This window comes from Diceros bicornis, chromosome 31 (assembly GCF_020826845.1).
Source record: "Diceros bicornis minor isolate mBicDic1 chromosome 31, mDicBic1.mat.cur, whole genome shotgun sequence".
NCBI lineage: Eukaryota > Metazoa > Chordata > Mammalia > Perissodactyla > Rhinocerotidae > Diceros > Diceros bicornis.
This window is the reverse complement of record NC_080770.1, coordinates 17,140,908-17,285,086: the sequence shown is the minus strand read 5'-3', so window position 1 is coordinate 17,285,086 and position 144,179 is coordinate 17,140,908. Positions and strand designations below refer to the sequence as shown.

Genomic DNA, 144,179 nt, shown 5'->3' with positions numbered 1-144,179 from the left:
ATTAAAATAGCGAACATCATTGTAATGACAGGCAAAAGATATATAATGGCATGCCATAAGAGAACACACTCAAAGTACCAAGAAACATGCAAAAAAGCTTAATATCTCTAATAATCATATCGACCAAACTGAAACATTTGTATATCATTTTCACCCATCAAACTGACAAAATATTAAGGAATGTGAAAATATAAAATAGTGATGAGGCAGGGAGAGAAAATGGTGATCATTCATACCACGGGGTGGGGGGCCTCTGGATTTCATTATATCTTGATTTTTTTTTAAAGTGCATACCTGGTGAATCAGAAATTCCATTACTTAGTATCTACCCCAAGGAATCACACAATGGAAAAACAATGGTATACACTTCACTATTGTTTAAAATGATGAAAAATGGGAATCCATGTAAATATTCTTCAAAAAGAAACAGTAAAATAAACCTTAATTTGGTCATTCTATGGCATATTGTACAGAAGTTTAAAAACTAGGTAGTTCTATATGTACAAAGATGGTTATTTTTCCAAGACGTATGAAGGACAAGCAAGTTACAGAATGATGTGTACAGTATGACATTAGGAACACATTTTTAAACCTCAATATTTTATTTACTTATAATTATTTAGATGTGTGTGTGTAAATAAAATAGAAGAACAAAGAAGACTCCAGCTTTACGTGCAAATTTAAGACTTTGTTACAAGGAGAAAGTATATGTGAATCACCTTTATAATTAAAAATAATCTAAAACAAAATAGAAAATAATAATAATCTAAGACAATCCTTAAGGTATTTCAGCAGTTAAAAAAAAAAGAGAGAAGAAAAGAAAGTAGCAACAATCCATCTGGGATGGGAACAGGAGGCAAGAAATGTGTGAAGCCGAGGAGGTAGAAAGTGAGAAACAACTGTAAGCCATGCATTTGGAGCTGTAGATTTCTAAAATTCTAAGCTGAGAGAACTCTGGCCCCAATTTTACCTTTATAAATAAGAAAACTGAGGTTCCAAGATGTCTGACCCAAGACCACAGAGATGGTGGCAAATATACAATCATTTTCCACCAAGTAGTGCTCAAGTGCACGATTGGCTTCATGAGACAATATATTTGAGGCTACAATGAATATGGGACAGGGAGCAAGCATTTGTAGAGTATCTGAGACTTACCAGACTCTGCCCCAAGGGCTTTGCAAATGTCAGCCGATTTGATTTCTACCGAAGGCTGGGTAAGAAACATTCTGTCATCTCCACTATACAGAGCAGGTAATCAAGTCTGTAAATGTGAAAGGTGGTGCCTAATGTCCCTGAGCTAATATCTCCTAAGTGTTGTCTGAGATTAAGGCGTTGCCTTGTCTGAATACAGAGTCCCTACCCTTTCAACCGTGTCACTCTCCCACGAGGGAAACTTAGATCTCCTCATGTCCCAGCCCAATTCTGCATGTTCTTTCTAGGATACAGAATCAGTCAATGCCCAAATGCAAATTTAACAGTGAAGGGGTTGTTGATTACAAAGAAAGTTCCTTGGACTCTATACTAGAGTCCAAGCTTACTCAAGTACGAAGGCTCTCAAACATCTGCAAATTGCGCTCTCATTTATAGCTCCCTCATTAACCTTCATATCCCATGCTTTGAACATGATGCTCATAACCCAATGCAACATTCCAGACAGATGACACTACTTCTCTGTAGTGAGTGGCCCAGCTTCTCTCCTGTTCAGGGCACAGACATTCGACTTGAAGAGGGATTTCACTTGACTATAACCTCTTTGTGTATCTTATAGTATTTCACAATACTTCTCATTAGATTGGTGTAGCATTCTAACCAGTTATGATCTGAGAATGGTTATTTCTCTATGTACCAAATAAACACATTTTAAATGTCAGTCATTTTCATTTTCCCATAAATCCATTTAACTCATTTCGAATTTCTTGAGGAGTAAACACAAGAGCAGAAATGGATAAAAAATTATCTAAACTTACATTCCAATGAGTTCCTTTCTTCTTTAGAGAATTAAAATTAAAATAGAGTATAAATTTTATTCTTTTTCAGCGTGTACTCCATCTTCCCACCCTTACCTGTGCCTTTGCACAGAGAAGTTGTCAGACTTTCTAGGAGTCACTTGGTTTTATTCTTAGTTTTCTTCTCAAGGACCTAGTAAGATTCCACTCTGAAACAAATGGGGGGTCTTTTTCATGTGAATTAAAGTTCCAGATGTAGTTACATCATTTTTTGGTCTGGGAGAATTTATGTCCCTAAAGCATGCCATATCTTGGGAATTTTATTGTTGAAAGAGAAGCAAATTAAAATATTCTTACTGTCATTAAACTTTTTTAAAAATCCACTGGGATCAAATTATTTGTTTTCTGTGTTTGACTGGGTAAACTATTGCTTACCTCCTTCTTAAACAAGGAGATACTTAGAGTAAACCTTAGTGCAATGATATAAGAACTGTTGAGTTTTCCCCACAAGAAGTACCACAAAACTTCTACAACTGCTCGGCTACAGTACATTATAGTAGAGGATCCACGACAAGGGTACCTTAGATAACTTATTTGGTATTGTAATAGTTTATCTTCTTTTTCTAATACTGACAGGAAAATTACTGAGAGTCAGAGTGTGTGAAGAATTTCCATGATACTCATATAGGTCTTTTTCCATAAGAAATTGAGAGAGGTTTCACTGACAAATGCAAGTCTTATGCTACATTTTTAAGCTTTTATTGATGAATAAGACACAGAAAAGTGCACAAATCTTACACGTACTGCTCAGTAAATTATTACAAAGTGAACACATGCATGTAACCACCGCCCAAATCAGGAAATAGAACATCTCCACCATCCTTATTATGTTTGTGAAAGTCATCTTTTGTTGAATAAATCTCTACTTCATATGTTTTATTGCTTAGTATTCCATTATATTGATATTCCATAGATGACTTATCTATTCCTTTGTTGCTGGGCATTTGAGTTATTTCCAGTTTTTAACTTTTGAGAATTTTCCTCCAATGAACATCCAGTGAACACCATGTCTTTTTGTGTTCATTGCATGCCTATCTCTTGGGAACATAGGTGGTCATAAAATTTCTTTGTAATACAGTACATATATGTTAATATTGACTGATAATTCAAGAAATTTTCCAAATTTACAACATTTACACTTCCATAAATAGTATATGAGAGTAAATATTTTTCATATTAGCCATCTTGGTGAATGTACAATGGTATCTCATTGTGCCTTTAACTGTCATTTCCCTGATTTCTAGTGAGATCGAGAAACTGCAATATTTACAGGCCATTTCCATAACCACTTTTATGTATTGTCTGTTCAAATGTCTTGCCCATGTTTTTTCACTGGATTGCCTGTTTTGTCTTGTTTTTTAATTACGATAGTTATTCATATATTCTGGATATGTCAGTTATATGCATTGCAAATACATTTTTCCAAGATGTGGCTTACATGTATATGCTCATAAAAGGAAACTTATGTTCTCTCTTTAAATGTGGTTCAGGGAATCAATATCTCATTTCAGATTTAGTACTTTTGTAGCCTATTTTAAAAACATTTCCAACCACATTTCACAAGCATATTTTCCAATATTATCTTCTAGATGATTTTTTTTGTTTGTTTGTTTTTAAATTTTTTTATTGATGTTTTAATGGTTTCTAACATTGTGAAATTTTGGGTTGTACATTTTTGTTTGTCCATCACCCCATATATGACTCCCTTCACCCCTTGTGCCCACCCCCCACCCCCACTGCCCGGGTAACCACAGTCCAGTTTTCTCTGTCCATGTGTTGGTTTATATTCCACATATGAGTGAGATCATACAGTGTTTGTCTTTCTCTTTCTGGCTTATTTCACTTAACATAATACGCTCCAGGCCCATCCATGTTGTTGCAAATGGGACGATTTTGTCTTTTTTTATGGCTGAGTAGTATTCCATTGTATATATATATATACCACATTTTCTTAATCCAATCGTCAGTCGAGGGACATTTAGGTTGCTTCCTCTTCTTGGCTATGATGAATAATGCTGCAATGAACATAGGGGTGCATAAGCCTCTTTGGATTGTTGATTTCAGGTGCGTTGGATAGATTCCCAGTAGTAGGATGGCTGGATCATAGGGCATCTCTATTTTTAATTCTTTGAGGAATCTCCATACCGTTTTCCATAGAGGCTGCACCAATTTGCATTCCCACCAGCTGTGTATGAGGGTTCCTGTTTCTCCACATCCTCTCCAACATTTGTTGTTTTTTGTCTTGGTGATTATAGCCATTCTAACGGGCGTGAGGTGGTATCTTAGTGTTGTTTTGATTTGCATTTCCCTGATGATTAGTGATGTTGAGCATCTTTTCATGTGCCTGTTGGCCATCTGTATATCTTCCTTGGAGAAGTGTCTGTTCATTTCCTCTGCCCATTTTTTGATCGGGTTGTTTGTTTTTTTGTTGTTCAATTGTGTGAGTTCTTTATATATTATGGAGATCAACCCCTTGTCAGATGTATGTTTTGCAAATATCCTCTCCCAGCTGGTTGGTTGTTTGTTCATCTTGATTCTGGTTTCATTTGTCTTATAAAAGCTCTTTAGTCTGATAAAGTCCCACTTGTTTATTTTTTCTTTAGTTTCCCTAGTCTGGGTAGGCATGTCATCCGAAAAGATTCCTTTAAAACCAATGTCAAATAGTGTGTTGCCTATATTTTCTTCTATGAGTTTTATAGTTTCAGGTCTCACCTTCAGGTCTTAGATCCATTTTGAGTTAATTTTTGTGAATGGCGATAGCAGATGGTGCACTTTCATTCTTTTGCATGTGGCTGTCCAGTTTTCCCAACACCATTTATTGAAGAGACTTTCCTTTCTCCATTGCATGTTCTTAGCACCTTTGTCGAAAATTAGCTGTCCGTATATGTGTGGTTTTATTTCTGGGCTTTCAATTCTGTTCCATTGATCTGTGTGTCTGTTTTTGTACCAGTACCATGCTGTTTTGATTACTATTGCTTTGTAGTATGTTTTGAAGTCAGGAATTGTGATGCCTCCTGCTTTGTTCTTTTTCTTTAGGATTTCTTTAGCTATTCGGGGTCTTTTTTTGCCCCATATAAATTTTAGTATTCTTTTTTCTATTTCTGTGAAGAATGTCATTGGGATTCTCATTGGGATTGCATTGAATCTGTAGATTGCTTTAGGTAATATAGACATTTTAACTATGTTTATTCTTCCAATCCACGTGCATGGGATATCTTTCCATTTCTTTATGTCATCGTGGATTTCCCTCAATAATGTCTTGTAGTTCTCATTGTATAGGTCCTTCACCTGCTTGGTAAGATTTATTCCTAAGTATTTTATTCTTTTTGATGCAATTGTAAATGGTATTATCTTTTTGAGCTCTCTTTCTGTTAGATCATTATTAGCATATAGAAATGCAACTGATTTTTGTAGATTGATTTTGTACCCTGCAACTTTGCTGTAGTTGTTGATTGTTTCTAACAGTTTTCCAACAGATTCTTTAGGGTTTTCTATATATACAATCATGTCATCTGCAAATAGTGAGAGTTTCACTTCTTCGTTACCTATTTGGATTCCTTTTATTCCTTTTTCTTGCCTAATTGCTCTGGCCAAAACCTCCAGTACTATGTTGAACAGGAGTGGTGAGAGTGGGCAGCCCTGCCTCGTTCCTGTTCTCAGAGGAATGGCTTTCAGTCTTTCCCCGTTGAGTATGATGTTAGCTGTGGGTTTGTCATATATGGCCTTTATTATGTTGAGGTACTTTCCTTCTATTCCCATTTTATTGAGAGTTTTTATCATAAATGGATGTTGTATCTTGTCAAATGCCTTCTCTGCATCTATTGAGACGATCATGTGGTTTTTATTCTTTGTTTTGTTGATGTGATGTATCTCGTTGATTGATTTGCGGATGTTGAACCATCCCTGCGTCTCTGGTATAAATCCCACTTGATCATGGTGTATGATCTTTTTAATATATTGTTGTATTCGGTTTGCCAATATTTTGTTGAGGATTTTTGCATCAATGTTCATCAGCGATATTGGCCTGTAATTTTCTTTCTTTGTATTGTCTTTGTCTGGTTTTGGTATCAGGGTGATGTTGGCCTCATAGAATGATTCAAGAAGTGTTTCATCTTCCTCTATTTTTTGGAATAGTTTGAGGAGGATGGGTATTAAATCTTCTTTGAATGTTTGGTAAAATTCACTGGAGAAGCCATCTGGTCCTGGACTTTTATTTTTTGGGAGGTTTTTGATTACTATTTCAATCTCTTTACTTGTTATTGGTCTATTCAGATTCTCCATTTCTTCTTGGTTCAATTTTGGGAGATTGGATAAGTCTAAGAATTTATCCATTTCTTCTAGATTGTCCAATTTGTTGGCATATAATTTCTCATAGTATTCTCTTATAATCCTCTGTATTTCCATGGTATCCGTTGTAATTTCTCCTCTTTCATTTCTAATTTTATTTACTTCAGCCTTTTCTCTTTTTTTCTTAGTAAGCCTGGCTAAGGGTTTGTCTATTTTGTTTATCTTCTCGAAGAACCAACTCTTTGTTTCATTAATCCTTTCTACTGTTTTTTTGGTCTCAATTTCATTTATTTCTGCTCTGATTTTGATTATTTCTCTCCTTCTGCTGGCTTTGGGCTTTGTTTGTTCTTCTTTTTCTAGTTTTGTTAGGTGTAATTTAAGGTTGCCTATTAGGGCTTTTTCTTGTTTGTTAAGGTGGGCTTGTATCGCTATGAGTTTCCCTCTCAGGACCGCTTTTGCTGCATCCCATATGGTTTGATATGGCATGTTCTCATTTTCGTTTGTTTCCAGATAGTTTTTGATTTCTCCTTCCATTTCATCAATGATCCATTGGTTGTTCAGTAGCATGTTGTTTAATCTCCACATTTTTGTCACTTTCCCAGTTTTTTTTTCCTGGTTCATTTCCAGTTTCATAGCCTTATGGTCTGAAAAGATGCTTGTTATGATTTCAACCTTCTTAAATTTATTGAGGCTTGCTTTGTTTCCCAACATATGGTCTATCCTAGAGAATGTTCCATGCGCCCTTGAGAAGAATGTGTAGTCAGCTGTTTTTGGGTGGAGTGCTCTGTATATGTCTACTAGGTCCATCTCGTCCAATTTTTCATTTAAGTCTAATATTTCTTTATTAACTTTTTGTCTGGATGATCTATCCATTGCTGTAAGTGGGGTGTTAAGATCCCCTACTATTATTGTGTTGTTGTTGATTTCTCCTTTTAGGTTTGTTAATAGTTGTTTTACGTACATTGGTGCTCCTATGTTGGGTGCATATATATTTATAAGTGATATGTCTTCTTGATGGAGTGTCCCTTTTATCATTATATATTTCCCTTCTTTGTCTTTCTTAACCTGTTTTATCTTGAAGTCTACTTTGTCTGATATGAGTATGGCAACACCTGCTTTCTTTTGTTTGCCATTAGCTTGGAGTATTGTCTTCCATCCTTTCACTCTGAGCCTGTGCTTGTCTTTAGTGCTAAGATGTGTTTCCTGAAGGCAGCATATTGTTGGGTCTTGCTTTTTAATCCATCCTGCCACTCTGTATCTTTTGATTGGAGAGTTCAATCCATTTACATTTAGGGTAATTATTGAAATATGAGGGCTGAATGTTGCTGTTTTGTCACTTATTTTCTGGTTCTTTTGCATTTCCTTTGTTTCTTGTCCCATTTGTTTTGGACTGCCAATTCAGTTTGGTTGTTCTGTCTTATGATTCTTCTAGTTTTCTCTTTGTTTATCATATGTGGTTTTAATTTGATTATTTGTTTAGTGGTTACCTTGAGGTTTGGGCAAAAAATCTTCTGTATGAGATAGTCCATTACCTGATAGCCTCCTATTTCCTTATACTAAGTCAATTCACTCACTTTCCTCTTCCCCTTCTAAGTTGTTCTTGTTATACCTTATTCTATCTTGTGTTGTGGCTGTGTGTTTACAGTGATTAGGTTAAATTTATTTTTGGTGAATTTCTTCCTTTGATCTTTGAGTTTAGTATTTAAGTGGTTGCTAACCTATTCCGGTAAAGATCTACTATTTCTCTGATTTTGTCTACCTACTTTTCTCCTTCCTCCAAGCTTTGTGTTCCCTTTCTCTTCTTTTTTTCAGGCCTGAGGGCCTTCTTGAATATTTCTTGTAGTGGGGGTCTCGTGGCCATGAACTCCCTTAGCTTTTGTTTATCTGGGAGAGTTACTATTTCTCCATCATATTTGAAGGATATTTTTGCTGGATAGAGTATTCTTGGCTGAAAGTTTTTGTCTTTTAGTATTTTGAATATATCATTCCAGTCTCTTCTAGCCTGAAAAGTTTCTGTTGAGAAATCCGCTGAGAGCCTGATGGGAGTTCCTTTGTACGTTATTTTTTGTTTTTGTCTAGCTGCCCTTAATATTGTTTCTTTGTCGTTGACCCTGACTAGCCTTACCACTAGGTGTCGTGGTGAAGGCCTTTGTCTGTTAATATATATAGGCGTCCTGTTGGCTTCGCTTACTGGTATTTCCTGCTCCTTCCCCAGATTTGGGAAAGTTTCAGCTATTATTTCCTTGAATAGGCTCTCTGTTCCTCTTTCCCTCTCCTCTCCCTCAGGAATACCTATAATTCTTATGTTACATTTTCTAATAGAGTCCGATATTTCTCGGAGTCTTTCTTCATTTCTTTTTAGTCTTAGTTCTCTCTCTTCTTCCATCTGGAGTATATCTGTATTCCTATCCTCTAAAGTACTAATTCTTTCCTCCATATTGTCAGCTCTGTTCTTTAAAGATTCCAGATTCTCCTTTATCTCCTCCATTGTGTTCTTCATCTCCATCAGCACTGATTGGTTTTTCTTTATGATTTCAATCTCTTTTGTGAAGAAACTCCTAATCTCATTGAATTGTTTGTCTGTGTTGTCTCGTATTTCGTTGAGTGTTTTTATGATAGCTATTTTGAAATCTCTGTCATTTAGTTTATGGATTTCTGTGTCTTCGGGGTTGATTTCTGAGTGCTTGTCATTTTGTTTCTGGTCTGGTGATTTCATATATTTTTGCATTGTGATTCCTGTGTTGGTTTTGATTTTCCTCATCCTGGAAGTCTCTGGTTGCAATTTCCACCTGCCGCCACTGTCTGGTGGTAAAGGGCTGTGTAGTCTAAGCCCCCTGCGCTCTGCCCCAGTTTTTCTGCTGCGATCCACAGTTTTGTTTTGTTTTCCCCACTGCGATCCACGGGTCCAGTCCAGTTTGTTCAGGTCTGCCTCAGATCGCTAGGTCTGGTCGAGCTGCAGACTCCGGGTTGTGGGGAGGGGGGAGCTCTCTCTTTTGCCCTCTGGGTCCCTGATGTGGGAGGCTTCTCGATTGCCCCTCTTTATCCGCTCTCTGGGGTGCTCAGATGTTGATGGTAGCCCTGTGGCTCCTCTGAGCCCTCTGTGCGGGAGTTTCCCACTGGCTGAGAGAGCCCGAAGAGCTACAGTTTCCCGCCGAGGGCGGCCCCTCCCCCCTCTCTGGGAGCGGACAGGGATCGCTGATCTGATGGGGAGGGAGCGGAGTTCTCCTTACCTCTCCCCACTTCCTCCAGGGGCCCAGCACGTTCCGCTCTCAGATGTGCAGCAGTGTGGATCCCTCCACTCTAGGTTTTCACTGTCTGGGATTCCGTTGTTGGTCTGTGGCTGTTGCTTTTGTTGTATCTTGTGGGGGAAGAATTCACGGGAAAGCTCACTCCGCCATGATGCTGACATCACTCTAGATGCTTTAATTCCTTGCTTTACACATCTTGATCTCCAAATCATCTGGAGATGATCTTAGTGTGTGATATGAGATGGGAGTAAAATTCCATTTTTTTTTCCATGCAACCATCCAATGGATCCAACACTATTTTTTTAAATCTTTTATTTCTCCACTATCTGCAGTGTCACCCTTGTCATAAATGAACTGTCCATGTATTGGATCTGTATATTCTTTAGTAATAAAGCTATTAGCATTCATTCATTACCACACCTGGACTCTATACTCTATCTCATTGGGATATTTATCTATTCTTGATCATGTCTCAATTACTGTAGATTTGTAAGTCTGTATCTAGTAGAAGACGACCTTCCACCTGTATTGTCTTATTCAAGATTAACTTGGATATTTTTGACCGTTTGCATTTCCTTATAAACTTCAGAAGCATGGCAATGTCTCAGGAAGATTTAAGTCTGGAGTCAATCAAGCATTGCTTCTTTAATCTTATGGGACATACATTGACAGCTTCCTTTCCCACTAGGAGCATTAGAAGATTCAAACAGACTTGGTGATTTGCTGTTCCCACACAGACCCATCTGTCCCTCCTTCCTTACATCCCTCCTGACTTTCCCTTCTCTCTTATTGAAATACTGGAAGTCAAAATTCCATCTGTTCTGAAAGATATGGCCCAATTATAACCTCATCCAGGAAGCCTTCCCTGATCCCTTATAGACAAAAATAATCACAGCCTTTGAACTGCAACAGTACTTTTTGCATCTCTTCTGTCACTTAGAAATGCCAACATACAATATTCTTTGTTTGTGCATTATTTTCTTTGCTAAAAAAGTAAGTAATAGGTCAAGGATTATATCTTACTGGATTGAACTGACATTATGAAAGGCCCTCTAAGTATGTGTCTCCATTTCCTGAGTTGTTGAGAAAATGAGCATGTTAATTATACAGGAAGAAACTTGTTGTCAAACCAATACACTCCAAGTACTTCAGTATTTCCAAATGAAAATACACTAAAATAAACAAAAAATATTTATCAAAATCAATTTGCAGGGGCCGGCCGGTTGGCACAAGCGGTTAAGTGAGCACGCTCCGCTTCGGTGGCCCAGGGTTCGCAGGCTCGGATCCCGCGCTCGCACTGACTTACCGCTTGTCAAGCCATGCCGTGATGGCATTCCGTATAAAGTGGAAGAAGATGGGCATGGATGTTAGCCCAGGGCCAGTCTTCCTCAGCAAAAAAGAAGAGAATTGGCATCATACGTTAGCTCAGGGCTGATCTTCCTCGTACACACACACACACAAAATCAATTTGCAAATACTGTCTTTTCAAAGTACTCTGCATGAGAAAGCAGAATTGATTACCTCTGATAGTTTTACATCAAACTGTTTTTTAATTACACAGATTTACAAAATCTTATCAGAATTAACATACTAAATAACAACTTCATATAAGTTATTTCATCCTCATTTTTGTATGGAAGAATAAACATATGTGAATCCAGACAAATTCTGGGGGGAAAGAATAAAAATGGCATCCTGTCCTTGCTGAATGACCTTACATTGACTACATGAAAAGACCCAGGCTTTGGAGGACTCAGAGTGGGTCAAACACCACCTCTTCCATTTAGTAGATGCCTGATCTGAGGCATGTGGCTCAAGCTCTCTGTAGCCTCAGTTTCCCCAGCTACAGAGTGGACCTAATAACTCATACCACAAATGGCAGCTAAGGTATTAAATGAGACGTTTAGAAAACATTTAGTGCAGTGTCTATGATAGAGTAGATCCTCAGCAAATGTGTGAAAACAGCATTATTATAAAAAAATAATTATTCTGTACTAATAAGTGCTTTAAAAATTATATTAGCATGGAAACAAACAGGAAAAAAGAATCAAAACTGTAGGCCCAAGAAAAGAAAACACACACATATGCAAACACACACATCACACATTAACATGGATAAGATTGGATGTCGATTCTTCCCCTTACTGATTACTTGTCTTTGTGATAGCTGTTTATTCTGTGAGCATCAGTGTGGTTGGCAGAATTTCTAAAAGGGTCCTGCAAAGATCCCTAATCTTTGTCCTAATCCTAGGAATCTGTGAATTTGAGAGACATCCCTCATGTGATTATGTTATATTAAATGGCACAGTTAACTTTAAAAGAGGGAGATTACCCTGGATAACCTGAAAGGGTTCAAAGCTTCCTCCAGCTGAGAGCAGAAGATTCAGAGAGGTCTGAATTGTGGGAACTAGATGTGTCACTGCTGGTCTGAAGATGGAAGGGCCATATGAGAAGGAATGTTGCCAGCCTTAAGGAGCTGAGAGAGGCTCCTGGCTGACAGCCAGCAAGGAGCAGTCACCACAGCCCTACAACCACAAAGAACTGAATTTTGTTAAACACACAAGTGAGCTTGGATAAGGAGTCTTCCCCAGAGCCTCCAAAAAGGAGCCAAGACCTGAGAACATGTTGATTTCAGCCTGTGAGACGCTGAGCAGAGAATCAGGACATGATGGACCTGAGACCCTGACCCATAGAAACTGCGAGGTAGTAAAATTGTGTAGTTTTAAGTTACCAGTTTTGTAGTGGTTTGTTATGCAGTAGTAAAAAAATGACTAAAAGAGTATATTCATCTTTAAAGTGGACATAATAATATTTTAATTGTGTGCGTATCTATAATACTATAGACATCAGAGGTAATAATTCTGGAAAGTACATAGCATGTTTCCTGGTACACTGTAGAAGTTTAATCAATGTTAATTATTATCAGAATTATTCAACAAATGGAATTGTGTTAACTGATTATCAAAATAGAATCATTTAAGAATGACTGAGCTCCTCAACTAACATTAAATACAAATAAAATCCCAATTTAATCTATTCCACTCTCCTGGGGTATGCTAAACGATCAGTTCTAAACTAAGATTTTATTGAATAAATTACTAAAGAAAAGAGCAAGGAACATTGAATACTTTTGTAGGTAAATAAAATTGGACAATATATCAGAGTTCTTCAGTTGCAAGCAACAGAAATAGGAAATTCATAGGAAATATATTAGGTAGCTCACAGCACCAATGAGATAACAGAGTAAACTGGACAAGAATCAGGAGAGTCCTGGGTATCCCGGTGGCAGAAACTGTCCATCTACTCAGGGGACCTTAGCTGAAATGAATGAGATCCAATCATTTTTCTATCACTGTGTCATTCTTCTTACAACTCAAAATTCAGAGAGAAATATTGCAAGGTTGGGTCATATGCCTATACCTTGCTGCAGGAGGCAGGGACCACAGTTAGATCCATCCAAGATTGAAATCTGTAGGTGAGAGATAAGTCTCCAGAGCAAAATCAGAGTACTATTGCAAACATAAATAGAGTAAATTTATGTCTATGAAAAAGAAACTACATACCAGAGGGAAAAAATGCAAAATATGAAGCTTTACCAAAAAAAATCATTCTGAAATCATATGACTAGAACTGCCAGATAGTGATAAATGTAATAAAATTGTAAAGAAAAAATCAATTAACTCTTAAGAAGTTTTAAATTATATATTGCATGCCAAACTCCATGTAGAGGCATACATGTCTTTATGTGCATGTGTATATTTATTCAATTCTGATGCATTTTTGCATTTTGCAAATAAACCTTTTATCCAAGAATACATAGCCAGAGTTGATAAGTGAACTTATGTCTGTCAAACTGTAATGTCCATGAAATAAAGAATATAGTGTTGACCATATATTGATTGTTCAATCAACAAATATACATTGAGCACGAATTACTTGCCAGAGTGTGGAGTAAAGCACAAAGTAATGAACATAAAAAATCCTTCTCTCATACATCTTATCTTCTATGTGAAGAGACATACAACAAAGAAACAATTAAATAAGTAATATTTGGGTGTTTTTAAATACTTCAAAAAATAATAAAGAAAAAATGATAAACGGTTGAGACATGAAAGGACAGAGAATTATTTTAGGCAAAGAGATCCAGATGGCCTCTTTGGTGATATGACATTTGAGCAGCGACTTAGATAAGATAAACAGCGAACTGCAATAATGCTCCAGGATGAAGAAATGTAAAACGTAAAAGCTGAATAAGACCGAGACCGCAAGTGTGACTGAAGAAATTCCACAGAGGAAGCCTCTGGATGCTGTACATGCCATTTCAGGGCAGTGCATCCTAAGCAGTGATACTTTTTGCCTGTGGCTTATTTTTTTTAATAGATGTCATAACAGTTTATAACATTGTGAAATTTTAGTTGTACATTATGGTTTGTCAGTCACCATATAAATACATCCCTTCACCCCTTGTGCCCATCCTCCAACCCCCTTCCCCCTGGTAACCACTAAACTGTTCTCTCTGTCCGCGTGTTTATCTTCCACATATGAGTGAAATCATATGGTGTTCATCTTTCTCTGTCTGGTTTATTTCACCTAACATTATACCCTCATGGTCTATCCATTTTGTTGCAGGTGGGATGATTTTGTCTTTTTTATGGTTGAATATTATTCCATTGTGTGTGTGTGTGTGTGTGTGTATATATATGTACACATATATATACACACACATATATATATATACACACACATATATATAATGTGATTTTTTTTAAAGAAGGAATCATATAGCACTGTTTAAAGCTACCAAGAAAATATGCCCCAGTTTTTTATTTTGTTTTCTTTTCATGGTGCATGGGGGCTTGGAGTAACTAGGAAATAGATCACAATTAAACTAGCATAAAGTGCCTAGGAAGATCTTAATTTATACAGTAAACAGTCACCTGGTGAAAAAGTTATGGGCACTTTAATCTATTCACAAAAGTAATCATTTTTATTAGCTTTCATACAGCTCATAGTAAATCCCTTCTCCCAAGAAAATATTACATAATGCCCCCCTACTTTCAACCTTCACCATTTCTAAAGCACCTACATCATATAAAGGAGTGAAGAAAATTATCTTGAGGATCAGAAAACTTAGCTTGAAAACTTTGCCCTCTGTTTCAGAATATCCAGAAGTGTCTGTTACTATTTTTCAGGACCTTTTCTCCTTTTATGATCCAAAGAGTGACATCGAGACTCCATGGAAAGCCATACCATGAACAGAATTTCTTCATCTTTCCCAATGCCTACCTTCTCTAAAGAGGCTTTTGTTTACCATCCTTGCTAAAATGTACTCCTTTACACTGTATTTTGTTTCCTTGATTATTTTTGTCACATAAATCACTATGGATTTGTAATAATTTTTAAATCTTTTTGTTTGTTTACTTGTCTTTCTACTCCATTAGCCTGTAACTTTCATGAGGACTTTTCCCTTCAATGTGAATAACATCCGATAGATTATGTCAGGCAACTAAGAGGCATACGTAAAAAATGTTTTAATTAATTATTCATTGTAGTATTCTTTGACTCTCATTTCCTCTTAATTGAATAGCCTCTTGACCAAGTCACTATCCACCACATACACCAAAACTGGCAGAAATCATGGTGAAAAATAAGGAAAACAAATAAACAAAATTCCAGGGCTGGAGCTATTTACATCCTTCAGTGTCAGTGGAGTAAAGTTAAATGCCTTTTAAAGAAGGCCGTCAAGATAAGACAGAGTGTGGGTCTCAGGGAGTCTTACAATTGTACAAAAACATGGTTTATCCCCTTATTTCTTGGATTTGCTGCTGTTACAGAAAATAAAATGCAGATATTCTGTTGAAAGAATATCGTACCTGGAGAAAATAAAAGTGTGAGACTAAATTATGAATTCATGGGCAATCCATTGATTCTTCATGGTTCTTAGGCTCATTATCTGTAAAAATAGAATTAATGTCCTGCCTATTACATAAAAATCAATAAATAACAATAGTCATAACTAACACTTTATCAAAGAACTGCAATTCGTTCTGCACTTTACATGCACAAATCATGTAATTACAGTGGCAAAATTTACTCTGAGCAGAGAGTATAGGGGATATTAAAGGACTTTGTAAAACGTCTACTGCAAACACAATGGTAGTATTAGAAAGTGCTATGGTTACATACTTCCTGAATAATTCACTTTTTTTAACAAGCACATGAAAAGATGTTCAACATCACTAATCATTAGAGAAATGCAAATCAAAACCACAATGAGATATTGCCTTATGCCCATCAGAATGGCTATTATTAAAAAGACAAGAATAACAAACGTTGGAGAGGATGTGGAGAAAAGGGAACTCTCATGCACTGCTGGTAGTAATGTAAATTCGTACAGTCACTGTGGAAAACAGCATGGAGATTTCTCAAAAAATTAGGAATAAAAATACCATATGATCCAGTCATTCCACTTCTTGGTCTTTCTCCAAAGAACATGAAAACACTAATTCAAAATGACATATACACCCCTATGCTCATTGCAGCATTATTTACAATAGCCAAACATGGAAACAAACTAAGTGCTCATATAACGATAAATGGATAAAGAAGATGTGATTTATATGTACAATGGAATACCACTCAGTCATAAAAAAGATAAACTCTTGCCATTTGCAACAACACGGATGGACCTTGAGGGTATTATGCTAAGGGAAATAAAACAGATGGAGAAAGACAAATATCATACGATTTCACTCATATGTGGAAGATAGAAAAACAACAACAACAACAACAAACACATAGGTGCAGAGAACAGATTGGTGGATAGCAGAAGGGAAGGAGGTGAGGGATGGGGAGAGAGGTAAAGGGGGACATTTGTACAGTAATGGATGGAAACTAGACTTTTAGTGCTGAGCACAATGTAGTATACACAGAAGTCAAAATATATTGAGGTACACCTGAAATTTATATTATAAACCAATATTACCTCAATACAAAAACAATAATTCAATTTTTATAGTTTTATTAACACTATATAATTGACATATCATGTTGTATTAGTCCAAGATGTACAACATAATGATTTGATGTATGTATATATTACAAAATGATTACTACAGATTTAGTTAACATCAAACAATTTACCTACAATTTTTCACTTTACATCACATTGGTTTATAACATTAAAATTTTTTTCTTGTGAAGAAACTTAATATCTTCTCTTTTAACAAATTACAAATATACAGTAGAGTATTGTCAACTATAGTCATCATAGTGTATATTACGTCCCCAGAACTTATTTTCTTTAAAACTGGAAGTTTTTCTATCTTTTGACCATAATGCACTTTTTAACAGTTTACGTTTAATGAGTCAAGGCCAAGCTCACAGACAATTAAGGGATCTCAACACCTTGTAAGCAAAACAGAAGTACTATTAAGTCACTGGTTGTAACATTTATTCAGGATTTAACAAAGAATCTCTCATAAGCTAGTCACAAAACTCGAGAATATTTTTTAAAGTTTTGAGATTCAATAATCTACCCATCTCACTTTAAAGTTTTAAAACTCATTCTTGCTGAGTGAGAAATGAGTACTTCAAAATGAGAGTATTGTAACCTAAAGACGTTGCATGACTTTTCAATGACGCAGAGGAAGAAAGAGTGAATCTCAACATAAAAGTAGGACTCCCAACACCCAGCCCACCTTCTTCCATCTTGCATATGTATTAGCTCTCAATCTGCAGTACAAATGATATTCTAGATTACCTACACATAAGAAACTTCTTCCTTTCAAATACTCTTCTGAATGAATCCTGGACCTCTTTGTTTCTCAGGCTGTAGATGAGGGGGTTCAACATGGGAATCACTACTGTGTAGAAGACAGAAACCACTTTATTGATGTCCAGGGAGAAATTAGAACTTGGACATACATAGATAAAGAAGAGTGTCCCATAAAGGATGGAGACAGCTGTCAGGTGTGAAGTGCAGGTGGAGAAGGCCTTACGCCGCCCGTCAGCAGAGCGGATCCTCAGGACAGCGATAACAATATAAATGTAGGAGACCAAGATGATCACACCACTGAGTACTCCTACAGCTCCAGCCAAAATGGAAAGTAAAACCTGATTGACTTGGGTGTCTGCACACGCCAGGGAGAGAATAGGAAGAAGGTCACAGAAGAAGTGATTGATGATATTGGGGCCACAGTAAGGCAGGCAAAAGGTGGAAGTTGTATGGGTCATGGCAATTAAAAGACCCACAGTATACGGCCCTACCACCAGCTGCACACAGACCCGCTGAGACATAATGAATGTATACAACAATGGCTTACATATGGCCATATACCGATCATATGCCATGGAAGACAGGAGGAAACATTCAGTCACAACAAAATGAACAAAAAACCATAACTGGAGAGCACAACCAAAGAAAGAGATGACTTTTTTCTGCACAAAGATGTCAGTCAACATCTTGGGACCAATGACAGAAGAGGAACAGACATCCACAAAGGACAAGTGACTGAGAAAAAAGTACATCGGGGTGTGGAGTCGGGAGTCCATGCAAATGAGGGTGATCATCCCCAAGTTTCCCAAAAGACTGATGAGATAAACCAAGAGAAATATCACAAAGAGGACAACCTGGTGATGAAAGTGATTTGTTAAGCCCACAAAAAAAAACTCAGTCACCAAAGTTTGATTTCCATAATCCATTCCTCTGATTTAACCTGTCAAGAGAAAGAGAGAATATTTATTGTGCAATTTATTAATAATTAAAGACATCTTAATTCTAAATCTGCATTTAACTTCTAGTTTTTTAAGTTAAAAAGGATAGCCTGACACCCAACTCTCTTGAATTCTACTCCTGACAGTCATGATATCTATCTGCAAACTATTTGTGTGATCCTGAGTAAGTCACTATACCTTACAGGGCTCTTTTGTTTCCTCCTTGGAAACAGGATTTTTGAATGGAATCATAGAATTTTAACCTAGAATTTAACATTAGATATTATCTAAGGCAAGTCCTCTAGCTGCATCGTTATATTTCTAAAAATAATTACCTTTGAACCCAGGATATTTTAGGAAGCACTTCACTGAAAAAGGTACCTTGAGAATTCAATGAATTCAGACCGACACCTATTCTTACCCCATAGTGAGGGTAAACAGGTGTTAGGAATTTAACTTCCTTCTAATATCCTTAGATTCTATAGCAATAGTGAATTGAGTTGTGTAAAGCATAAGTTCTAATGTCTAAAGAAGGAGAGCAAACTGAAACAAGAGAAGTTAGAAGTTAGCAAAAGGCTCAACAGTATATCCTCTGTGACTCCTTTTCCAAAACACCTATGTTCCTTCATATCAAATATATATACTCATTAATCTAGTCAAACTCCATCAAAGTTTAAGTCCATCAAGGAAGATACAGGAGCACCCCTGTGCAGTTATCATAGAAAAACAAATATTTACGTCTACACAAAAAACCTGTAGAATTTTATTCATATATGTTTTTCTATAACACCAAATCTACGAAATAACAAAAACATCCTACCATACATAAATGGTTAAGCAAACTCTGGTATATCCACACCATGGAATACTATTCAGTAATAAATAGCAACAAATTGATAAAGGCAACAACTTGGATGCATACAAGGGTATTGGATTGAGTTGAAAAAAAGCCAAACTCAAAAGTTCACAACTCTATGATTCTGTTTCTATAACGTTCTCAAAATGGCAAAATTATAGAGATGGAGAACAGGTACAGGTTGTCAGGCTTGCAAATGGTGGGAAGGAGGGTGGTAGTGAGTCTGTAAAGGGGTAGCACAATCAAGATATTTGTAGAGATGGACTAGCTCTGTATACTGATTGTGGTGTTGGTTACACAAATATAACATGTGACGAAATTATACAGAAGGATATACACAAGTCATACCAATGTCAGTTTCCTGGATTTGATTTTGTACTATAGTTACATAACGTGTAACCGTTGGGGAAAATTGGGTGAAGGTATGTGGGATTTCTATGTACTATCTTTGAAGTTTTCTTTGAATCTTTATTTATTTCCAAATGAGAAGTATTTTTAGAGGGAAAAGTATGAGAAGAAAGAGGAAGAGATTGTGAGGATAATGCAGGGAAAAAAAAAAAGTAAGAGAGGCATACATTTTGGACCTTGAAATAATCATAATTATTCCAATAGCACAATCACATAAAAATATTAATAAGTGTGCAGCAGAAGTATTGACAGAAATCTAACAACATTCTTTCCTGGAAAAAAAGCTTAAAATGTGTTAGCTTAACAGGAAATTAATGATATAAAAAACCTCTCACTTCCTGTGATCTCAGAGGCAATGGAACTTGGAAGAAAAAGACTGGAGGAGTGGAATTTAAGATTAGTCAGGAAAACTATGCCTTAGTAGTAAAATGTTCCAAGAATTTAATACTTTCTAAACATAGAAATGCATTACAAGTCTTTTATATTTGTATTAGTTATTACTTAACGAAGATGGAAACAAAGCATTTTAAGTGCCACAAACAGGTTATGAAGAAAATGTTATAAGGATGAAACTAGAATGTACACATCTATCATCTTGACTAATTGCCTTTGTAATTAGTTACACAAATTAGTTCAACAAAAGTGCTGAAGTACATTCACAAGTGATAATTTTTATGTTTTCAAATTTGGTATTCAACTTGAAATTTTGTGTTAAAACAATAGTTTCTGACTGTAGAAATGCGTATTATGTTATTTTTCCCTGACCGTACCCAATCCAAGTGTTCTATTACAGAAAAATCATGATCCCAGGTATTCATGTGGCTACGAGCATGAACAGCATGAGAATTCAAGTCAGCTTATTCAGAGACTTGTTTTCTACTTATAATACCCAATTTAGGTAAAGTGAAGAAATTAAGACCCACAGAAGCCAATGCCGCTTAATAGGAACATTCTCTGAGCCCGTAAATCTTGCAGCACCTTTCAGTATCTCTATGCCAAATACAAAGTTGAATCAAAATGTGTGTTCAATTAGGTCATGTAAACCAAAAGACACAGAACAAATATTCTATTTGTGCCAAAATTTGTTTCCTGATAATCTTAGAGACAATGTTTTCCCAGGCTTCTAACTCATTTTCCGTATCTGGAATCCTGAGGTGATTTAGGAAGTCACTTAACTCACTGAAGAAACATGACTTAGACTGCGCCTGCTCATGTGAAAATGAATTAAATAATTAACATGGTCTGATATGAAAAACAATTACCCTACACATGTAGACTTATTCTTCTCAGCTTCTTCAGGTGTGTAGGAAGGTAAACAATATAGTCATACCATCTTCAAATCTTCAAGTGCTTCTTATAGCACTTTCAAAAAGAGTTCATTGACTCAATTCTACACAACATACAGCAGAGGTTTTTCTAAAGGGCTGTTGTGTAATTTGAAGTCAAATCCCTTGAGGAACCGGAAGCTCAGGAGATCAAGCCTAGAGGGGAGATATTAAAGTTATTTTATGAGGAAATAATTTGAGGACTTTGGGTCAAATATAATTGCACAAAATAAAAGTCTCTCTCCCTTTGGGACCACCCACACACACACTTTAAAATTCCACTTTTGACTCATCAACTGCTGCATGATAAGCACCAGCCCCTGGCACTGTGTAGATTTGCGATTCTAGAATAGACTCCTGCTTCAGAGGCATTACAATCAGACAGGGATCCTTGGTACACAGCAGCACTAGGGACCCTGTGATTCACCCATGAGTTACTAGGATAGTTGGAGCGATGTAAACAGAGGATATGGAAACAGTTTCTTGGACATGATGAATCTCAAAGGAAGGCTAAACATAGGTAAATAAAAATAAGGGGACTGGGGTGTCTATGCAGCAATAGAGAGCTAAAAATTTGGGCAGCATCTTTGAGTGACAAAGGTAACCAACACTGGTTGTTGAAAATTTCAAATTATAAGGTTGGAAAAATAGATTTGGATCCAAACCTCATAAATATTTTAACATAGGCAAAGAAGTTTGAACTTCTTTCTGTAAGCAATAAGAAGTCTTTCAAGATATTTTAGAAAAGTGACGATATCTATTCACATAAAAGTTTCCACAGAACATTAATCTACTCACTGGAGATGTTTACTACATGCCAAGCATTTTTCAAAGTGCTGTGAGAGTATTAACTCATGCAAACTTCATAAGAGCCCAATGAAGTGGATTAATAGAAAGAATTAGATTCTCCTACCTCTCCCCACCTCACTCAGCCCACTTTCTATTCTTGGAACAAGCAAAGCAGGATTCTACCTGAGAAGTTTTCTCTCTTTCTTTCTCATTTTCTCTTCATTTTTCATCTTTCTTTCCATCCGCTTTCTCTCTTTAGCTTGTTTTTTCTTCAAAGCAATTATTATTACTAAATATTGAATATTTATTGCATCCTACCACCCTACAAAAATGGGAACGTTTTTTGTTGGCTTTTCCATCCTCTCCCCCAGCTTCCAGAATAATGCCTTGAAAAGTAAATGCTGAATGAATATTTTTAAACAAGTGAAGAAATGGACAAGCAATTCTAAGAGTGTGGCTGCAGGAAGAAATGTTAAGAGATTAATCTAACTTCTTTTAGGTGTTGAGTAATTAGAATTTTCTGTGAGAATGGAAAGGAATTAAGGTTATTTCTTTGAGATATAGTCCTAAGAAGATTGAAATTGAATGGACAGGATTTTGTTCCTGGAATGGGAGAGAGAAGAGTTGAGCCAAAGTTGAATAGTAAGTGACAGACTTGAGTGTCTGAGAAAATGTTCATGTATCTTACTAGACCTCAGTTAACTGGCTGGCCTTTGACTTCTGCCTTTGTATACCTTCTATAATTCATTTCCACCAAGGTCTTAAATGACCCAAGGACTGAAACTTGGTCTCACCACACAGATCATTGGGTTTTCCAGATCCAAGTAAATTTCTATTACCATTTATGCTATATCTTTAGAGAAGACAAAAATTTACTTTTACTGTGTTTGTGCTTGGCTCCAATTCTTCATTCCTACCCTGGCCTTGGGACATCTGACTGTTCCAGGAAGGTAGAGACAGAGATGGGTCACCCAGATCTCATCAAGGAAGAATGTTCAGCCTACAAAAAAGGAGTGCAGTGAGCAGACAGCCTTCAACTGTCAGCTTTTTCAGGGTCAGCCTCAGCTGCAGAGAGCCACCTTGCCCAAGGTCATGCCATTGCAGGAACAGACCCCATCAGGTGACTGAGTAGGCAGGAATATAAATGCCTGGCCATTTTCCCTTAGCCTGGGACAACTCTGACAATACTTGCTGTAGATTCTACCACATTGCTGTGGCTTTCTAAAGTCTGCTTTACAGTTTAACTTCTTCCTCTGTCTGATCTAACTTATTCCCCCTTCCATTTGCAGGTGAGGATCCCTGATAAACATCTTGCAACCCAAACTCTGTCTCATTGTCTGCTTCTGGAGAAGCTGTCCTGTGATAGTGGTACCATCAGTGGTCCAAGAGAGCAGGCCAAAAGGTAGAACTGGAGCTGACTCAGTCACCATCCAAGTGACAATTAGAACCCATAACTGGTGATAGGTAGGGTTCAGACATCCCCAATAAAAGATAGTAGTCCAATAGTTAAAATTCTCAATACGCTGAATTGGGAGGATATACTAGTGGAGGGTTTGCATTAATAGTGAAAGTATAATGTATCAGGTATTTGAGACATATGAATGGAATAGTAGCTACCAGCATAAGGGAGTTGGATAGCTACTGATAAGCCATTGATCATCTACAATAGAGGGAGAGTAACTAGCAATTGAAGCCAAGTGTGAAACTAGGGGGCCTCTTTGGTTACATAAGATGCAATTCTCATTTTCATTGTATGTAGAGTGGGAAGAGACCAAGGACCAAGCTCAAGATTTAGTAAGACTAGAGCCTGAACTTCAAAAGTAGTTAAGTGGCCAAGCAAGGCAAGTCTGTTATGCCACGTTCTGGTACTGGGACCACTTGGGATGGAGATATCTGGGTGGATGCCACCAAAGATATTGACCTCTCAGAACCACCTAAGTTGGCAGACATGGCCTGCCCCTCCCTCCTAAGAGCTAATATTCTTCTAAGCTGTAAGAAAATGTAGAGATCTCTTTCCTAATGCAACATGCTCTCTCTTCAGAGAACTCTCCTACCTCCTCAGGCAACTATACATATAACTGAGGTTAAATTATGGTCAACCCAGATAGGGAGGTCCTGATTTTGATGAGGGAGAAAAATGTTGTACTCCCAAAGGATTTGCCATATTAGCAAGAGACGGGGGAGTATGTGTAGGATTGGATTCTGAGAGTGCTTGATCAAAGGTATCAGAAAATAAAATTGGAAAAAGGAAAGACTTTTTACTTATGAAGACTCTCCCAAGATAGGGCTTTAACACCCAGACAAGGACGCTTTAGGAGATGATGTTAATTCTCTACTTGAATGGATGCGTGAAAAAAGTGATGCATTATGTTGACCTAATTACTATAACAGACAATGTAGAAAGGGATTAAGAGGTTCAGGGACATGAGAAATCCAGAATTTAGAGCTGGAAGGCCTATTGGATGACTATATTCCAAGGGGAGGACCAGAGAACACACCATTCATCAAGACCATAGCAATATGCTGGTCACAAGGGCACCAGTATCATTAATATGATTAGTGGTAGCTCTCCTCCCTAGACCAGGACTGGCCATAGGACTCCTAATTCTGTAGTGTTACAGAACTACAGAGCCAGCTGAGAACCATGGTGATAATAGGACTCCAGACAATAGATGCCAGTGGGTGATGCTGAACAACCAAAAGGCGAGAATGGGTGATTGAACTGAAAGATCATAAATTTTTTATTCTTCCATTTTCTCCTAGTATTTACTTGAAATATAACAACATTATTCACTGTTTTTCTGCCACCACAGTTAAGAATAAATAATTATTGTCACATTTCTATTTACTAAAATATGTTATTTTTGAGGTCTGATAGGGTGATTATCCTTTCATAGTTACCATTCCAATTGTTCTTGACAGGTGGGAATTTCCTATATGAGAAAACTGAAAACATTTGAAGTGCCAAATTTATCCTATACAAAATACTTATCTATCTGTTTCTAGATATTCCTTTCCATTACACTGATTTTTTTTCTGTTCTACTAGCAAGACAACTATGTGTTATGAGAAGGAATTTATTTTTATGGTAGAGATTATGTTCTCTCACTTGCTGCACTTTTACAATTCTTGTTTATGCTATGTGAGATCAATGGAATTTAATATGTTTGAAGTATGAAGCCTAGAATTCAAGAAGTTGGAGAATGGATAACACAATATCAAGACTAAAAAGTCTGGAAATACTAGAGATCTATGGGTCTAAATGACTATTTAAATATTATACATCATCAGTTATTGATGGAAGACCAGATAATTGTGGAAGGTTTATCTAGAAAAACTTTCTCTTTGCCTCCCTAGTTGTCACAGTCATGAAAGGGACAGAAGTGGAAAGAAATTGCATAAGTTCTTAAGAGAAAAATGTGCATTATGTTTTGACTCCATATGTCATATTTGCATTCATTCATTCAACTCAAGAATACTTACCGATTACCCGTGATGTACCAGGTAGTGTTCTAGGTGTTTGGGATACATCAGCAAACAAAACAGTCAAAGAAAAAAAAAAAAAAAAACCTTCGACGTGATTAAATTCTCAGCATCTCTGCTATGAAAATATTTTAGGCTCCATGTATGTCTAATGTGCTAGGCTGAGTGTCAGGGTTTAGAAAAGCCTCTTCAGATCACACTATCAGCCTCCTAAGAAACAGGACAGATAAACTGCTCATCAACACATGAGTTTTTTTGGCTCCTGGTCAAAGAGCTAGATTAGACACATGTTGTAGCCTGGGTCCTCCTGTTATGGTACTAGAATATGCCCCACTCCTCTTCCCTGAAAAACTCTCATTTGTCTGAACAAACTAAAGAGTCTATAAATAAATTTAATATCCTATATTTATTACCATCTATGAACTACCAGAAAGTAACAATCTGTAAGTTTCGCCCTGATCCAGAGGAAAGCTGAGTTAAAACCTGGGTGAAAGTATTAACCAGTTCTTTCCAGACATAGCCAGCCTACAAATCAACATGCACTAAAGCAAACAGCCACACTATGCAAGTCACTTCCCTGAGAAGGATGCCAGCTTCAGGCAAGAAGGAATCGATTCTAAAAATGAGAGAATTAAAATTTAATGACGGACATTTAGTATGAAACCATAGGCCCCGCCAAGCAGACAAAAAGTGACAAAAAAAGAGAAAAAACAGTTACTTTATAAAAACATGCCACGTACCGTAACTTGAAGAAGGAAAATGGTCCAATTATTGCTACTATTTGAGAAGGACTCTGCTTAGATATGATACATTCTCTCCAAAACAAGGGCATTCTACATGATCTCTCACACGTTGATCTCATAAAACCAAAAAGGAAAGGAATGGAGAAGGAAGGAGAAATGGAAAAGCAAAATGAATGGAAAGAAAGGAGAAAAGAATGAACAGTAGTTTGGGGAGGGGTGTGGCTATGGCTAGCATTTTGAAAAGTGAAGAAAGAGCAAACATCTTCAGTTTCAAAATCTCATATAACAGCAGAGTAAGAAATTAGTAACAACCATAGCTGGAGGAGTAGAAATAAAACTTGTCAAGAATATATGTAGACTGTAAACCAGAAGGAATCACAAACAGACAGAATGAGAATTGATAATCCCAGGAAGTGACCATTCTCATGAAGAATGATATGGGTCTTAAATCAGTTTGGTTCGAAAACACACCAGTGAGCAGAAGAATGATGAAAGAAATTGATGCAGAGAAAACTCTAAGAGAGATACATCCCTAAACCACATATGTTTCCAGATCTCCCATATCTGTTAGGAGAGATTATATTTATGACTTAAGGTCGCTAGATGTATGTATTTGTTTCATTCATTAGCTCATTTAATTTTTTTTTCCTGAAAACTTACCATGTGTCAGGTGCTGTTATACTGTGTTATATATTATTTTGTTTACAACACACACATGATGTTTACTCTCTTAAAATTTTCCATCTAAGGCTTCAATGTATTGTTTATAAAGGGTTAAAATTTCATTCCAATTTTGTGGTCAATAATTTTTAACAAGGACTTGGGTTATGATTATAAAGTATTGAGTTGAAAAGCCTTCCAGGTATTTGGTTTCAAGGGACAACAAGTTTCTAGAATGGAAAACTGGATAACTTGGGAGGGGATCATTGCTAGGAAGCTCTTTTATTTGGATGAGGGGCTATTATATGAAAAATTGGCATTCATAGGGGTTTGACACATTGTGTAAAATCACAGAACTTTAGAAAAGAAAGTAATTTAGATGGTATTATACAGGAAGAATCTTGTCAAACCAATTCACTCGAAGTGTATCAGTTCTTCCAAATGAAAATACACTGAAATGAACAGGAACTATTTGTCAGAATCAGTTTGCTAATTTGGCCTTTCCAAAGTACAATGCATGAGAAAGAAGAAGTGATTACCTTTGACAGCTTTATACCAACTCTTGTTTAATTACACAGTTTTACAAAATCTTATCAGAAATATCATACTAAGTAACAAATTCATAGGTCATCTGGTCCTCATTTTTGTCTGGAAGAATAAACATAAGTGAATCCAGAGAAGTTCTGGGGGGAAAGAATAAGAATGAGATCCTATCCCTGCTGAATGGCCTTCCACTGACTACATGAAAAGACCCAGGCTTTAGAAGACTCAGAGTGGGTCAAACACCACCTCTTCCATTTAGAAGATGCCTGATGTGAGGCATGTGGCGAAAGTTCTCTGAAGCCTCAGTTTTCCCAGCTGTAAAGTTGGTCTAGCAACTCATCCCACAAATGGGACCTAAAATATTAAATGAAATGTTTACAAAACACTTAGGACAGTGTCTACAATAGAGTAGATCCTTGGCAAATATGTGATAATAGCATTATTATTAAATAGTCAATATTCTGTACTAATAAATGCTTTAAAAATTATATTAGCATGGAAACAAACAGAAAAAAAAATCATAATTACAGGCCTAAGAAAGACAACACACTCACACACACAAGTACACACACATACACATATTACACACTAGAAAGGACAAGCTAGAATGTCAATTATTCCTCTTGCTGATGATTTGACTTTGGGAAAGTTATTATTCTGTGAGCATCAGTGTGGTAGGCAGAATTTCTAAAAGGGTCCTGCAAAGATCCCTAATCTTTGCCCTAATCCCTGGACTCTGTGAATTTGGTGAGATATCCCTCATATGATTATGTTATATTATATGGCACAGTTAATATTAAAAGAGGGTGATTACTCTGGATGATCTGGGTGGTTCAGAACATTCTCCAGCTGAGATCTAAAGGGTGAGAGAGGATTAAAATGTGGGAAGAACTAGATGTGTCACTGCTGGTCTGATGAAAGAGGGGCCATATGAGAAGGAATGCTGGCAGCCTGAAGGAGCTGAGAGAGGACTGGCTGACAGCCAGTGAGAAATGGGCATCTCAGCCCTATGTCCACAAGGAATGGAATTTTGTCAAACCCACACATGACCTCAGAAATGGAGTCTTCCCCAGAGCCTCCAGAAAGAAGCCAACACCTGCTAATTTGTTTTCAGTCTTATGAAATGTTGAGCAGAGAACCAGGCCATAATAGACCCACACTCCTGACCTGTGGAAACTGCAAGATAGTAAATTTGTATAATTTTAAGTTCCTAAATTTGCGGTAATTTGTTATGCAGTAATTAAAAATGACTACATTGGTATAGTCACCTTTAAAATGGACATAGTAATATTTTAATTGTGTGTATATCTATAATGGTATATGGATCAGAGAAAATAATTCTGGAAAACACATAGCATTTTTCCAGGTACACTGTGGAAGTTGAATCAATGAGAATTATTATCAGGATTATTCAACAAATCGAATTGTGTTAACTGATCATCAAAATAGAATCATTTAGGGGAAGAGTCAAGATGGCAGCATAGGTGGATTCTGAACTCACCTCCTCCCACAGACACAGGATACCTACAACTAATCTTGGATCAATTACCCCTAAGAGAGAACTGAAAACCAGATAAGAAGAATCCCTGTAACAAACAACAGTCCTGACTGAGGTGGAAGAGGCAGAAATTCCCTTCTGGAGAGAAAAAAATGCCTCTTTCACAAGCTGCAATGTTTCATGAATGCCCAGGAGCAATCCAAATGTACATAGCCTTCCCTGGAGGAGTTGGGGACCTGAGCCAGGGAGTGTTGCTGCTATAAGCATTTTTTGGGCCCAGCACAACTGGGATTAGTGTCATAATATCTGGCTTTGCTGGCTGCTAACAACAACAGGGAATACTCCCAGAAAAGCTGGGACATAAAGAAATTAAAGCCAGCTCTTAAAGGGCCAATGCACAAATTTACCCATTTTGGAGAGCAACATAAAATCTCCAGAAAGAAAGGTGCACACAAGAGAGACTTCAAGATGGCAGCATAAGCAGACTCTGAACTCAACTCCTCCTGCGGACACAGCCAATTTACAACTACTCGTGGAAAAATTACCCCTGAGACAGAACTGAAAACTGGATAAGAGGAACTCCTACAACAAAGGACAATCCTAATTGAGGTGAAAGAGGCAGAAACTCTGTTCTGGAGAGAAAAAATGCCGCCTTCACAAGCCACCAGCTTCACGGCTGCCGGGAGCAGCCCAAAGGTACACAGCCCTCCCTGGAATAGTGGGGCCCTGAGCCGGGGAGCGCCCACACTGTAGGCACTTTGTGGACCCGGCACAATCAAGACGAGTGGCACAATATCTGACCTTGCCTGCTACTAAAATATTGGTGAGTACCCCCAGAAAATCTGGTTCACAAAGAAATTAAAACCGGCTCTTAAAGGCCCCATGCACAAACTCACCTGTTTCAGAAAGCAACCTAAAATGACCAGAAAGAAAGGTGCACAGTGCTTTGGTAAAAAGAGACTCACCTGATAGGCTCTGAGTGCATTGCAGTGAGAGGTGAGACCTCTCCAGCAACTGGGACATTGCCGGTGGCCATTGTTGTGGCCTGGTGTGAGTGTGCTGACACAGTCACCATTGGACTTCTCCCTGAGGCCTGCTAGCCCAGGTCTGCCCTACCCACTAGAGCACCGATTTAATCCAGCTCAGCCAGGGCAGGCAGCCCACTCTAGAGACTGGCCCCACCCAACAACAAGCCCTCAAGCAACTTGTGGGCCTGCATAGATTGGTGACTGGATTCTCTGCAGCCTGGTAACTGAGCTGACTTCAGGGGGCCAGGGCATGCACAAGGAGCAGGTAGAGAGTGTGGGGCGGTGGAGGAGTGTGTGGGGCTCGTGCCATGGAGAGACTGTGTCCAGTTTAGGAGGTCAGGGTATGCACATGGGGCAGGACTGTGTTGACTGTGTGTGTGGACCTGTGGGTGGCAGGGCTTGTTAGCTGCAGAAGACTTGTGCTTCTCAAAGACCCACATAGGAAGTTTGCCCCACCTTCCAAAGCCTGAAACAATTGGGTGCTCCTGTGCCTGAGGCCAGCCCCACCCAGCTGCAATCCTCAGAGAGCTGACAAGAGACCTAAAGGCTGGAGGCTTATAGCATTTGTAAGCCACTGAGCCTAACAACCTGCCATGCTGGGGGCCTACTCACTTAAAAGAAATACTGTAAACACAAATGTGGTATTAGAACTTGCAGCCAACTGTGCTGGGGCTCCCCACACCTGATAAAGAGACTAAGGGGCCCACAACAACTCCAAACAGCTGAGCATTACAACAGCTGGCCAGGAGCATAACTCGGCCTCCCTGGGCACCTACAGGGAGAGCAAACAGGCCACAACAGAAGGACACACGTAGCCCACATACAGGTCACCCCTGGAAGAGTGAGAACTGAGGGAAGCACACTGCAGACCTCCTAAGGCATCACTTATATAAGGTCACCTATCCAAGAGCAGGAGATGTAGCAGACCTACATAATATGTAGACACAAGCTAGGGAAAGAGGCAAAATGAGGAGGCAAAGGAATACAATCCAAGGGAACAGGACAAAACCCCAGAAAAGGAACTAAGTGAAACAGAAATGAGCAACCTACCCGACAGAGAGTTCAAACAAAGAGAGTTAAAGATGCTCACTGATTTGGGGAGAAGAATAGATGAACTCAGTGAGAATGTCAGCAAAGAAATAGAAGGTATAAAAAAGAACCAATCAGAAATGAAGAATACAATACTGGAAATGAAAAATTCACTAGAGGGACTCAAAAGCAGAGTAGAGGATAGAGAAAAAGGGATCTGCGAGCTGGATGAAAGACTAGAAGAAATTACCCAAGCTGAACAGGTAAAAGAGAAAATAATTAAAAAGAGTGAGGACAGTCTAAGGGACCTCTGGGACAACATCAAGCACACTAACATCCGTGTTATGGGTGTCCTGGAAGGAGAAGAGTGAGACAAAGGGGCAGAGAATCTATTTCAAGAAATAATAGATGAAAATTTCCCTAACCTAAGGAAGGAAACAGACATCCAGGTACAGGAAGCACAGAGAGCCCCAAACAAGATAAACCCAAAGAGGCCCACTCCAACACATATCATAATCAAAATGTCCAGAATTAAAGATAAAGAGAGAATCCTAAAAACCGCAAGAGAAAGACAAGTTACATACAAAGGAAACCCCATAAGGCTATCTGCTGACTTCTCAGTGAAACCTTACAGGCTAGAAGAGAGTGGCACGATATATTTAAAGTGCTAAAAGGAAAAAACTTACAGCCAAGAATACTCTACTCAGCAAGGTTATGATTCAAAATGGAAAGAGAGATCAAAAATTTCCGAGACAAGCAAAAATTAAAGGAGTTTGTCACCAAGAAACCAGTGCTACAAGAAATGTTAAAGGGAATGATTTAAGGGGAAAAGAGAAGACCACAAATAGGAAAAATTATCTATTTCCATGATTAGAATGTAATGGATACAAATGCACAAAAAAGAGGTTAGATATGATATCAAAAACATAAAAGGAGGGAGGAGGGGAGTTAAAGAGTGCAGCTTTCAGACAGAGGTCAAACTAAAGTGACCATCAATTCTGTATAGAAGAAGTAAGGAACAGAGAAAGACTACTAAAACACTGAGAAAAAAAAAAAAGTTAAAAAATGGCAGTAAGTACATACTTATCAATAGCTACTTTAAACGTCAATGGACTAAATGCTCCAATTAAAAGGCATAGGGTGGCTGACTGGATAAAAAAACAAGATCCATATATACGCTGCGTACAAGAGACACACTTCAGACCTAAAGACACTCGCAAACTGAAAGTGAAGGGATGGAAAAAGATACTCCACACAAATGGCAATGAAAAGAAAGCTGGGGTAGCAGTACTCATATCAGACAAAATAGACTTTAAAACAAAAACTGTAAAAAGAGACAAAGAAGGACATTACATAATGGTCAAGGGAACAATCCAACAAGAGGATATAACACTTGAAAATATCTACGCACCCAATGTAGGTGCACCTAAATATATAAAGCAATTATTAACAGACATAAAAACAGAAATAGACAGTAACACAATAATAGTAGGGGACTTGAACACTCCACTTACATCAACGGATAGATCATCCAAACAGAAGATCAATAAGGAAACATTGGCCTTAAACGACACACTAGAACAGATGGACCTAGTAGATATATACAGAGTATTCCATCCAAAAACCGAAGAATACACGTTCTTTTCAAATGCACATGGAACATTCTCCAGGATTGATCACATATTAGGCCACAAAACAAGTCTCCATAAATTTAAGAAGATTGAAATAATACCAAGCATCTTTTCTGACCACAACGGTATGAAACTAGAAATCAACTATAGGAAGAAAATCAGAAAAGCCACAAATACATGGAGATTAAACAAAATGCTACTGAACAACGACTGGGTTAACGAAGAAATCAAAGAAGAAATCAAAAAATACCTGGAGACAAATGAAAATGAAAATACGACATGCCAGAATTTATGGGATACAGCAAAAGCGGTTCTAAGAGGGAGTTTATAGCAATGCCTATCTCAAGAAACAAGAAAAATCTCAGATAAACAATCTAGCAGTGCACCTAAAGGAACTGGAAAAAGAAGAACAAACAAAGCCCAAAATCAGTAGAAGAAGGGAAATAATAAAAATGAGAGCAGAAATCAATGAAATAGAGATTAAAAAAAAAAGAAAAAATTAATAACACCGAGAGCTGGTTCTTTGAAAAGATAAACAAAATTGACAAATCTTTAGCTAGACTCACCAAGAAAAAAAGAGAGAAGGTACATATTAGTAAAATCAGAAATGGAAAAGGAGAAATTACAACAGACCCCTCACAAAGACAAAAGATTATAAGAGAATACTATGAAAAGCTATATGTCAACAAATATGACAATCTGGAAGAAATGGATAAATTCTTAGAATCATACAACCTTCCAAAACTGGATCAAGAAGAAATAGAGAATTTGAATAGATCAATCACCAGTAAGGAGATCGAAACAGTAATCCAAAACCTCCCCAAAAATAAAAGTCCAGGACCAGATGGCTTCCCTGGTGAAATCTACCAAACATTCAAAGAAGACTTAATACCTATCCTTCTCAAACTCTTCCAAAAGATTGAGGAGGGGAGCACGCTCCCTCACTCATTCTACAAAGCTGACATTACCCTGATACCAAAACCAGACAAGGACAACACAAAAAAAAGAAAATTACAGGCCAATATCAATGAAGAACACTGATGCAAAAATCATCAACAAAATAATAGCAAATCTCATACAACAATTCGTTAAAAAGATTACACACCATGACCAAGTGGGATTTATTCCAGGTATGCAGGGATGGTTCAAGATTCACAAGTCAATCACTGTAATACACCACATTAATAAAATGAAGAATAAAAATCACATGGTCATCTCAATAGATGCAGAGAAAGCATTTGACAAGATACGGCATCCATTTATGATAAAAACTCTGATTAAAGTGGGTATAGAAGGTAATTATCTCAACATAATAAAGGCCATATATGACAAACCCACAGCTAATATCATCCTCAATGGTGAAAGATTGAAAGCTATCCTTCTAAGAACAGGAACCAGACAAGGATGCCCACTGTCACCACTCCTATTTAACATAGTACCGGAAGTCCTAGCCAGAGCAATCAGGCAATAAAAGGAAATAAAAGGCATCCAAATTGGAAAGGAAGAAGTGAAACTCTCACTATTTGCAGATGACATGATTTTATATATAGAAAACCCTAAAGAATCCACCAAAAAACTTTTAGAAATAATAAACGAATATGGTAAAGTTGCAGGATACAACATCAACATACAAAAATCACTTGCATTTCTATACACTAACAATGAAGTAGCAGAAAGACGAATTAAGAATACCATCCCATTTACAATTGCAACAAAAAGAATAAAATACCTAGGAATAAACTTAACCAAAGAGGTGAAATGTATGTACACCGAAAACTATAAAACACTGCTGAAAGAAATTGAAGAAGACACAAAGAAATGGAAAGATATTCCGTGCTTTTGGATTGGAAGAATTAACATAGTTAAGATGTCTGTACTTCCTGAAGCCATCTATAGATTCAATGCAATCCCTATCAAAGTTCCAACAACATTTTTCACAGAAATAGAACAAAGAATCCTAAAATTTATATGGAACAACAAAAGACCCCAAATAGCTAAAGGAATCCTGAGAAAAACGAACAAAGCTGGAGGTACCACACTCCCTGATTTCAAAATATACTACAAAGCTATAGTGACCAAAACAGCATGGTATTGGCACAAAAACAGGCACACAGATCAATGGAATAGAATCGAAAGCCCAGAACTAAACCCACACATCTGTGGACAGCTAATCTTTGGCAAAGGAGTCAAGAACATACAATGGAGAAAAGAAAGTCTCGTCAACAAATGGTCTTGGGAAAACTGGATAGCCACATGCAAAAAAAATGAAAGTAGACCCTTACCTTACACCATACATAAAAATTAACTCCAAATGGATTAAAGACTTGAATCTAAGACCTGAAACCATGAAACTTCTAGAAGAAAACATAGGCAGTACGCTCTTCCACATCGGTCTTAGCAACATCTTTTCAAGCACCTCTGACTGGGCAAGAGAAATAATAGAAAAAATAAACAAATGGGACTACATCAAACTAAAAAGCTTCTGCACAGCAAAGGAAACCATCAACAAAACGAAAAGACAACCTAACAATTGGGAGAAGATATTTGCAAACCATACTTCTGGTAAGGAGTTAATCTCCAAAATATATAAAGAACTGATGCATCTCAACAACAAAAAAACTAACAACCCAATTAAAAAATGGGCAAAAGACCTGAACAGACATTTCTCCAAAGAAGATATACAGATGGCCAACAGACATATGAAAAGATGTTCAAAATCATTAACTATCAGGGAAATGCAAATCAAAACTATAATGAGATATCACCTCATGCCCCTCAGAATGGCTATAATTAACAAGACAGGAAACAACATGTGTTGGAGAGGATGTGGAGAGAAGGGAATTCTCATACGCTGCTGGTGGGAGTGCAAACTGGTGCAGCCACTATGGAAAACAATATGGAGATTCCTCAAAAAATCAAGGATAGAACTACCATATGATCCAGCTATTCCACTGTTGGATATTTATCCAAAGAACTTGAAAATACCGATACGTAAAGATACACGCACCACTGTGTTCATTGCAGCGTTATTCACAATAGCCAAGACTTGGAAGCAATCTAAGTGCCCACCAAGGCATGAATGGATAAAGAAGCTGTGGTATATATACACAATGGAATACTACTCAGCCATAAGAAAAGATGAAATCCAGCCATTTGTGACAACATGGATGGACATTCAGGGTATTGTGCGAAGTGAAATAAGTCAGAGGGAGAAGGTCAAATACCGTATGATTTCCCTCATTAAGTAGTAGACAATAACAGCAACAAACAAACACATAGAGACAGAGATTGGATTGGTGGTTACCAGAGGGGAAGGGGGGAGGCAGGAGGGTGAAAAGGATAATTTGGCACAAGTGTGTGGTGATGGGTTGTAATTAGTATTTGGGTGGTGAACATGATGTAATCTATGCAGAAATAGAAGTACAATGATGTACACCTGAAATTTATACAATGTTATAAACCAATGTTACTGCAATAAACAAAATATTAAAAAAATAAATAAGTAAATAAATTAGTACAAAAAAAAAGAAATATGCACAGGCCTTTGTGGAAAAGAGACTCACCCTATAGGCTCGGGGTGCATGTCAGTGAGAGGTGAGACATCTCCAGGGACTGAGACTTTGGCTGTGGCCATTGTTGTGACCTCATGTGGGTGCACTGACAAACACTCTGGCAGATGCCATTGGAGTTTTCCCTGTGACCTGCTAGCCCAGGGTCTGCCCCACCATCTAGAGCACCAATTTAATCCAGCTCAGCCAAGGAAAGCAGCCCACCCTAGGAACTGGCCCCACCCAACAAGTTCTTGGGAAACTTGTGTAGCCTGGACTATTTGCAGTGCCTGGTTATTGGGTCCACCTCTGTGGGGCAGGGCATGTGTGAGGAGTGGGTGGAACATGTGGGGCCTCTGCCATGGGGTGAGTGGGTCTGCTTCAGGGGGTCATGACATGCACACAGTGCAGGACTGTGTGAATTATATATGTGGCCCTGTGGGCGGTAGGGCTTTTCAACTGCAGAAGATTTGTGCTTCTCAAACAGTCACTTAGGGTATCTACCCCACCTTCCAAAGCCTGAAACAAATGGGTGCTCCCATGCCTTGGGTCAGCCCCACCCAGCCGCAATCCTCAGAGAGCTTCCAAGAGCCTTATAAGCTGGAGGCAGACAGCAATTGTAAGCCCCTGAGCCTAAAAATCAGGCACACTAGGGGCCTGCTCACCTAATAGAAAAACTGCAACAGGAATGTGTTATTAGACCTTGCAGCCAAGTGTGCTGGGGCTCCCCACAGCCAATAGAGACTGAAGGGTCCATAAAAACCACACCCAGCTGAGCATTACAACTAGCCAGCCAGGGGGACAGCTCAGGCTCCCTGAGCACCTACGGCAAGAGCAACCCTGCCACAACAGAAGGACATACATAGCCCAAACAAGGGTCACTTCTGGGACATTTGGAACTGCTGATGAGAGGGAAGCACACCGCTGGGCTTCACAAAGCTTCACTTACATAAGGTCACCTCTCCAAGATCAGTAGACACAGCTGACTTACTTAACACATAGATACAATCACAGAGAAAGAGGCAAAATGAGGAGGCAAAGGAATATGTTCCAAGAAAGAGAACAGGACAAAATCCCAGAAAAAGAACTAAATGAAACAGAGATGAGCAATCTACCTGACAGAGAGTTCAAACAAAGAGTCATAAGGATGCTCAATGATCCTGGGAGAAGAATAGATGAACTCAGTGAGAATGTCAACAGCGAAATGGAAGATATAAAAAAGAACCAATCAGAAATGGAGAATACAATACTAGAAATAAAAAATTCACTAGTGACGAAAAAGCAGAGTAGAAGATACAGAAGAATGGATTAGTGAGCTGGATGAAAGACTAGAGGAAATCACCCAAGCTGAACAGATAATAGAAAAAAGAATAAAAAAGAGTGAGGACAGTCTAAAGGACCTCTGGGACAACACCAAGTGCACTAACATCCATGTTATAGGTGTCCCAGAAGGAGAAGAGAGAGACAAAGGGGCAGAGAATCTATTTGAAGAAATAATAACTGAAAACTACCCTAACCTAAGGAAGGAAACAGACATCCCGGTAGAGGAAGTACAGAGAGCAACAAAAAATATAAACCTAAAGAGGCCCACACCAAGACACATCATAATTAAAATGTCTAGAATTAAAGATAAAGAGAGAATCCTAAAAGCTGCAAGATAAAAGCAACAAGTCACAAAGGAAGCCCCATAAGGCTATCAGCCGACTTCTCAGCAGAAATCTTACAGGTTAAAAGAGAGTGGCATGATATATTTAGAGTGCTGAAAGGAAGAAACCTACAGCCAAGAATGCTCTACCCAGCAATATTATTATTCAGAATGGAAGGAGAGATAAAGAGTTTTCCAGACAAGCAAAAATTAAGGTAGTTTATCACCAAGAATCCAGGTCTACAAGAAATGGTAAAGGGACTAATTTAATGGGGAAAGAGAAGACCACAAATAGGAAAAATTATCTATTTCCATGATAAGAGTGTAATGGATACAAATGCACAAAACAGAGGTTAGAAATGATATCAAAAACATAAAATGTGGGAGGAAAGGAGTAAAAGAGTAGAGCTTTTAGAAAGTGGTCAAACTAAAGAGATCATCAACTTAATATAGATTGACATATATATAGGTTATTATATATGAACCTCATGGTAGTCAAAACCAGAAACCTATAATAAATACACAAAAAACTAAGAGAAAGGAACCCAAACATAACACTAAAGAAAGCCATCAAATCACAAAGGAAGAGAGCAAGAGAAGAAGAAAAGAACAGAGAAGAACTACTAAAACACCCAGAGAAAAACTACATATGGCAAGAAGTACATACTTATCAATAGCTACTTTAAATGTCAATGGACAAAATGCTCCAATCAAAAGGCACAGTGTGGCCAATTGGATAACAAAACAAAACCCATATATATGTTGCATACAAGAGACATATTTCAGACCTAAAGACACTCACAAACAGAAAGTGAAGGGATGGAAAAAGATACTCCATGCAAATGGCAATGAAAAGAAAGCTGGGGTAGCAATACTCATATCAGACAAAAAAAACTTTAAAACAAAAACTGTAACAAGAGACAAAGAAGGGCACTACATAATGTTTAAGGGAAAAATCCAATAAGAGGATAAAACACTCTTAAATATCTACGCATCCAATGTAAGAGCATGTAAATACATTAAGCAATTATTAACAGAAATAAAAGGAGAAATAGACACTAACACACTAATAGTAGGTGAATTTAACAACCCACTTACACCAATGGATAGATCATCCAAACAGAAGATCAATAAGGAAACATTGGCCTTAAATGACACATTAGACCAGATGGACTTAGTAGATGTATACAGAACATTCCACCGAAAAACTGATGAATACACATTCTTTTCAAATGTACATAGAACATTCTCCAAGATTGGTCACATATTAGGTGACAAAACAAGTCTCCATAAATATAAGAAGATTTAAATAACAGTAAGCATCATTTCTGACCACAATGACGTGAAACTAGAAATCAACTATAGGAAGAAAATCAGAAAAGCCACAAAGATGTGGAGATTAAACAAAATGCTACTGAAGAACAACTGGGTCAATGAATAAATCAAAAGAGAAATCAAAAAATATTTGGAGACAAATGAAAATGAAAATATGACATGCCAGACTTTATGGGATACAGCAAAAGCAGTTCTAAGAGGGAAGTTTATAGCAATACAGGCCTATCTCAACAAAAAAGAAAAATCTAAAATAAACAAACAGTGCACCTAAAGGAACTAGAAAAAGAAGAAAAAACAAAGCCCCAAATCAGTAGAATGAGGGAAATAATAAAAATAAGAGCTGAAATAAATGAGATAGAGACTAAAAAACAATAGAAAAAAACAATGAAACCAAGAATGGTTCTTTGAAAAGACAAACAAAATTGACAAACCTTTAGCTAGACTCACCAAGAAAAAAAAGAGAGAAGGCTCAAAAAAATAAAATCAGAAATGAAAGCAGAGAAATTACAATGGACACTTCAGAAATACAAAAGATTATAAGAGAATACTATGAAATGCTATATGCCAACAAATTGGATAATCTAGAAGAAATAGATAAATTCTTAGAATCATACAACCTTCCCTAATTGAATCAAGAAGAAATAGAGAATTTGAATAGACCAATCACAAGTAAGGAGATTGAAACAGTAATCAAAAACCTCCCAAAGAATAAACGTCTAGGATCAGAAGGCTTCCTTGGTGAATTCTACCAAACATTCAAAGAAGACTTAATACTTGTCCTTCTCAAACTCTTCCAAAAAATTGAGGAGGGAGGGAAGCTCCCTAACTGATTCTATGAAGCCAACACTACCATTGAAACCAAAACCAGACAAGGACAACACAAAAAAAGAAAATTACATGTCAATATCACTGATGAAAATCTATGCAAAAATCCTCAACAAAATACTAGCAAATCGCATACAACAATACATTAAAAATATCATACACCATGATCAAGTGGGATTTATTCCAGGGATGCAAGGATGGTTCAACATCTACAAAACAATCAACGTGATACACCACATTAGTAAAATGAAGCATAAAAATCACATAATCATCTCAATAGATGCAGAGAAAGCATTTGACAAGATACAGCATCCATTTATGATAAAAACTCTGAATAAAGAGGGTATAGAAGGAAAGTACCTGAACATAATAAAGGCCATATATGACAAACTCACAGCCAACATCATACTCAATGGTGAAAAACTGAAATTTATCCCTCTAAGAACAGGAAACACACAAGGATGCCCACTTTCACCACTCCTGTTTAACATAGTATCGGAAGTCCTAGCCAGGGCAATCAAGCAAGAAAAAGAAATAAAAGGGATCCAAACTGGAAAGGAAGAAGTGAAACTGTCACTATTCGCAGATCACATAATTTTATACATAGAAAACCCTAAAGAATCCACTAAAAATTTTTTAGAAATAATAAATGAATATGGTAAAGTTGCAGGATACAAAATCAACATACGAAAATCAATTGCATTTCTATACAATAACAACGAAGTAGCAGAAAGAGAAATTAAGAACACAATCCCATTTACAATTGCAACAAAAAGAATAAAATACCTAGGGATAAACTTAACCAAAGAGGTGAAACATCTGTCCACTGAAAACTATAAAACATTGTTGAAAGAAATTGAAGAAATTGTTGAAGAATTGAAGAAGAAATTCCACAAAGAAGTGGAAAGATATTCCGTGCTCTTGGATTGGAAGAAATAACATAGTTAAAATGTCCATACTTTCTAAAACAATCTACAGATTCAATGCAATCCTTATCAAAGTTCCAATGACATTTTTCACAGAAATATAACAAAGGATCCTAGAATTTGTTTGGAACAACAAAAGACCCTGAATAGCCAAAGGAATCTAAGAAAAAGAAGAAAGCTGGAGGTATCACATTCCCTGATTTCAAAATGTACTACAAATCTGTAGTAACCGAAACAGCATGGTACTGGCACAAAAACAGACACACAGATCAATGGACAAAATTGAGGCCCCAGATATAAGCCCACACATCTATGGACAACTAATTTTTGACACAGGAGCCAAGAACATACAATAGAGAAAGGAAAGTCTCTTCAATGAATGGTGTTGGGAATACTGGACAGCCACATGCAAAAAAATGAAAGTAGACCATTATCCTATACCATACGCAAAGATTAACTCAAAATGAATTAAAGACTTGAATGTAAGAGCTAAAACCATGAAATGTCTAGAAGAAAATACAGGCAGTGTGCTCTTCAACATTAGTTTTAGCAACATGTTTTCAAGACAGTGTCTGACCTGGCAAGAGAAACAATAGAAAAAAGAAACAAATGGGACTTCAACAAACTAAAAATCTTCTGCTCAGCAAAGGAAATCATAAGCAAAATGAAAAGAAAACCTAAAAATTGGGAGAAGATATTTGCAAACCATATATCTGATAAGGGGTTAATATCCAAAATATATAAAAAACTCATACATCTCAACAACAAAAAACTGACAACTCAATTAAAAAATGGGCAACAGATCTGAACAGACATTTCTCCAAAGAAGATATATAGATGGCCAACAGACACATGAAAAGATGTTCAACATCATTAACTATCAGGGAAATACAAATCAAAACTACAATGAGATATCACCACAAGCCCGTCAGAATGGCTATAATTAACACAGGAAACAAGTGTTGGAGAGGATATGGAGAGAAGATAACTTGCATACACTGCTGGTGGGAGTGCAAACTGGTGCAGCCCCTGTGGAAAACAGTATGGAGATTCTTCAAAAAGTTAAGAATAGAACTATCATACGATCCAGTTATTCCACTGCTGGGTACTTATCCAAAGAACATGAAAACAAGAATGCATAGAGATGCATGCACCCCTGTGTTCATTGCAGCATTATTCACAATAGCCAAGACTTAGAAGCAACATAAGTGCCCATCAAGGGACGAATGGATAAAGAAGATGTGGCATATATAAACAACGGAACACTACTCTGCCATAAGAAATGATGAAATCCAGCCATTTGTGACAATATGGATGGACATTGAGGGTATTATGCTAAGCAAAATAAGTCAGAGGGAGAAGGTCAAATACCTTATATATGTTTTTATATGCAGAAAAATTTCTCAAAAAACACAAAACAAATTCTGCTTGGAATGAGGGGGAAGCTTATTTTTGTTTAGATTTCCTAATTTACTGTTTGAATTTTATACCAGGTGCAATTATACTGCAATATAAAAAAATACATGTTAAAATATTAAAATGCTTTAAAGAGAAGAGATTAGTGGTTACCAGAGGGGAAGAGGAGTGGAGGTTGGGTGAAAGGGGTAAAGAGACATGTATGTATGGTGATGGAGAAAAATTAGAATACTTGAGGTGACCACGATGAAGTTCGCTCAGAAATTGATAAACAATAATGTACACCCTAAATTACACCATGTTATAAACCATTATGATCTCAATACAGTTACTAGAAAAAAGTACTCTAATGGAATACGTTGTAAGGAATTTTAATCCAATGAAAGATACAATATATCAATTGATAGAGGACAGAATACAAAATAGTATGTATAGTTTACTCATTCACAAAAATATTCAAGAACTAATCTTCAATTTTACTAATGTTTTCCAATCCAGACTTGTAATTTGCCTTACTGCCATTGTTTCTCCAAAAACAAAAGTAATAATACCACTCTTCAGCTAATCCTACTAAAGAAGGGGGAGATTTATTCCTTCTAACCAAGGATATGAATCACAACAGAAATAATGTAGGCACTAAAGGATGGTCCTAACTTGTGGCTACTTTGATTGTCCAAGTCTTCCTCACCTTTCTGCTCAGTTACCCTTTTTGGGTCCAGAAGCCAAATTGCGAATTGTAGCTAAGAGGTAGCTGTTAATGAGGTGATATGTGGATTTATAATATCTAATCTCAATATTCCCAATTGTTTATTTGAATCAAATTTGTAAATTCTCCTGAAACTAAACACAGTCATTCAAAAGGAGACCGGGTCACTTATTCATTGGCCAGGACCAGTGCATGATGCAATTGTCCCTCCAAGCACTGCCTAGCAAGAATGAAGTTTGAAAATCAGCGCTTGGAGCCAGCCCTGATGACCTAGTGGTTAAAGTTTGGCACTCTCACCACTCTGGCAGCCCAGGTTCCTTTCCCAGTTGTGGAACCACACCACCCATCTATCAGTTGCCATGCTGTGGTGGCGGCTCACATAGAAGAGCTAGAAGGACTTACAATTAGAATATGCAACCAGGCACTAGGGCTTTGGGGAGAAAAAAAAAAAAAAGAAAATCAATGCTTGGCTAGACATCAGGTGCTAGGGAAAGTGTGAACTAGAAGCTTTTTCCATCTGTTATATTGATTGATACAGCAGACTCTGTTTGTGCCCCACCCTTATAATTTCAGTGCACATCAGCCCAACCTTCAACCAGCAGCATCAGCATTTCTTCACTTGAAGATTTCTCTCCCTGCTGCACATCTACCTACCCAGCAACTCAAAAGTGCCAGGAAATTAGCACTTCTCAGGAGCAGCTCTCCACCAAAGACTGGCTTACATACACATTCCCTGGCTTCCCTGCCCCTCAAGTAGGATTTCTCCAATGCATGGGATTTCCGCATTGGCACTCAGAGATCTCTAGCAGGTTTAGCACTCAGTTGTCCACTGCAGCAATCTGCTCATGAACTCTTTAGAGTAATAATTCAATAAATAGAAGTTTGCTACATATAATCCTAAAGGTAACCACTAAAAAAGATAAAAACAGGTTAGAAAATTTCTGAATTATCAGAAGGAATACATGTCATGATACCACCACTCCCAAAATAAAAATAGGAAACTTATACCAGAGAGTATTAATTTATTCCCATTCACTGTTTCACTTCCTAACTCCTCTACTAGTACATCCATTGCCTCCCTAATAACCTGCTTGTACTTTTCTTCTTATCTCAGGGCTTGCTTCTAGGAAAACTCAAGCTAAGAGAGCTGGTACCAGGAGTGGTCGTTTGGAAGCAGATTCTTGGGATGAGATTCTGGAATCAATCACTACTGGACAGATGGCAACAAGGAGCCATTACTGCTGGAGCCTTAAAACATTACATTGACCCCGTACATTGCTAACATCATACTGGTAGAGCAGGTTCCACAAGCAATTCTAGAACATTGGAGGCCTTGGTAAAACACATGTGCTCTAGCAGGTGGAAGATGAACCCTATTAAGAATCAGGAACTTGATACTTTGGGGAAGGTTTTACAGATCCACTTGTTAGGGGCATGCTGGAACACTCCCTCAAAGTAAAATTCACTAAGAATGAACCACAGTGTCCTATTAGGTTTCTTTGGATTTTGGAGGTAATGTAGTACACAGCCAGGAATATTTCTTCAACTCACATACCAAGCGGTACAGAAAGCAGTCAGGTTTAAAGGGGATGCAGAGCAGGAAAGGGCTCTGCAGCAGGTCCCAGTTGCAGCACAAGTAGTCCTGCCTCTTAGGCCACATGATACAACAGACTGTATGATGAAAGTTGTAGTAGTGGGAAAAGAAGCAGAATGGGCCTTATTACAAGCCTCAGTGAGAGAATAACACAAGTCCTGAGCTTCAGGACCCAATCCTTGCCATTTGCAGCAAAAAATTTTATGGCTTTTGAGAAAAAACCGCTACTCTATTTCTGGACCCTGATAAAGAGGGAACACTTGTACAAGGGGCATCATATGAGTATGCATCCAGGCCTGCTATAATGAGCTGGGTTCTGTCAGGTCCTCCAATAAATAAAGCCAGACCAGCGCAGCAGCAATCTATCATAAGACGAAAATGGTACATCTGGATGGAGCCCAAGTAGGACTAGAGGGCACGAATAAGCTACAATTCAAATGTGTATGAATAAAACCTCTCCTTTCCTACTCCAGTGCAACTCCCACTGGAGGAATCAATATCAACAGATATCCTTTATAGTTCTCCCTACATTCATTTACATCTGCATATATATGTATATTTTATTCATTATTTAGGTTTCATTCTTTTGCTTAATGCTCAGTGCTCCATATTGATCTTCAACTTGATTATTTTTTCTTTCACCTAACAGTGAATGTATACAATAGTTCTCTCCACATCAGTCCATGATTACCCAATTCAGTCTTCTCATTTGCTGAACAACATTTCACAGAAAAAAATGTACTTTTCTTGTAATGATGGTTGTTCAAGTTATTTATTTTATTTTTCTTTGCCACTACACGTAATGCTGAAATATATGTAATCTTATGCACTGGAATTTATACTTCTGTAGTCTAGATTTCTAAGGCAGGTTTCTAGGTCAAAAGCCATGTATCATTTATGTAAAAATTACCAAATTACTTTGTGGAAATGGAGCAATTCATATTATCAGCAAGAAATAACAAGTGTACATAGACAAATAGGAACCTCATCATCACTGAAAATTACCAATGTTTCATCTTCATTGAAAGGCGCTGCATTGACATTTTAATTTCATTTCATTTACTTGATCAATAATTATGTTGAACATTTTTTTCTGAACATTTTGGCAATTTGCATTCCCATATCTTGAGTTGCCTGTTGATTTGTCCATTTACCTATTATTTTTATTTTGACTGTGAATATTGGACTGAAGTTTGAATATCAGAAATATTATCCCTTTGGCACACGTGCACAAGAATTTTCTCTCATTTTATTGTCTTTTAATATTGTGACAGTGCTTTGATCTTTCCCTTATAACTCTAGTTTTCAAGCCTGGATTAAATAGTATTCAAATACCCATCACTATCCAAATATTCACCCAATATTTCTTCTAGTATATTTTTACATATGTATTCTCAATCCATCTCAATATTATTTTGAAACCCCATATGTCATAGACATCAAGACTAAGGCAGAAAAATATTTAGGAACTATTTCATTTTTTTAAATCTGCGAAAGGACATACAGCTGCTGATTACCAGTCCAGTGTTGTTTTCATTACACGTTCTGCACCAAGGTCTATGGTGCAACTCAAAGAGAGTTCTATTTTACCGACATATTAGAGAATTTTTCCTTTCAAACTTCTTCTTGAATGCATCTTTTACTTCTTTGTTCCTCAAGCTGTAGATGAGGGGGTTCAACATTGGGATTATCACAGTATAAAACAGAGATATTACTTTATTGACATCTAGGGAGGAACCTGAGCCAGGCTGAACATAGGTAAAGAAAAGAGTTCCACCTAGGATGGAGATGACTGCCAGGTGAGAAGAACAAGTGGAGAAAGCTTTCCTCCTCCCATCAGCTGTCTGGATCTTCAAGATAGCCACCACGATGCAAAGATAGGAGACCATGATGATCAGGCCACTGAGTACTCCTATAGCTCCAGCCAAGATGAAAAGGACTAACTTATTGATCCAGGTGTCTGCACATGCGAGGGAAAGCAGTGGTGAAATGTCACAGAAAAAATGACTGATAATATTTGGACCACAGAAAGGTAAGTAAAAAGTGAGAATTGTATGAGTCATTGTGCTTATCAGAGCTGTGGCATAAGGTCCTACCACCAGGTGCACACAGACCCGCTGGGACATAATGAGTGTATACAACAAGGGCTTACAGATGGCCATGTACCGGTCATATGCCATAGAAGCCAGGAGGAAACACTCAGCTGCAATAAAGAGACCAAAGAACCACATCTGTGCAGCACAACCCATGAGAGAGATGCCTTTTTTCGTCACAAAGATATCACACAGTGTCTTGGGGGCAATGGAAGAGGAGGAACAAACATCTACAAAGGACAAGTGGTTAAGGAAAAAGTACATAGGAGTGTGGAGTCTGGGATCTGACTAAGGAATTACATCCATATATACTATTTTACTCATGTCTGCACCCCTAAACTTTATAGTTTCAATTTCTCCCTATAGTTTTACCAAAAATAAATGTAACTTGCAAGCCACCAGGCATAAAGCAAGAAATCTATTTCTCTAGAAAACGTACTAGATTTATCATGGTGATCATTTCGTAATGTATATAATATCAAATCAGTATAATGCACACCTGAAACTAGTAGGATATTATATGTCAACTATACTTCAATAAAAAAAGAAAAGAAAATATATATGTATTTCAACAGGACTAATATAGGTTTTAGTAGAGATGATCCTGGCTTGCAGTGGCTTCTGATTGTTGATGTCACCCTTTGTATCGCCACCTTCAATTCATTGGTGCCTAATCCCTTTTGTGTTCAGTATTTAATTCCTGGTATACAACCAAGTACTAGAGTTATAATGCTGGTCCTGCTGACATGATAAATGAAACTGTAATATCATACCCTAATATCCCCAGTTGTTTATTCAAGTCAAATTTGTAGTTTCTCCTGAACTAGAAACAATAATGTAAAAGGAACCATAGCCACTTAACACATTGCACAGTCCTACTACATCATGAGATTGCCTCTCCAATTACTAGCCAGCAAGAAAGAGGTTTTAAAATCATATCTTAGCTAAATTTTAGGCACTACGATAAGCATAGTGTATACACTGCTTCTCTTTGTTACATTGGTGAGCATGCAGACTCTGTTGTGCCTCACTCTTATCATTCAGTGCATACCAGCCAACATGCACTGCTGACACTTGCATTTCTTCATCTGAGGATGTCTCTTCTTACTACTTTTCCACCACCCAGCAAGCTGGAAGTGCCAATAAAAGTCAACACTTCCCAGGAACAGTTTTCAACCAAAGACTGATTCAAAGAAATGAGAAGATGAGGCAAAAGTGAATAAAGAGCAGACAGGACAAAAAGAAAATAAAAAGCAAGACGGTAAATTTAAGCCCAAGCATATCAATAATCACTCTAAATGTAAATGTGCTAAATACGCCCAATTAAAAAGTAATATTCATATTATCGTGAATACAGCAAGATCTATAATATGACTCCTAAGAGGACCTAACTTTAAATACAAAGGCGCAAGTAGATTAAAATTAAAAGGTTGCAGAAAGATAAGCCTTGCTAATATTAACCTAAGGAAAGCTGGTGTAGCTATAGTAATATCAGACTAAGTATATGTTAAGGCAAAGAAAATTACCAGGGATAAAGAAGATGATTCACAATGATAAAAGGGTCAATGTATCAAGAAGAAGTAACAATCCTAAACATTTATATACCTGATAGAGCTTCAAAATATATGATGCAAACACTGATATAACTGTAAGGAGGAATAAATAAATTCACAATTAAAGATGGGGATTTCAACATTATTCTCTCAATAATTGAAATAAAAGTAGAGAATATATCAGAAAGGATACAGAAGATTTAGACAACACTATGAACACAAAAATTAGCATTTATAGAACACCCACCCAACAATAGCAGAAGACACATTACTTTCAAGCACACTTAGAATTTCTATTTACCAAGGTATGCTATATTTGGGGCCATAAGAAAGTCTCAATAAATTTAAAAGAATTCAAGTGATGGAAAGTATTTTTTCTGACTGTCATGCAATTAACTTAGAAACCAATAACAGAAAAATCTCTGGAAAATTTATTAATATTTAAAAACATGTAAAACACTTCTAAATAACTTGTAAGTAAAAGAAACATTTATATATAATTATTCATATATATATTTCTTTCAATAATATCTAATAGTTATCAGTGTATAGGTCTTTCACTTCCTTGGTTAAATTTATTCGTAGGTATTTTATTCTTTTTGTTCTGCTCGTAAATGAGACTACATTGGTGATTTCTCTTTCTGCTAGTTCATTGTTAGTGTATAGAAATGCAACTGATTTTTGAGATTTATTTATTTATTTATTTTTCCCCCCAAAGCCCCAGTAGATAGTTGTATGTCATAGCTGCACATCCTTCTAGTTGCTGCATGTGGGACGTGGCCTCAGCATGGCCGGAGAAGCGGTGCGTCGGTGCGCGCTTGGGATCCAAACCAGGGTCGCCAGCAGCGGAGCACGCACACTTAACCGCTAAGCCATGGGGCCAGCCCGCAACTGATTTTTGTATGTTGATTTTGTACCCTGCAATTTTGCTGTATTTGTTAATTATTTCTAACACTTTTGTTGGAGGAAACTATTTTTTTTAATAGTTCTTTCATGTTTTCTATATATAAAATCATGTCATCTGGAAATAGTGACAGTTTTACTTCTCCCATTCCAGTTTGGATCACTTTTATTTCTTTTTCTTGCCTAGAAATAGAAAAAGACATAAAGAAATGGAAAGATATTCCATGCTCATGGATTGGAAGAATAAACATAGTTAAAATGTTCATATTACCTTAAGTAATCTACAGATTCAAAGCAATCCCAATCAGAATCCCAATGACATTCTTCACAGAGATAGAATAAAGAATCCTAAAATTTATACGGAACAATGATTTATTTGTCTATCAAATAGACAAAGCAATCCTGAGAAAAACAAACACAGCTGGAGGTATCACACTCCCTGATTTCAAAATATACCACAAAGCTATAGTAATCAAAACAGCATAATACTGGCACAAAAACAGACACACAGATCAATGGAACACAATTGAGAGCCCAGAAATAAAACCACTCATCTATGGACAGCTAATCTTTGATAAAGGAGCCAAGAACATACAATGGAGAAAGGAAAGTCTCTTCAACCATTTAGTGTTGGGAAAAGTGGACAGCCACATGCAAAAGAATGAAAGTAGACCATTATCTTTTATCACACACAAAAATTAATCAAAATTGATTAAAGACTTGAATGTAAGACCTGAAACCATAAAACTCTTAGAAGAATACATAGGCAGTCTGCTCTTTGATGTTGGTCTTAGCAGTATCTTTTTGAATATCATGTCTCCTCAGGCAAGGAAAACAAAAGAAAAAATAAACAAATGGGACTACATTAAACTGAAAAGTTTCTGCACAGCAAAAGAAACTATCGACAAAAGGAAAAGACAAGCCACCAATTGGAAGAAAAATTTGCAAATTATATATCCGATAAGGGGTAAATTTCCAAAATATACAAAGAACACATACAACTCAACAACAACAAAAAAAAGCCTGACCAAAAAATGGGCAGAGGATATGAACAGACCATTTTCCAAAGTAGATATACAGATAGCCAACAGGCACACGAAAAGATATTTAACCTAACTAATTATTAGGGAAATGAACATCAAAATTACAATGAGATATCACCTCACACCTGTCAGAATGTCTGCTATTAAAAAGACAAGACATAACAAGTGTTGGAGGCAATGTGGAGAAAAGAGAACCCACACACCTTGCTGGTGAGAATGCAAATTGGTGTGGCTACTATGCAAAACAGTGTGGAGATTGCTTAAAATATTAAAATTAGAAATACTATATGATCCAGCTATTCCACTTCTGGGTATTTACCAAAGAACATGAAAACATTCATTCAAAAAGATATATGCAGGGCCGGCCCCGTGGCTTAGTGGTTAAGTGAGTGCACTCCGCTGCTGGCGACCCGGGTTCGGATCCCGGGCTCGCACCGACGCGCTGCTTCTCTGGCCATGCTGAGGCCGCATCCCACTTACAGCAACTAGAAGGATGTGCAGCTATGACACACAACTATCTACTGGGGCTTTGGGGGGAAAAAATAAATAAATAAAATCTTTAAAAAAAAAAAAAAAAGAAAAAAAAAGATATATGCACCCCTATGTTCATTGCAGCATTATTCACAATAGCCAAGACTTGGAAGCAACCCAACTGCCCATTATGGATGAATGGAAAAAAAAGAAGTGGGATAAATATACAATGGAATACTACTCAGACATAAAAAGATGAAATTGTGCCATTTGCAACAGCGTGGTTGGACCTTGAGGGTATTATGCTAAGCAAAATAAGTCAGATGGAGCAAGACAAATATAGTATGATTTCACTAATATGTGGAAGAAAAACAAACAAACACACACATAGACACAGAGGACAGATTGGTGGTTACCAGAGGGTATGGGGGTGGGCAGAGAACAAAAGGGGTAAAGCAGCACATATGTATAGTGACGGTTGGCAACTGGACTTTTGGTGGTGAACACGATGCAGTCAATACAGTGCCAAAATGTAATGACGTACACCTGAAATTTACACAATGTTATAAACCAACGCGACCTCAGTGAAATAATTAAAAATAGAAAAAATAAAATTGCATAATGTAATGGTCAATGAGCTGGATGACTCCAGGAAGAAAGTGAAGTGAGAAATAAAATCTTAACAGAAATTACTGTTATGTGAGACAATGCAAAATTGAGTACAGACACTGCCAGAAAAAACAAGGACATGAAAAACAGTCTTGAAAAATAAATCAAATGAAACAGGAAAAGAATGACAGCTTTAAAATGTTTACAGAGAAAATGATCAGTAAGGCCCCAAAGAACTAACAAATAAATAATTAATATCTTTGAAAAACAGATGCCAATAGGTGGAACAGAACATATAAATATGTAATGTTTTTTAATTCCTGAAATATTTGAAAACCTGTATCTGTGGGATAGAAGAGTTTCAAAAAAATAGATACAAAATTAGCAAATCATGAATTCCCTTGGTAATGAATCTGAATTGTAAGATCATATTTTTTTCTTAATGAAGATAAGTATAAAGGGGAAATTTTTCAGACTAGCCTCAAAATGTCTCCACACTATTATTCAGACTACATTATAGTAAATACATTTACACACAGAACCAATGTTAAAAATATATGGAAATTATGGAGTGGAAACTAAATATAACCAGCAGTGAGGATATGACAATGATAATATAACTAAGAAAAGTAAAGAGTGGAAGAAGAATAACTTGGGCAGGTAGTATAAGTGACCGATCATCTCAACTCATCAGAGGAGTTCAATACAAGCTGTTGAAAGCTGACTGCATTGTACATGTAAGCGTATTTTGAAAAGGAAGAAAGTTAACCACTAAAAATAACAAAAATAACGACATAATCTAAAAGTTAGATTGTGGAATGGAAGTAAGAAGACATATAAGCACACTATTTGAACATTTTTCTTAGCCTCGTAGGGTTTTAAAGTAATAATGCAAGAAACAGAAGTTTAATATCTACAATTCTAAAGATAACCCTAGAAGATATAAAAATAAATCATGAAGTTTCCATATTATCAGAAGAAATCCACACCATCGCATACTCCATGAAACATAGGAAACTCACACTGGAGTAATTAAAAAAAAAGGCATTAAAACATGTAGCGGTTACTAACTGTATTGTGGTTATGTTAGCTAATAGCCCTCGTCTTAGTAAATACACAAGGAAGTGTTCAGGAATAAAAGGCCATGATGACAGTAACACAGTCAAATGGCTTAGGAAAAACTTTTGTGTATAACATAATGTGAATGTATGTGAAGATGTGTATATGGAGAGAGAGAGAGTACACGTGCACAAAAGATAAGTCAAAATACTAACAGGTTAAACTGAGCAAACGATATATGGGTGTTCTGTGTATTACGTATTTATATTTATTTATGTGCTTATTTCTTTACTAAAGGTTGAAAGACTTGCCATATAAAAAGATTATAAAAAGCCTTCAAGAGCACAAACCATTAAAAATGTAATGAGAAAAATTAAAATGAAACCTATTTCTTACATGGTTTTTGCACAATTAGTTTTTATTATTACCAAGGACTGAATAATAACTGTTTACAATAATGGGAAGATTAGATAAGTATTTAAAAAGAACGAGTTAGAGCTACATATGTTGATATGAAACAATAGCCGATAACATGTTTAAGTAAAGAAAACAACGAGAGGAGTAGTGTGTATAGCAAGCTTTCATTTGTTATTTTTAAAAGCCTACACATACACACATTTATATATGTGTTTATATGCAGAAAAAGATCTAAAAAACACAAAACAAATTCTGTTTGGAATGAGTGGGAAGTCATTCTTATTTAGATTTCCTAATATAGTGTTTGAATTTTATGCCATGTGCAATTATACTGCAATATAAAAAATACACATTAAAATATAAAAATGCTTTAATGGAATATGTTGTAAGGAATGTTTAATCAAATGACAGATATTTACAATTTATCAGTTGATAGAGAACAGGATACAAAAGAGTATGTATAGTATATTCCTTCACAGTAAGACTCAACAACTAGGCCTAAAATCTTCAATTTTACTAACGTTTTCCCCTCCAAACTTGTAATTTCTCTTTATTGCCATTATTTTGCTCACGACAAGAGCAATAATACTACTTCCCAGCTAATCCTACTAAAGAAGGGGAGATCTGTTCCTTCTAGCCAAGGATGTGCAACACAACAGGAATAATGTAGGCACTATAGGATGGTCCTAGCTTGTGATGACTTTGATTGTCAATGTCCTCGTCACTTCTCTACTCAGTAACCCCTTTTGGATCTAGAATCTAAATTTTGAAATGTAGCTAATAAGTAGCTGCTAGTGAGGTGATATATGGATTTATAATATCTGATCTCAATATTCCCAATGGTTTGTTTGAATCAGATTTGTAAATTCTCCTAAAACTAGACTCAGTCATTCAAAAGGAGACATGGTCACTTATTCATCGGTCAGGACCAGTGCATGATGCAATTGTCCCTCCAATTACTACCTAACAAGAAGGTGGTTTTAAAATCAGCTCTTGGCTAAACATCAGGAACTAGGGAAAGTGTGAACTAGAAGCTGTTTCCATCTGTTATTCTGATTGATACAGCAGACTCTGTTCGTGCCTCATCATTATCATTTCAGTGCACATCAGCCCAACTTTTAACCAGCAGCATCAGCATTTCTTCACTTGAAGATTTCTCTTCCTGCTGCGCTTCTGCCTGCCCAGTAAGCCAAAAGTGCCAGGAAATTAGCACTTCTGGGGAGCAGCTCTCCACCAAACACTGGCTTATGTACACATTCCCCAGCTCCCCGGGCCCTCTAGTGGGATTATTCCCATGCACGGATTTTTCACATTGGCATCCAGAGATCTCTAGCAGGATTAGCACTCAGTTGCCCACTGCAGCAATCTGCTCATGAACACATTAAATAACTCAAGACATAGAAATCTTCTACATATAATATTAAAGGTAACCACTAGAAAATAGAAAAACAGATTAGAAAGTTTCCAATTGTCAGAGGAATACATGTCCTTACACCACCACTCTCTAAGCAAAACTAGGAATCTTCAAAGCAGAGAATATGAATTTATTCCCCTTCACTGTCTCACTTCCTAACTTCCCTGCTAGTGCTTATTTGCCTCCCAAATAAGCTGCTTGCACTTGAATCCTTATCTCAGGGTTAGCTTCTGGGAAAACTCAAACTAAGACAGCTGGTACCAGACTTTTGGAAACAGATTCTTGGGATGAGATTCGGGAATCAATCGCTACTGGACAGATGGCAATAAGAGACCATTGCTAGAGAAATGGGGTGGTCGTAAACCACTAGCATGCCATAGCATTGCTATTACTAACACCAACCTGCAGTGGACTGGGATGGGGTACAGGTGAAAAATGTGCATTGATTTATGCAATTATCTCTAGCATGTCAGAGATATGGGGATCAATGGAAACTATTATACTGTGAAGTTGGTTGTAGTCGAATGCCACTAATATGCTAAAGGATGAAAATAATGGACTCAGGTCAGGCAATTTTCAACTCAGAATATATATGATGTCAAAGTCAGAAAGGCAGCATCTAAAAAGATCCTCATCTCCTACAATTAGAGACCAGACAGCATAAAAACTCAACCCAAGAACATTACAGTCAGAAAGAGAATAATAAAGAAGCTGAATTCACAGCCTCTGCAAGTCTCCTGTACAAAACGAAGGACTCTGATAGGGAAGGAGTTGGACAGCGAGAATTGGGATTAAGACATCTGTGTGAGTGTATTTGAGATATTCCAGTTCCCCTAAAGCCTCTCACCTACAGAAGTGGCCTTCTCCCCCTTACTGGGAGAGAGCAGGCTTCCTTTGCCTGGAGAATCCAAAAAGGCCTCACCTGTGTCAGATGCTTCCCAAGAAAATAAGTGCTTTTCTCAAGATCTAGTCGCACCTCCCTCACGGCTTTTAGATTTAGTAACGGGGGGAAAGATTCAGAATGGTATGGTCTGATGACTAAGGAAAATTGGTCCTGCTTTGGAAGGAAAAGGATTATTTATCAAAAGAGTTATAGGACTTGGCTAATAAGGACGAGCCAGGACTGGGAAAACTCATGGAGGTATACGTCTTGAGGGTAGGGTGCTTAGATTGGAATTTATTCATTATAAAGCTGAATAAGGAAGAATTTACTGACACAGAAGAACTCCAGCGACTCAGAAATTAGCTTGTAGGCAAGATACCAGGAGCTGCTCCTAATGCACTATTGGGATGGCTCCGTGAATCTTGGAAAAACTGACAGCCCACAGTAAGTAAAGTAGAAACACATTTACTGCCATGGCAGAGTGTTGAAGAAGGGGCCCAAAGGCTCAGAGACGTAGGGATGCTTGAAAAAGATTTATGATATAAGACCAGAGAAGGTTTCTGGCGACCGTGTTCCCTGATAAGACCCAAAGGCCACTCTTTCCACTAAAGCAATAAACAAAAGCCCTGGAGAGAGGGATTCCAGCTTGTTGAGAAGCTCAGAGGTATGAGATGCTGTTATTATGGATCTAGGCTTCCTGAAGTCAACAAGGATGATAAGATTCCAGAACACTTGAATCCAGAAATTAATTCAACTACCAAAGACATAAAGGATTTGGCAGAGGTAGTCATATTATCTCTCTATTTGATTCAGCAGTTTGGCCCTCCAGAAACCAGATGGGTCCAAGAGAATGGCTATAGACCACCACAAGTCCAACCATCACAAATATTAGCCTTGATAGCAGTGTTATCCTATACATGGGATCATTCATAATGTTTCCCTAGTACATAATGTACAATCAGTGATTTGGGGAATACATTCTTTTCTATTCTGATTAGGAAAGAAGACTCGGAAACAGTTTACATTCATGAGAGATGGACAACAATATTCATTTACAATTTTGCCTCAAGGCTACGTTAACTCTCCTGCCCTCCTTCATAATATAGTCTGAAGATATCTGGCCACCTAAACATCCTTCGAAACATTACACTAACCCCTCTACATTGATAACATCATACTAATACAGAAGGTATCACAAGCAATTGCTAGAACATTGGAGGACTTGGTAAAACACATGTGCTTTAGCAGGTGGAAGATAAACCCTATAAAAATCTAGGAATTTGACTCTTTGTGAAAGTTAGATGCATTCTGGAACACCCCCTCCAAAGTAAAATTCATGAAGAAGGAACCACACCATCCCGGTAGGCTTCTTCGGGTTTTGGAGGCAACATATTCCACAACTAGGAATTTTCCTTCAACCCATATCGCAAATGGCACAGCAGGCGGCCAGCTTTAAGTGAGATGCAGAACAGGAAAGCGCCCTTCAGTAGGTCCCAGTTACTGTATAAAGCAGTCCTGCCACTTGGCCACAAAACACAACAGACTCTATGATGAAAGTTGTAGTAGTAGGAAAAGAAACAGTATGGAGCTTATTACAGCTTCAGTGAGAGAATAACATAGGTCCTGGGGTTCAGGAGCAAATCCTTGTCGTTTGCAGCAAAGAATTATATGGCTTTTGAGAAAGAGTTCCTGGTCTATATCTGGGCACTGATAGAGGGAACACTTGCACAAGGGACATCGTGTGATTATTCATCCAGACCTGGTATAATGAGCTGGGTTCTGTCAGATCCTATAGTAAATAAAGTCAGACGGGCACAGCAGCAATCTGTCATAAGATGAAAATGGTACATCTAGATTGAGTCCAAGTAGGACCAGAGGGCACGAATAAGCTATAATTCAAATGTCTATGAATAAATCCTCTCCTTTCCTACCTCTAATGCAACTCTCAGTGAAGTAATCAACGTCAACATGTTGTTCTGTATCCTATACAGTTCTCGCTATGTTCTTTTACGCCTGCATACATATTACATGTTATTTCATTATTTAGGTTTTGCCTCTTTTTCTTAGTGTTCAGTGCTCCATATTGATGTTCAACTTGATTTTTTTTTTTTTACCAAACAGTGAGTGTATACAGTAGTTCTCTCCAGGTCAGTTCATGATTAGCTAATTCAGTCTTTTCATTTGCCACACAACATTACACAGAAAAAAAATGTACTTTTCTTGTAATGGCAGATATTTAAGTTATTTATTTTATTTTTCTTTGCCACTACAAATAATGCTGAAATATATGTAATCTTAAGCATATTTTATAGTATTTATAGTTCTGTAGTCTAGATTTATAAAGGAGGTTTCTAGGTCAAATGTCATATAAATTTATCACTTTAGTAAAAGCTACCAAATTACTTTGTGGAAATGGAGCAATTCATATTATCAACAAGAAATAATGAGTGTACATAGATAGGAACCTCGCCATCACTGAAAATTATCAATATTTCATCTACTTTGAAGACAATGCATTGGCATTTTCATTTCATTTCATTTACTTGACCAATAATGATATTGAACATTTTTTCCATACATTCTGCACCCGGGATCCGAACCCACAAACCTGGACCATTGAAGCAGAACACATCTAACTTAAAGACTAGGCCATGAGGTCAGCCTTCATTGTTTTTCTTTTTGATTGTGAATTTTGGAGTATTCTTTGAATATTAGAAATACTATCCCCCTGTTTGGCACACATGTACAAATATTTTCTCTCTCTTTATTATTTGTCTTTTAATATTTTTATAGTGCTTTGATCTTTCTATTGAAACTTTTACTTTTCATGTCTGGATTAAATAGTATTCACATACTAACGACTGTACTCATATTCATCCAAGTTTTCTTCTAGTATATTTTCACATTTGTATTCTCAATCCATCTCAATATTATTTTGAAACCCCATCATGTCACAGAGAAGACTAAGGCAGAAAAATATTTGAGTACTATTTCATTTTTAAAAATCTGTGAACTGAAATAGCCGGGACTCACATACAGCTTCTGATTTCCAGTCCAGTGTTCTTTTTGCTATATATTCTGCACCAACATTTATGGTGCAACTCAGAGTTCTATTTTACCTACATATTAGAGAATTTTTCCTCTCAAACTTCCTCCTGAATGCATCTTTTACTTCCTTGTTCTTCAAGCTGTAGATGAGGGGGTTCAACATTGGGATTATCACAGTATAAAACAGAAATATTACTTTATTGACATCTAGGGAGGAACCTCAGCCAGGCCGAACATAGGTAAAGGAAAGAATCCCATATAGGATGGACACAGTTGCCAGGTGAGAAGAACAAGTGGAGAAAGCTCTCCTCCTTCCATCAGCTGTCTGAATCTTCAAGACGGCCACCATGATGCAAAGATAGGAGACCATGATGATCAGGCCACTGAGTACTCCTATAGCTCCAGTCAAGAGGAAAAGCACTAACTTATTGATCCAGGTGTCTGCACATGCGAGGGAAAGCAGTGGTGAAATGTCACAGAAAAAGTGACTGATAAGATTTGGACCACAGAAAGGTAAGCAAAAAGTGAGAATTGTTTGAGTCATTGTGCTTATCAGAGCTGTGGCATAAGATCCTACCACCAGGTGCACACAGACCCGCTGGGACATAATGAGTGTATACAACAAGGGCTTACAGATGGCCATATACTGGTCATATGCCATGGAAGCCAGAAGGAAACATTCAGTTGCCACAAAGAGATCAAAGAACCACATTTGTGCAGCACAACCATGAAGGAGATGTCTTTTTTCTCTGCAAAAGTATCATGAAGCATCTTGGAGGCAATGGAAGAGGAGGAACAAACATCCACAAAGGACAAGCGGTTAAGGAAAAAGTACATAAGAGTGTGGAGTCTGGGATCAATCCATATGAGAGTGATCATCCCCCAGTTTCCCCCTAATGTGACAAGATAGACAAGGAGAAGCATGACAAAGAGGACAATCTGCTGAGGGAGATGATCTGTGAGGCCCAAGAAAAGAAATTCAGTCACTGCTGTCTGATTCTTATCTTCCACTAATCAATCTTATCTGATTCTTATCTTCCAGATTAGGTTGTAATCTGTTATTAAGAAAGAAAAAGAATTTTTATCATAAGAAAGCAATCATTAACAGTTACAAATAATATTTTAAGCTAATAACAGATATTTTAAACAGCTCTATAACAATTATAGGATTATTCCTGAACTGAAAGACAATATTCCTAGAAATTAAGTCTGGGGGTTCTACAAATATTCTGTGTAAGCTTAGGCAATTCACTCTTGATCTCTTTAGATTCGGTACTCTCTCCTATAAAAGGAGGAGTCCAACTATATTATCTGCACGTCTCTCAAGTTATAAAATAGTACTTGAAGTGAGAATTATGAGAATTACTCTCCATGTTTTATCTTACTGTATGATGGGACAATGAAATACCACTTAGGAATACCCTTACTGGGAATACTGTAAAAAACAACGAGATATCCAGATCTTAATATTAGACATCTGGGAAAGACTAAGAGGAAAGTCGCTATTTTTATTGAAGACCAGTACTATTCTAATATTATTAAGACATAATTTATGCATGTGTTTATCAGTCTATTTCCTACCCCCACTTACAATAGGATGTGGAAAAGATAATGTACACAATTGACAAACAGGTTACCCATTCTAAGATTAGTAGAAACAAATGATGGCTGTTCATGTTCATAAAGAGCTGCCCTGAAAAACAGCCAAAGATTTAACCTATAACAGATGTGAAGACAGAAGGGGCACCAAGAACCAAGAATATAAAATGGCAGATTGAGAGCAAAGAGTGGGGGTAGAAATTCCTGTCAACCACGTAACTCCAATAAAAGACTATGATGCCATGGAAGGAATGGAGAGACCCTGCCTTTGAGATCAGTAATCTGACAAATGTTGGACAGCAAATTGCCATGGAAATTAGATAGAAAATTAAGCATCTGTTGCACCAAAACAATCTAGAATTATTTTATGTGATTCCTCCTATTTTGTATAAAGTTACTTTAAGGGACTTATCCTGAAATTTGTCAAGCACTATCAATTATACTAATATTATATGTAAAATATCAAATGCATAATACTTCATGCAGGGAACACTCTCAAGGAAATATTACTTGCTGACTCATTAGCCAAGGAAGAAAGAATCAAGCTGTTTAAAATTCCTCAGAGAAGATCATTATAGAGGATAATTTATATGAAAAAAAATCTAGCTATAAATAATATTTATTATCATTTTAATTTAGTCCTCTTTAAATAAAATAAAAACAATGTACTACTCAAATTATTTAATAATTAGTATGTGGGGTTTGACATATAAATACTGACTATATCTATGAAATTCATGATCATTTTATCATTATTATGATTATTTGCTTAATGTTGTGTGGAGTAAATTTTTCGCAGTCACAAAAAAAATTCTAGGCTTATTAGGAGCATTATCCATTACATGAATGTTTTTGTTTATGCCCACCCAAATATGCCAATGTAAGTGTGTGGGTGTAGGAGGTAACAGACTGCTCCTGGTTTTGGTCCAACCACCCAGCCTTCCTTCCTTCCTTCCTTCCTTCCTTCCTTTCTTCGTTCTTTCTTTCTGTGTCTCTCTCTTTCTTTCTTTCTTCTTTTTTTTTCTTTTTTATGAGTATAAATTATTTTGAGTGTTCTATAAAACAAGTAGGCTGATCTCCATGACCCTTTCATATGTAATGTTCTGTGACTTTAGAATTCCTCATGGACACTGCAGTATCTCTATATTATAAAGAAATAAATAGGAAATTGAGTTCAGAGAGAGTCACACAAACCAGTAGTTTAGTATCATGAAGATGTGGACACAATGCCAAAGTCTGTTCTCTTTAGAGAACCTGAGGTGGGGAGGTTATATTCCTAAAGTTCAAACTCATCCTGATGTTTATCCACCATACTTCAAAAGCTTCATATTATCCAAAATGCAAAGTACTCACTTCTTTAAGGATATCTCTTATGTAGCTCCTTTAACTGTTTCAAAGGAAATGATCATTTTCTAGAAGGAAGTTTAGAACATTCCACTCTCTTCATGGTGGTAACTTTTCCTGAGGGGCATGACTTTCTAGGTTCTCGATGAAGAAGACAAATCTCCCATCTTGAAGAGCTTGGGGATAAAGAGATGCTCTTTGACTGGCACAATGATTCCTGTATTGCACAAAAATAAGGGATATTTTATTGAGAGTTTTCAATAATTTAGAGCCAGGTCTCCAAAGAACTAAAATCTCAAGAGTTTATACCTGAAGGGACAAAATTAACATGATCTTGGTTGAATTTGGATCAAGTATTATTTCCTAATGATGTCTTTTCTCAAAGAGAGGATTCCTGAGAAAACAATGTGGCTTTTTCCCCCTCTTTGGGATCCTCCTTTGCCAAAATAGAGGCCTCTTTTCTGTCAGTGGAGAGTGAGACATTGAGCAGCCAGTACCAGCTGAAATGAAATAGTTTGCTGCCTGGATTATGGAGCCACATTGCCTGAGTGTAAATTGGAATTGCGTAGTTTGCTGGCTGTGTCACTTGGAGCAAGGTTTTAAATCTCTCTGTGCTACATTCTCTCCATCTCTAAGGTAAAGAGAAATGGTTTCTATCTCAAAGAGATGTTGGAAGGAGTTAATGAAGTAATACATTTCAAGTACTTCAAAGAGTGTCCAGCACAGAGTCAGTGCTCATGAATGTTATTTAGTGTTATTAGAGGTCTATAGTAGAGTTGGGGAAACAATACTTAGACATAAAAATAAAACAACAGTCCAAAGGAGCTTTTGCTTATGTCTAGTAAAAATTTAAAAAATGGTCACTGGACTCCAAAGGAAGGACAGATCACTGTAAAGTGGAGTAGATTTTCAGAGAAGGAATTGGTCTCGAAAGACAGGTAAAACTTAGATAAACTGAAGTTAGGAGGAAAGGTATTTCAGGCAGTGCTACAAAGATGAACAGAAGCAGGGGAGCAGGAACAGAAGCAAGGAAGTTGCTTGGAATGGAAGGGTCACAGGAGAGAGAAGAAAGTGTAGAGGCTGATGACGTAGGTTGAACTATCTCAATCACCACCTTCTCTGAGAACCTTATTGTTTATCCCAAGAAGAGCTGATATCTCATTCCATCAAATCTCATAAAATTTCACTGGTAGCCCGCTGGTAGTTCAAAGTATCTATCTCAGAATGTTGTCAATAATTGGTGTTGTGTGAGTATTTGTTGAATTAGTGGAAAAGAAACTCCAAAAATCTATCATTCATAATGGCTTATATTTAACAATTAAGATTATATTATGCATTTTTTATTAAAGGTGGCAGGGAAAAAGTACTTCTACCTGTTGTTCTTCTTAAATCCAATTGAAAGCAATAGGAAAAATAACAAAAACAGAATAAAAGAAAATGACCCTTCATTAAACCTAAAAAGTAAAAGTAAATGGAAAATAATAGGAAAAATGTATTTTATTAACAGAAAAAATAATAGGAAATTTCTTGTATTACACTTTTAAAAGTAAAAATATCTGTACTACGGAATGGCAAGGTTGAAAAATAATAACAAAATTATTTCAGGTGATGGGAAGCCAGCTGGCTGAGCCCAGGAAAGAATGATATGAGAATTGTTATCACATGTGACAAAACAGAAAGGGAACATAGACATTGCTTAAAACAATCATGGAAGACAATTGAGAAAATCTACAAGCATAAAATTTAAAAATATACTGCAACTTCAAATAGTTTAGAGAGAAAATTGTTAATAAGGCAGAAAGGAAGAGGTAACATACAAATAATTGGTATCTTTGAAGAAGAGAAATGTAATATGTAAAAAGCTTTCTAAAACATGAGAAGATGTCTATCTATGGAATAAAAGAACACAACTATGTCTTAAGGAAAAATGTAAGATAAATAACTCATAATTTATTCTGGTAAAGTGTCTGGACTTCATGTTTTTTTTTTTCTTAATTGAAAAGGAAAAGCTCCAAGTGTTCCCAAAATTCTCCACAACATCACTCCATACTACATTCATTACAGTGAATACTCTTATAGATGAACTGAGATTTGAAACTGTGGGGATTATAGAAAATGGCGATACAACAATGGTAATATAATGAATAATGATACTAATACAACTACTAATAATACAGTAACACAATAAACACAAACTTGAAAGAAGAGGGAATTTTACAGATACTCTGAGCCCACCAATCTCCTCTTCTCAGTGTAGGGAGTTATTAAATACTGTTTAAATGTGATAAAATAGTATTTTAATGTAAGTATATTCTAAAACATAAAAAATTTTGCCACTAGGAGTCTTAGGGATGATAATATAATCTATCAAAATCAGTCTGCGGAAGAAAAGAAGAAGGAAAACAAATGTACTAATATTAACATCCTTCATACTGATATGATTTTAAAGCAATAATTCAAGAAATGGAAGTTTATTGCATACAATACTAAAGGTTAACATCAGAAAAGATAAAAATAAATTATACAAATTTTAAATCATCAGAAGAAATTCACATATTTTAAATAGTCTGCTGAACATGAAAAAGTCACACCACAAAGTAAAATAATTTTAAAAGAGGTATTAAAAGCAGAAGCTTTTAAAAATGAAATGGTACAAGTAAGACAAAATTATTTACTGTTGCAGAATTTGTTAAAATAGCAAAAGATTGGAAATAATTTCTTGTCAATAAGGGACAGATCAAATAAATAGTTTTTAAAATGCATTAGAGCTATGTGTGTTGTTGTGACACAGTATTCTATAAAATATTTGACTTTAAAAAGCTAGGAATAGAGGGGGCTGGCCCGGTGGTGTAGTGGTTAAGTTCACACGCTTCACCACAGCGGCCCGGGGTTCGCAGGTTCGGATCCTTGGCGCAGACCAACACACCACTTGTCAAGCCATGCTGTGGCGGCATCCCATATAAAGTAGAGGAAGATGGGCATGGATGTTAGCCCAGGGCCAATCTTCCTCAGCCAAAAGAGGAGGATTGGCAACGAATGTTAGCTCAGGGCTAATCTTCCTTCCAAAAAAAAGAGTTAGGAATAGAGATGTACTCAAGGAAAGCTTTCATTTATGCTATTTGTAAAAGCACACACACATGTATGTGTATGCTTGCTTTTATACACAGAGAAAAATCTCTTGATAAGAAATCTCTTCATAAGAACCTGTTTGGAGTGTATGGGAAACTTACATTTATTTATATTTTCTGATATGCAATTTAAATTTTGTATTAAGTATGATCATACTTTATAAGTGGAAAAGAACAAACACTATAAATTATGTTGGAAGGAATGTTTAATCAGATCAAAAGATATTCATATATTTATTAATTGAAAAAAAGACATGAAATCTGAAAACATGAAATAGTATGTATAATATGCACGATCTGACTCAAGAATTGTATCCAAATCTACGACTTTACCCATGTCTTCACCTCTAAACTTTATAGTTTCACTTTCTTTCTATAGTTTTACCAAAAATAAGTGTAACATGTAAGCCACCAGCAGTAAAGCAAGAAATTTACTTCTCTAGAAAATATACTAGACTTAGTGTGGTGATCATTTCATAATGTATATAAATATCAAATCAGTATAATGTACACCTGAAACTAGTAGGACACTGGATGTCAATTATACTTTAATAAAAAAAGAAAAGAAAATGTATATGTATTCCAACAGGAATGATGCAAGTGTTAGTAGAGATGGTTCTAGCTTGCAGAGTTTCTGATTGTTGATGTCCCAACTTATGCTACCATCTTCAATTCATTGCTGCATAATCACTTAGGTGTCCAGTATCTAATCCCTGGTATGCAACAAAGTACTAGAGTTGTAATGCTGGTCCTGCTGACATGATAAATGAAACTGTAATACCATATCCTAATATCCCTAGTTGTTTATTTGAGTCAAATTTATAGTTTCTCCTGAACTAGAAACAATAATGTAAAAGGAACCATAGCCACTTAACACATTGCGCACTCCTACTACATCATGAGATTGCCGCTCCAATTACTAGCCAGCAAGAAAGAGGTTTTAAAATCATATCTTAGCTAAATTTTAGGCACTACAATAAGCATAGTGTATACACTGCTTCTCTTTGTTACATTGGTGAGCATGCAGACTCTGTTGTGCCTCACTCTTATCATTCAGTGCACATCAGCCAACACGCACTGCTGACACTTGCATTTCTTCATCTGAGGATCTCTTATTACTACTTTTCCACCACCCAGCAAGCCAGAAGTCCCAACAAAAGTGAACACTCCCTGGGAGCAAGTATCAACTGAAGATTGATTCAAAGAAATGAGAAAATGAGGCAAAAGTGAATAAAGAACAGATAGGACAAAAAGAAAATAAAAAGCAAGATGGTAAATTTAAGCCCGAGTATATGAATAATCATCTAAATTTTTGTGTGTGTGTGAGGAAGATCAACCCTGAGCTAACATCTGATGCCAATCCTCCTTTTTTTTTTGCCGAGGAAGACTGGCCCTGAGCTAACATCTGTTCCCATCTTCCTCTACTTTATATGGGATGCTGCCACAGCATGGCATGACAAGCGGTGCGTGCCCGGGAACTGAACCCACGAACCCAGGGCTGCCGAAGTGGAGAGCACGCACTTAACTGCTTGAGCCACTGGGTCAGCCCCAGTAATCATCTAAATTTAAATGCACTAGATACCCTTAATTAAAAAGTATTTTTTATATTATTGTGAGTGAAGGAAGATCAATAACATGTCTCCAAAGAGGACCTTACTTTAAATATGAAGACACAAGTAGGTTAAAATTAAAAGGCTGGAGAAAGTAAAGTCTTGCTAATACTAACCTAAGGAGAGCTGGCGTAGCTATATTAATATCAGACTAAGTATATGTTAAAGCAAAGAAAATTACCAGGGATAAAGAAAGTAATTCCATAATGATACAGGGGTCAATGTATCAATAAGACGTAACAATTCTAAACATTTATGTACCTGATAACAAAGATTCAAAATATACGAAGCAAACACAGATATAACTATAAGGAGAAGTAAATAAATCCACAATTAAAGATGGAGATTTCCACATTATTCTCACAATAATTGAAACAACAAGTAGAGAAAATATCAGTAAGGATATAGAAGACATAGACAATGCTACGAACACAAAAGTTAACATTTATAGAACAGCCCACCCAACAACAGCAGAAGACACTTTGCTTTTAAGTGCACTTAGAATATTTACCAAGATAGATCATATTTAGGGTCATAGGTCTCAATAAATTTAAAAGAATTCAAGTCATGGAAAGTACTTTTTCTTATATTCATGTAATTAAATTAGAAAGCAATAACAGAAAGATCTCTGGAAAATCCCCAAGTACTTGAAAAACAAATAAACCACTTCTAAATAACCTATGAGTAGAAGAAAAAATTTTTAAAATATATAGAAATTATTTTTAACACAATGAAAATAAAAACGCAACATATTAAAATTAGTGAGAAATGAGTACAGCAGAACTTACAGGGAAATTTCGGGCACTAACAACGAACAAAAGATAAGATAAAGGGTTCTTATTCAATGACTTCAGCTTTGACCTGAAAGAAGATAGAACATGAAGTGCAAGTAAAACCCATGTAAGCACAATGTGATAACTAGAAAAATGCTCCCTCCTCAAAGATTTCAGATCCTAATTCCTGGAATCTGTAAATGCGACTTGATTTGTTTAAAAGATTTTTGCAGATGTGATTAAATTAAAGATCTGAAATGAAGAGGTTATCCTAGATGATTTGGGTGGGCCCTAAATGTAATCACAGCTGTCCTTATAAGAGAGGGACACGTAGAGGAGATCAGAGAGAAAGAGACTGAGAGAGAGGAGAAAGCAATGTGAAGATAGAGGCAGAGATCAGAGTGATGCCCACAAGCCAAGGAATTCTGGCAGAGCTAGAAGAGGCAAGAAATGAATTCTCTAGAACTTCTAAAGGAAGTGTGGCCCTGCTGTCATCTTGATTTGGGCCCAGTTTATGGTAATTTGTTAAGCAGCCACAGCAAACTCATACACAGAAGAAAGGAAATAATAAAGATCAGAGTGGAAATCAATTAAATAGAAAACAGAAAAATCAATGGAACCAGAAGCAGGTTCTTTGAGAAGATCAATAAAATCAATAAACTTGTCAGACTGATCAGAAAAAAGAAAGGAAACAAATTACCAATATCAACCATTAGAGAGGTGACAACAATATAGATTCTACTATAAGTGGAAGTAGCCTGAGTTAAAAATATACTCAGATGTCTGAGATGACACAAATGACTTGGCTGGTTCTTCAGGTACCTGGAAGAAGAAAGATTGGAGGAGCAGAGACAAAGAGATATGAGAGTGAAGCATGTGGATGGAATGATGGGTGTGTGCACAAAGTATGCAGATCTTTGAGTCTTATATCATTGCCAACTGATATCACCTGCTGCAGAAGTCACTGACCAGATAGACAGGATGGCTTGACCCATTGATGTCAGCCAGGCTTTGTGCTCAGTCACCTCAGTGCTAGCACAATGGACCCATGAACAGAGTAGCCATGGTGGCAGGGATGAAGGCTATGCATAAACCCAACAGCATGAGCTCTCTCTCACCAAATTGATCAAACAACATTGCTGCTACTGCTGATGCTGATGCTGCCAGTGCTGAATGTCCATCTTATTGTAAAAGAAACATATCTAGGCCATTGACATAGTCCCATTCCTTGAGGAGACTAACCGGCCACATGCTATTAAGTTGATTATATAGGACTCCTTCAAAGTTAGAGGAAGGAATGTTTTGATCTTACTGGGATTAACAGAAGTTTCAGATATAGATTTGTTCTCCCAGACTGTGATGCTTTGGCTCTCATTATCTGAGAGTTCACAGAATGTCTACCTTACCATCATGGGATTCCACCTAACACCTTCTCGGTCTAAGGGACACAGTTTATGATAAGAGGAAAGAATCATCACATGGAAGCCAACATACCCTCCTTTATGCCACGTTATCCAGAAGCTACTGGCTGACTGAATGTCAGAATGGCCTCATGAGTAGTGTTAGGGTAACAGTTTGGGGATGATACCTAGGATGGTTGGGACACTTTTTCAAGATGCTCTATGTACTATGAACCAATGGTGTGCAGGGTCCCTAATAGCTAGAATATATGGGTCTGGGATCCAAGAGATGGAAATAGAAGTAGCCTCTATCACAATTAGTCACAAAGACTTAGTTAGGGACTTTGTGTTTCCTGTCTCTTCAAGTTTAAGACTGATGGATCCTGCATTTCTTTGTCTGAGAGCATTCACTGCTACCTGCCTGGCAGGCCCAAAGCACTGGAGCAATTCAACCCCCAAGTGAAGCCTCCAAATTATGATTGATAGGAATCGGTAGATAAGTATATAGTCAGGTGGGTTAACTCTGAGATCTGTGTTTTTACCAACTTCCAGAGTCTTCTCAACCATAAAAGTCTCCTGTAGACCACAGAAGTAGCTGCCTTTTATTGGCCAGCTTTCTTTTTCTGTCTCATTTCCTCATTCCTATACTGGTGCTTCCTTGACTTCCCAAATAAATTATTCAAACTCGAATCCTTTCAGGTTCTGTTTCTAGGAAATGCAAACTGAGGAACCAACCTGGCCTGAAAAGCAAGAAGATAAAAATATTAAAGCTTAGATAGTTATAAGGAAAAAAAAAATTTCTGTTCTATTTCTTTTGCTAGTATATTTCCTAAATCTCTCTTCACAGACAGCAAGGATAGGTGAACTTCCTTTTCTTGACATTTACAATAGAACTAAGCTTTGGTCTTTTATACCTATGTGTCTGTGTGTATATGTGTGTGGGATATTTAAGCATGTAAAACCTGCCTTGTAAGTTGACCTTATATTTTGAAAAAAAAATGATGCATTCTAAAATAGTAACAGTAGTTATGCCTGTTTGGTAGAATCACAGATGATTTTCATTTTTTTTTTTCTACTTAGGTATATTTTACAAAGATTTATAGTAAGCATAATTACCTTTGTTATTTAAAAATCAAAGTTAAAAGTTCTTAAAATAAACTTTTGGCTAACTACCTCTCCATCCTCATGAATCACAGCTGAAGGAGTTATATCTGTAACCACAGACATACAGATCTGATTTGCTAAATCACTATTGCACAAGGTGCAATGTTTTCTAAGTAAATAAGTAGAGCTTCTCTAGTGTTTTAAGAAAGAAACAATAGTGCTGGTTCCTGCTAAAGAGAAGACTAAAGGTCTAATAGTGGGAGATCCCAAACTTCAGCATGAGTGGCAGTGGGCTGCAGTGTAGACAAAAAGAGAAGGGACAGAATAAACCCTTTTTGCAATCCAAAAATGCTGGTGCACTTCACGCCACAGAGAGAAAAGATAGCAGGAGAGATTGTTGATCTCCTGGGACACTGAGGAAGCCTTAGTAGCATCAGTCTGATCGGTGTATAGAAAGTAGAAATTGTGTATGTAATTAGGAATAGGAAAAAGATGGTTGGGGTGCAATAGGTGAACCTCAAATGGCTTACAGGAGACTCAGTGAAGCTCAGGTCCCAAGCTGTGCAATACTGGGCTCTGTTATTCAGAGTACCAGTCCTTCCAGGTTCAATTTACTGTCACCTTTGGCATGAAGTGTCCCCTGTGCCCAGATTGGTGTCACCTCTCCGGGCACTGGACTCCTTGATATTGTAGCTGGACTCCTCTCATTATGGACATCACAAGCACACATAATAAACCACACAAGAAGGCACAGTTCTGTACTAGATAGAATTCTTCTTAAGGCTGGGTCTATACAGTGGTCCCCCCTTATCTGCAGGAGATACGTTCCAAGATCCCCAGTGGATGTGTGAAACCGTGGATAGTATCAAGCCCTGTATATACTATGTTTTTTTATATACATACATACTTGAGGTGCAGCAGCAAAACTAGCACGAATTGCTTTTCCCTTCACAATTTCACAGGTAGAAGATTCGTTCTTACCATAAATCTTACCAACCTCAGCATATGATATTTTTCTTTCCTCATTAAGTTAAGAACTTTCAACTTTTCACTTAAAGGAAGCAAATTCCAGCTTATCTTTGCCGTATCCATATTGCCAATATCACTACTCTTGTGCTTTGGGGCCATTATGAAGTAAAACAAGGGTTATTTGAACACAAGAACTGTGACACCCAGCAGTCGATCTTACAACCAAGTTGGCTACTAAGTGACTAATGGGTGGGAGCAGGTACGGTGTGGATCCGTGGGACAAAGGGATGATTCATGTCCCAGTTGGGATGGAGAGGGATGGTGTGAGATTTCATTACACTACTCAGAATATCATGCAGTTTAAAATTCATGAACTGTTTATTTCTGGAATTTTCCATTTAATATTTTCAGACCGAAGTTGACCAAGGATAACTGAAACCACAGATAACTGAAATGGGGGATAAGGGGGAAATACTGTATTGGCATAAGCTCTGTATTCCCCCTCCCTATACTACCTAGCACAATTATTTGTACCAAAAAAAACCCTCACTAATGTATACACTAATATATATAGTTTCAAGTGTCACCCTTAAAAGCCCTATGGCATTTAGTGTCCATTCTACCAGGAAGAAAAACTAAGAGTGGGCCACTGGTTACAGCTAAGGAGGTCAGGAAGCAACCAGCCTAAGTCTTAGTGTCCTGGTCTTTAAAATGGGAATGATGGCAGTATCTGCTTCATAGGATTGTAACAATAATTAAATGAGAGAACTCATGTTAATATCTTAGCACATTGTCTGTCAAGTAGCAAGTTGTCAATAAACATTGGCTATCATTATAATTAAATCATTAAGAAAAGAAGATTAGAAAAACCAGAGCTGGAAGAAATCTTTTAAAAAGTATTTAGCATCATCGTTAAGGATATCTGTTCTTGAATCAGAACTTCCTGAGATCAAACGCCAGCTCTGCCATTTATCAAATAGATGACTTGCTCTCTCTTTGCCAATTTCCTCACTTGTAAATGGATATAATTGTCTAGTCTAAGTGACACAATACATTTAAAGTATTTAATAAATGTCATTTTGTAATCACAATAAATCTTTAGTTATCATGATCAATTTGTTGGCTATTTTGCAAATGAGATAACCACAACCCAAAGTTGTGGGCACTTGTCCACAGTCACAGAGGAAGTTAGTGTCATTGTTAGAACTAGAACTCATGTCTTCTGATCCACCCAAGTGCAAAAAAAAAATGTCAAAAAGCATGCTAAGATCTCAAAACAAGAAGTCATAACTAGAATGAATCCAGATCTGACCATATTAAGAATCTACTGAAGCAGCCTTAGTAACCTGGCCAATGACAAGACCGACAGGTGGCAGAACATCCACATCGATGAGGTTGGCTGTATTGATTTCCAGTCTCTTCAAATTCCTTTCCGCTTCCTACTCAAAATCACCACAGAAAACCTAAAACTCGACCATCAATACCCTGATCACACCACAGCATCTTCTTCGCCTGTATAAGCTTCAGATATCCCTAATTACAAACTGCTACCAACTCAGAAGAGAATTTCTTACACAGTTTGATCTTGAAATCCTTAACTTTGCTGAACCAAAAAGAACCTTTTATGAACTTAAGGAGCATCATTGCATCTAAGATTTACCCATTCAATAACTCTAGAGTTTATCAAGTAGAAATATTACCTTATGTTTTATAGGCATAGGGATAACAATAAGATGTCTCACTTCCACCTCCACAGCCCCTCCCCTCCAAAAAATAAAATATTTGAAATAACAGGAAATTAGGAGTGCCTATTCTGAGAGTAAAACTATAAGTGAGTGAAAAATCATTGAGAATTATAATGAACAAAGTAACTTTTGAAAGATCTGTCCTGTTACATTGGACAGAAATAAGATAAATTGTTGCCTTATCTCAAGAGAGAGTACATCCATTAGAAGAGGAGTGTGCCCGTAACGGAACCACATACACACAAAATAAAACTCTAAAACCAGAGGCTAAAGGTGGAAGTTCCTATACAAATGTATTATATGGGATATATATATATATACACACACACATATATCAAATAAGGATAGTCCTTATCATTCTTATGGTAAATTTGGAGTATTCTTATGTATCATTCTTATGGTAAATTTCATGCACAATAGGATGCAGACCTGAGGATGGAAACTCAAGGAGGGTCCCTGGAAGTGAGATGAATAAACGTTGTCCCCACACCACCACCAGCCTGGGTGCAGGATAGAGACCTCATGCCCCTGGTTCCTTCCCTGTGAAACACAGGAGACCATAAGGAAAATGGGCAGAGTGACACAGCGATTGACACTCACCCTCTGACTAATTGGGAACCCCAAGGGGCATGGACTAAATTTCACTACTGTGGAGTTAGAGATGGACATCTAGTGGCTGCTTTCCTCCAGGTCCCTTTTTCGACTCATAGGTAAGAGCCTGGTATTGGAGAGGGAGACTAAATTCTAATTTTAATGAATTTGCTCCAGAATAAAACTATTCCCTAGCCTCGAGGTTTTCCCAAGAGGGACTGTGATGCCTTCAGCCAGGCTCCACCCAGCAGCAATTCCAAAATCATCAAGGATAAATTTAGACTTCAGAAAAAGGCTAGAGAAACAAGCTAGGTATTGGCCATCACTCCACAGGATTACACAACGATGGATCAGGGTGAGAGTGTGAAAGACAATAACAGTCATCTTATCCAGGTGAAAAACCTTGTCTCCTCCGCTCCTCAGGCAAGGTAAAGCATTTCACTATAGTATATTTAGTGCTGTGCACCATTTTCTGTCTCACAAAGATAAAAGAAAGGTCAGAATTTGTGTGAACAGACTCTTGCAGGAATAACAGTAAGAGTGAAGGATGAACTACCAATTCCAGGGAACTGGGAACAGAGAATATATATGTCACATGAGCCGCTCATCACGTATTCAAAAGAATTACAGAAGGAGAAAAGAGATCAGAGAAAGGATAATGAAAAAGAACATTCTTCTAAAGTAGAAAACTGAGTGGCTCCCGGAAGTTATGAGTACTAGAAAATTAGAGGGCACATGGAAGATATTCACTTTGAATTTGAATTTGATAGGCTTTCCCTAAATGAGAAAAATACAGTTCCTTCCTTTGAAGAGCTGAAAATTATTTTTAAAAAAAACAGAAAAAAAGAAAGGTGTTCACAAAAGACACAAAATGCCTATTAACACATGAAAAATGTGTTACAACAAAATTGTGTTAAAAGAAAAAGGCATCACCTTTAACCTATCAAAATGGCAAATGACAGCAAGAGACTCATATAGGAGTTGCTGCCCCTGGGGCTCTCAGTGGCAGCCCTAAGAGGTTCATCACTCTATCTGAACTTTTCTGCTGTGTTAATTTGTGGTAAATTTGCTGCTTCTACTCTCCCAGCTAAAGATGCCCTGAGAGGGAGGCTCTTGGTAGAAGTATAGACCCTAAATGATTAACAGGAAGTTCATTTTTACTGTTCAATGTGTTCAAAATTTCATTTTATTCATCAGTAGGGAAATGATGGAAGTTTACAGAAATAAAAGGTCCATTATCACTTGGAAGTCTATGAGAATGAGCACATCAAATTTTAAGGTTTATGGTCTTTGGACACTTACTTCCCAGAGGGTATTGAGGTCCTCAGGCAATCTTGCCAGCCTTACTATATGCAGTCACCTTTCACTGTCTTATATCATGAATTTTTATCACACGGCCTGTCTGTATAAGGGGAACCATTTAGCTAGTGAGTGAACCTAGACATCTGCCTATAATGTATGAAGCTCTGTTGTTTTATATTCATTGTGAATATTGTAACTCACATAAAGGGATGAACTCTTTTTTGGGGGAAGGTGGGTGTGATTAAAAAAAAACAACTGTGTAGAGAAAACCAACTTTGAGTATTGGAGATGGAAATGAAGTATCTGAGAATGTAATGGTTCTCAGACTGGAAACAAGTTTGTTCGGATATAGAAGTGGAATATCAAACTTAGTAACATCCAGCCACTATCCTGGAGCCAAAGGCCCTCACAGCTTGCCTAACTCAGAGAGCCCACCTCACCTATACAGGGCACATTCTGAGAAGTTGGGTGGTGGGCAGAAAGGCTTCATAGTCCTTTTTATAGAAGTTTGAGTCCACTGGCCCTTGAGGCCTCCTTAGGATGCCTCCTTAGGATATTAATCTAATTCTCCTACAAGAACTGGCTACTCCCCCTAAATCCTTTGACTAACCAAAAAATTTTCACCATTTCTCCTCTCCTTCAGCTCTGTACACTTGAAAAGAGATGTGATATGGTGGGATGGTGGGTAGAGGCTGTTCTCTTGGGCCTGATGGGAGGAACAGTCTGAGACCTATTTTGCTTTGAACACTTAGGGATATGGACCCTATCTATGCACTGCATTGACAGGTACCCCACAGCCTTCCAAGACTCTCTGCACTTCTTCTTATAACCATATCCCCTCACCAGCAAGACCAGGGCGGGGCATTGAAAAAAGAGAAGACCACTGTACCCTGCCTGTGCTAACAGAGAAGACACCGGGAGATCACCAGCTGAGGAAGTCAGCAGGTTGAGAAAAAACTAGGTTCACAGGAAAGTTTCCTTGGAGACCACAAAAGCCAGAAGCCAGTACATATTCCCTCACATTAATCTAAGAGACTCCTCCCATTTCATTCACCATAAAGTCTCCTAAAGCCCCTTCCCTATACCTCAAGAGGCCAATCAGGAAAGGAGCATGGAGATGAAGAGGCATCTGAGAGACAGGACATTCTGAGACAATCAGTTCAATGGCCTTTAACAGATTGAACTCAACGTCGTGGCCCCTGCTGCTTAGTAGCCTCCGGGCCCATAAGGGGATATCAGGTATAAGAAAAAATGTTGAAGTATAGATTATTTGCACATCTGAGTGCAATATGAATGCATTTCCCCCTGCTTCATTTGTAATTTGCATCTGACACTACAGCCTGGATTTCTCAAGCAGATCCTGCTGGATCTTCTCTCTGGGTCTTCTTGGCCAGGCATCTCCTGGCAAACCTGAGGCATGGCACACTCCCCCAACCATTATTCTTTCCTTTCCTTCCTCCTTCTCTCCCCTCCTTCCTTCCTTCCTTCCCCTCTTCCTCTCTTTCTTTTTTTTCTTTTAATCATTACAATAAATGAGAACAGCTGTGGCATAGCAAGAAAAGTCAATTTAGAGATAGAAGAGTTGATACCAGAACTCAGGACCACTGTTACCTGCTCTGTGACTTTGGGCAATTCCTTAAGTTCTCTGATCTGTTTCTTTTTCTGTAAACGAGGATAATATGGCCAGCTTTGAACTACTGGCATATGCATTAAATAAACTAATAAATATGAAAAATATTGGTTCATTTCAAAGTACTCTGTAAACTTAAGTCATTGTTATTATGGATACTAAAAATATCATCAGTTGATTGACCATTGTCTACCACTGGAGGGTGCAAATTTGAATAAGACATGTTTCTTGCCCTCAGCTTTTTATGATCTAATGCAGTAATGCCTCAGGTTCATCTGGTCTACCTTCTGGGTCTTGCTCTGGCTTATCACAAATCAGTTTACTTCATGCTGAGAAAGGTTTCGACTGATGAAAATCATAAGTTTTGGTTCCAGTCTCCTTACCCTGAAATGAGTCACTTGACCCTCTACAATTCCCTGATCCAAGAAAGAAGCACCAGCATGAAACACTGTTTCCTCACACACAACGTAGACAAGAAATATAAGACACATGCACACACACACACACGCAGGAGGGACTGAAATGGATCTCGCAGAGAGCATGTGCCTCTCCAAACTCCCATCTTGGACAGTTCTGTTATGCTCTTAAGTGCAAAGGGGAATCTTTAAAGATCCCCTTGCATAATGTTTGTAATATTGTATATCAATATCCAAGATTGTTTACATCTTTAATCCAGTCTATGTCCATGTAGTGGGAAATTCAAGTATCCACCAAATAATGAAGACCTGAACATGTGTTATTGGGTCTGGAATTAGCCAGATAAGCTGCTGACATTAGGCAAAGTGGTTGAAAAATAGCTCCTCTCTCCACCTCATTTTGAAGACTATACTCACACACATGTATATATGTATATTATATTATGTAAATACAACACGATAATATACATTTTAAATTAAGCATGAGGACAAGCCTCCTATAGGCCCCGCCATGCTTGGGCATTGGGAAAGGGAGTGCAAAGGAAGAAATATGTGAATTAGAGAGAACTTCACTTACACCACCACACACATGTTGTGCTTAAAGGTCTAACTCCGTTATGCTGGTCTAAATATTTCTGTATAAATCCAGAAAACCAGAGATTAAAAAAACTATTTGCAGGAGAAGAAGAAAAAAAATACACATTTATTTTCTCTCCTGCTTCCATCGCCAAGGTGAAATCAAGTTCAAAGATGTTACTTTTCTTAGGGAAGAAAAGAAAAAAAAATTAGAGACTGAGATTTCTCTCCAGATACTTTGCAGAGGGAATAGATAATTAGGCTCTTTCTCTAAGATATGCTAACTAATTATGAGCCATTATCTGGCACCAAGGTACACGCAGCTGCATGTCCCCTTTTATTCTGTGACTATATCTCAGAAGGCATGGTTCTTTGGTTTCTATCTGTTATGGAACAAAATCAGAGTGAGGTTGTAATGAGCCTGAGAGAACAGCCAAATTCTGACTAAATAGGAAAGACCGATCCAGGGAGCAATACAGCGGCCTTTCTTTCAGAAAGTCTTTTATTTTTCTTTAATTCTTACTCCAAATGTTATGCATACAATTTAAGACTTGTTATTAAGGTTAAACAAAGAAATATATTCTTACAAAGTAGTATTTGGATAATGGAAGTGGGGAGATAATGCCCAACATAGCCTGATCCCTGATATGTAGCCCATGACAGAAAGAGCACAGATCACTGAGCCTCTTCTATGCATCTTACATTGGGTACTAACAGTTATTCACTCAAAAAATATTTCTTAGACATGAGGCATGGTTCTCGGTTCTTGGGATGCACCTGTGATAGAGGCAGACAATGCCGTCTTCTCCTGATGTTTATAATGAAGAAACAAAATATTATCGAAAAAAACCAAAACAACAAATGAAAGAAATGGGGAGAGAGAGCAAATCTTAGCTAATGATAAGTAATTATAAGGAAAATAAAAGACAACAATAGGCAAGATGCTGATGAGTGGAGCGGGGACTCTATTACACAGAGTGGCCACAGAAGGATTTTCTGAAAAGGAAATTGACGTTAGAGTTGAGTGTGGGACAATCAAATACAGGTGTTCTCTAAAACCCCAGTGATAGCACATTTTTGCACAGAAGGCACAAAAGTGTAAATGACTTGTGTCAAAAATGAGCTTCGTTTGTGGGTACAACTCTAGGAAGGCATTAAGTCAATGCTGTTTTGTACCATTGTAGAGATGAGGAAATTGAGGCTCATGAAGTTTAAGCGACTTGCCCAAACTTACTTTACAAATACGTGCCACTGCTGGGAATTCTTTTACCTTTATTTATATTTTGGAATGAGCAAAGTGTTTACATTTCATCAAAGCAGTATAGAAAGGCATGCTTTGGAAGTCTCACTTCCCCTATACCCCTGTCCACACTATCCAAGCCCTCATCCTCATTCCCTGGAGCTAACTAAGAGTGGTTTAGTTTTGGTTTCTTGGGTATCATTCAATTATTTATGCAAATGGTAGCAAGTATAATTTCATACTGCTATACTACTTCCTCATTCAAATACAAAATACACCATAAACTTTATTGCATTTTGCTGTTTCACTTAAAAATATATCCTCTCCATGACAGTACATAGAGAGAGCTTCTCGTTTTGCCACATGCTGCTCCCCTGTAGAGGTGAATAGTTTATGTAATCCATCTTCTGTTGATGGAAACCTAGGATCTTTCTCATCATTGTGTTACCAGATACATACCCAGGTCCTTTACCCACCACAAGAGAGGGTCCAAATAAAACTAGAATGCCAGGTTTATGGCAAGGAAAGAGTTTTTATTTTAGGCGACATCAGCCTGGAGACGAGAGCTCTCAAATTTGTCCAGTCTCCCCAAAAGATGGGAGGCAAGGAGTTTTAAAGGTTGTGAGGGAGAGCATGTGTTGGGGTTTTTGGTAGGGGAGGGGAAGTATGTGGACATGCTGGCTGGCACCTTCCCACCAGCTTGCACTTGACCTTGAAGAGTGAATTTCTCTCCCTTGACTGCCTGGACTTGTCTGGTTTGTTTTCATCTTCAGCCTGCATTTGGCCTTGTGAGGCTGAATCTTGATGTCTGGACCTTGATTTCCTGGGAAAGACAGCTCACTCATATACTAAGGAGGGACAGAAAGACCTGGTTAGTTTTAAACAACAGATGATTATGCTGAATATGTACAGCTGCAGTTAGCAAAGCTTATCTCAAAGTTTTTGCTCTCTTCTTCTAGCCCAGGGAAGATTTTTTAACGTCTTCTTGCTCGGTTTCAATCCCCACTGTCTTATGATCATTCCTTAATCTTGGGGAAATGGAAGTGAAGACTGCTCTAGCTACTTCCTGCTGTAAAAGGGCGAAGATCAGGATCAGAGGAATGAAACTATTTTACTTTTATTTTTAAATAATTTGTGTTACCAGGTGGGGAGAGCGAGATATGCTTTTGCGTGACTAATATTTTAGTACTCTGATCAAAGGCTTTGGAAGAATACTGAAGTTCATATTTTATAATTGCATAGATGACCACACATATTAGCAAAATAGACAGCCCAAATTTTAGTATCTCCTCCATAATGGACCTCAATCCTTGGGGAATCTAGGAAAAGAGGCCTGTAAACCAATCAAGGTTAGTGTCTAGAACTCCAGGTGAAATCTGATGTGGCCAAGTAGCCTGCTGTCTGTAGTCCAACAAATAAGGTTAGAACCTAGGAGTCATTTATTACTTATCTTTAGAAGACCGTTTTCTGAACAGCAACTTGCCGTGTGTTAGGGATTCACTTGACCATTCAGAGAAGTCAGTGTCAAGAGTATGAAGTCACCCAAGGTTTGGGTGGTCCCAGTTGTGATGTTTGTTTGTGGCGTGGTTTATATTCCCTGTGGCATTTCTCGTATGGTCCCATCCAGCAGGGATGAAGTCCAGGATTTCAGTAGTTCCCAGTCCTTGTGGGAAAGGGGGTGCAGAGAAACATCTGCCAATGCTTAGTTTCTTAAAGTTCCCTCAAGGTCTTTTGGATCATCTCTAGGACATAGAAAGGGTCTCCCAAAGTTAGGCCTACATTGTGTAAGCAAGTAACTAGATATTTAATAAGAAGCATTTCTAGAGAAACAAAAATACAAAACAAGGTTAATGATGGAGAAAATTATAAACCAATTTCTGAGCTCCTGGGATGGCCAGTCAAGAAGATCTCCAGATATCAGGGTTGAAGCATCCCCTGCAGTTTACAACGTCTCCAATGATGTCATCAGTCATTTAGGTAAACCTTTTAAGTGGCTTACACAGTGAAAGGCATGAAGATTGTTCAAACATGGGCTCTCATGGTGCTCTCAGTTAGATTTATAACAAGTTGTCCAGCTTTAGTTTTCAGGGCTTCAAGAAAAAGAATGTTTTTAGTTCTCAATGATTTTAAATGAAAAGGACAGGGAAAAAAAAAACATTGAAAATGTTGATTTGGAAATCTCTACCAGATATTGAGGAAACTAGAATTCAAGATCCAGTCCAGTTTACAGATAGTAAACAAAAACCTCAAAGGCAATTAACAGAACCAGAATCCAACATCCATAAATATGTATTACCGTTTCTGTTGAAACATAATTTTTCTCTCTAAATCACCCCCATTTTTATCAAAGATAGCCAAATTAAGACTCATTAGTTTGCAAAATAAGTCTAGTTTTAATAAACTTGGCCCAATTATTTACATAAGTACAGCAAGAATAGCAATTGATCATATAGGCTCTTTTAAGTCTGCTTTCCTAGAACTCTTTAGAAGGAATCTCAGATCAAACTTTGAAGGCCTCTTGAGGCCAGGAAAGCCAAGCCAATGACCTGTCATCAGATTTGCCTGTAATACCTACAGATTTGGGTGAATTCCTCTCTTCTTTTGGGGTTCCCCAAAATATTGAGGTTCCAGGCACCTGCCAGGTAAGTGACCTTCCTTACTTATCCATAAGGTTGCTGTATGGGATGAAGGTACCAGGCCAATATTTCCAAGTGGCTTTATTCCATACAGTCCAATCTTCATTCCTCAAAAGCTGTCTGGTCATATCCGAGCCTGCATATGTTTTTTAAACATGATGTTCCAATCAAAGCTTTGATAATATAACCAATGTTTCCAATTGTCTTGATATAAGAAGAGCAGATTCTTATTGAACTTATGTAAATAACTATATTGCCATGAAATAAGAACATACACTTACTAAGACTTTTCAAATTCTGGAGGGATCAGGTAGAGAGAAAAAGATAAATTTCTTAATTCTGCGTACAAATTGCCCTGAGTCATGGTTTCTTAAGAGAAAACAGGAAAAGTTTTCCTTAAACCTGTAAAAACAAAACACTAAAATAAAAGTAATATTTCAAACAAAAAATCATAAAAATTGTAATCATTCTTGTCAGTTTACTTAGTTTCATGTAACCAACTCTTGATCTTCTATTAGCAGCTTCTTGAGGCCATCAGTTTTTCCTTTACCGTTCTGTTTATTTGTTCCCAATGATTATATGTAGATTGCCTATACAAACCTTATGAGACACCAGACAGAAAGGGTTGTTATTCTGTTACTACTTTTGCTGACTAATTTTGCAACAGAGCTAACATGTTTGCATCATACCCAATGTTGATAACTCTGAAAACATATTTATTTCAATTAAACCAAGAAACTTAAACAAGCTTTTCATTCACCAAAGATCATTTTATATCATGTTGACTTGAAAGACATCTGGGCTAGCTCTATTACATTTAGAAATAACTTGTAAAAATGTTTACTCCAAGCCAATTAAATAGAGCTCCTTTAGAAACTGTACCATCCAGAGGCAGACAAATACACACAGAGACAGATAAACACAAACAGAGATCTTCAGAATTTTAGCCCGGTCTCAGGTACAAAACTCAGAAGAACAGTTAGAGCCATACTATTTTTCTCGCAGGTGGATCTGCTCAGATGGCTAAGAATATTTACTAAAGACTCTTTTCTTTTGGCCGTAAGAACATTTTACAGCTGTTTGTGAAATAATTTTGTCTTTTAGAAGATTCTGTATGTTAATTAAAGATTGCATCCCATCATGAGAGGTTTTGAATCCTCTCTTTTAAGGGTGACCTGTAAGGTGGACTCATCTGAAACAGAATTTCTCCAGAATGGCCATTACAATTCCAAATTATCTCAAAAGTTTACTTATTTTCACTTGCTGAATTTTAGATCAGGAATTCCAAGGGAGTTGAAGTGAGGAAGCTCAGCAAGAGAGGAGACAGGGGCAGCAGATTTAGCTTCAGCTGCTGGCATGTTTAATTATTTAATTATTTTCTTTTAAAGAGGCAGTAAAGTATTCCTGATTTCATTTGGAAGCCTCAAAAGATTAAAATAGGCTTTCCATTGGTTGTTTAACTTTTTAGCTGGCTTTTCCAATTGCATAAGCAAATACACCAGTTTGGGTAAACTGAAATTGCCCCATGTTGGTGATTTTCTCTCCGGAGTCTATGGAATATTGTGGCCATGTGGTGTTACAAAAGAAAACTATTTTCTTCTTGGACATGGGCTCATAGCTGAAGTCAGCCCATTTAGCCAAGAGGTGGCCCAGAGGGTTTTTCTTGGGGACAGAATTACAAACACACAGAACAGACAGCCAAGACGGGATCCCAAACAGAACAGATAGGTGCACCCAACAGATTCCGGGTAAAAGTCCTACGACTATTCCCACTCTGGTAGGGTGCCTTATGAAACAGATGGCCCTGCCTCTCAAGGAGATAGGACCCCAGATGGAGGGGAAGGGAGTTCTCGGTGTATATCCGAGGTGACTTACCCGACTCCAGATTGAGTCCAACACACCAGAAGCAAAAACAAACAAAGAAACAGTTCTAGAGCCTGTTTCCTTGCCAAAAGAAAATGTACCTAGGGTCAGCAGTGCCGGGTCTGACGGAAAGTACTGGGAGCAGTCCCTAGGGTAAATCACCTAGGCAGCTGGTGGACTGCTTCCAAGAAATCCCAGTCGGCCCGGGGCTGAGGAGCCATGGGCAGAGAACCTCCTGGCTGGCTCGCCAAATTGTTACCGGATACATACCCAGGTCCTTTACCCACCACACAAGAGGGGCCAAATAAAACCAGAACACCAGGCTTATGGCAAGGAAAGAGTTTTTATTTCAGTTGACGTCAGCTAGGAAACGAGAACTCTCAAATTTGTCCAGTCTCCCCATAAGATGGGAGGCGAGGGGTTTTAAAGGTGTGAGGGAGAGCATGTGTTGGGATTTTAGGTAAGGGGGGGTGGAGCATGTGGATGTGCTGGCTGGCACCTTCCCACCAGCTTGCATTTTACCATGAAAACTGAATTTTTTTCATTGACTTTCTGGACTTGTTTGTTTCCATCTTCAGCCTGTGTTTGGGCTTGTGAGGCTGAATCTTGATGTCTGGACCTTGATTTCCTGGGAAAGACAGCTCACTCATATACTAAGGAGGGACAGAAAGCCCTGGTTAGTTTGAAACAACAATTGATTATGCTGAATATGCACAGCTGCAGTTAACATAGCTTATCCCAAAGTTGTTGCTCTCTTCTAGCGCAAGTAAGATTTTTTAAGCTCTTCTGTCTCACATTGAATTGCTGGTACAAACAATGAATAACATTGTGCATATTCCATTGTGTGGAGGACGTTCAAAGTACTTGATAAAGGTTGCTATATTGTCTTCCTTTGGAGTAATAGATTTCTACAGTGATTGGTACTTCCTTGAATATGTAAAAGATCCTTCGAGCAGAGGTTTATGAACTTTTGGCTTTTTACATATTTCATAGGTGAGAAAATTAATTTTTGAATTCATGTTTGCTGTGGTAGTTCTCTTCATGTTACAAAAATTGATCTTTTGTCAGAGACACAAATTGCAATTGTTTTCTCCATTTGTCATCTGCCTTTTGAATTTACTTATGAAGAGAGCGCTTTTGCCACATGGAAGACTTAATTTAGCATTTTCTTATGCTTCTGTATGTTAAGGTGATCAAACGTATCAATCCTTTTCTGGTGGCATATAGACATTTCTGTCCTAGTTACAGAGGCTTTCTCCAGTTAAAGATTATAAAAATTCACCCATAGATATTTCAAGAAACATTTTGGTTATGATTATATACATCCTTATCATTCCACCATGCAGAGTCAGTCCTTTTGTATGGTAATGTGGTATGGCTCTAACTTCTACGACTGGGATATGACTTCAGATCTGCCTATGCTCTCAGGCTGTACCCTGAAGTGCAGCAGTAGCCTCAACAAATCTACTGCCATGCTAAAATACGAATCCGATCCATTCAAAATTAGTTCAGTAGCCCTAAGTGTCAAGTGTTTCTGCAGGGTTCCCAGCAGGCCTCTTTTCAGTGGCCCAGTTTTTCTCTAGCCAGAAAGCTCCTCACTCCAACCCCACCACTACATACTTCAGCTATCTCTTTCATATCTTGGTTCCTCATACAGATTAATTTGAACCAAGGGTGCTATAACTGGGAAAGTTAAAAACACACTGAATCCCAACCACGTCACTTGATCTGAAAGGACATCAAAAGCTCAGAAACAGTAAGTGGCTAGCACAAAGCCACATTTGGATAAGGAGAGACCCATTGTAGGAACGCCCACTTCCTGATTCCCATGCCATGGCTCTTTCCAGTACAACATATCATACCCACCCCTCTTCTCCAATAAATTCTCTTAGTTGATATTCTTTTAAAATGCAGCTTCATTGGAAGATGATTTCCAGAAACTTCTGTTCTCTACCGATGTAAGGAGACAAAAATAGTGACCTGTAGAACTTGCTCAGGGGAATAAATTCTCCATTTGCCTCAGTGGAAGCTGAGAAGGGAAAGGTAAATCTGTTACAGCTAGAATTCTAGCAACTGGAGCTTCCACTAGGAATAGTACTTCTCTGTACCTCAACAAGAGAGTTGAGGGATGATGCACGTGGTTGCAGTGAAAAGGCTAGGAGATGTCAGCCACCTCTGCCCTCCATTCCCACCACCACCATTGCTTTTCCAGTCCTCTTTACCTCTTACCCTAGGCCATTGCAGGAATCATCTCATTGTTCTCTCTGCCTCCAGTCTTTCCCCATTTCAGTCTGCCCTAATTACTCTTGTCTATTTCATCATCTTTCAAGTAAAGCTCTTATCAAAACATCCTCCTTCAATACAGTCTGAGACTCTCCTACCAAATAAAATTGTAACAATTCCAGAACGTTCAAGAATGTTGAGATCTTTGGTTTCCGTCTGATATGGAACAAAATCAGAGTGAGATTGTAATAAGCTTGGGAGGAGAGCCCAAGTCTCACTAAATAAGAAGGGTCAATCTGGGGAGCAGGAGAATGACCTTTTTCTCAGAAAGACATTGGATTTTATTTAATTCTTGCTCGAAATGCGATCCATATAAGTTGTCTTGCTGTTATGGTTAAGCAGAGAAAGATATTCTCACGCAGTAGGATTTGGATGTCTGAAGTGGGGAAATCACGCCCAGCATAGCCTGATCCCTGATATGTAGCCCATGATAGAAAGAGCAAAAAATCAACTAAGCTTCTTCTATTCATCTTGCATTGGGTACTAACAGTCATTCATTCGAAAAATATGTCAGACTTGAGGCATGGTTCTGGGTTACTGGGATTCAACTATGATAGGAACAGACAATGCGCTTTTCCCATGAGGTTCGTAAAGAAGGAGACCCAAAATATTAAGGGGCCGGCCTCCTGGCCTAGTGGATGAGTATAGCACACTGTGCTTCGGTGGCTCAGTTTGGCAGGTTTGGATCTCGGGCACGGACCTGCACCCTTTGTCAGCCATGCCCTAGTGGCGTTCCACGTACAAATTAAAGGAAGATTGGCACAGATGTTAGCTCAAGGCAAATCTCCCTCGGCAAAAAAACAAACAAAAATGAGGAAACCATAAGTTAAAAAGAAATCAGAGAGAGAGAGACTGCGCAGCATAGCTAATGATAACGGTATGAGGAAAATAAAAGAGAAAAATAGGCCAGAGGATAAGTAGTGGAGCAGTGCCTCTATTACAGAGAGTGGCCAGCGAAGGAATTTCTGAGGAGGAAATAGACATTAGAGCTAAGTGAGGGAAGGTCAAATACAGGTGTTCTCCAAAACCCCAATGATGGCACATTTCGCAGAGAAGGCAGAGAAGTGGAAGTGACTTGAGTCAAGAGGGAAGTGGATTTGTACAAACAACTGAAAAAAGGCCTTAAGTCAATGCTGTTTTCCGCCATTGTACAGGGGAGAAATTTGAGGCTCATAAGTTTAAACGACTTGCCCAAAGTTACTTTACAAATATGTGCCACTGCTGGGAATTCTTTTAACTTGATTTTTATTTTGGAATAAGCAAATGATTTACATCTCATCAAAGCTTTATACAAAGGCTTACTTTGGAAGTCTCGCTTCTCCTTTTTCCCTGTCAAGACCATTCTGTCCCTAATCCCCAGTCTCTTGTGCTAACTAAAAGTGGTTTTGTTTTAGGTTCTTAGATATCATTCAATTGTTTATTCAAATGCAAGCAAATATAATTTTATATTCTTATCCTCCTACGTTATCCAAAGACAATACTCTACACAAACTTTATTGCATTTTCCTGTTACACTTAAAACTATATCCTGGAGACCTTTCCATGACAGTACATAGAGAGACCTTCTCTTTTGCCACATGCCAGTCCCCTGTAGAGGTGAAGAATAGTTGATGTAATCCATCTTCTATTGACGGAAACCTAGGATCTTTCTAGCTCTTTGCTAGTACAAACAATGAATAACCTTGTGCATATTGCATTTGTGTAGGGGGTTCAGAGTAATTGATAGAAGTTGCTATCTAGTCTTCCATTGGAGTAAGAGATTTATAGAGTGACCGGTACTTCGTTGAATATTTAAAAGCTCTTGCACGGAGTGTCTTATGAACTTTTGGCTTTTCACACATTGCATGCGTGAGTAATTTCGTTTTTGTATTAGGGGTTGCTTTGGTAGTTCTCTTCATGTTACAGAAATTAATCTTTTGTCAGGGACACAAGTTGCAATTATTTTCTCAATTTGTCATCTGCCTTTTGCAGATGAGGAGAGTTCTTTTGCCATGTGGAAGACTTAATTAAGAGTTTTCTTAAGCTTCTGTACTTTAAGGTGCTCAACTGTATCAATCCTTGTTTCGTGGAATAGAGACACTTCTGTCCTAGTTACAAAGGCTCTCTCCAGTTCAAGCTTATCAAAACTCACCCATACATTGTTCAAGCGATACTTGGTTATGTTTTTATACATCCTTACCATGCCACCAGGCAGAGTCAGTCCTTGTGTATGGTAATGAGGTACGGCTCTAATTTCTAAGACTGGGATATGAATTCAGATCTGCCTATGCTCTCAGGCTGTACCCTGATGTGCAGCAGTAGCCTCACCAAATCTAGCCCCATGCTAAAATACGTATCTGATCCACTCAAAATTAGTTCCTCTGCCCTAAGTGTCATGGGTTTCTGCACGGTTCCCGGCATGCCTCTTTTCGGTCGCCTGGTTCTTCTCTAGCCTGTTCTAAGGGCTAGAGCCCACATGACTGGCCTGTGTCAAAGAAGAATAAAGAAGGGACTGAACAACTGTTCCAGGCAGGCCTTCTATGGTGTATAACATAAGCATGTGATGGTGTGCTTGAGAGTCCACGCACTTTCTATCAGAAAACCTAGGTCTTAGTCTTAGCTTGGACCCTACCTAGCCAGGAGATTAGGACAAGCCACATCATTTCCCTTGGCCTTAGGTACATCAACTATAGAAGCAGGAGTTTGGACCCTTTCTGATTTGATGTTCCTAGTATTAGTAACATTCTCTAGGGTCTACAATGAGCCAGCCAGAAGTTGAATCCAGTGAGATCTTAACTCTTTAGTCCATTTCTAGCTATAGTGATGAGAATAAAGTAAATAGACTTTTTCTGCATATGAGGCACTCACTGTTCTAAGTACTTTTCCCATATGTACATATTTTACCCTCACAACAGCACTGAGAAGTAGCTACAGTTACTAGCCTCATTCTGGGGATGAGAAAACTGAGGCATGACGTTTCAAAAGCTACTCTACATGAGGAAAAGTATGACAGGGGGAAGAGTGAGAAAAGAAAGATAGAGGGGCCATAATTGCTTGCAATTAAAACATATTAATTTTCTAAAGATTTCAGAGACATGTGATCAGGGCAGCACATTGCTGGAATCCTTCAGAAAACCTTGGAATGGACTGAGTCAAGTCAGGAGCTTTGTGGCAAATCTGCCTCTACAAGAAGGACTCCTTGGAAACGTATTCATTTGGACAAATAAATGATGAGACATAAGGAAATCATGCAAAAGAATGGAGAAATGATACCTTTGACAGAGTGAACCGCTGGTGCAAAGACTTCAGGCAAGAAGAAATATGAGATGTTTGAGGCAGTGAAAGAAAGCTGACGTTCATAAAATGAACCTTCTCTGACTGCTCCATCTTTCTAAAAACCACAGGAACATAAGAACGTTAAGGAAGTCAATATGTCACTTTCCTGGAAACTCACGTATCACTATGACGAACTTAAAGGAACATCTGAGATCATCTAATAATACACAATACCCATTGGATTTCTAATAATGCCTCAAGAGGCCCAAGAGATTGGGGCCAATGGAATATATACACAGGCTGAGCAAGCCAGATTCAAGCTCCTGACTCCAGCCCCACCACTACATACTTCACCTATCTCTTTCATATCTTGGGTTCCTCATACAAATTGATTTGAACCAATGGCACTATCACTGGGAAAAGTTAAAAACACACAGAAGCCCAACCACGTCACTCGATCTGAAAAGAGACCAAAAGCTCAGAAACAGTAAGTGGCTAGCACAAAGCCACATTTGGATAAGGAGAGAGCCCTTGCAGGAACGCCCACCTCCTGATTCCCATGCCATGGCTCTCTCCAGTACGCCGTATCATACCTACCCCTCATCTCCAATCAGTTCTCTTAGTTGATATTCTTTTAAAATGTAGCTTCATTGGAAGATGATTTCCAGAAACTTCTGTTCTCTACCCATCTCAGTAGACAAAAATAGTGATCTGTAGAACTTGCTCAAGGGGAATAAATTCTCCATTTGCTCAGTGGAAGTGGAGAAGGGAAATGTAAATATGTTTCCTCTAGAATTCAAGCAACTGGAGCTTACTCTAGAAATAGTGCTTCTCTGTACCTCAACAAGAGAGTTGAGGGATGATACACGTGGTTGCAGTGAAAAGGCTAGGAGATGTCAGCCACCTCTGCCCTCCATTCCCACCACCCCCATCGCTTTTCCAGTCCTCATTACCTCTTACCCTAGGCCATTGCAGGAATCATCTCATTGTTCTCTCTGCCTCCACTCTTTCCCCATTCCAGTTTGCCCCTAAGCACTCTTGTCTATTTCATCATCTTTCAAGTAAAGCTCTTATCAAAACACCCTCCTTCAATACAGTCTGAGACCCTCCTACCAAATAAAATTGTAACAATTCCAGAACGTTCAAGAATGTTGAGATCTTTGGTTTCCATCTGATATGGAAGAAAATCAGAGTGAGATTGTAATAAGCTTGGGAGAAGAGCCCAAGGCTCACTAAATAAGAAGGGTCAATCTGGGGAGCAGGAGAATGACCTTTTTCTCAGAAAGACATTGGATTTTATTTAATTCTTGCTTGAAATGTGATCCATATAAGTTGTCTTGCTGTTACGGTTAAGCAGAAAGATATTCTCACACAGTAGGATTTGGATGTCTGAAGTGGGGAAATCATGCCCAGCATAGCCTGATCCCTGATATGTAGCCCATGATAGAATGAGCAAAAATCAACTAAGCCTCTTCTATGCATCTTGCATTGGGTACTAACAGTCATTCATTCGAAAAATATGTCAGACTTGAGGCATGGTTCTGGGTTATTGGGATTCAACTATGATAGGAAAAGACAATGCCCTCTTCTCACGATGTTCATAAGGAAGGAGACCCACAATATTAAGGGGGCCAGCCTCGTGGCCTAGTGGTTGAATACAGCGCACTCTGCTTCGGTGGCCCAGTTTGTCAGGTTATGTCAGCCATGCCCTGGTGGCGATCCACATACAAATTAGAGGAAGATTGGCACAGATGTTAGCTCAAGGCAAATCTCTCTCGGTAAAAAAATGAAACAAAAATGAGGGAACCGTAAGTTAAAAAGAAATCAGAGAGAGAGAGAGAGAGCGCACAACATAGCTAACGATAACGGTATGAGGAAAATAAAAGACAAAATTAGGGCGGAGGCTAGGTAGTAAAGCATTGACTCTGTTACAGAGATTGGCCACCGAAGCATTTTCTGAGGAGGAAATTGACATTACAGCTGAGTGCGGGAAGGTCAAATACAGGTGTTCTCCAACACCCCAATGATTGCACTTTTTGCAGAGAAGTCACAAAAGTGTAAGTGACTTGAGTCAAGAGTGGAGTGGATTTGTGCAAACAACTGAAAGAAGGCCTTAAGTCAATGCTGTTTTCCCCCACTGTACAGGGGAGAAATTTGAGGCTCATAAGTTTAAACGACTTGCCCAAAGTTACTGTATAAATATGTGCCACTGCTGGGAATTCTTTTAACTTGATTCTTATTTTGAAATAATCAAATTGTTTACATCTCATCAAAGCTTTATAGAAAGGTATACTTCGCAAGTCTCGCTGCCCCTTTTTCCCTGTAAAGACCATTCTGTCGCTGGTCCCTACTCTCTTGTGCTAACTAAAAGTGGTTGTGTTTTAGGTTCTTAGCTATCATTCAATTGTTTATTCAAATGCAAGCAAGTATAATTTTATACTCTTATCCTCCTACCTTATCCAAAGACAATACTCTACACAAACTTTATTGCATTTTCCTGTTACACTTAAAACTATATCCTGGAGACCTTTCCATGACAGTACATAGAGAGAGCTTCTCATTTTGCCACATGCCAGTCCCCTGTAGAGGTGAACAATAGATGATGTAATCCATCTTCTATTGATGGAAACCCAGGATCTTTCTAGGTCTTTGCTAGAACAAACAATGAATAACCTTGTGCATATTGCATTTGTGTAGGGGGTTCAGAGTAATTGATAAAAGTTGCTATATTGTCTTCCATTGGAGTAAAAGATTTCTACACCAACTGGACTTCGTTGAATATTTAAAAGCTCTTGCATGGAGTATCTTATGAACTTTTGGCTTTTCACACATTGCATGGGTGAGAAATTTCGTTTTTTGTATTAGGGTTTGCTTTGGTAGTTCTCTTCATGTTACAGAAATTAATCTTTTGTCAGGGACACAAGTTGAAATTGTTTTCTCAATTTGTCATCTGGTTTTGATTTTACTTATGAGGAGAGTTCTTTTGCCACGTGGAAGACTTAATTTAGCGTTTTCTTATGCTTCTCTACTTTAAGGTGATCTACTATATCAATCCTTTTTTCGTGACATATAGACACTTCTGTCCTAGTTACAAAGGCTCTCTCCAGTTCAAGATTATAAAAATTCACCCATACATTTTTCATGCAATAATTGGTCATGTTTTTATACATTCTTATCATTCCACCATGCAGAGGTAATCCTTGTGCATTTTAATGAGGTATGGCTCTAACTTCTAAGACTGGGATACGAATACAGATCTGCCTATGCTGTCAACAAATCTACCCTAAGGATTTTTGTCCTCTAATGTGCAGAAGTAGCATCAAAAAATCTAACCCCATGGGTATCTGATATATTCAAAATTAGTTCCTCTGCCCTAAGTGTCACATGTTTCTACAGGCTTCCAGGCAGGCATCTATTGGGTTTCCCACTTCTTCTCTTGCCTGTTCTAAGAGCTAAAGCCCACATGACTGGGCTGTGTAAAAAGAGAGTAATGAAGGGACTGAAGAACTGTTCCAGGCAGCACTTCTATGGTGTATAACATAAGCATGTGATGGTGTGCTTGAGAGTCCCTTCACCTATCAGAAAACCTAGGTCTTAGTCCTAGCCTGGACCTTACCTAGCCATGAGATTAGGATCAGCCACTTCATTTCCCTTGGCCTTAGTTACATCAACTATAGAAGCAGGAGTTTGGACCCTTTCTGCTTTGACGTTCTCTTTTTTTTCTTTTGTGAGGAAGATCAGCCCGGAGCTAACATCCAAGCCAATCCTCCTCGTTTTGATGTGGAATACTGGCCCTGTGCTAACATCTCTGCCCATCTTCCTCCACTTTATACGGGATGCCGCCACATCATGGCCTGACAAGCGGTGCATCGGTGCACCCGGTGTCCGAACCCGGCTGCCAGCAGCGGAGCTCGTGTACTTAACCTCTTCGCCACGGGCCCTGCCCAAATTTGAGGTTCTTAATATTAGTAAGTCCCTTGGTCTAGCACGATCCAGCTTGATCTTGAATCCAGTGAGATGTTAACTCTTTAGTCAATTTCTAGGTAGAGTGATAAGAATAAACTAAATAGAGTTTTCCTGCATATAGGCCACACACTGTTCTAAGCACTTTTCACATATGTATGTATTTTACCCTCACAACTGCACTGAGAAGTAGTTACAGTTACTAGTCTCATTTTGGGGATGAGAATACGAGGCATGAAGTTTCAAAAGCTACTCAACATGAGGAAAAGCATGACCGAGGGAAGAGTGTGATAAGAAATATATAGCGGCCATAGTTGCTTGCAATTAAAATATATTAATTTTCTAAAGTTTTCAAAGACGTGTGATCATGGAAGCACATTCCTGGAGTCCTTCAGACTGCCTTAGAAATGACCGAGTCAAGTCAGTACCTTCCAGGCTAATCTTCCTCTAAAAGAAGGACGCACTGGGAACACATTCATTTAAATGATGAGAAATACATAAACCATGCAAAAGTATTGAGAAATGATATCTTTGACAGAATGAACCACTAGTACAAAAACTTAAAGCAAGTATAAATATGAGATGTTTGAGGCCTTGAAAGAAAGCCGTTTATCATATATAGCTTCACTAGCTGCTCCCTCTTTGTAAAAAACTGAAGAACGTAAAGATGTTTAGGAACTCCATCTGTCTTTGCCTGGCAACTCATCTATCACTATTTTGAGCTTAAAGGAACATCTGAGATCATCTAATAATCCACAACGTCAATTGGATTTCTGACAATGTCTCATGAAACCCCAGGGATTAGGGGTAGGAAAGTATACACAGATGCTGAGCAAGCAAGATTCAAGCTCCTCACTTCAGCCTCACCACTACATATTTCACATTCTCTTTCATATCTTGGGTTCCTCATATGGATTGATTTGAACCAAGGACTCTGTCATCCCCACATTTCCGCTTTCCTTCATTCTGTGATGCAGAAGTTTTGAATGTTCCTCATTCCCAGACGATGCTCTATATTTTTACAAATGTAGATCTTTACTCCTCTTGTTACCTCTGCCCACATGTTCTCTGCTGACCACTGCCATTGGAAAGCCAATCTGTCTTTCATGGTCTCATTCTTTGTCATCTCCTTATGAAGGATTCCTTGATCATGTCAAGCAAGCAAAAATTCATCCAACTTTGACTCCCTATGCTGGATTGCTTTTACCACCTTCATCACAGTTTTAAGATGTGGCTTGTGTCATGGTTATAAGAAGTTATTTTGTTGCCACTATAGATTGGGAGCTCTCTGAGAGCAGAAATAACCTATCCAACTTTATATCTCCTAAAGTTTCTAATACAGTGTCTGGGGCACAGTGAGCATTCAGTAGCATATTTGATGAAAGTCAGGGCTGAGAGATCCTCAGTATTCCATTCCTCCAGTTTAGAACCAGCCCATAGAGAATAGGTCAGAAATTGAAGAGAGATTCCTTTATGAAATATACAAAGGTTCTGCTCAAGCAGAGGGGAAAACATGGAGGGTCATTAGGGTGCAACTAGACAATAAATAGAAATCCAATAAAATTAGTCATAGCTGAATGACTTGCCAAAATGGAAAGAGCTTTAGCTATGAAGCCAGTTGCAACCATGTCCTAATTCCAATGCTTTCACTTTCCAACTGTGTGACTTCGAACAGGTTCCTTCCTGTCTATTCTGAATCTCATCAGCAAAATGAGGCTAAGGGTCAGCTATAAAGACTGCTTGAGAAATTGCATTTAACAATTTGGAACATAGTCCTTATGCAGTAAAAAGGAAAAACCACAACTACAAGAATCAGAAAATCACTGTAGAGCTGAATGTTTATCACCAAACAGCAGCCTGCAGAGGCATAAAACTGCCACTTACAGCAGCACACACCTCTTACAAAAACAAACTTTGGGTCTTATCTTGTCATCTGAAGAGTTTGTTAGGCCTTCAGAAAGCATCTTTCCCCCTCCTTGAGAATTTGTTTTGCAGGCTTTGCAATTATCATCAGATCTAAAGATGATGTAAATGACATGAGGGTGTAAACAGCACATCCAAAAAAAAGAAAGTTCACCTGGAGAAAAGACCTAAGGACACTTCCAATTAGGGTGGGAGAAAACAGTCAGGGATGCCCCTGAAATGAGTCACAGGGCCTGATACTGTAAGATGAGGAGGGAGCTGGGGGGTTATTTTCATCAAGACTTGCACCCATCTGCCCTGCCCCATCCATCACAGAGAACATATGACAGAGTAGAATGTGAATATTTCTGGGTCTTACTTAGCCATTGATCCATTCATTCACTCTGTAATCAAGTACTGACTGAGCACTCATTAGTGCCAGGTTAAGGAAACACAGGATTAAAAAAGGCATAATCCCTGCCTTCAAACAATTCACAATCTAGTGAAGGAAAGAGACAACAATGATGACTGTGCACAGAAAATGTGACAAGAGCTAGAATCACATCATGCCCAATAGACAACAAGAACACAGAGAAGGAGTTCCATCTCTATCAAGGTTGATCATGAAAAAGTAAAAGTGCTACTAAAACCGAGTTTTGGGGAATGAGCAGAAGTTCTCTAAGAAGATAGAACAGTGTGCATGAGCAAAGGCACAGTACCCTCCTCGTGACTCCACACATAATCAAGTGTAGAAGCACAGAAGATGCAAAAGGCTAGCAGAGAGTAAACCACTGGTGGGCAGAGATAGCACATTCCCCTTTCTTGTGTATCTTCTAAGAATGCCTAGTAGGATGTTTAGCATGTTTGTTTTCAGGAGATAAGTGTTTATTATGAAACCTCATATTATCTGTAGATCTACTCTCCATAGGTGATAGAGCAGAATCAGAAGTACACTTTGCTATCGTAGGAGAAGAGGCCTGAAGAACTTATCTCATCAGGGAAATCAGACATGGCCTCCTTTCATCCAAGAGATGGAAGGAACCTCAGATATTATCTAAGGTAGTTTTTCTTAACTTGGCATCCTCAATTACTCCATGAAATATTTTGTTTTCATTCAAATTGTAAAAATAATACATATATTAGGATGACCATTTTATTATCAAGTTCTGCCACGCAATCTTAGTACTCATGTTTTGTGTTTGTGACTTTGAACATCTAGACACCAAACAGTCAGCCAAAGTGATAGCTTTTGGCTTCTAATTCAGTATACTTTGGGATCCCCAAGTCCTCAAGTTCGAGAACAAGTTTATCTGATGCAATCTCTCAATGAGAGATGAGGTTATGGAGACCCAGATGGGGGATATGGCTTTGTAATGAATCCAGGTAATCAGTAATGGGGACTAGAAACCCAGAAGCCTGGATCAATGTTTGCTTTATCACAGTTCAGCCACCACTCCCTCTGAATAGACAGTCATCAATCCATGACTTTTAGGATCTCTAAGCACAGGTAAGTTTATAATTCACAGTAATTTACCTTTATTGTCAGAGTTTCAGCTTCCGGTTTATCTTGGACTAGGTCTGTTCCCTACCTCTTTGACAAGCAAGCAGAAAGGGTCAGGATAAATGATTCCAGCTAGGGTAATAAAAGTGTCTTTTTAAAAAATGCACACTCTCTGATGCTCTCATATTACAGAATTCATGACTTCACACATGTAGGAGGGAATGATTATTTTTACATTTTGATGAGATGGTGTTGGTGGAGCTCATGAAGACATGACCACCAGTTTACCCATGAGCTGGTCCCAGGTGATGCTCCCTACCCCTCCCCTGTCTTTGGAATGTGTGCTCTGCTTACCTTCTCCACTCCCAGAAGCTACCCCAACGATACAACCTTCAGATAGTAACGTGGTAATGAGACTCTCTGGACTGTTTGCATAACTGAACCCAGTTAGAGACCCCTGTGTATGTGCCTGAACCCAGTTAAGGCCCCTGTATAAACTTTAGGATATGGCATGCAGGTGCAAGAATCTACTCATCTTGCAGGTGCCCAAGAGAAGACTTGCGAGTAAGTTCCCTGGCTTGTTAAGCCTATCACCAACGAATCTGGAGTGGGCTGCCTCTCATTTCAGTCTCTCCCTGCCCTTGACCTAAGGGTCCTGTTTCAGATAATACCCGAGAAGCTCTCAGGCAAGTTGCACACCAACAGTTGGTACTCTGAGACTTCTCCCTTGCATACAATGACATCAACTGCATCAATGAGAATTTATGAAAAACAAGTTATGGGTTCAGCTCCAAGCCACACGTGTGTGGCCTATAGAGATATCTGAGAGAAGAAATTACCGTCTAAGAATTTTTAGCTAGATGTGTTTGGGGAGGGGGATCCACATAAAAGAAACAATAGAAGAGCTGGCCCAGCAAATATTTAACACCTCCTGTATATATGCAAAGCCAAATGCTAGTCATCGAGTATCAAAATCCTTATTTTTTTACTTTTTTCTATTGAGGTAACATTGGTCTATAACATTATATACACTCAGGTGTACATCATTATATTTCAACTTCTGTATAGACTGCATCATGTTCAGCACCAAAAATCTAGTTGCCAACCATCACCATACACATGTGCCCATTTACCCCTTTGGCCCTCCCCCAACCTCACCATCCCGCCTGGTAACCACCAATCTGTTCTCTGTGTCTACGTGTTTCTTTGTTGTTTTTTATCTTCCACATGAGTGAAATCATAGGGTATTTGTCTTTTTCTGTCTCACTTATTTTGTTTAACATAATACCCTCAAGGTCCATCCGTGTTGTTTCAAGTGGCAATTTCATCTTTTGTTGTTGTTGTTATTGTTGTGAGGAAGATTAGCCCTGAGCTAACATTGATGCCAATCCTCCTCTTTTTGCCAGGGAAGTTTGGCCCTGGCCTAACATCTGTGCCCATTTTTCTCTACTTTGCATGGGATGACGCCACAGCATGGCTTGATGTGCAGCGTACCAGTCTGTGCCCGGGATGCAAACCTGTGAACCCCGATCTGCCGCCAAAGTGGAGTGCGCAAACTTAACCACTACAACACCGGTCCAGCCCCAATATTTCCTCTTTTGTATGGATGAATAGTATTCCATTGAATATATATACCACTTATTCTTTATCCATTCATCCATTGATGGGCACTTAGGTTGTTTCTGGGAAGTAGGAAGCTTTGGAGGAGAAGCACAAGTCAGCGTCACAAGACCTATTCTTGTGTTTTCACGTTAACAAGAAGCGAATTTAGTCAAGTGTCTTCCTAAACCTGTTTCCTCATCTAGAAAACGTCACTAACACCTACCTCCAAAGAAGATTAAATGTATGTGAAAGAGTTTTCTCAATCCAGAACCCTTGATGTCACGATGATGATGATGAAGAAGAGGATGAGGATGACAGGGAGGTTGTTATGGGACAAACACTGTGCTCAACATTTTAAATACATTATTTCAATTAATTCTCACCAATATATCTATGAGTTAGATACTATAATAATCTGTATTTTACAGACGATGTTCAGAGAGCTGACAAATTTTTCCCAAGGTCACATAGCATGTTTAAGTGCGAAACTGAAAGTTGAGCCCAGATCTAACTGGATCCATAGTTAACACTCAACTACCATGCTATATGAGCAATCAAACTTCCTCACCTTTGGGAAATACTTTTACTAAAAGATCACTGACCCTGGGTTATAAACCCTAAGTACAGCCTGGGAAAATAACTTATTCCATATATGACATTGAGTAAGTCCCAAACTCTCTGCACCTCGCCTATTATGTGAGGGAGTTGAACTCTAAGCTCTCTTAGGTTAATTCCTTTTAGGTCATTTAATGTTCTATGATCTTTGTTTTAGTTGGTTTGCTAGACATAGTTCATTAGGTAATTAACAATCCAAGTCACCTTGGGTATATGCCAAATGAATGGCACAAACTACATATACCAGAGGGTTAAAGGGGAAAGCTCGCTGAGGGTTGTAGCAGGTGGAGAAGGCTTTGTGGAGACGATGGGCATGAACCACTTGTTATTTTCCTCCATAGTGACTATATTTACAGAGGCTTTATTTTTACTTAACCTAATGTGGTGGCATGGCCTGGCAAAAGTGACCGATTACAGCCCCTTCAGTAGAGAAGAGTAATCCAGTAGGTCACAGAGAGAGTAAGGCAGGGAGACAAAGTTGGTGGCGGCATGCTTACTGCAGACCACCACAGTGTAGGGACAGCATGTTGCCATCAGCTATGAGTCAGCTAGAAGTCATAGATAAATGCCCAAGAGTTACTTGGAGTTGCCTCTTCTTTCCTATGGGAGCCTCATCCATCCCTGCTGTCCTTGCCATTGTGGAAATGAGCATCTAAGGCAGTGATTCTCTACTAGTGTCATTTTAGCCCCCAGTGAACAAATTGCAAATATCTAGAGAGTCAGTTTGAATGTCATAATTTGGCGGAGAGGAGTGGGGAGTTTGCTACCAACACCTGGTGAGTAGAGGCCAGGAATGCTACTGAGCACACTACAGTGCTCAGGACAGCCCACTCACCCCCAGCTCCAGCAATAAAGAATATCTGGCCTGAAAGGTCAATAGTGCTAAGGTTGAGGAACTCTGACATAAGGGAACAGCAAATACAACAAAGAAAAAGCAGCTAAGTCACTAAGGGCAGCTATGAATAGAAGTATCTTATTTCTCCTCTTTCCTATCCACTCCAAGATCAGAGGGAATAGAGAGGAAATAACTTCCAGTCATGAGACCAACTCAGGCAAGGTCTTTGAGCAGGGTGGATAGAGCTTTAAACTGATTATGAGGTTGATATTTTAATAACTTGTTATTTTAAAAGAGTTTGACTGACAAGTGTTGCAAAAATTATAGTATAGAGTTCCCGTGTACCCTTCACCTAGCTTCTTCCAGTGATGACATGTTACGTAACCATCCTACATAGTCAAAGCCAGAATATTTACTATGATACAATACTGTTAACTCAGGTGCAGACATTATTTGGATTTCTCCAGTATTTACATGCACTCTTTTTGCTCATTTGCTTGTTTTGGTATATGGTTCTATGAAGTTTTAACACATGTGTAGACTGGAGTTACCACCACCGTAATCAAGACACAAAACTCTTCCATCACCAAAAAGAAATTGTCTCGTGTTGCCGCTCAATAGTCACATCCTTCCCCCAGCACTAATCTATGATAATCACTGTCTGTTCTCCATCACTATACTTTTGTCACCTCAATAATATTATATAAATGGAATCATACAGTCTATAGCCCTTAGAAGGTATTATTTTTCCACTTGGTATAATGCCCTTGAGAGTCATCCAAGTTGCTGTATGTTTCAATAAATTATTCCTTTTACTGATGAATAGTGTTCTATTGTATGGATGTTCCACAGTTGGTTTAACCATTTACTTATTGAAGGACGTCAGGGTTGTTTCCACTTTCAGGCTATGGTAAATAAAGCTGCTATGATCTTTTGTGTTCAGGCTTTCATGTGAAAATAAATTTTCATTTCTCTAGGACAAGTACCCAGGAGTGCAGTTCCTGCAGCATTCATATAAGTGTATATGTACCTTTATAAGACTGTACCAAACTGTTTTACAATGGATCTGTTCCATTTTACATTCCCATCAGCAATGTATGCGAAATCCATTTATGAGACAGATGTTTTAAAATGGAAACAGCTATATCTTAATAGCCCATTGAGACTATTTTAATAACTAAAATGACCGCACAGCTACGGTATATAACTACAATGATATTAATAGAACTCACTGCCCACCTGGGAAGGGAAGTCCCAAAGAGCGCAGGAGGTAGCAGTTATTAAAGAAAATAAAACCATTTATCTTTACATCACAACAAGTAGAGACTCCTCAATCAAACATTCTACCAGTAAATGTCATCGTCTTTGAAAGGCAATTTTCTCTGCCCAGTTTTTATTTCATAAGGACATAGCTAACTGCCACATGTAGCTTCTGCTCACCACATGATAACTCATAGTATCATCCAGACATCAACGAATTCCAGCCAACTGCAAAGAACCTGACTTCTTAGTGAGTCTGGTTGACCTTATGTGAAAAATTATTACTTTTAATAAACATGGAAACAACTGGATCTGCCAACTAGTGAGTATGATAGCCCATAAGTTATTTGACCTCTCCAATCTACTGCAAATTGTAACAAACAATAGTTCCCACATCATACTTTTTGTGCAATTTGATAGTGTACAGAAAGCAGTTAACGCAATGCCTGAGACATAGTGAATATTTAACAAATGGTTACTAATTTTAGAATAAAATGGTGTGCAAGAGGGTGGAACAAAAGTTGAGAGAGGTTTTGATATGTGGTGATGAATAATGCATTAATATTAAAAAAGATGTCAGGATAACAAACTATTTTGGAATAGGGTTCAATTCGTTATCAGGAAGATTGAGGATAATTTGCTAACTGTGTTATCCAACATATATGAGGAAATAAATATTTAGATCTGAACTTATCCAATGTGCTAGCCACTAGCCATGTGTGGCTATTTACATTTAAATTTGAATTAATTAAATGAAATTAAAAATTTAGTCTCAGTAACCACATATCAACACTAGCCACATTTCAAGTCCTCTGTAGCCACATGGAGATAGTGCCGACTGTCTTGGGACAGCACAGCTATGGAACATTGCCATCATGGCAGAAAGTTCTGTTGGACAGAGCAGGTAGATCCTCAGAGCTTTGATCATATTCTAATTTAATGGAACGTTTTTGTAATATTATAAATCTTTGTGTGTGTGTGTTTAAGAAAATCTTTCCAGGAAGAACTCCATAGGCTTTACTAGATTGCCAAATATGATTTAGAGCCACAGTAAAAGATCAGAACTAGAGGTAGAGACCTTGAGACTCCCTCGTGGTGAAGTAATGAGAGTCAACGTTATTGCACAAGGACAGAAGGTACATGCGAAGGAGGCAGAATCTTAGGAAATGCTCACCTGATGGGAGGAAAAGCTGATGAATAATTGGAGAAGGCAAAGAACCGAGAGAGTTCAGTGTCCAGAAGCCAGGAGAAGAAGGAGTAGGTTCGTTAACTGGGCCAGATGCTACATAAAGATCAAGAGGGTGAATACTGATCAGGAGCTTCTGGTTTGAGCAGCTAAACAGTTGTGGTAACCCAGGGGATAAGTTTCTGTGGTTGATGGTGGTAGTAGCCAGCTTATGTGGAAGTAAGCAGCTCTTAGGAATGGTAGCAGGACATGAAGACAGTTCTTTCAAGAAGTTAGCAATAGGGAAGGAAAAAAAAAAAGGAAGGTAACTTGAGGATACACAATAAAACATTATTTAAAAGACTTTCAGATACAAAGGAAAATGAGTTCATGGTCATGGAAATACCAAGTATTTTCTGTTAGAAGTTGGACAGAGGTCAAGAGAACAGGCTGTGTTATAGCCAACATTTCTCCACTTGTCCTTCATCTCTGTGTGGAGGAAGCCCCTGACCTTGGGGCCATCCCTGGAAGATAGATTGGGCTAGAAGGTAGTGATCCTCCACCGAGGCTTCTCTGATTTCCCATTCTTTTCTTTGATATCATAGCATCCTATAAATAATTCTTTCTCACATTGAACCAAGACACTTGAGGGTTAGTGTTTTGTCTTGTTCTTATTGGTATCCTCAACATCCAGCTTATAAAAAGGACTTTGCCAAATACTTGTTGAATCAATAAAATAATGAACATTATGTCTCTATATTGCTCTCTTTAGCCTTTCAAAAAGCCTTCCTAAAAAAATGTATTCCATCTTTGCCAAGGGGAATTCCCATTACCAGTTTGGAATTACTAAGTCCAAGAAGGGGCAAACTAAGGATGCTCACAACCACCTGAAATGATTGACAAATCCCATGTCCCTCAAACACACTAGGCATGAATATTTAACACTGTCCATACCGAATTACCTATGGTAAAGTTAACAGAGCCCCTTGGATTCATACAGACTAGGGATCAAATCCCACTTCAATCTCTCTCAAAACATAAGATGCAGAAAGAGGTGTTTAACCTCTCAGACCTTCAAATTTCCTCATCTGTAAGATGGGAGTGAAAATACTTACCTCTCTATTGTGAATGAAAAACAAAATTACAGATGTGAAGGACATAGCCAACAGCAGAAACACCACCAATGTTAGCTGATTGTATTTGTCAGCTTGAGTGTCAAATCCAAGAGGTACCCCTTGTGAATAATGCTGCAATGGACACAGGATTGTACACATCTTTTTGAGTTTGTGTTTTTGTGCTCTTTGATAAAATGTGGAAGTGGAATAGCCAGATCGTATTAGATTATATTATAAAGGCAGGATTTTGTCTCAGGCCTTCTGACGTTACATACTTTTCTCTTCCACTAGGGACCATACTGCTTTTACAGTAAAGCAAATTTCTCCATGCCCCCGTTAAATAATAGCAAAAATTTAGCAGGATTTTCAAGCTGTTTGTGAAAGCAAGGTAATAATCACACCTGTCCCAGGTTGATACACTTGTGGAAATAATCAGTTTTGAGACAAGCTATGATATAAATTTATGAATAGGTTAAGGAGTAGAGATCATGGTTGAGAAGGGAATCAGAAGGCTATCAGAGGATAATGGGAGATGCTAAAGCTAGCAAAAAGGTCAGAAAATAGAGATGCTAAGGGTACGGAGGAGATGGTTGTACTTAAGATCTCTGTCCTCTGAGCTCAACATTTTGATGATCACAACTTTCTCCTTGTTGGAGAAAACCTATATTCATCTATTCACTCACCTTTTCCATTATTCATTCATCACATGCTGTATTCCAGGTACAGCGATAGACAGTAGTATAATTGAATCAATAGTGCATGGTCCCAGTCTTCAAAAAACTCAAAGAACACTAGAGAAGGGAGTGAATATACAGATTCATTACAACATAATTTTAAAACTACTAGGAACAGTGTGTCAAGGGAGCACAGAGGAGATCATGAAAAACTTTCCTGAGTGACTTGGAGGAGGCAATATTTCATGTGGATCTTAAAGGGTGAGGAGCAGCTTTTATGTAGAGAAAATGGAGCAAGGCAGTCAAGGCAAATGAAGCAGTGTGTGCACAGCTTCAGAACCAGAGAGAGACATGGAGTGCTTATTGGATGAGAGAGATCCAGTGGACAAGATGGTGGATAAGGTGAAAGGTAAGCCCGGAGAGGTAAGTGGGAGCCAGAGGCAAAGTGATTCACGTGATTAAAACCTAAGATGAGGAGACACCATTACTATATGGCCAGCAGATACATACCGATTTTTACATCATGCCAAAACAATCTGCCACCACTCCTCTCTAGAGAGGCCTTTCAGAAAAAGAATTATACATGTGAAACAGGGACTGGACCTACACAGCTTCATGGCTTTAGAATCACAAAGCCCTGAGTTCATATCCTGGCTCTACAATTTCCTGCAGGTTTTGTAGCCAGACATTTCTCTACTCATAAACATGGTGTCTTTATCTGTGCAGTAGAAGTGACAGAATCTCACAGAACTAAGGTCATGATTATGAGGTGGCCCATAGAGTGTCTTGTTATAGGAGGCGCTCAGTAAATGTTAGCACTATTCCTTCTCCTTCTTTTAGCAGAAGGAATACACTGGCCCAAAAATATTAAGAGAAGCCATTTCTGCAGGTCTTTCAAGGAGATTCAACAACTTACTCAGTATCGAGACTCTATTAGGAAATTCTTTTAAACCTAATATTCTAAGGCTACCTAAATTTCTTTGTTGTATTGCCCATTCAGTAAAATGAAAAGAGTTCCGCATAGCAAGTCAATGCCTGCTATTCTGGAAAAGTCTGCAGGTCTTCAATAACCATTGTCATAGTATTGATCTGTGAATCTTTCTGGGGATCAGAAGAAACAATGAATCCAGAAGAATATTATGGTCATCACTCTGTTCCAGGACTCTGGATGATTGCTCAGAATAAGATGAAATTGCAATAGCTAACCTTTCCTCTACACGCTGATCTTGATCCATCAGACCTAATCTGATGGATTTTCCCTTCTAATCTTCTCCTAAACAAGAAGCAGAACATGATTGTTCAGTATGGATCACCTTATAATTTTTTAATCACCTTCTTAATCACTGACTGAATATATTCCTAGTTAGGGAAACTAAGTTTTAGAATCATACAACGTGATAATTTAAAAACAACTTTGAAATTATATACAGTTCCATGTTTCCCAAAGAAGTCAGAAGAAGTATGCAGAAGCAGAATGGACTGTAGAGCCTGGACTGGTTCTAGCAGATACAAAGAAATTTTTACCTCCTTGAATCTAGAGACCTGTAGGTAAAGTGAGTTTGAAGACTGATATTGAGCCCCTCTAATTCACCTTGTTCAGTATATAAGCACCTTCTAATGAGTAGGCTTCCATGTAATTCTTGGATATATCTAAAGTTGCCATAGCATTTGAAGATGGACAATTCATTATATTCACTAATTCAGAGCTCACTCCACATTAGGCATTGGGGTATAGGAATAAAATCTCTGAACTGCTATATTGAAGAGAGGTTAGGTAGTGTATTCTTATCACTAGCAGTATAAATATAAGAAAGGTAGCTGCCATACATTAAGAATTTACTACATGCCAATCAGATTCTAATTAATTCACTTAATCCTTACAGTAAATTTATGAATGGAGTTGTTATTATCATCAAGCCCATTTTGGAGAAGAGAAAAAGCAAGCATGGACAGGTCAAGAGACCTGTCTAGGATTACACAGCTAATAAGTGAAAAAGCAGAGTTTAGATGTAGGAAGGCTGCTCCAGGGTCCACTTTCTTAGTACTACGCCACACCAGCACTCCAGAGTAATGGGTAAGGCTTCGCTGAATTCAAGATTCAACCTTGGTTCTATTTCATTTTTAATCACTCTCGTCCCCAATACCATAACAGCACAAAGTCCAGCATCTTTCCCTTGGAGAATCCTCCTTCCCAAAAATCTGTTTAAATCCTTAGGAGGGAAGAGAATATCTCTACTTTCCAAAGATAAGCAGGATATAGGAACCACCACTGCTTGTTATAGCCACTTGGAGTTTTCCCTTAACTTGGGACCTGAGATGGAAAATACAAATGGTCAACTCTATTCAGTGCCTGGCTGTCACGATCCCTGGAAGAGACCGCCATGGTGCTTTTCAGGAAGAGTGATGAGACTCCTTCAGTGACAATCTTAGCCAAGAGTGTACTACTTTGGACCACCCAGAGCTAAAGGGCTGTGCTCCCATGCTCACTCATGCAATTGTCTTAAGCTACTATCTTTAGCTTTAACTGTTTGTCTTCAGAAAGAACTTAATTCAAAGGTCTTATTCCCCTGGACTTTGGCCAAGAACCATGAGGGAGACTTTGATGGGAGACATGATTTGCGTAGCCAGTCTTGGTTGCTGCATGCTCAGATAGTGTGAGAAACTTCCACACCGCGCCTGACGATGGACGTAAAAGATTCATCATGGCCCATTAACTCAAGCCAACTCTTTCTTCTGGTGCTCAGTAAAATAAGCAGCTATCTCTTCTAATGCTTGGCGATAGACTGGCTACATTGGCCTTGCCTAGTGAAGCAGTGCTTTCAGTGGATCTCCAGCATGTGGTTTTCAGAGAGGCTCACCAACAGTTATTTTGATCAACATGAAGCAACGATCTGGAGATAGGAGTGAATTCTCTATAGCAGAGTTTGTGCTGATTCCCAAGATAGGCACAGGACGAGGTAAGGAAGGGGAGTAATCTGTGGATAAGTATTTCTCCTATAAGCCTCTAATAATTCTCTCCGATTTACAGGATGCCTTCAGAGCCATGCACGCAAACCTTGACTTTGTGCAATTGTACCTTGAGCCACTGCTCATCCGAAAGCTTGCCCCAGGGGAGCCTGACCAGGAGAGAAACAAAAATGTGAGTGAGGACTGAGACTCAAGAGCATGTAGAGGGACGGGGACAAGGTGTATTTCATGGCCAACTTACTATTTTCTGTGAGAAAGCAGCCATTATGCCTGGGTGGACCTACAATAGCATGAATGAGTGGATTCCTCCTATTTCAAAGACAATGGCATCCTCCTTCAACCCTCAGAACCACTAAATCTCTGTAAAATAAAGGAAAGGAATTTTTGGTCTTGCACCAATCAGTTACTCCATGTCTCTAAGCACATACTTCAAATCAGCCAAATTACACCTATAATTTTTTTACCATGATTGCTTATCATTATTTGTTTGATATCTGTATCTCTGTTTCCTGTGAAACTAAGTCCTTGAGAGCAAAAACTAGGTAGTTTTCTGTATCTGTGTCCTCAGGGTCTGCCTGCATGAGATCAGAGATGCATTAAGAACTCTATAAACAGCTGTTGAATGAAAGATGTGAATATCTTAACTATAGCCCTTTTTACATTTGGGAATATTATGGTTCAAGGAAAATAAATTACTTTCTGAAAGTCCGACAGCTGATGTGTCAAGGAACTGGGATTCCAAGTCACTTCTTTCTGGCACAATTCCTTAGGTATTCCTGGGGCAGGATGCCACTCTTTCTTTTCCAACACTTTGGCTACCTGAAATATGAAATACTGTCTCCCAAAGGATAGGGTCTATATAAGAATAAAACTTTATTAGGATGGTTTTACGTTAAACTTAAAGGGATTTTAACAATTATTGACTATTTCATTTTTTGGTAATATATTTTTTTAAAACAGGTTACATTTGTAAAATTCTTTTGAAATAATTTGTATAAAGTGCTGATCCATATATCAGTGTGAGGCAGATAGAATAAGGATTATATTTCTGATATAAAAAATGAGGAAACAAACTCACAGAAGGACTGGAGGAATCTGAGGCCACAGCACTGGATAGGTGCAGACCTCAGATGAACACTCAGGCTTGCTCCTTAGGTCCACATGCATCCCGTGCATCCTGCAATGTTGTGTGTCAGGAAGCACAGCTCTGTATTTAGTAGAGTGGGCTCTTGGGTGGACAGCCTGGAAGTTTACCAGCTAATCTCCTAACCGCTCATATACTCTCTGATTTATACTCCATACTTTTCTTAGGTGTACTTTTAAAATATATATGTAATTGTGATGCTTAAAAAGCCAAGAAGTTTCTTAAAGTATATGCTGCAACATCAATAAATCTCACAACAATTCTGTTCAGTGGAAAAAAGTCAGACTCCTCTTCTTCCCCCCCAACAAATACATAGCTTTGGTTCCATTTATATGAAATTCTAGAAACAACACAGAAATCTGATTAGAGATTACCTGGAATTGTGATGGGGCTTCAGGCAAGGAGTAAGACAATGATTACAAGAAAGCGTGAGGAAACTTGCGAGTGGTGGATATGATCACCATCTAGATTGTGGTGATGGTTTCACGGGCATATATATATGTCAAAACTTATCAAGTTGTACACTTTATATATGTACAGTTTAGTGTATGTCAATTTTACCTCAACAGAGCTGTTTGAAAAGGAAAAGAAAAAGAAGGCATGATGACCATACGATCTAGTCTTGGCACAATAAGCAAAAATAATGTTATAAAACCAAAAATTAATTTTCAAAATAGTTCAAGTTCTTTGTGTTTCTTAAACTCTATAGCAATAACTGTCTTAAACAGCCCCCTTCTCTCTTGTTCTCATGTCTTCTGGATCCCTCAGCTGCTCCCCCATCTCTTTATTTTAAATTCCCTGAAAATTTCACCTTCAGCCGCCAGTCTAAGTGAATATATTCTTTATTTTTCTAAGTTGTATTAAATCTAGTTCCAGACCCCAAATGTTGGCAAGAATGTCCCAATTTAAGCATTTTTAGTGCTGTCACTTGCAGTTAGACGGTAGAAGATCCTCAGTGTTTCCTTGGTACTGAGGGAAATAAAATGATAGAGGATGCCACATCTTCATTTCGTGGCAGTCACCCACATTACTGTTGAGCCTTTTGCTACACAGAACTATTTTTAGCAGTTAAAATTTATTGATACTTCCATTGAGCCATACATTGAGCTAAATGCATTTTCTTACTTCTCATAACAGCCCTAAGAATGGTGCACAATTTTCTCGTTTCCCTCCCACATGCCGTATAACTTAGGGATAGTCACTTGCCTTCTCTGATCATCAGTTTCCTCTTGTAAAGCAATAAGAAACTAGGTGTCTCGTCCAACTCTGACATTGGATTTCTCTCTTCTGTTACTACAGAAAAAAATACCAAAAAAGAGATTGTAATAAAGGAAGTACAAGGATTCCATGCTATAAAGTGGTCCCATTTTTCTGTACTGGCCTTATATGGACATTTATTGGCCTAAAGTAACTGTATCATTTGTGCAACATACTGTAATTCTCTCAGGACAGATTGAGAGCACAAGGAATTCTCTGGAAACATAGACACAGTCAAGTTCTTGGAGGCTCTCTGAACACTCCACGAGCTTGGTTTCTAAATACAATTTCCTATTAACATGAAGCAAGTGGCTGGTTCCAGGGCTGAGGCAGGAAAAATGAACCTGGTATGTCTTTGTACGCCAGGAAGTAAAGATGTTCTCAAAAAGTTGATGGGGATATATCAACAGATCAAGAAGTCAGCTTCAAAAGGCTTCCTTTTGCCGTAATTGGTAAAATTTGCAAGATGAATAGTGATAGGAATTGATAAAAGTCCAATTTATTTAAAAAGTATCCAGGAGTCCTTCCTCATACAAATAAATCAGATAGATATAGATATGGATAGATAGATATATAGATAGTTAGATAGATAGATAGATAGATAGATAGATGATAGATACATAGATAGAGATGTCCTTACACATACAGTGTGAAAGAACTAATGCAAATGTGGTAAGATTTTGACAATTGGTGAAACTGGGTGATAGGTGTAGGAGTATTCATTTCCCTGTTCTTGCAACTTTAATGTAGGTTCCAGACTTTAAAATGTAAACATTTGAGGAGAAAATTGAACCAAGTGATTTTGTTCTTAAATGATTGTGAATTATGGACTTCAAAAACTCTCTGGAAATAATAACATTTCATCTCTCTTTAAAGCCAAGAGATGCAATGATCGTCGATCAACAAAATCTCACCCTAATCATCCACAAATCCGTCCTGAAATTTACTTAATGCTTTTACACAGACAGCCTTCATGTTCCATTTTGTCAGAATGTTCAATTTTGCTGTCCTTAATTTTTATAAAAGGTCATTTCTTTTGTTATGATATTTAGAAGATGCAGAGGACATATCTTAACTAGTAAATTTCTAATTCTATGCTCAGGGCTGATATAATAGAGGTACTGAAAATGAGGTAAAAAATATTGAATTCAAAATAATCAATAAATTTAATTTAGTACATATTCTCAAAAAGCTCTCACATACCATATGAATCCCCATAGTGGATTCCTATCTTTACACACAAAGACCTGTCTAGATTTTGCATGCAGAGCAGCTTTCTCTGGACAGTTAAATCTTCCTTGTTCACTGTGAAACACACACAAACACACACATACACACAGACATGTTACACATGCTCTCAGGGGAAGTACCATTGAGATCTTGGGAAACACAATGCTGGTTTTCTCTTCACCTGGAGAGACATGGTGAAGGAGACATACTTATTAATTGCTGAAAGGTCTAGAGGAGGGATGAGAAAAAAGGAGGATGAGGAAAAGAGGAAGAAGGAGGAAAAGAAGAGAGAGGGTGAGGTGAAGAAGGAGAGAAGAAAAAGCCGAGAAATAGGATAGAAGAAGGATCAAGACTTCAGTTGTGTGATGGAGTCTGTATCAATAAATCATCATGTTACAACAATATTTCCCACACACTTGACCCAGGCATCCACAGTGGATATGTAGGAAGGGTGTGTAAATACCTCTAAATGTGGCCTCCAAGTCCTCGAGGCCAAATGACATTGTGCAAGCTTCATCAAACCTAGAGACCATGAGCCAAGTGTCTCATGAAACCACACAATAGACCCACAGTATCTTCCAAAATTGAGATGAGTTTATACTGGATATTACTAAGCAGGAATCAAAACTGTCACGAAGTTTTAAAATAAATCTTAATTAACAAGTCCTTTGAAGCTACTTGAAGCATGACCACCAGGGCATGCATTTATTTTCCTTGAATGTGAGAGAGTCTTTAGGAGAAAAATTTTAAGTGGCCATCTCCATCCCACCACTTTTGGGCAATCTAATCCCTGGCACAATATTTAATCTCTCTGAACCTGATTTCCCCTGCCTAAGAAATAGAGCTAATAACACTTATCATATACCACTATTGTGAGAATTAAGTTAAACGAAGAAAGGAAATATATCGGATGCATGCAAATGCTTGACAAATGTCTCTTCTCTTCACTCTTTCTCTCTACACATGAAGTACCTGAGAGATCAGCTAAAGGTCACTGGCAAGCCTGAAACGCGGTCCCATCTGCCTGGGTGTTCATTCATGTATTTATTCACTTATTTAACAAATATTTCATGAGGACCTAATCCTAGACCAGACTCGACAAATAGAGTGATGAAATAAACAGGCAAAATCACTGCCCTCCTGGATCTTAGAATTTAATTTCCCGCTCTATCCTCTAGCCATTCTCATCTGTTCTTTGACTAGTTGAACACAAAACATCGTGGCTGTTCATGTTTTCCTTTTCCTTTCCATTTCTCCATTCTCTCCATGAGATAAGGCAGTAGCTTAGAGACCCCAAGAGTAAGTGATCATGATGAGTCTAAATATGAGGCCGTGCTGCCCCACTTGAATCCTGCTCATGGCAGGGCCAGACAATCACACACTATCAGAAGAACAGGCTCCTGGGCCTAAATAACAATAGTCATTTAAATGACAACATTTCTTTAAAAAACAAATAAAATGAAATGAGGCCCAGGGAGCTGAGAGAATAACTAACAGATACAGGTAACAACATTCCTGAGCAATAAATGAAACGTGTTCAATAATAAAAATAGTGGGTGATACGTCTAGTGAGTAACTCCAGGTATTAGGCGTTAGACTAGGTTCTTGCCATATATAACGTAATTCAATGCTCTCTGCAAATTTATTAATATAGTTTTTGTTCACTCCTTTTTATAGAATAAGATAGCTGACATACAGAGATAATAAGAATCTGTGCAAGAATACTCAGCTTAGGTATTTATGGCTAAGTTTATGTTGTTTCCATTATTATAAACAGCCTCCCCACCTCCAAAATATAGCAAGTACAAATGTTTTAAAGGAATGAGTAGGTATATTTATAGCTTGATATCCAAGCAGGCACAGACAGGAAACTACAAATTTCAGAGCCCCTGCTATGTACCAAATGTGTCCAATGGTAATACCAATGGAAAGATTAGCTATCTTTAGCTATCTTCCTCAATACAAACACACACACACACACACACACACACACACACACACACAGTTTACACCAGAGTGTCTGTATTGTGTGATATGGGAAAATGACACAAATATTACATAAAGTATCAACTCTTCTGGACAAGTCCCTTACCTGCCCCAAAAAATTTCCATGAAGATTGTTGCCCTCAAACTTCACTCACACTGAAATTCTGGAGCTATCTTGAACTTATGTATTTAACATACAAATGTACCACAGGTATATATGTTGGATTTGTGAGACTCCCATACAGACATCATGGAAACTACTGAAGGTGTCTGTAAATACCAAAGAACTTACGTATATTTAATGTAATCGGGAGAATTGTGCTTGTTCTTTCATTGTACAGATAGGAAAACAAAAGCCCAAAGAAGTAGGGTAATTTGCACGATGTTCTACAGCTAATAAATGGTAGAGCTGAAATACGACCCCAGCTCCACCTAGCTCTGAAATCCATGCTTTTTAATTCTTTCTTTGGTTCTCTATTTTATTAAAAAAACTAAAAAACTGTCTTCTACATTATAAAATAACATGTATACCTCTGTAGAAAATTTGGAAAATATCATAGAAGTGAAGAGAGTGAAGAGAGTGAAGAAGAAAAAGACTTCAGTAGTACTGTAATCCAAAGACAACTAATACCAACATTTTTCCTTCCAGTCATATACTATTCAGTAAATAGAATTTTATTGACTAATTTTTTCACGTTATATTGCAAACACGATTCCACGCCATTAAAAATACTTTAAAAACTTCTTTTTCAATGTTTATATAATACTCAATATGTACATAATAAATCAGCCTTTTTCCTTATTGTTAGACATGTAAGCCATTTCTGATTTGTTACAATTATAAATAACACTGGAATAAAACCATTATTACATAAATCTTGGGCTGAGTTACTGATGATTTACTTGGAACTAATTCCCAAACGTGAGAATGGGATTTTTCTATTATTTCATACTGCCTCTTTTCTTAAAATTAAGAACCGCCCCCATCACCTCCACCAAATGACCCTGTAATCTCTTCTTCTGCCTCCTTTCTAACCACTGAATCAAGTTATTAATACACGCATATGACTAGACCCTAGGTTTGAAGAATAGAGTGGAAAAAGTTTGGGAATTGGAATCAGAAGATCTGAATTCATGCCCCTGTTTACTTCTCACTGACAGGATGACTCTGGCACTTACCTGAGGCCTTCAGCCTGTTTTCTCACCTGGAAAATGGGACACCAATAGCACCTCCCTGAAAAGATCAATGTGAGAATTAAATCAGATAAAGCATGTGACAGGGGCTGTGTAAATCATCATGTGTTCTAGCTAAGGTCAGTTGCTATTATCTTTAGGCATGTTGATAGATGTAGTCGGCTTTCAAAGAGAGAAAAAAGAGAAAAACTGGTTTATCAGTGATTTTTCTTTTGGTAAACCTAAACCTTTCTTTGAAAATATGTTTTAAAAACAGCTTAAAAACCCTCACATGTTGAATTAACCAATCTAGATGTCCTCATTCACACACACCTCAGACAGCTGGTGACCTCAAACCAGCGTGATGCGGATCAGGAGAGTCATGTGACCCAAGGCCTAGCCCCTCCTCCCTGGGGCACACCACAGAACTCACCCTGACTGCCATTGGCCCCAGCTCTATAATAAGAGATGTTTACTGATGAAGGAGGATGCTGCTAAGAGATCAGCCAGGAGGGAGAGGAGGAGTGAAGAGAGAAAGGTCATCTAACCTCCCAGGAAAAAAGGTGGCTTAGCCTCCATCAGGGCAGAAAAGATTCAGGACAGACAGAGAAGTTACAGGCTGGGAAGGTACTCACTTCCAGGTTTGCGAGGAGACAACTAAGCTAAAAGGTTTTCTGTGTAGGCACCATACTACAGTGGAAGAAAAGGAGAGCAAAAGGTCATTTTATAGTCCACTCAGAGGTGAGGATTAGACATTTCAGGAGTCAACCCAGAAATTCCAGGGCTTCAATGATGATGAAGTTTGAAGAAAAACATGAAGGCAGTGAGAGCTTTGTGGGAAAGAGTCAGCCATACCTAGGTGAGAAGCATCAGGCAAACTGGAAACCAGAAGCAAATGGGAAAGCCGAGGCTTCTGGAAAGCAGGAGGCAAAAGGCAATTGTGACATGCCCAGGCAAAGCCTCAACACATACAGCTGGCAGGAGATCCAGAAACACAATCAGAAGGCAGACCAGTGGCTGGTGATCAATCGCAAGGTCTACGATGTTACTGCCTGGGCCAACAGGCATCCAGGTGGGCGCCGAGTCCTCAACCACTATGCGGGGGAAGATGCCACGGTAAGGAACTCAAAGCTCTACCTCTCTCTCTTCTAGCCACTGGTGGCTGGGACCTTGGTTCTCTTCCAAAGTATTTCAAGAATGTGTTCAAGCTCCATAATCGGTCCTCTCCTCCCAAACCAAGTTTTTAAGATTCCTATTCAGCAAGAATTTGGAAGCAAATTAAGCCTCACAGTCTAGCTGTTATCTTCACCAGGTTTGGGATGAACTCAAACCTTGACAGGGGATACTATATTTGTGTGTTCTGGGTTTTGTTTTGTTCTTGGTCTTTTGTTTTGTTTTCAAATGGAGTCCCTGTTGTGTAAGAAGAAAGTTACAAGGTGAGTAGAATAGGTGAGTAAAATCCAGAAAAATATGTCTGCACACAGGTAGGAGTTTGTCAGACTCATATAATTGGAGTATCTGAAGAAAGACAGCAATTCATCAGTTAGGCATCAAACTGTTGTTAATAACAATGATTAAATCCTACAATTACATAGGCTTTTAGATTTTGCAGAGCTCTCTTGCATCCTGTAGCTCATTGAGTGTGATACAGGTAATACAACCCACTTGCACAGAAGAATTAAAATCAGAGAGGTTAACTGACTGGCCCAAGGTCACCCAGCAGCAGATCTCACATTCAAAACTTTGATCTTCCTTAAATTCTACCCTTTCCACTTTTCTTCACTGCTTCTCTTGTCCACCCTCCCCCACCAAAATGGCTAAGGAAGAAAAAGAAAACTGTAACAATTACCAGATGGCTAGAATACCCTGAACATATTCAAATGAATCACCTCACTTAAACCTCACCATGATGAAGGTGAATATTATCTCCATATTACACATGAGAAAATTAATGTTGGAAGAAGCAAATAACGTGTCACAGAGCCAGTACGTGATAGTGCCACATTTTGAAATCAGGTAGGTTTTTGACCATAGAAGCCTTTTATAACTGAGATCTTAAAGATTAAAATTGCCTTTTAATATTTGATAGAGAGATCTCTGAAACCCTTAAATGCATTTAGAAATCCCTTTTAAAATATTTTATAGGGAAGTTTTTTTTTTGTCCCAATTAGGAATTTTATTCTATACCTTGTACAGATAAAGAAACAGTCAATAAGAGGAGCTAAGATCAGAAAATTAATATGTGTTGCAGCAGACATTTAAATCAGATGTTTTCTTACTTTGTTGCCTTCGCTGTTTTCACAGTTTAGTATCTAAATTCTCCCATTGGTTTGAAAACATCGATTCACTAAGCCCCACTCCGTAAATGGTACTGTGCTAATAATAACAGAATAAGCAAGCACCTGGAAACTTTGTAGTGTAAGCAAGATTTTGTCTTTTGATACTATCAACATGTTTTTCCCCCAATTTCTCATCTCCCTTCTCTGACCGGGTTCTTCTTGTACTAACTTCCTGTCTTGATGGTGCAGTGAGATGAATTCCTTTATGAACATACCCTGCTACATTCTCACCACTTCTGTCAGATATATGATATTTTTTAAACAAAGTTCAACCTTTTCTTGGGAAAATGAGCATGAGCTTGTAGCAAGGGATGGGAGTATTGTGTGTGTCCTGAAGATACCCGCTGTGTAGGCTGTGTAGGAATCCAGAGAACTGAGGGTAGAAGAAGCAAGGTGGAAAGAGTTTGTGCACAAATAATAGGAGAGAGATTAACGGAAGTAAAAAGAAAAAAATAGTACAGATCCCTATCTAGTGCAGCCCCTCATTCCCACAACTCAGAGATAACATGGATAATGCTTTTCTAACACAAGTGAGAGAATTAGCTCAGAGAATTTGTTGGCAGAGACGTGCACCTTCAACCACCATGAAAATAACTCATAGACTCACTCCTCTTGAGGCAGCTCAGGTGATAAATCTGTAATTTTCTGATGACTGTTTTCTCCCAGAAGTTAGGAAAAGATCGTGGTTCTGCATCCAAGTTTAGCCAACAAGAAGGAATTGATTAACAAAATACCAATCATCAGAACCTTAGGGAAAAATATCCATGCCACCTTAGGATTTATAATTTCAGAAGGAAAATTCTCAGCGTGATCAGCCGTGTACCTTAAACTTTAGGAAAGCAAACCCAATAGTGACCAGAGAAAATATGTTCCAAAGGAAGATGGCTCAAGAAGAATGGGAAGGTGCCAGGAGAATTGTGACAGCCACCATACTCCATGGCTACTCAGAGTATGGGGAGCCAGAGCTTTGGAATTGGTTATGGGAACCTGGGAAAGTTATTGAAATGCTCTGAACCTCAGCTTCATCATCTGCAAAATGGGAATGACTTACCTATCTAACTGGTTTATGGTAAATAAAACTAATGCTTACAAAGTGCTTAGCACAATGTCAGACACTTAATAAAGCTTTATTAAATTGTAGTTATTGTTATACACATCACTGGCATTCATCACCTCAGAGGTGTGATTTTTACTTCTTGTTTACCACCATCTTAGAAATCTGATTATATTTGATGACATCTGATTGGGAATAGAGGAGTCCATGAGGGATGGAGAAGCATCATGCTCTCTAGTGAAGGGTAGCAGAACATAAAGTCAGAGGACCTGAGGTCCAATGTTTACTCTACAACTTAAGATGTGTTTACAGGTTGCGCCGTGAAAGGCAAATATGGACCAAAGTATGGTCTCTGTGTGCCAGCCCTGGACCCACGGCTGCACCTGCCCGGAAGGGGCACCCTTTTCTTACTTCCACAGAAACTATTCTCCAAGCCTCCATCCTCATAAAAGGTAAAAAATGGTACCTAAGTAGTCTGTCCCATAGGGTCATTATTTCATTCACTCATGTAGTCAGCCATTCTAAAATCCTTGTTAGGGTTCCAGCCTATTGATTAAGAATACTTGTTTGGGAATGAAACAGGTCTGGTTTGCATCTGGGCTCCAGCGCTTACTAGGAATGTCCTAAGGATGTGCTGAAGCTCTTAGAGCTTTGGGTCCTTCGTGTGGAAAGTGGGAATAATCATACATTCATCTTAGAATTGTTGTAACAGACTGTGGATAGAAAACAAAGTGCTCCCTGTGGTGCTTGGCCCAGATTAAATACTCAAAAGATGCAGCTCTTGTGTGTTATTATTACTTACTTCCCATGAGATGAATTGGAATCTTCTCCAAAGAGCTTTACTGAGAAAAATAAGTCCATAAAACAAAATTGGCACATCAGTTCCTATTATTGCACATGTGAGTTATCTAATTGTTTTCAAACTATATGATGTAAAACTGACGACACAGTGCTAATAACTAGACTCTAGGCCAGATCTTCCCACCTGAAAGAGCTCACTCCAGGAAAGCCAGAAACAACCTATTAGTCCAAGACATACTGATTAGATAGATCACAATATATCCATAAGATGGGCTATGTTGCAATCATGAAAATGAGGATTACAAAGCATTTGATGACAGGAAATGCACATGAATAGAGCCACGAGATTTTTTTCCCCATACACTTGAACTTATGCAATGTTTATTTTTTATAAAGTATGATATTATAACATATACACAACAATTGCAGTTTCGTTTGAGTTATTTGGGTACATATGTTTTTGCCTTTAAATTATTTTATTGAGGTCATATTGGCTTGTTATTGTGTAAATTTCAGGTGTACATTATTGTATTTCAGTTTCTGTGTAGACTGAATGGTGTTCACCACCAGTAGATAAGGACAGGAGACAGGTGGTTACCAGAGGGGAAGGTGTGAGGGGAGGGTGAAAGGGATAAAGGAGCACATATGTTAACTAGTTAGAAGTTTTTTTTTTTGTTAACTCTTTTTCCTTTTCTTTTCTTTCTTTTCATTTATTTTTGTTGTTGTTGTTGTTGTTGAGGAAGATTAGCCCTGAACTAACATCTGTTGTCAATCCTCCTCTTTTTGCTGAGGAAGATTGGCCTTGGGCTAGCACCCATGCCCAACTTTCTCTACTTTATATGTGGGATGCCTGCCACAGCATGGCTTGATAAGTGGTGTGTAAGTCCACGCCCGAGATCCAAACCCGTGAACCCCAGGCTGGCCCCTAGTCACGAGTTTTCTATGAGGCAACAGTGTGTTCAAGGCTTGTCACAACAAGTAAATGCAATCTTGTGATACACGCTTATGAGCAGTGTGTTTGGAACACAAAAAGCAGGTTTATTATCCTGTGTGCTGGTCACCCCTCTCCTTATCTCTGGATACCACACTCTAAGAGGGACACTGAGAAACCCAAGTTCTTTCTCATGAGAGTCAAAGGTCAATATAACAGGGAAGGGATGACAATAACTTAGAGGAAATAGAGCAAAATCCATTTCAACTATTTGGAAGACTGCAATGTGAAAGAGGGTAGAGTTGTGTGCAACTCCAAAAGAGAGAATCCCAAGTGGTTTGGAATGACCACAGCCAACAGGTGCAAGACTAGGGCAGTGGAAAGAGAGGATGAATACAGAGGTGGAGTACAGATATGATTCATGTCATGAGCAAGCACCCAGCCAGAATGGGCATCCCAGCTTACCCACTTTCTTTGTCTTAGCACAATATTGGCAAATATTATGCACTCAGTTAATGTCAGTGACTGCCATGGCCTGAAGATGAGAAGAGGAGAAGGAGGAGGAGAAGATGAATGGAGGGGAGAGGAGGGGAAGAGAAAAGTAGAGAAGAGGGAGAAAGGATCTTGGAGGAGGAGGCTGAGCTCAGGAATCTGCATCTTGCCCTCACTGTATGTCTTCCTCTCCTTCTGCCACACGTGATACACCTCTAGGACAGCATCCCTTCCCACCCAAAATCGTCACAACAAAATCCACCCAGGTTTCTAGCTGTTAGAGAAAGGAAATTAATAATCAGTGCTAATTACGTCTCCTCGGAGTTGTCAAAATGTCTTAATTAATCCAATTCTCATTTTAACGACTATTCAGGTTGAAAAAATAGTTAGGGGAGTAGAGAGAGAAATGCCAAAGTGCTAACAGGTGGAAATGGGCCATGAGGAGATGCTGCTTTTCTGAAAGGTCAGCGAGGCAGTTAAGTGAAGGATGAAATCAAGAAGAGTCCTTCAAAATGAAGGAAGGAGTCCAGGGAACATGTTGAAGGCCTGAACAAGGCATTGACAACAGGAATAGAGAAGAGATGATAAGTGTTAAGGATATCTAGGAAATATAATTTATAATATTGGATAAGTGACTCGATGAGTAAACAGGATGAAGGAGTTTAAACTAACTTGTTGATATCAGGCTTTGATAACGGGGTGGTGATATCCATTACAGGATACAGGAGCCAGGACGATGAGCAGGTTTGGAAGGGAGAGTGGACAGAGAGAGAGAGTTTAGGCTGAAGCTCAGCTGAAAGTATTATAGAGAAAAGAATCTCAGTATGAGGAAGAGATTTCAAATGATGAAACTTCCCAAAGAACAGAATGAATTGCAGTGGAAAAATAACCCTCTGCTTATCCCTGTGGGTGAAGGGGAATCTGAATGACTTCATGTGAACATTCTCCACTCCAAAGCTGCTCTCTCCCAGGACAGGGCAAAGACTGCATTCTCCCCACCAATAGGCCTGTTCACAACTCATGCTCTACCCAAAATACGAGGAGACTTATTGTAGCCATTGCCTTGGAGCAGATGAGATCTGAGAAGTGTGAGCAGAAGAGAAATTACCCAAAGATGTGGGAGTCTGTGTCTATGATTGGGCGTTGAATATACTAGTGAGCTTTGTTGAGGTGAGTAAATCAAGGTCTTTGTTCTAGTTCTGTAGTTTTGTGACTGTACACATATATTCACTACTGATAATTTCTTTTCTGAATTTTGGGAAATTTCAACCCACCTCAGATGAACTTCTAAAAAATAATAACATTAAAATGTGGTCATTTATTGATGTCTGATTCCAAAACATAAGCTCTTAGGCACTAGGCTGGATCCTCAAAAAGGTTTTAGAATGACTGAATAAATGAATGAAGGAATTATTGAACCCATAGGGTAGACTGGGTATTATTATCTACATTTAGAAAAAAGAGAGAGGCTTGAGAAATTAAGTAATTTTACCAGTTTAAAACAGCCTTCTTGCCTGCTACCCTATACTTTGCCTTAATGTAATTTAGGAAGGCACATTCTGGGTGGTTGCAGCTAAAGATTTGGTAAACAGAATCCCCACTGCATTTCAGCCCATACACACCATATTGGCTGGGTGCCTTCAGCCTAGGCACAACTTGTATACAGTACTAAAAAAAAAGTTGTACAGCCAGGATATTTTCTCAGGCCTTTTGACATTACATACTTTTCTCTTGCGTGAAGGACCGTAATGATTTTATGGCAAAGAAAATATCTCGACCCCCCCATTAAACAACAGCAAAACTTTAGCAGGATTTTCAAACTATTTGTGAAAGCCAAGTAATAAAGAAAACTGTCCTGTGTTGATAGTCTTGTGGCAATAATCAGTTTTGAGATAAGCTATGATATGAATTTGTGAATGAGTTAAGGATTAGAGATGCTGGTTAGAAGGGAATCAGAAGGCTAACAGATGAAAATGGGAGGTGCTAAAGTAGCAAAAAGTTCAAAAAATAGAGATGCTGAGGTTAGGAGGGAGATGGTGCTACTTAAGATCTCTTTCCTCTGAGCTCAACACTTTGATGATCCCAAATTTCTCCTTGTAGAGAAAGCCGATATTCATCTGTTCACTCACTCTTTCTCCTATCCATTAATCACATTCCATATTCCAGGCACAGAGATAGACAGTAGGTATAATTTAATCACTAGTGCAAGGTCCCAGTCTTCAAAAATCTCGAAGAACACCAGAGAAAGGAGTGGACATACATATTCATTGCAACATAATTTGAAAAGTGCTAGGAACAAATTGTAATGGGAGCCCAGATGAAATCATGAAAAACTTTCCTGAGTGACTTAGGGGAGGCAATATTTCATGTGAATCTTGAAGGGCGAGGAGGAGCTTTTATGTAGAAAAAATGGAGAAAGGCAGTGAAGGCAAATGGAACAGTATGTGCAAAGCTTCAGAACCATAGAGGGATGTGGGATGTTTATTGAATGGGGAGAGTTCCAGTGGACAAGATGGTGCATGAGATGAAAGGTAAGCCTGGAGAGGTAGGCTGGAGCCACAGGCAAAGTGACTCACGTGATTAAAACCTAAGATGACGAGACACGATTACTATCTGCCCAGCAGATACATACTGATTTTAACATCATGTCAAACAATCTGCCACTACTCCTCTCTTGAGAGGCCTCTCAGAAAAAGAATTGTCCATGTGAAGCCTGGAATGGACCATTACAGCTTCATGGCTTTAGAATCACATGGCTGTGAGTTGAAATCCTTGCTCTACAATTTACTATGGCTTTTGGGGCCAGATTTTTCTTCACTCTGAAACATAATGTCTTTATCGGTGCAGCAAAGCTATGGAAACACAAAAAACTAAGGTAATGATTATGACTCGGCCCATAGAGTGCCTTGTACATAGGATACACTCAATCAATGTGGGCACTTTCCCTTCTCCTTCCTTCAGCAGGAATATACTTGCCCAAGAATGTTAAGAGAACCCATTTTTTGGGTCTTTCAAGGAGATTTCACAACCTATGCAGTGTTCACACTCTATTAGGAAATTCTTTTAAATTGAATATTCTAAGACTACCTAAATTCCTTTGTTGTACTACCCATTCAATACAGTGAAAAGAGTTCCACATAGCAAGTCAATGCCTGCTATTCTGGAAAATTCTGTAGGACTTCAATATATGTTGTCGTAGTATTGATCTGGGAATCTTGTTGAGGATCAGAAGAAACAATGAACCCAGAATATTACTGTAATCACACTGTTCCAGGACTCTGGATGATTTCTCAGAGTAGGATGAAATTGCAATAGCGTACCTTTCCTCTACACTCTGATCTTGATCCATCACATCTAATCTGTTGGATTTTCCATTCTAATCTGCTCCTAAACAAAAAGGAGAACATGATTGTTCAGTATGGATCACCCTATAATTCGTTAATCACCTTCTTAATCACTGACTGATTCTCGTCCTGGTTAGGGAAACTAAGCTTTAGAATCATACAATACGATAACTTAAAAACACCTTTGAAATTATATGCAGTTCCCTGTGTCCCAAAGAAGTCAGAAGACGTATGCAGAAGCAGAATGGATTGTAGAGCCTGGACTGGTTCTAGCAGATACAAAGCACTGTTTACCTCATTGAGTCTAGAGACCCATAGATGAAGTGAGTTTGAAGACTGATATTGCACCCCTCTAATCCACCTTGTTCAGTATATGAGCACCTTCTTACAAGTAGGCTTCCATGTAATTCTTGGATATATCTAAAGTTGCCATAGCATTTGAAGATGGCTGTTTCATTATATTCACTAATTCAGAGCTCACTCCACATTAGGCATTGGGGTATAGGAATAAATTCTCTGAACTGCTATATTGAAGAGAAGGTAGGTAGTGAATTCTTATCCCTAGCGGCATAAATATAAGAAAGGTAGCTGCCATACATTGAGAATTTACTATATGCCAATCAGATTCTAATTAATTCACTTAATCCTTACAGTAAATTTATGAATTGAGTTGGTATTATCATCAACTCTGTGCAGGACAAGAGAATAAAGACGCATGGACAGGTCAAAAGACTTATACAGGTTTACACAGCTAGTGAGAGGCAAAGCCAGAATTTAGATGTAGGAAGGCTACTCCAGGGTTCACTTCCTTAGAACCATGCAACACCAGCACTCCAGAGTAATGTGTATGGCTTCCATGTATTCAAGATAGAACCTTGGTTGTATTTCATTTGTAATCACCCCCATCCCCAATATCATAGTAGCACAAAGTCCAGCATCTTTCTCTTGGAGAATCCTCCTTCCCAGAAATCAGTTTAAATCCCTAGGTGGGAAGAGAATATCTCTTCCTTCCAAATATAAGCAGGCTATAGGACTACCAATGCTTCTCATAGCCACTTGGAGTTGTTACTTACCGTGGGACCTGAGATGGAAAATACAAATGGTCAACTCTATTCTGTGCCTGGCTGTCACAATCCCCAGCAGAGACGGCCCTGGTGCTTTTGAAGAAGAGTGATGAGACTGCTTCAGTGACAAACTTAGCCTAGAGTGTGCTATTTGGACCACCCGGAGCTAAAGGGCTGTGCTCCCCTTCTCTCTTATGCATTTGTCTTAAGCTACTATCACCAACTTTAACATGTCTGTCTTCAGAAAGAACTTAATTCAAGAGTCTCATTACCCTGGACCTTGGCCAAGAAGCAAGAGGGAGACTTTGGTGGGAGACAGGATTTGCAGAAGCAGCCTTGCTTACTGCATGCCTCGGAAAGGCGGAGCAGCTTCCACACCAAGCCTGATGTTGGATGTTCAAGATTCATAACGGCCCATTAACTCAAGCCAACTATTGCTTCTGGTGCTCAGTAAAATGAGCAGCAATCTCTTCTAATGCTTGGCAATAGCCTGGCTACGCTGGAGTTGCCTAGTGAAGCAGTGCATTCAGTAAGTCACTCTTCCAGCGTGAGCTTTTTCAGAGGGTGTTCACAAAGGTAATTTTGATCAACTTGAAGCATCAACCTGGAGGTAGGAGTGAATTCTCTATAACAGAGTTAGTGCTGGTTCCCAAGACAGGCACAGGATGAGGTAGGTAAGAAGATTATTTGTAATTAAGCAAGTCTCCTTTAAGCCTCTAATAATTTTTTCTGCTTTACAGGATGTCTTCAGAGCCATGCACCCAAACCTTGACATTGTGCAATTGTACCTTAAGCCACTGCTCATCGGAGAGCTTGCCCCAGGAGAGCCCAGCCAGGAGAGGAACAAAAATGTAAGTGAGGTCTAAGAACACAAGAGCATGTGTAACCTATAATGTTTTTCCTATGATTGCTTGTACTTATTAGTTTGATGCCTATATCTATGTTCCCTGTGAAACTAAGCCCATGAGAGCAAAGAATAGGTCTATTTTATTTATATCTGTGTCCTCAGGATCTACCTGCACAAGATCAGACATGCAGTAAGAACTCTATAAAGAGCTGTTGAATGAAAGATGTGAATATCTAACTACAGCCTCCTATACATTTGGGAAAATTATACTTCAGGGAGAATAAATTACTTTCTGAAAGTCCCAAAGCTGGTGTGTCAAAGAACTGGTATTCCAAGTCACTTCTTTCTGGCCCAATTCCTTAGGTATTCTCAGGGCAGGGTGCCACTGTTTCTTTCTCTAACAATTTAGATACCTGAAATACTGTCTCCCAAAGGATAGGGTATATAAAAGCCTAAAAATTCACTAGGACGGTTTTACATTAAGTTTCAAGGGATTTGAACTACTATTGAACATTTCATTTTTTGCAAGGAAATTTTTTAAAACAGGTTACATTTGTACAATTCTTTTGAAATAATTTGTATGAAGTGCTGATTCATATATCACCGAGAGGCAGATAGAATCAAGTTAATATTCTGCTTTTAGAAATGAGGAAACATACTCACAGGACAGGAGGAATCTGAGGCCATAGCACTGGTTACGTGCAGACTTGAGATCAACACACAGGCTTGCACCTTAGGTCCACATACATCCAGTGCATCCCGCAATGTAGTGTGTCAGGAAGCACAGCTCTGTATTTACAAGAGGGCGCTCTTGTGTGGACAGTCTAAACTCACAACCCTGCCCTGCCACAACTTGTATGAGTTTAAGCGAGTTACCAAATGTCTCTGTGGTTCAGTTTCTCTCTCTATAAAAGAGCAACAACAATAGCCTCAACCGCATAAGAATTATTGGGAGATTACTGAAAGAGTTAAAGGCATTTTAAGCATAGTGTCTGGAAGATAGGAATGCTAAATAAATTTTAGATACTATCAATAGCGTGAACTCCATGATCATACTAGTAATATGTCCCCATCATTTAGGCCAGGAAACCCCAGATTAAAAAGGGAAGATGTTGCAAAGCGTAAGTATTTTTCCTAAAAATTTTCTCTAAGGAAAGAAAATCTCACAAAGACTGAGAGTTATAAGATAATCATTCATTGTCAAAATGAGTGTTGCTCTCTGGGGGTTAAAGTCTTCCATAAATTTTCTTTAGTACATTTGTATGTGTGTGTGTATATATATGTACACATATATAGATTTAAATATGTATACATAAATATGTGTATATATATGTATATGCTCTCTATATATAGATACATGTACAATATATATAGATACTCGCTCTCTCTATATAGATACATATACAATATATATATCTATATTTGATATAGATACATATACAATATATCTATATTTATATACTCCCTCTGTATATAGATACATATACAATATATATATTGATACTATATATATATATATACAATTTCTATTTGAGCACTAAACTGGGTAGCAGGAAGCATAGGTTTAAGTCCAGCATCTGTCACCAACTTGCTGATGATTTCAGACCTGTCGCTTTTCTGGGCTTTGGTGACCCCTTACTCTTTTTACAATAAAGGGGTTGGAAAATTTGGTCAGGCTGGGAGGCACTCTAGAGTTGACCTCTTAAAATTATCTATGGCTATCAGAATTCCAAGGTTGATGGGGGCTCGAGAGATGAGCCCATCCAGACTTTTCCCAGAAGTGAATACTTAAAAAGTTGCATCAATAAAGTTTGAATAAAACTTTTGGCTTCTAGTACTATGTTCATAGCTCTTTCTTTTTTTATTTCAGATTTCTCCCCTTACTTACATCTGAACAATCCTGCTCTCTTTCTTATACCCTGGTCACTTTCTCAACTCTCCTGATTTTAAACCCATTATAGTCATTAAGCTAAGAGAGATTTCTTCTCAGCCATTGCAGTGACTATCCACTATAATGTGGCAAGCTTGTAAACCAATGCAAGCCTTATAGAGACACATACATGCATATACACACAGTGCATGTACACAGGACCAGGACCCCACCAACCAGCAGACACACACTAACGTCACCAGAGATCATGTGTCGTTTCTGGAGATCCACTTAGTAACTCACAGGAAATTCATCCTTTGAGCTAATCTAAGTGAATTATATTTGTTCATGTGCATCATCTTCTATGCCAGAGCCCTTAGCACATATAAACAGCTGATGACACTGAAAACACTTTTTGAACTTTACCACTAACTACAGTAATGCAGATCCATATAGACAACAGGGTCCTCGAAAACATAACCAGAGAAATCAATGCCTGATATAATACCGATGGTTTAAAAGATCACTGTTAGACTTATGTCTCTCTTTACTGACCACCCCCCACTCAGAAAAAGAAGCTAATACTAACTGAATTCCATAACACTTTGAGGACAGTTTACAAGTCACTACACATCTTTCTCTTCTCCAAAGGGAAAAAAAAAGTTATCATAAACTTCTCAAAGGTTGTTGGTTCACTGTTTATTCATTTTTAATTCTGCCCAATAAATTTATTAATATGAATAAATTTCTATTCATAAAATTAAGGCATTAATAAGTTAATAAACTAGATTATTAATTATGTTCTTTTGTCCTCCCTTGCCCTTGAGGAAACTAATTCCTTGCTTGAATATTTATTTCACAGTCCCAGTTGGTGGAAGATTTCCAAGAATTGCGGAGGAAATTAGAGACTATGAATATGTTCAACATCAATCTGGGGTTCTTTTTCCTTCACTTCGCCCAGATCTTGATTTTGGAAACCCTGGCTTGGCTAATGCTGTGGCATTTTGGCAACAGCTGGCCTATTACAATATTCATTTCCTTTCTCCTCACAATTTCTCAGGTAAGCAGGTATCCTAAGCCCAGGCAGTGGCTTCTGGGCAAGGCTCAGAATTTTTTCCTCTCTCTTTAGATTGGTGTCAGCTGCTCCCTGACGCTTCTTGGCAAGCTGCTCATCAGTGACTCACGAAAGCAAGTTGCCAATCCTCACTGGGCCCCAGTTCTCTGGTCTGCAAAATGTGGATAAAAAAATTTTTCATGGAAATATTCTGAGGAGGGTGAAGCAAGTTAAGGTGTAAAACACCTAGGATATATGGTCAATATTTAGTTTGTGACAGTTGTTACTCTTTGCCCAATTTTACCCATACAACTTCAGTAACTGAAGTTCTGTTCTCAGCCAGGTAACATTCATCTTTATCTTTCATTCATTTACCAACCAACATTTATCAATGCATCAAACCACGAATTCTTCAGTAGTAGAGACTACACCGTATTGTATGAGGATTAAGAATGTATGGATTTGCCATCAATGACAAGCAGCAACTGACACATATCAGGGCATTTGATAAATCCTTGTTGAATAAAGTATGAATCTCTGAGCATGGCCTTCTGTGAACATAATACTGTGTTGTAGACATAAAGGCAAATGCATCTGGTCTCTGCCCTTGGAAAGTGAGTCATCTACTGGAGGAGACTGTCATTCAAGTATCTAAGCATACTGTAAGACAGAATGACATTGATGCCAAGGAGCGTAACTAGCATGTGCTGTTGGAGCAGAAAGAAGCGTTTAATTTTGATTGGAACAGTTAGGGAAGATTTTATGAGAATTAACATCACTGTTAATTCTCGAATTTTATACATTAATTTTTTTTCTTGAAACGTTAACTCGCTTTATTCCTTAAAATGCAACTTTTGGAAACAAGAAAGAAAACAAACGTTTGTTTGGTATTGAAGGGGAGGAAGACTATCCTCTACCCACTCTGGGTCCTTTCTGGCTGGTCTACAAATTAAATTGACATGAGATCGAATAGCAGGAGAAAAATCAAACAAAGCTTTATAACATGTATACATGGGAGAGGCCCACTGGGTAACTGAGTATCTAGACAAAATGGCAGATGTCCTCTTTTTAAAGAGATTCAGGTAAAGACAAGGGAGGATGTTGGGGGTGGGGAAAGTCAGCTAGGAGAGATTACCAGAGCACAGTAAACAAGAGTATGCAGATTTAAGTCCTCACCTTCATCACTGATAAGAGTTTCTAGAGATAAGGTCATCTCCCTTTCTTCCTGGTACAGAGAGGGAGATGTCTTTACAAATGGAGATTTCCCTTATAAATGTAAATGTCTCTTACAAAGGATAACTCCTATTTTTACTTGGAATGGGCATAGCAAGGACCCTCCAAGTCTATCCACACCCAGAGTTAAATTCTTTGAGGCAGTTAGTGGGAGGGGAGGTCAAAGTTTCTTTCAGAGAAAATAATCAAGGTGAAGAGACATATTTTGAGGTGGCCAATTCTGATCTACACAGTGTTTAGCATAAGCCAGGCACTTTACATTTACTTAAGTTGCATAACAGCTCCACAAGTGTTATTATCCCTGCTTGTCAGATGAAGAACTGAGGTTCAGAGCTACTGATAATTTGCCAAGAGTCGTGCAACTCGTTAGTAGTGAAGAACAGTTAGCGCTGACCTCACAGCTATGCTCTTTCCACTCCACACTGCAAGATTTGACAGTGGCAAGGAGAACATCCTAGGCTGAGAGAACCACCTTTGCGTTGTAGGGAAATGGAAAAGAACGCAACGTGTGCAAAATAGAAAGTAAACTTAGCTTGAGGTCAGACCTGATCTCCCACTCTTCCTCTCAAACGGGCTGCTGAATTTAGTAGCAGGCTAATTTATTAATTTATTCTTGACTTCTCGATTTCTCTAACAAGAACTTTGTCTCTTCTAGGCTCAGAGTTCCTTTTTGCAGCATGACGCGGGCCATCTATCCATATTTAAGCAATCCAAGTGGAACCACCTGATGCACAAATTTGTGATGGGTCATCTCAAGGTATGGGCTGTTCAGGAAGTACAATGAGATTCTTGAATGGCATTTCGTAAGGTAGTGGTTTCCAAGTTTTTTGACTGTGCACTTGTATCAACACAAAATACTTATACAACCCCACAAATAAATGTAAATATTCTAACAATGTAGATATTACATATATACTAATACGTAATGTCATAATATATATGCTAAAATTAGAATTTTATGAGGAAAAGGTTTATTTTTATTGAAGAAGTTTTAATATTTTTCCTTACCCCAATAAACTCTTTGGCCCAATTCCTGGCACCCCATTAAGGAACCACCTCACAGGATAAGGATTGTGTCTTTAGAAATGAAGATGTGTCCTGTAAAATCATGAGAGGGAATCATGAGAAGGGGTCTGTAAATATATCACTGGAAAACTAGGGGACTCCAGCAAGCTTCATTAGTTCTGGAATGGTGGAGCTATGAAGATATAAAGGGAAAAAGGCCAGAATATTGATAAAAGCGAAGAGAAAGAGAAAGAACAGGCAAGGTCAAATGGCTCTGTTCAAGAATCGAGGGTTGCAAAATCTAGACTGCTGGAAAAAGCAGATGGAAATGATGGCAGTTGATTTTATCCCCCCATATCATAAGCTCCAGATGGGCAGGAACACTGTCCTATGGACCATTGCAAGGCAGCACCTAGCAGAGTGTCTGGCACACAGTAGGCCTTCAGTAAGTATTTGTTGAATGAATGAATGAATGAACAAACCAAGGTGACAGTACAGGACTGCTAAGAGTGGCTTCTACCCCTGGCTCTGATAATGCTCACTATGTGACCTTGAGTAAATCACATACTATCTCTGGCCCTCAGTGTTCTCATCTCTAATATTAGGTACTAAATTGGATCTCTGCTTTTTCTATGACATTCTAGGATTTGGTGACTGTATACTCTGGCCCAGACAGGGGTGGGCAAGGGGGAGGAATACCTCTGAGCCTTCCACTAAGCCAAATCCTTGCATTCAAGCCAGACGGTCCTAGGAAAACTCAAAAACACTGAACTCAGAACCTATTTGCTTTTCCTTAACATGGTGGTTTTATATTGAATTGGAGGAACAATAGAATCACCTAGCCTCATCTACCCTGTTTCCAGTTGAGCAAATTGGGGCTTAAGTAGGTTAAATAATACAGAGTTGGATCTAGATTCAGATTAGAAATATGTGTGTCCCTCAGATTGGTAGAATGGATAATATATTTTCATGTTATGTGAGAAGTTTCATTTAAGGAGAAAATAGATATATTCCTGGTTATCTGGTTCCCTAGCCTCTAGTGACTTGGAAGTGGCTAACTAATAAGATAGTGAAGGAAATGCTGGAGTCAGACCCACAGAATAATGAGCAGAAACTACTGACAGCAAGTGATGAGGAAGGCAGATGGGAATTCACAATAGATGAGAGCCTGCCAAGTGCCAGGTTCAGAACCAGCCCCTTTAGGCAATTGTCTCATATGATGCTCATGCGATCAGAGACTATAGCACCCGTATTTTACAGCCAAGACTGATGCTGAAAGGAGTTAATTATTTATTTAAGCCAATGTCCCTAAGCTGATGAATGGGAGAAATGACAGCACTGTACTAAACTGCCAGGCTCCAGAGCAGCCATTCTGGCTTCTCAATTCTAGTTGTCATTTACAGTCATCTGAGGAGCTTTTAGAAAACACTGCTGCCCAGGTACCCTCTCTGGAGGTTCTGATTTGATTCATCTGTGGTGAGGTCTGACATCAGCACTGTCGTGAAGCTCCCCAGGTGATTCTAACCTGCAGCCAGGATTGAGGACTGCTGCTCTAACAACAGACCTGCCTTCTGTGGGAATTCAGCCACTAAGTAGCTGGGTCACTTTGAAGAAGCTACTTAATGTCTATGAACCTCAGTTTCTTCAACTCTACAATGGAGACAGATGATGGCTTCAACCGGATAGGGATGTTGTTAGGATTATATGCGATATCCATGTTTGTGCTGAACACAAAACTGACGTATGGGAAATGCTCAATAATTGTCAGATGTTACCACTACTAGGAACAGTCTTTCCATAATTAAAATGAGAACCCACAATCATTAAGAAAAATCTTTAATTGTGATGTTACTAAGAAGATAGTGAAGTAGACCATAAATCACAGCATCATTAAATTGGAAAAAATCTTAGAATCACCTAGTCTTCTTATCTACACTTTTTCCAGTTGAGCAAACTGAAGCTTAAGTAGATTGAACAACACAGTTTTGGATCTGGATTCATATTAAAAATATGTCTGTCACTCAAAATGGTTAAAATGAATAATATATTGTCATTATACATGACAAGTTTCATTTAACGAGAACATTTCTGTAGTTATAATATTCTGCCCTCTATCCACCAGTGTTAGATAGATGAAGCATTTCTGGATTCACTCAGAAATCACTATCACAGAAATAAAGCGGAGATGCTTTCTTACGTCATTGTGCGAGTCCGATAATGGACCCTTTGCCTCTCCCTCCTCTGTTCCAAGGAAGTCAGAGAAAAAGTGAGATTCATCTGCCCTGGAGGTAATTGGCGGTTGGTTTGGTGCCAGTGTATGGAATATTTCAAATCAGTCTCACCCTTGCTGATGCTTTTGTAAAAATCACTGTTTTCCTACTGGTTCAAATTTGTACACAGCTCTCTCTATATAAATTGTGTCTCCAGAAATAATTTTGCACTAGTTGAAATAAATATAATTTTGATGACTCATGAATGGAATAAATAAATGGGAAATAGCTCTGACAGCAAATCGAGTGAACTCTGCCTTTTGCAGACACAACCAGTGATTCATGACCAAAATGAATATAAGCTTCAGCTATGTGCAGGAGATAAAATGACCTGTGGGAAGGAAAAGTGAGCAGGAGGGAGGTAACAAAGAAAATTGGGTACAAACATCAACATACCTGCCTTATACATGCATCTCAATTTTAAATTCCAAAACTTGATTCCATGTCAAATTACCATCTGCCTGAAAAAGGCACAGATATTGAGATTCTTTGGAATTTTCATTCACTAGCTCTGAAAAATATGTGTTCTGATCTTTCAGCATTTGCACAATAAAAGAGCCTTTCCAAAAATCGACTCCAAAATGTGATACACTTTGGACCTTTGTGCAATGTGAAAATCAAAATGGATTCACTGTAGCATATTTGTCAAACTCCCCCCCAGTGGGTATATGTGAAAAACTATAAGAATCAAGTGTTATCATAGGGATAAAGAGGAGAATAATTGAAATTAAGACTTTCCTTGAACATCTGGCCTGGAAACACTGTTTCCATGACTACATCTTAAAACATTTTTGGGGGGAGGAGTGTGAAGCATATTATTTCCTGTAATCTTTCCAGTAAGCTGATCCATTTTACTGATGAGGAAATTGCCAAAGGCTACACACCTAGTAACAGGGATTTAAATTCAGGATGGTTCCAGTTCAGAGTCTGGATTCTTTATACTGCACCAAGAAAGGACCTACCTTGGAAATACGGAATGACTTAGGGTGGTTCCAGTATGGAACCTGGTGCAGGGGAGGCCTAATTTGCATACAGCTGATAATCCTTACTTCCTTATAGATCACTCTCTCTGGTCTCCAGTAATAGTGGCTTCCAGAGAGAGGGGCCAGGGTGGAGCCAGCTGCTTTAGATCAAATCCATAACTACCCTGACCACTGTTCTAAGCTCTAGAACCTTGACCTGTCAAGATCTGCTCCCCAACCTATCATGAATCAAAACTTATCTCTCATATTAGCAATTTCCACAGCTAGTCATTAGCTAAAAGGCTACCATCAGCTGTGGAAGAGGCCAAAATGATGGCGTTCAGAGGATTTAAGTGAAAAAGAGAATCATTGCTGAACAGAGTGTCCTTGTTTAATTGCCTACTGCTCCCTTTAGATTGTATGTTTTGTAAGTGTGAGAACACCATTTTATCATGTCTATCTTTATATTCCAAAGGCCTAGCTCAGTATCTGACACATGGGATAGAATTCAGAATAAAAACTGAATGCTTGAATAAATGAGTGAAAACACAATTTTGAGAGTGAGTGGGCAATATGCAATTTGATGGGAGAAGTGCAGAGCATGATGGAGCCGCAGAAGGGGGAGTAGAAATTGAGTGGTACATGTTGAGTTTGAAGTATCATGAGACATCCCAAAGGAAATGTTATGAAATGACTGCCCATTCAAGCATAAGATTCAAGAGAGAGATCTTAGATGGAGACAGATTCCACTATAAGGATATTAGGGAGTGTTAGAGGTGAGAATAGATACCTCTTCTGGTGGATTGGGGTAGGAGTGTGGGTTGCTAAGAGAAGACTTGATGAAGACTATCGAAAGGCAACACTCACAGATTTTCAAACATACTCATCCCCCTCTACCATAGAGGAATAGACCACCATAGTTCAACAGAAATATAGTGCAAACCACATTTAAATGACATAAGTCATTTTATATTTTCTAATAGCCACTTTATAAATGGTAACTTTATTACCCTGTATATATTGAAATATTATTTTAGCATGTAATCAGCATAAAAATTATTAATAAATATTTTACATTCCCTTTTCATCCAGAGCATTCAAAATCTAGTATGTATTATACACTTACAGCCTTAATTACAGACACATTAATCTTAATTTGGTCACAATTCAAGTGTTCAATATCCACATGTGGCTAGTGGCTACTGTTTGGGACAGGGTGTATCTAAAACATGTATAGGCCAGTTATTGAGAGATGTTAAATACTCAGTAAAAAACTACTACTGGTACTTATTCTTCTGTAAATGATTAACGTAATTGGAGAAAAGGGGGGGAATTAAATATTTCAATGTGCCAACATTTAAGATAAGCCTCTCATGTCTCCCCAGATGACCCGTAGAGGTACATGTCATTATACTGTATTTACTGGAGATGAAATGGAGCCTCAAAGAGGGTGAATAATTTGTCCAAATAACACAGCAGTATCTATATATCTATTCTATGAAACTAGGATGATGTGCCTCTAAATCCTTTGCTCTATTAAGACCTTCAGACTTTCATTAAAGAGAGAAATGCATTCTCATCAGAGATGATTCAAGCTTGGCATCAACTAAAATATTTTGTTCCTATTTATTTTTATAGGAGAGCATTAAAGCCTGTTTATGTAACCATCTGAGCTAAGCCACTCTAGGAGATCACTTCAGATCCATAATTCTTTGAAATAGTTAATGAAGTAGGATTCTTCAAAGCAAAAGGGCCATATTTCCCCCAGAGCTAATTAAAGTCTTAGAGCTGAGGTTGCTTTATTTTTAAAATAGGAAGAGTACTATCTGCCCCACCTACCTTGAGACGTTTTTAAAGATGAGAATCAAAAAACAGAAGGATGGAAAGACATTTTATTTCAACAGGCTTTAATGAGTTTTCATTATCAAGAGTTGTTTTAGCCTGAATTTATCTTCCTGAATCAGATAATTATTTGTTCATAGGCTTTGAGAGCCTCCGTCCAGTGAGTCATTCTGTGACCTGGCTGTGGGGACAAGTTTGAGAAGCTCAAATATCTTGTTTTGACTTTGGAGATGCATGCAGAAAACTCTGAGTGTGGAGAAGAATTCAGGAGAGAAACTGTGCAGCTCATGAACCCTCTCTTCTCAGGGCATATCCAGAATCTGGTGGAATAACGCACACTTCCAGCATCATGTCAAACCGAACATCTACTCCAAAGACCCAGATATCGATTTGAGCCCACTTATTCTAGTTGGAGATTTACAACCTGTCAAGGTACGTTTATAAACATGGGCACCAGAGAAATGTTCCTGGAAGTGGTTCTTGGAATAGCCTACAGCCTTGTCTTAGAAAGATTAAGCTAGAGGTTCCAGCTTCAAGCATATTCTGAGGGCACCTCTCCTTATTTTAAGCCCAGGTTACAGATTTGAAATACTGAATCTGGAGTTGTAAGAATAGAAGGATGTGTGAAGTGCATGACTCTGTGACCTTAAACGTCACTTAGTCCAACCTCCTACAGTAGGAAATATGATAACCCATCACTCTGCTTGAGCTATCCTGGTGACAGAGAGATCCCTGCACAGTGCCTGTCACTACCTCTGAGACAACCCAAGCTAATGTTAGTGAAACTAGGTGACTGAGGTTGGCAATGACTCTCCAAAGTTTAACAAGCATATGGAGACACTCACTCAGAGAAGACAGGTCAGTATATTCAATAAGCACTAAATCACAAACAACTAAATATCTAGTTACGTCAACTACTTCTGGCTCAGTTAGAAGAGACTATGCTCTTATATTTAGTTCATGTTCATTTTGGTTCATTTAGACATGAACCACAGCCAAAATGGCTTATAGGACACTTAGAGACCCCACCTCTACATTGCACTTCTTAAACAACAGAAAATGAAGGGGAAAAGTCAACTCCAGAAATTCTCACTTTCTGATTGTTTTTAAAACCTCAACTTAAAGTCATCACGTAAAGGGCAATTACCAAGTTTCATAGGAAGGAGAATTCTTTCAACAAAGAAGGCATAAGGACAGCCACAGAAGTGTCTCTCCTCAAGGGGAAATGATGAATCTCGAGAATCAGGTACTTAGGAAGAGCTTGCTGTCTCTTTCTAGAAGAATTTAGGAGTTTCATAAGAATAAAAGAGTGTAGTTTTGTCAGTTGCTGCCCAAGCCTTGTGGTATGTCAACCAAAAATTGTGCAACATTTTGAAAATAGGTTTTCCCAGATTTGAGGAACTCACCTTCTTCCCCAGCTGAATTAGGAAACAAAATGTCTTGCTGGATTTAAAAATAAAGTCCTCAGCCAGGCGCACAAATCACTTGTTTTTGACAATAGGTCCACACACAAGTTGGACCTCTCTGATGTCTGTGGGCTGCTCATCACTAAAACTGTGATGTTTTGATTTCTCTAATCATTTCCCCAGAGCAAGGGAAATTTTCTGAAGTTCATGAAGCAGACTGACCTTCTCCAGGAGTGCCTTCTTTAGAGCCATATGCAGTATGCATGCTGTCTCTTCACCATGCAAAGGCCACCAGGCCATGGAGGCCACCTCTCCAAGTTTCACAGCTGCTCTTGGGATGTATCCCTAGAACCTTAGGGTTTCATATGATATAGTTTCAAAGTTACCATACAAGACATTACTAAAAATTATTTAGACCCTAAAATTGAGTTATTTCACACCAAATTAGTTCTGGTGAGTCCTGAACTTTTCCTTTCTTCTCATTTTTCTGCAAATCATTCTATCACTTTCTTCAAACATGCGTTCCTTTGACAAGCATGAATTAAATCTTCTGTGTGCCAGATCCTCTGAACCTGGAAGACTCGGAGTCTTCCTTTGCAATGATACTCAAAGTCAGTCCTTCACCTAGGTTTGCCAACTCTGCAGCATTTTCTGCCTACTCTCTCTTCTATGTTTCCCACTACTTAAATATTTGGATGTTTGAGAGTAACTGCAAATAGCTATTATTAATTCATCACCATGATATCTTTTTATTGATGACAAGAAGAGAATGAAGAAAAAACCCTACTATCCAAATAAGAGAAGAAATCTATATGCAGGAGAGAACATATCAAAGGAAAGAGGAAAGCAAGAGTCAAACACTGCCCATGGTGTTGTAACTGAGTGAAATCACAGCAAAACTACAGAGCAAATGTGAATTACCATTTAGTCATTCATTCCTTCAATTAAACACGGATTGAGTGTCTGCTTGTTAATGCAGATATAATCATTACTTCTATGCTTCCTCTCAGGATATTTGCTCTCCTTGTGTACTAAGCACAGACTGAATTAACTAAGGAGACCCCTAGGAAAAGAATCAAATTCCCGATAGTGCGGTTATATATAGTATCATCATGCCTTAGAAATAATAAATCACAGCATGAGATCCATGACGAGAATATAAAGGAGGAAAGATGAGACAGATAGGAGAGGCATGCCTATATCTTTTATCACATGACGATTCAATAAATATCTGTTGAACAAATGAATATAGATGGTGACTGAGCTACAGGCAGAGTTCTAAACACCACAGTGAAAGAAGAGGTAGAAAAACTCACCAGAAATGTTCCTTCTCAATCACCACTCGAATCCACATAAGGACAAAAAATTTCAAAATGGCTTTCATTGGAATTAAAAAAAAAAAGGTGCTCGCAATCCGCATAGTCAAATGAAATAAACCATCCATGCAAGAGTTGTCAACATCTAATTAAAGCAAAAAGATGCCATAATATTTCCTCCAATTCCAATTCTGGTTCTTCTAGTGCCAGAAATTTGACTGCCAGTGAACTCTGATCAGATAGCTCTTTCCACAGAGATTTTAGACTCTCTCACTCACACACCTAAACACACACAGATGTCCTTGAGTGTAGCGGCCATAAGTATTTTCTGTTATCCAAGTTTTATTCTTTCTCCATTCAGTATGGCAAGAAGAAAATCAAATACATCAACTATGAAAAGCAGCACCTGTTCTTCTACATGGGTAAGTCTCCTTGGAGCCACAATCCTTGTCATCCCATTTCCTTTTGTCAAGCCAGAAGGCAGACTGGAACACTCCCACAGACAATAGCCCATGTCTTATTGTGACCAAGAAAAGCAGTATGTCTTATTTCAGACTTTCTGGGTGAAAATGGGAAAAGGAAAATGGAAAAGCAAATAGGAATTTTGAATAGGAATTGCATCACTCTGGGTACTGGGCAGGGAAGGAGATTCTCCAAAGAGGATGGAAGGCAGGATGCCAATCAAGGGGTTTTGCATCTGGGACCTAATCCTGGAAAGAATAAACACCTGTCAAGAAGGAAAGACTAGTGGTATTTGGGTCAGGAGGAAAGAGAGATTGGAAAAGAAGGCCAAAGCATTGACAGTATGATGCCAGAAAAAGTAGAGGCCCAGGAATAAAAGGCACTTATAGAGCTTCCATGTGGAAGAAAGCTGGCTGTTCCCATGGCTTACATACAGCTGTAGAAGATATTTTGGTATATACATAATAGTTCTGATATATATAGATAGATAAGATATATATCTATTATATATCTTTATGTATATCTTATTGATCAATCAAAAAACAGATTGATACATATAGGTATAGACATATATAATGAACATGGTCCAGGCTTAAAAGAACCTAGGGTAGCTGAATAATGCTGGTACCAATAAAAAACATCAGAAGCAAAAATACTTTGTTCTTAATCAAAATCAAACTCATAACATCTCTCAAAGAAAGGTTTCATAGAACCCCAAAATATACTCATCTGAAACATTTGGGACATAAGCCAAAATCAGGGAAGGTCCCAAATATTTCCTGTAGATTGGTGGTTCCTGAACAGAAGCAATGTTGCCCCCAGTGGGACATTTGACAATGTCTAGAGACATTTTGGGTTATCACAATGGAGTGGGAGAGATGGTACTGGCATCCAAGGGGTAGAAAGCCAGGAATGTTGTTAAACGTCCTACAATATATAGGACAGCCCCTAACAGTAAAGAATTATCATTATCTGGCCCAAAATGCCAATGTTGGTACGGCTGAGAAACTCTGTTGCAGATGATCTGATTTGCCCAGATGTTTGTCACCAGTGGACATCCGTAACTATGCCTGACCAGAACAGCCTGTGGGCTCATTTTTCTGAGGTATGGGGGTCAACTGCCAATGCTGCCTGTGCTGGAATTCTGCAGCCTCATCCTACCGTAGTCACCTGCTCCTTCTCTTGCATGATCAAAAAGAGGAATGAGGACATTGGTGCCCCACTGTTAAAAGTAGCTGATCTCCAGCCTAACTAGATGTGTGCACACATAAGAAAAAGCTGTTGGAGTTTGTTTTCTGAACTCACCTCCCCTGTCTGTTGTGCTGTAATATGCCCTTAGCTGATGAAGAATGAATGAATGGTATAGAGTCACGGCAGAATGCCCACCTCACAAACCACATTGCCCTCAGGAGCTGTTTCATTGTGTTCTTTCCCTTCAAATGCCAACTTAGCAACCTGGCAACAAATGAGTCATCCTCAAACTGTCAGAGAGAAACAGAGCTGGGCATTTGTTAAAAGTGGCAAGACAGATTTTTTTCAAGCTACTGCAGTAGGAAAGAGAGTCATCAGTATAAACTGAGCTCAACTCTGCTGAAACAAAAAGTGGGAGATTTTGTAAACACTGGGGCATGCCACACAAAATTACCAAAAGTCGTTGAGGGGAAGGGAAGCTAGTCAGTGTGATTGGGCGACCTGCGTTAGGCTCCTACTCTCCCACAGAGACATGGAGATAGGGCCCTATCCTTCTTGATGAATATATTTCAAAGGGATGACTCCCAGATCCTTGAGAAAGACAATTCAGGGTTGTGGAAGATACATCTCAAAGGGACATAGAAAGGATTTACAATTGTAAGTTTTCTAACATAAATATTCTAAGAAAAGGGAGGTCAGAGGCCTATAGTCAGGTTTTGGTTTGAAGAAACAGTAAATTCTTTTGACCGTGTTGAACTTTCTCAGGCACGAGCTTTAAGGGAGCTGGGGTCATCCCAGGTCATGGCCTTGAGTTGTTAGAAACTATTATAGTGTTTATTCAAGTAACTTAGTGTGGAGTGTGGATGAGATCATGTGTGCAGAGAGTTTGCAGAGTTTCACAGTTTGTAGGCCAATGCTGAGGCCTAGATAAGAAGAGGATTGAGGGCTTGACTAAAGTTTGCTCAAGGAGAATGGTGTGTCAAACCCGAGAAGGTCTCTATAAGACTACGTTGTGCTCTAGGCAGCCTCGCTGGTCCTGAGGGAGAAGCAAGTAGATAACTCTCTGGCTAGGAAATGAGTACACCTTCTTTATTTCTGCCATCCTGACATATTGTGACAGGGCCAAATCCGAAAAATTGTGAAGGAGTCAAGGATTCCACGGACCTTGAGAAAACTTGAAGGATCACAGCAGAAGATCTTCCACCATGCTTTCATGAAGAATGACTCAAACCTTCACAGCTTCTCTAGTCTCCTTGAGGGAACTTGAACCAAATTCCTAGTTCAGCCTCAGAGGCTCAAAAAGCCCAATGGAGTCGAGGATGTGGTTGTGGAACTCCACCTTGCATCCCTTCCCAGGGGCAACATTCCGGGGATGGCATGGGAAGGAGATAGACTCCTGCTGATGTGAGATTACAATATGCTCATTTATTCACATTCTTTTCTTTTGTTCTTCTTCAGTTCTGCTTCCATCCTTCATCTCTGTACATGTCAACATGAAATCCATGCGACTGATGTACCTCCGAAGGCTTTGGGGGGTGAGTATTTGACTCATTCTCTGAAGCTAGATCAGGTAGAAAATGGGAATAAAAATGCTTGATCCCTTCCAGATGTAGCTTCCTTGAAGAACCGGACCTAAGATTTAGCCAGTACCTGAAGGGATGCTAGGCCCATGAGGGGAAAACAAAATTGTGTTCAGGGCATCTAACTTACAAACACTTCTCTCTGCAGGATTTTGCCTGGGTCTGCAGTTTTTACATCCGCTATTTCATCACATTTGGCCCTTTCTATGGAATCTTTGGAACCATGTGCCTCATATATTTAGTCAAGTAAGAAATCAAGAAAATCCTCTTATTCTCATAACCTGGATGGTCCACTTGCCTTCCTTATCTAATCTATTTGTGATTAGCAGAAGATTATGACACTATGATCCATTCTCTATAACAGAGACATTTCCAAGAAAATGTGAAAAAAATAGTCAGAATAATTGAATAAAAAGAGCTCCTTGGAAACAAAATTTACCCACTCTTCTCTTTTTTTTCCACTTACTTCATTCACAATTGCAATTTTCCATCTGCTCACCAGCTGCTTAAAATTATAATCCGGTAGGACATCATCCTCCTTGCCAAAGATAATGGAAGGACAGGAACTTTTTAGAGTTATTTTATGACTACAAATTTTCCCAAAATCGAAGTCAGAGAGATTAAATCACTTGCCCACGGTTACAGAGCAAGTAAAGGCCGTGCCAAACCAAAAGTTGGAACCCAGCTCTATCTGTGACAAATCCCAGGCTGTCAATCACTTTGCATATGCCCTGAAGTTCCCTAGCTATCTTTTGATCCTTACACCAATCCTACAGCAAACTTTTGGGGACACTGCTCCCATACTTTAGGCAGCAAGGCAGGCCATGTGACCAAATGCCTAGAATGTCATCTCTAGATAAAAAAGGCCTCCAAGGAGGAAAACAAATGACATAAATTTTTGGAACTTTTGAGTCTCTTCCATTTCCTCCAATGCTCAGCCAGCTCTTTCAGCCCAGGGACTGGAACCAAGGCACCCCAAAGAGTCATCACTTCCCCTTTTTATTCTCTGAAAGGTCTCTTGAAAGTCCCTGGATTGTATATGTTACCCAGATGAGCCACATACCAATGAAAATGAGCAGAGAAGAGAACCAGGACTGGCTCAGCACTCAGGTAATAATGGAGTTCCTGGAAGACGATACTTCAAACCCTACTGACTTACAGTCTGGTTACCTCAAATAACAATAACTCATACTTATCGAATGCTTGCCAGAGGCCAGGCACTGTCAAATGCCTTGCATACAACTACATGAGGTAGGTGCTATGGTTATTTCCATTTTACAGGTGATAAAATTGAGGCATGAAGAAGCTGAGTAACTTGCATACAGTCACACAGCTAATAAGTGGTAGAAGCAGGTCTTAACCTAAGCAGATTGATTTCAGAGCTTTGCTCTAACCCAAGGGTCAATACATTTCAGTCCAAGGGCCAAATCCAACCCACTGCCTCTTTTCTTTTTTGTTGTTGTTCTGGAAGAATAATGATTTTCAAATGCATAAAACAAAATACATTAAATTGCAAAGGAAGCCACTTATATCCGAATGCACTTCTATGCACAGAACTATTGAATGCCTCACTCCCCGTTTAGAAGTCCTTCAAGTCCACTCGATGGATATGGTATTCTAACTCCTACAGTGTCTACCAGAATTTTACAATCCCCCTTCCATCTTCCAAAGTCTTCTTTCATGACACATTCGTCTTCTGTATCCAAGGGCTGACGGTAACGTAGCCCGCTCAAATCCTATATACTTTTTCATATCTATTGCCCTATATATATTTCTTAGCAAAATGTGTTCTTCCCATTTTAAATTGTAATATCCTTGACACCTGAGACTCTGTATGCTTTTTATCCCTCATAGTTTTTTCCAGAAAATAGGTAATCAATAAGCACTTGGTTGACTGACTGAGTAAAGCAATAAATAAACATTTTCTTTGTTTGATGCTTGGGCTCATTAGCTTCTAATGTACGCTTTCTCTTTACAGGTCTTGGCCACTTGTAATGTTGAACAGTCCGTTTTCAATGACTGGTTCACTGGGCACCTGAACTTCCAAATCGAGCACCAGTGAGTGATAGAAACAGTGATAGTAGTGATCATAAGGGCAAGGGCTCTCACTTTTAACAGCGCCCCACCACCACCATACAGGCCAGAGCAGAGCAGTAGGCTTGGGATTTCAGAGAGGTTAAATGAACCAGAATTCTCTAAAGGCTGCTATCTTTCCATTAACATCAATGGTAAGGAAAGGAAGAAAGACAGGAAGGAGGTATAACAATTGTGAGTAAATGGAATGAAATCTTGGAAAAGGACCAGTGCTTCAGTTTCCAGATTCCTATGGACTTAGGAATTGGCTATTATTTTCTTTGCATTTGGTTTGTTAGCAAAACTCAGAAAAAATTGTACTGGTTGGGTAACTAAGTTGCGTTGAAGCTGAATTACAATTTAATTAATTATCTATCTATGTAGCCTTAGAGCCAAGTTTACAAAATAATCGATAATAGAATCCAATCTCTGCTGCAATTTCCAAATAATATCTCGAAATACTTTACCAATGGGTCAGTTAGGTGGACACGCCCTAAAGAAAGAGAAAATGATAATACTTGAAGAGTCAATCTCTCCGGAGGATTCAGGGGACAGACTTTCCACATCCTCCTTGTCTAAGCCTTATCTTTCATAGTCAGAGAAGGAAAGAGATCTTCTATCTAATTATGATATTTTCTCATCATTTCTCTCACATTAGTCCTTTAAAATGTCAGCAAAAAAAGAAAGGATTATTATTCATATTTTGCCAAGGAGGAGGTTAAAACCTAAGAAGGTCATCTGGTGTTGAGTGAAAAGCTTAGGTAAAATGCACTTCTCATTTCTCATTTCTTACTCCTTTCTTAGGACTTTTCCCAATATACCATGACTAGAGCTTACTGAATACTCATCTATTCATGGTGCAGGAGTTAGATGGATAGAGAGAAACAGAGACAGAGATGGAGGTTGGATATCTCCAATTCTCTAGGTCATTCAAAATGGTAGAAAACCACATACTTCCATTTGACCTGGCCAAAAATCAACATTTTCAATGCAGCTAATATTTATTCTCTTACCTCTTCCTAAACATTTGCCATGCACAGAGCTCACAGAGGATTAAGAGATAAAATGAGAGGGTTTTAGCAAGAGTTTTTGAACTTCCCAGAACAGAAGTACTGTGTAAGGTCAAGGTTGGGTCTGCAGTGCTGATATAACTTTATTTAATAGTAGGGGAAAGACAAATCTCCTTCGAGTTTCACATTAGGTCCAAGTTTTTTATCTCCCATCTTTGTTTCCCTAGTCTGTGCCCCACAATGCCGCGCCATAATTATCACAAGGTGGCACCGCTGGTGAGGTCACTGTGTGCCAAGCATGGATTGCAGTATGTGAATAAACCCTTGTTGGAGGCGTTTGGAGATATTGCCAGGTAATAACAGAGTCTCTCTCAACTCATAACTCGTATTTCCCTGCACTGCCTGTGCTCAGACTCTTCCCTGCCCTTGAATCATTCACCCAACAACCATTCATTAGGGAGCATCTGTATGCCCAGCGTGGATATGAGAATCTATAGGGAATAATCTCTACAACAACAATGATAATAATAATTCTTACCATTTACCTACTACCTTCTAGGAACTTTTTAGTGAAAATGCCTTGCTGCCCTACTAAATTTCAAGCTTCTTAAAATCGGGGCTGTGTATCATTTGCCTTTCTATCCCCTAACGAACCTCAACCTGCTTTAGATGTAACTGTTGGAAAGGATTCTCAGATTATGTGATCCAGGTTTGCAAAGTTAGATGCCTTCATGGGTTGGTGAGACATGATTGTGTGAATCAGGCAGAGATGACTGATCCCCCGTGACTGATCCCAGGGCTGACTGATCAAGAGTGGTGAGGCCTGCAGAAACTGAAAATTCATACTCGTCCTGAAGCATTCACAACTCGCTAGAGAACATTGTGCTGGTCAAATTAACGGCTAGTGATCTGGGTTGAATAACTTTCTTATAAGATCGGGGAAAAAAAAAAAAGAAGACCGCATCTTGAATAGGGCCAACAAGGCCAGGCCCAGTGTGATCTCATCCCTGATTAGTGGTCCAGATTCAGACTCTTTACCACTCTCCGCCTCCTTTTCTGCTCTCCAGATATCCGGCTTCCCTTCAGTTGCTACAAAACCCCTTGCCCCTGGCCATTTTACTTCTTTTGCCACATTTCCATCTGCCTAGAAGGCTCTTCAGACCCGCCACCTGCCCTCATATCACTTGTCAACTTCCATTCACTGTCCAAGGCTCATGTCAAATGCCTTTTCCTCATCTCAGTCTGCCCTGGTCCCCAAGACTAATTCCATCATGTGCTATTTCAGCATGTGGATCTCTTCATTCAAGACCTTTATCACAATCATGATTAAATAACATATTGGGTAATAAACTATGCAATATACGTCTCCCAAGCTAGACCAGGCTCTCCATGTGGACAAAACTCACATCTGTCCTACTCATTGCTGTATCCCCAGAGCCTACAAAACTTTCTTTCACATTATAAAATAGGATGGGGAGGTGACTGTAGGATGGGGTAGTTTATGAGTATATGCCTATCTTATAGTGACTCAGAGGAGCTTTTATTTAAATACTAGAGAAAATGATAGGTGATGAATTGGGGTATAGAAGAGAATAAAATGAAATTATTGAGTGAATAGTTAGATAATTATTGGACAAAGAATAAAGAGAATAAAATGAAATTCCTGCTCCATAAAGGAAAGGTGAACTCACCTGCTAAAAAACAATTCAGTGTATTTGACTCCTTTTACTGGGCAACAGAGAAAGACATTTTGCCGGTAGAGTTGAAAATGACAGCGTTGCCCTGAACCAGGTAAAAGAGCAACTGTTCCGTAGACTAGCTCCTTTTATGTTAGAGTCTTACTTCATGGTGATTTTGTTTGCCCCTCCCACAGGGCCTTGAAGAAATCGGCAGCCCTCTGGACAGATGCTTACTATGAAACAGGGAAACATGATGCAGAGTGTCAGACTTAATATGCATGTCATTGCATCTCTAACGGGGTTGGTGAATGTGCAAGAGTTCTTTCCTGGTTAACTGTGAGCACCACTGGCATACCTGAGTGTGCCAGGACTGTGAGTTTTGAGGACACATGATAACCCCTTCTCTGAAGATTTTCCTCTGCAAATAAGAACCAGAGGAAACACAAGATGGCTTTGGCCAGGGTGACAAAAGGGAAATGGGAGCCAATGTTTTCATTTGTTCGATAGAATCTTGAACTTAGTTCTAGCAGTATATCTTAGTCACATTATCCAGTCACTGGGCATAAGTTCAGGAACCAGGTAAAAGCTATACTGATGAAGAGGGCATAGGCAGAAGTGGGCCTAAGGAAAGACCTCTAATGGGGTACTTTGGAAAACAGTGCAATTGCTCTTAGAAGAGAATAATGTATTATGGAAGTTCCTATCGAAGTACAAATTTTTGCTTATTGCTCTTTCAAATGTGTGAACCACTTTTTTTAAAAAAG

The 144,179-nt window shown here is 38.4% G+C and overlaps 4 protein-coding genes across 4 annotated transcripts; 1 reads left to right on the top strand and 3 right to left on the bottom strand.

Moving 5' to 3' along the window:
- Positions 1-17,272: 17,272 nt before the first annotated feature.
- On the bottom strand, positions 17,273-18,244 carry LOC131395609 (olfactory receptor 5G25-like). Its single transcript, XM_058527467.1, has one exon. It carries the CDS (start codon positions 18,242-18,244, stop codon positions 17,300-17,302), a length of 945 nt encoding a protein of 314 aa, XP_058383450.1. The 3' UTR covers positions 17,273-17,299.
- A 27,586-nt stretch (positions 18,245-45,830) lies between these two features.
- LOC131395349 (olfactory receptor 5G3-like) lies at positions 45,831-46,797 on the bottom strand. Its single transcript, XM_058527261.1, has 2 exons — positions 46,777-46,797; positions 45,831-46,625 (listed from the first exon to the last, which is right to left on the bottom strand). Exons 1-2 carry the CDS (start codon positions 46,795-46,797, stop codon positions 45,831-45,833), a joined length of 816 nt encoding a protein of 271 aa, XP_058383244.1.
- Positions 46,798-54,051: 7,254 nt separating this feature from the next.
- Positions 54,052-89,534, bottom strand: LOC131395348 (olfactory receptor 5G3-like). Its single transcript, XM_058527260.1, is given in 4 exon segments — positions 54,052-54,081; positions 57,823-58,466; positions 58,469-58,747; positions 89,465-89,534. Coding segments are annotated over 4 exon segments (1,023 nt in total).
- Positions 89,535-112,283: 22,749 nt separating this feature from the next.
- On the top strand, positions 112,284-143,710 carry LOC131395608 (fatty acid desaturase 2-like protein FADS2B). Its single transcript, XM_058527465.1, has 12 exons — positions 112,284-112,706; positions 122,356-122,466; positions 125,195-125,392; positions 127,275-127,376; positions 133,005-133,130; positions 135,782-135,842; positions 138,532-138,608; positions 138,802-138,899; positions 139,667-139,763; positions 140,632-140,711; positions 141,964-142,089; positions 143,610-143,710. The coding sequence occupies exons 1-12, from the start codon at positions 112,380-112,382 to the stop codon at positions 143,686-143,688; spliced, it is 1,482 nt and encodes a 493-aa protein (XP_058383448.1). The 5' UTR covers positions 112,284-112,379; the 3' UTR covers positions 143,689-143,710.
- The last annotated feature ends 469 nt before the right edge of the window (positions 143,711-144,179 follow it).

What these genes read in the sequence shown, in the direction of transcription:
- LOC131395608 (XM_058527465.1), top strand. Translation starts at nt 112,380, where the DNA reads ATGATGATGAAGTTTGAAGAAAAACATGAAGGCAGTGAGAGCTTTGTG. An exon ending in GCCAGGAGAGGAACAAAAAT is followed by an intron (nt 122,467 to 125,194) that starts GTAAGTGAGGTC and finishes TTTATTTCACAG; the next exon opens with TCCCAGTTGGTGGAAGATTT. An exon ending in TTCTCCTCACAATTTCTCAG is followed by an intron (nt 125,393 to 127,274) that starts GTAAGCAGGTAT and finishes TGTCTCTTCTAG; the next exon opens with GCTCAGAGTTCCTTTTTGCA.
- LOC131395609 (XM_058527467.1), bottom strand. Translation starts at nt 18,244, where the DNA reads ATGGATTATGGAAATCAAACTTTGGTGACTGAGTTTTTTTTTGTGGGC.
- LOC131395349 (XM_058527261.1), bottom strand. Translation starts at nt 46,797, where the DNA reads ATGATCACCATGATAAATCTA. An exon ending in TGATCACCATGATAAATCTA is followed by an intron (nt 46,626 to 46,776) that starts GTACGTTTTCTA and finishes GTAATTCCTTAG; the next exon opens with TCAGATCCCAGACTCCACAC.